Below are 139,060 nucleotides of genomic sequence, written 5' to 3' on the forward strand. Positions count from 1 at the left end.
ATATGGTATAGCTCACCAAAGGAACACCCTTCGAGTACACCGAATGACTGAATAGTAATCCGCAGTAGCCAGTTTAATACCATCAATGACGATCATCAATCACACTACCGAGTTGAGCTAGAATTGATGGTAAAACGGTCGATTTTAAGTTTCTAGCCTATATAAAATTTAATGACTACCTATTCTAAATGGACGAAAAAATACTTCTCTAGTAGCGGTTTTAAATTTATACATTTTATGCTATTTGGTAAATGTTTAATGACTGTTAATTTATCATAACATATTTATAATAATACGAATATAAATACATTCATCCACAGATACTACTCATGGTCTGACAAAATCTAAGTATCTAAAATTATGATCTTAAATATTCTTAAAAATTCTAAAAATCAGAATTTAAATAAATACAATATTAAATGATAAAAAAAGATAAGTATTCTTGATGCATTGTCGTTACAACGTGTATCCTTTATAGCTAGTATTATATTCATATAACTAATAATTGTATTAATGGTAAACATTAAATAAAACGCATATTTTATAAGAACGTAATTGTAATTTGTTTAAATACTCATCTTGACTTTTAAATAACATTTATTTATGTAAATGAAAAAAAATCTACTGTGATTGTAGTGCTCAGATTTATTAATTAAATATAATATGAAATATTAAAATAAATGCTAAACTATACATCTATGTATAAACGCTAAAATAAAACTTCTGATTGTCTTAAAATAAAGGCATTTTATAGAGGAAAATTACAAAATTTTAAAACGTATTTATGAAATGAAAATGTATTGATAACGTTTTTAAAAATATTTTCAACCGCCATATAAAAACGTGGATATTCTTCTTTTACTGCAACCTGTCATTCCTATATAATAACGATACGGACCGGATAATCTGAAATACGAGCTTTTGCAAAGAAATTGCCTAAAAAAAATAAATTTCATCAATGTTTGATAAATTGTTTTAAATCAAATACTCAAATAAAAATTAATACTAAGTAGCAATTTTAATGTATGTCATACTGTCATATTTTAACATAATAAATGTTAAACTTTTTATTTCTTCCTTTTTTCTCGGGCATGCGCTGCTTGGCTGCTTATTACCTAGCATGCCCTTACCGCACACTATACATATTTGATAAAGTATATAGGTACAGTATAAAATATTTGCAATTACGTAGTATTTTCAAACATCAATCATCATTATTATGTAAATGAAGAGTATTAATGAATTTTGAAATAAATTGAGTGAGGAAACCGAAGTAACATTTTATGCAAGTTAAATAACTTTTGTTAGTATTATAGGTACTCTCAGATAAATCTTTATCATTTTTAATAGATTCATTTTTTTACGTCAAAGACGTAATCACTATAAGCTTATAAAATTAAAAGTACCTATTAATATATAATTATATCGATTTGTATCGTATAAAAGGCGATTCGTCGACATTATTGACCAAATTTAAAAAAATATATTGTTACTAATGCTTATAAATCATAGTAACAACTTTTAAAGCGCTTCTTTTTCTATTAAACAAATAAGCTCAAATTACATTTTATTTTTTAAATCATATTTTGTGTGAGGTATCGCAACCAGATAGGAGATAAAACATTTGTAATATTGACAAAATAATAATACTTATTAAATGTATACATATATGGATAAATTGTAATAAGTTATAAACTATAAAATATTTGGTAGGTAAATTCATCACTAACAGTATCATCATTATAAATTTTACATTATACTATAATATAGATTTCAATATTTCATACAACCTTTTTTACTTATTTAAAAGGTCATTATTAAATTAATGAAATAGATTCGTATATTAATATAACATGAGATTATGAAAAAAGTAAAAGTTAATTTCTAGCACAGAAGCATTTATATATATAAAGAATAAAGGCTTTGACAGGTAGGTAATTTGTCTACATTTACATTAAAGCATATTTTAACATATAAAGTAGGTGGCATAAGTGTCACTTCGTGAAAAATTAGCGCCACCTTGTAATTAATGAACGTGCCTCGTACCCCATGGCCCAAGTCCCGGGGCACATAATTATTATTATTTATTATTATTTATCAACAAGTTCGTTTTGATTACTGTTTTCAACTACTTTTCTGCTCGATCATCGTCGGTCGAATTATTATAAAAATAAATATTATCAATACGGCTGACGAAAAATACCAAGACCAACTTATTTACTGTCGGCGGTTTTTTCGCCACTGTATCAATTAATTAATAATCTAATCTTTCCGCTTTCGTCTAAAAAACATTAAACACCGATTATGATTTATGATTACATGATTCTACAACACAAAAGGAGGTACCCGAGGTAGGTAGGTAGGTTTATAGTGATAGTGCCACCTAGTAAAAAATTCTTAAAATATGCTCTGTTTACATCAACATTGTATAATTAACTAAACTATAGAAATATAACAATTGGTAAATATTTTTATTTTACATTTTATTTACGTTATATCATAATATTATACATTTTATATTAACTATCAATGACGATGGTTTAGAAAAAACCCATGAATTGATTGAACGTTTTCGCTCGTTGAAAGGTTGTTTAACATGCTACTTGCAGTGGTGAAATTCAGGGAATGTAGAACTATTATGTGTTATAGTCTTATAAAGGGGTCTGTCATATTAACTTTAGTAGGATTGTTTATCGTAGTAGCACTAGTAGCGTATTTAGGTCTAAGGGGAGGGGATATAAATTTATCCTGTGGTTATTAACTCGAGGGGTTCCGCCTGTTACCTTAGATTATAATAACTTATTAACATTATAAATTCATAATGCTTTACCAGTTATAAAATATAAAATGTTACTTGAGATTAAATGTTTTCCTAAAACAAAATTGAATTACAAATATTACAAATATTTGTAATTAAGATTTTGTCAAAAATTGGATTTGCGTAAAACTTCCCGTTTTCCTTTACTTTTTGTTTGTTTTTTCCAATTATTTTGAAAGTAATAATAATTTTTAATTTTTACCTCTTTAAAGTGTAATCAAGATCGAATTTTCTTTCCAAAACCACACTCAAAAAGTTTGAAATCGAAAAAAAAATTTCGTTTACTTGTCGTAAATAAAAATATACATACGAAATTACCAAAATCATAGTAAAATAAATATATTCATCACATCGCTATGAATTTAAAATTTATTTATTTAATGATCTTTGGTGAAAAAAAATGGACATCACTATATCTTTTGTTTTATTAAAAAAATTCGTTGAAAACGGACACCGTGCATCTTATACCCCGCGGGGGACAAAATTATTAAATACGGCTCTATATAATATCATATAGTTATAAATATTAAAAATATTTAATTTATACAACATTTCCTATATAGTTTGATAATATAATCCATATATATTTATAGTATATACATTAATAATATTGGCTATAGAGGCATTTACATTAATACCTGATTTACATCATTATAGCGGTAATGTATTATACATTAGAGTGAAATTAGTGTACAACCAATCATTATTCGTGTGTACAATTATGTTTAAATAGAGAGCTGTATATATTTGAAGAAGGACCTATATCACTATTATTTGTGTTTTATTTAATTAATTTAGGTTGTATTGGTATTTCATTTTGAGATGTTTGCCACATCATCCGCGTGTATATTTATTAATTTTCTTTATAATAATTAGGTACGAAAATGTGGTTTTGGATGTTGGAGAGATGATGTCTTGTTTGCTAAGGAGCTGATTTTTTTCGTCGCCTTAGAATAATTGTCGAAAACAATTTTTAAATGTTCCACTAAAAATGACGTACATGCTTAGCAAAAATACCATCTAAGAAAACTTTTATAACTGCTATTACCAATAAACACGTAGTAATAAAATCCAATCCAATGATAATAAATCTCAAAAAACTCTTTAAAAAACCCCTTAATAATAAAAAAAGACCATAAACATAGAGTGTTATAAGAAAAAAAATTGTTACCTAATAAATTTAATCGAATTGAGATTTTGTTGCACTTTGTAACTATACTAACTATTGAAATATATCGTAATAATATGTTCTTACTATTTTCACTTGATCAAGATTAATAAAGATCTTAATTTAAATTGTATTATTCTAAGAATTTAAATAAATGAATATTAGTACGAAGCACTAAAAAGCTTAACAATTATTAATCATTTAGTAAAAAATACGAAATAAAAACCATAACATTAAACATTATAAATTTATAAAATATGTAACATTAAAAGTCGATTAAAAATAATAAATAATAATTGTATTTAATTTGTTGTTATTTTAGATTGTAAATGGTGTGATTTATATTAGTATAAGTTATACAATAATAGTGAATAATAATATGTGTTATGTATTTATTTTTATTTATTGGAAAAATACTTCGATCAATATTTAACACAGAGGTTTGAATATGGACTTGGTATCGAATGTGTCCTAGTTGATACTTTGGTATTTGAGTGATCAAATGTAGAAAATATTTAATAGTTCTTTAATAGTCGGAAAAAAATTAGGAAATATTTAATAAGTAACATCAGTTTTTTATTTATTTTTTTTTTCAGAAAAATAACTTATTTATTAAATACTTGCATTTTTACCAAACATTTATAATAACATTTTCTAGATATATAAACATTTTCAAAGTATTTTTACTCTTTTTGAGCTACTCAAAATTATCAAAATTAATAAAGCTTTTAATTTTGATACTTTTTTTTTCAATTCCTTGTTTTATTTTATATTTTATTTTCAGTAGTAGCTAGTATTACTTCAACAAATAAATAGGTAAACAATAGAGATCATTTGCAGAAGGTTCAAAAAATGGATTGACAAAGAATGGACATTATACACTTTGAGGTAAATAAAATTAATAGAGAATCATGTGTTTTTTTTTTTTAATTAAAAAATGTCAATACGTTTTATTTACAATTGGTGAACATAAATATTTTGATTTTGTTTAGTCTAAGGATACCTACTCTTTTGGTGTTGTATTTATGAGATATTTCACATAGATAAAACATAAATATATTTTATAGAAATGTATATACCTCTACCTATATGAAGTTTGTTTTCCTTACCGCACTGTTTGTACATGATTAAACCGTGCCATGATGCACTGAGTCGGCGGAAACAGGAGGTCGTCGTGTTTAAAATATAATATATTAATGATTATTGCAACATTGAAGAAATGTCTAGTTTATTCACGGAAAGGAAGTGATGGACCGGTTTTGTTGTGTCTTTGTATAGCTACTATTACGAAAAAATTATGTCGGCGGTTTTAATATAATACCTGACTTATAATATACCATGTTAACATAGATATATGAATTTGAAATTTGTATAACATAAAATGTTGAGATTTAGGGAAAAAGCTGTTTATAATATTATGTCCACAAGGACCATAGCATGTCTGACGTTTTAGTCGTTTTATAGTACTTAAAATAAATTGTTTTAATAAATTAAGTGTATAAGATTTATTTATAAAAAACAAACCAATAATATACGATTGGGTATTTAATGAGTTATCACATTTTATATATTTGTTCACTGTTAAAATAACCGAGTGTGTTGATTGTGTAGAACACGCGTTCTAATGGTCATAGATAATTTGAGGGGACTGCTCATAAAGTTAAAAGTATAAACTATTCAAAAATGATGACAAAATGAGAAAATTGATATGAACGTTAGATATTTTGTTGTTATGTTATATCACAGAATTTATTAAATATATTATAATTATATTGGACATTAAAGATGTTCTATTGTCATACCATCTACGGTAACTATGGTCAAAATAAATTCGAAATAATTATTAAAATATTGGATGTTATTACTTGGTAATTTTTTCTCACTGGTATTTTATAATTATAATAAAATATTGTCAGAAAACTAAACGCTTATTTATCTAACATTAGTTATGACTTGTTTATTGTAATATTATTGAAAAATAAACGTTTTGATAATATTTTTTAAAAAAAAGAAGAAGAAGAAGAGAATGTCATAGAAATAGTGACAGATAAGATAAGTTAGTGGAACAGAAAAATAATAAAGGTATCTACTGAAGTACTGAACTCCAATAAACGAACTATATATTTTTCGATTAAATAATTTATTTTTAATTTCAACGGAAAACTTTATAGATGGAAAAAAATGATTTGAATTTTAAAAAATTACCTATTCAATATTATTTAATTTTTGAATTTTAGTAAGACTATCATTATTTATCTAACTTATTCTATTAATCAAAATCAAAAAACATACAGATTTTTTACATATAGTACGTACGAATAATCTTAAGTAATACAATATTTAAAATTTGTTTATGTAAACAAATAAATTTGAAGGTTAGTTAAATATAATATAATACATATAATAATATACCTATAGGTATAATTTATATTTGGCGTCCTATTTCAGTAAACGGATATTTTATTTGTATATTTTTTCTTACTTTTATAATAATACAAGCACTTTGAAATAACTTCATATTTGAAGCTTAAATAAATGTTAACTTAAATTAAGTTTCCATAACACTACTATATGACTATATGAGTATATATTTGTATAGGTTATGGTTTTGATTAAATATATTTTTATTATAAGTATAAGACATCAAGGCCGTAATACATATTGTTTGGGTTTGCATATTTTTATTTCGAAGAACGTTTGCTTTGTCAAGGAGTATATTTTTGCTACGTTTAAACAACTATTTACAATATTTCTATTGAACATTATTGCCTTCAAAGTATGAGAACAATTTGCAAAATTAACTTAAGTTAAGTAAACAAAATATTGTCAATAGTTAACAAATAACAAATAAACAATTTACCTCACCAAGTTTAAAGTTAATATAGAATAAGCTATTAACTTATTCAAAAAAAAAAAAAAATTATCTTTTACTTTTTTTACGTACGTAGATCATATAGTATAGTTCATGTTTATTTATATATACGTATAATATATGTAATATATTATTTTATCAAGAAACAAAACATAAATTATACTATTTTATAAGATTATTTTTATCCAAAACTTTAAAACCGTTCATAATATTAAATATTAATGTAAACCATTAAAATCAAAAATTTCAAAAACGATTTTAATTTTAACTGATCATTTTTTAGTTATTTCAATAGTCTGACATTAAACTAGTTATGTTAAAAAACTAAATAAATAAACTTTTAACTAGTTTAAAGAAATCTAAATTGTAAGTTAAAGTCACTATACATTCATCTTCCAATACACGTGTTTATATTTGATTATTATTTTTTTTACTGATTTTTTTATTTTTGTTTTTTATTATGCGAGACGATATACGGAACGGTGAAACTGACATTTGAAAAATTCAATCAAACATTTTGCAAACTATTTGAGTTTATGTTATATTATTATGATACAATGGTCAATAAAGGTACTACATGAGCCATACAGCTTAAATATTTTTTTTCTCATTCCAAAAATAAATAAGTATTATTGAATACTGATACTCATAGGCCATGACGTATAATATGTTAAATAATGAATACACATTTGTTATCAAAAAATAGAAAAATAATATACAAAATACATTTTCCAATTCGAGCTGTTGATGTTATAAAACGATTTTGTATACCTAAATATCTATACCTATTGCTATATTTTCTACTTTCGCATAAAACTATGCAAACTAGTTATCCTCAATTTCACATATTATAAATAACTATTACTCAGTGAATTCAATACCTAATAAGACATCAGTTCAACATCAGATTAAAATCATGAACAGCGTCGTTGTATATAATTTTCTATGTAATAAAAATTATTTAAGCAATATTCTTTAATACTTTAAAACGTTGTTAGATTTGTTAATTTTGCTGTAATAATAAAGTCACAACCACCGTAAAAGTACATTTGCAATTATACCTAAGTAACTATAAATATTTAATTGAATATTTAAAAAACTAACCCTATCGACTGTTATAGGTATAAAATGTACCACACATCATTGATAAGGTAACTATGATAGTTATGTAAAATTAATTCAAATATTTTGAAAATTTCAATGTGTATAAAAAAATGATTATTAAAGTTAAATTAGAATATTTTGAGTTTCTACGATATATGTATTTTTAATTTTGACCAAACAACAAATTTCAATTTCAAGTATCAATTTTTATTTTACATAATATTGTGTTTATCCGATGTTGTCTAAAGTTAAACTTCAATCACTCATAAATAAAATATATTAAGTTTTATACTAAATTACTTTTATCAACTACGCAACATGAATATTTGTATTTATAAGATGTTAATGATGAATGAATATTATGTAAATTTAATTAATTGTTATATGTAATTAAAAACAATTTAATTCACTTATAGATTATAGTTGTGACAAGGTCATAAATCAGTTGATCACTTAAAGTCTCACATCTTACAACCAAAAGCTATCTGATAACACGATAAAAAGTAATAGGTAAGTAAATTTTGCATTATACATAAATACATCAATAAATTAGTATTAGACGCAGTATGGATATACGCATATGTTAATAGTGTGTTTAGTGTTTACATTATAATTATTGCACACAACTGTCTGGTGTTTGAATGACAATTCAGTCATTAATAAAATTATTCAGTGAATCTCATAAACCGAAAGTAGCTAGGTACCTAACCGGTTTTTTTCTTTAATACAAACATACATTTTTATTTTCGTATTCAAAAACAACACTTTTCGAAAATCTTGCAATATATACAAATTCGATTTTCGAACGATTAGTTATAACTGTTAAATATAAGTATTTAAGATTAGATATGCAGATTAGAGTGACACAGGAGAACACTAAGAAAGGTTAGTCCACAAATCCGATCGTCTAAACTTTAAATACTATTTTAACTAACTAATTATAGGTATACTGGTTATTTTAAAATATAGTACTTAAAGTTTTCAATTTATACTTTCCGAAAGATCCAATTAGATACAATTTACTACCAGGAACCTCCACCAAAGGTTGACGATCAGAAAATTCTTTCTACTAGAAAAAGCGTCTTCGAGCACAAAAATAATAACACGTATCATCATAAAACCAATATATTTGTGTTCCGGTCAAAAGCTAAAATAATTTTGTTCTGCTACGAATGTGTAAAAAAAATAAATAGTCAAAAAATAAGTGCAATATAGACGAACCCATATAGGGAATTATTACATTGATTGCAATAAGTAAAATAAACCCGGAAAAACTCAAGGCCAAACCTCGGAAGTATTTCATACTACATACGCGAACTGTATCAAAATTAATCGATTGCAGCAGTGCATCTACATTATTATGTATTGTGCATATATTATATTATATTTTTCGCGTCTGCTCGTTTCGAACGGGTCCGCGATATTTACACCTACGGCCGCCGTACACCCGAAAACCGGGCCTGCGTTCGACAGGGGAGTGTTACAATAAAATGTATAAATCATATTTTGGCGAAAACGCGCCGATAGCATATGTCGTTTTAAGACCTGAATGCACGCCAAGGTGATCTTCCGCGCGAGCATATTATAGAGGTTACCGCGGTACGTATAGATATCATATATTATACTCGGCGTTCTTGAACGGCCCCTCGTCGTGTCGTTTTCGCCGTAACCGTAGGTACGCGGTCGTCGTATCGCAGTCATCGAAACACCGTCGTCAACATTGTCACGCGGCCGCACGAAAAACCGACGAACAACAACAACAACAATAACAGCAATTTATACATCTCAACCGATTGGATAAAACGAGCCGTCGAAATGGAAGCAGGACAACAACAGCCCGGTAACAGATCACCGTCAAACGGTACGCGCACCATATCGTTTTTTTATTGATAATATTGTAATAGTACAATACCGTTTTCATGTTATTATATGTCGTAACGCCGTGATACATCAGGTATATAGGTTAATCGTTTGAATTTATAATATCAGTGTGACAATTTCAGTACTCGCGCCACTCGCGGACATATATATTATTATTTTAGTAACGCAGTCTCACCGCGATACCGACGATAGATAACAATAAATAATAATATACTGTTGGCCGTAATATTTAAATACAATTTTAGCTCGCCGTCTGCAAATTCGGTCCTTACAGAATCGTTTTATTATTTTCAAACCGACCATATAATTGCGTACTTATTACAGACGAAACATTATCGATGTCTCATAATATTTATAATACAGTAATTATAGGTAGGTACGTTTGTTATAGAATTTAAATCGTGTCATATATTAATAATGTGCGCTTACTTATTTATTTATTTATATTTTTTAATAACAATGTCGTTTGCCTTATAGTATAGTTAATCGTAATATTTTTAAAAAACAACATCAATCTCACATGGTATTGTTATTACCTTTACTTACAACAATTTTTTTTCATGGACGTATACGTCTGATTTTCATAAGGAAATCTAATATGATGTGATTTACTCTACCTCTCGTTATTTAACCTTCGTTTTGAGAAACCGGAAAAATCCAATATTTCATATTACTAGATATATTAAATAGATAATAGAATAACTAATAAATAGAGAGATATTGTAATACTTACTATATAATAGTGAAAAGTGATATACAATATTGTATAATAACATTAAAGTTAAATATCATATTTTTAAATATTTACAAGATGTAATCACTAATCAAAATCGAATTGATAAATTTCTTTGATATTGATGGATTTTAATATAGGACTTATAATTAATACGTGTGTATTAAATCAAATACAAATATTTTGTAAATATATGGAGTAGATAATAGTTAACATTTACTATAAACTTATGTTTAAAGTAACAAACTGCTTACGAATTTTAATTGAATTAATTATATACTGAACGTTTAAGCTTATAATTGTGTACCGTACTTCAAGAAAAGTCGGTAGGTAACTATTTACTTAATTAATTCAAACAGATATACCTCATCTATACCTATATGAAATGTGAAAAACGTGTAACTGTATCCCGGCCCCATACCTAAGTCATAATAATTTTGTTCAATGTACAATTACTTTATTAAATTAAAAGCATTTGCAGATTATAATACGAACCAACTTGAAAACTACGCAATAATAGGTTTGTACGCAATACGCACTTCACACAACATTAAAATAGGTATATTGAAAGTTGTTGTACGTTGGATTTTGAACCAGTTATTGGCACTGGTTGTCTTGTTTACCATGGAAATACAAACTAGAAATATTTTGCTATTAACACCAACATAATAACGATAGTATTTTACAATCCATCTCCAATCAAATAATTATAATACAAACTACAATATTATTATTTAATATTTATTATACATCATAATAACACCATACCATTTTCTTCTATAAATATAATATTGTAAATATAGTAATTTATATAATATATAAGGATGTAATATTAATATAATTATATTAATTGTGTCTATAAATATATACGTAATTATAATGCTATATTATACAATTAATTATATCGTAATATCCTATATATAAATATAGATATATTTACTTTTTTAATGGCAATAAATTATGAAAATATTAGAGTTTTGAGAATATTAATCATTTTCTAAATTATCAACAACAAAAAAAAAATTAAATTCAATTAAATTTATTAAAAATATTGTGCTATAAAGTTCATGTTTATTTTTATTTTTTGATTTGTTGTATGGTTTTGAAGCTTAAGAGTTAAGAAAACTTCTGAAAAAGTGAAAAATTATTTGTTTAAGTTTCCAACTAGTTGACATTTCCTATATCTAAAAAGTTTCTATAGGTAAGTACGTTGTGCGTACATATAGTACCAGAAAGTTTTGCATCACTCAGAATCTAAAACATAAGTAAAAAAAGTCATTACTTATCAACCAATAAACATTTTAATGAACACGGATGTAGGTATATTAAATTTTATCAATTGTAGTAAATAAAATTATATTTTTAAATATAAAAATTATAAATTTATCTTATCTGTATGTTTAATAAAAATTTAATAAGAAAATAATATATTTTATAAATGATATAGTATGTTATACTCAGCATAAATACTAAACATGTTAGAATAGGTTAGAGTAGTATAGTAAACTTAAGAATGAATACTTCAGTGTGTAATAGCTTTTATTTTAATTAAAAGAAACCCCAAATGAAAATAATGTGAACAATATGTATAACATGGTTATTGGTCTTACACTATAACTATAATAGATGATGATGTCTTCCGGCATGCTCATTTATTTTGTGCATTTAAACCTTTTTATACACACATTTCTAAAGAAAAATAGCTAAAAAATAATTTTAAAATATTTGAAACAGAAATATAAAACGGATGTTATGAACAATTTGATGTCGAAAATAGTAAATAGTAAATCAGTGCAATTTTAATTTTACTTTCTTGATTTTTAATCAAGCAAGTATGGTAATAATTGAAATAAAAATATCTACATTTTTAAAACTTCAAGAATTTGTATTAAATAGAAAAATGATAAAAATGTAACTCAGTCATAACGAGTAGGTGGATAATTAAGCTAGCTTTAACATAAAATATTAATGAGAGAGATCCGATATCACACCCAAGCGGTATAACGATTTGAATCCACAAAAACGTCGGCGTGAACAGTCCCAAAATTTCTATTTTTTAACTTTTCTCCAAAACTATTATAGCACCGAAACTGGAGAACATATTTTGTTATTTGGGGTCTTATTAGATTCACATTGGCTAGGAGAAGTGTAGTGAAGATTTTCAGAACTTTATCTTCAATCGTTAACTCACTACAAAGCTATAAAGCTGAAAAACATAAAAAAAAAACGCTCAATAAAATGTGTTTTAATTTTTTTTTTAAGCTCTGCAGTGAATTAACTATAAAAGATAAAGTTATCATTATCATTTTAATAATTATTAATTTTCAATAAATAAACTATACTGTAGTTCACAGATTTTTTAAGTCACAATTTTTAATATATTTTAGATGAATGTATCTAATGTGTTTTTATTGCCAATATAGTAATCGTTTTAAATTAGTATTTTTAATAACCATTTAAAGTTAGCACAGTGAAAGAATAGATAGGTAGGTAACCTGAATGTACAAAAGCACTGCGTAATGTCGATGTTACTACATTGAGTACCTATTGAAAACATGTATAGATAAGTTATAAATATATAAACATTATAAAAGTCATTAAGTTTAAGCAATTCAACTATTCGACAAAGAAAAAGTAAATTTAGTTTTCATTTATTTTTAAAACGTTAGGTACGTATTATGTGGTGTTTTTTCGCGAAAGGTTAGACCCCGGAGGATTGGGTCCAATGCCGTTAGATAGATCGCCAATCGTATAAGGAAGAAGTATATATACACATTTAAGACCATCAGTATGTCCCCCTCGAGGCACATCCCGAGAGACTAACTTTTAATTTTCAAACAGTAACCGGCCCTGGCTGGAACTATAATATATATTATTATAGCATGGCAACAGTAACCAGTAAATGTTCAAAATACACAATTCTAATTTTTCTTTTCACAATATCGTTGAAACGAATAAAAAAACCATTCCCTCGGGGTTATCGAGAAATATATATTCATGTATTGTTGTTTGGCACGGATGCCCACACACCCGATGTAGTTTTGCGAATTCTAACGAGAGACGGACATCTTTTTATCCCCAGTCGTATCGCAGCAAACCCTCTATTCAGATTTCCTCCATGTATATAAGGTCTAAAACTTTTCCCCCGACTCAACCCCATGTTAAATATGTCATTTCTGATACATGTAAAACGTAAATACACACACACACACAAATATTCATATATACATATATTTAATACGATGGCTTGATGCTGTGTATGCATCGCTTCCATACCACGTCCCTCGCTTTTCAACTGACAAAATATATTTTTATTCAATAACGTTTAAGTACCGATAACGGCGATAACCACGTCTTGTCTTCAGTGAAAACCTACTTACAACGTAAATTTTAAGTTTACGCTACATTTTAAAACACTATCGAGATATTATACCTAGTAACATGTTTAATGACATTAAACTTGTGTTATTATACCCATCAGTCATTACACTCATTACCTACTTATAGGGATTGAATTTTGTAGTACCTATGTTTTTATAAGACATTATTGTTTAATTGATAATTCTATACGATTTCTTCACTAATTTTATGTGTTTGTAATTGAATGTACCTGTTCAATAATATAATATTAAACAGTAATATAAATATTTTTAGATTCTGAACGGACCGATGAATAACGCGTATCTTTTTTTTCTATCATAACCTTTTGAGACAATAAAAATACTTCGATTTTCAACTGGTGTAGACAATTATTGGATGTTGTTAAAAGTGGTGTAATTCAAAAACATAATATTATCTTACCAAAAGTTTAAGTTAGGTTTTCCTGTATATAGTATTATTTTATAAATATTTTGACTCTTTTTAAACTATTTATAGACATTTTTTTCTATTAAACGTAAATAGAAAACATTTCGCTGAATAAAAATGCAATTACAAGTTACAACATTATTATATTAGCGTTTAAAATAAGAACTTTGACAAAATTCAAATATTAAAAATATGCAAATTATTTTGTAGTTAGAAATTCATAAAAAAAATATATTTGTATATCTAATTGCATTAATTTTTTTGTTACAATGAAATAGTAAATAATTTATTTTGGTTTAAAATTACTAATTTTATTTATCTATTTTATTTTTTGAAGGTTTGACCTACAATTATAGTATAATCTATTGCCTAAGTATATTATTTTGTTTTTTACATTTAACTAAAAAATGTTTATTTGCTACTCATAAATAAATATGTTTCATGCACTAAAGCATTTCAACAGAATATATTTAGATTGGTCTGTCAAAATGCACTTAGTTGAAAACATTTTTGAATATATTTTATAAAATATAATTAGTAGTACTTACAACCAAAAAAGTACCTAAAAGATAACTAGTTGTATGCCTGTATCTATTAATTATTTTTCTATAAAAACAACCAAATTGTTAAATTTTATTATATAACAAAACGAATTAAGATTTAAAAGATCAACAAAGCCAAATTCAACAAATACATTTCAGTCTTATATTACTTTATTTAAGCCATAAGATTATTAATATTGTTGTTTTTTTTTTCAGGAGTACAGACATCAAACATTGTATTAGATTATTTACCAATGATCACGAAAGTTGTAGTAGGTATTCTTCATTCGATATACGCATTCATCAACCTAGCTTATGTCACCATATTTCCAGTTGAAAAATCTTTAAAAGATAAAGTCGTAGTCGTAAGTGTATAAAATTCATTATTAGCTAGGTAGTCTATGACTTTAATATATAATAGAAGCAGATAAATATACACTCTAACGTTTTACGTCAAATACTTTAGATTGTTTAAATAATTTAAACAATTTAATGTTAACTAATAACTCGTGCCTAAATTCGTATTTTTTATAAACAATAATAAGAGTTTTATTTAAGTATACTTTTAAAAAAATGAATGACTAATTAGTGTAATAACTAATAATACAAATAAAAAGTTAAATTGTTTTTTACTTTTTAAAAAATCACAACAGAAACAAATATTATGTATAACTTAATTTACTGACAAACGTATTAAAATGCCCCCCCCCCAGGTGACTGGTGCCGGCAGAGGACTTGGCCGGGAGATGAGCTACCAGTTGGCCAAAGAGGGTGCAAAAGTGGTGTGTGTGGATATAAACGCGGAGGGCGTCAAAGAGACGGCGGACGTGATCAACGGCAGCCGGACTGGCGCGGACGCGGGAGCCGACTTTTACACGACCAACGTGGCTGAGCCGAGCCAGGTGAACGAACTGGCAAAGGCGGTGGAAGAGAAATGGGGCAAGGTGGACGTGCTGATCAACAACGCGGGTATTGTAGCCAGCGCGCCTTTGATGGACACCACCGACGATCAAATCAAGCGCATGATCGACGTCAACCTGGTTTCGCACTTTTGGGTGAGTGTCGCGACAATATCTCTAAAATAAAATATAATAGTGATAAAGTATATAACAGTGATACTCTCCATAAAAACAAATTTACCCTTCCTCTTTTAATAGGTAGTATTATAGAGGTACCTACTATATAATTATTATGTTATACTAGTTGTAGTTAATATAGTACCTAATATACTTAAATAGGTAATAATAATTATCGTTTTTAAGTTAACGTATAATATTATTGTAATAAAGCAAAGGTAAAAATATCAAATAATATTGGTGACAAATATCGGACTTTTACCAACACCAACACTAATCGTTCATCCTATGATTTACTAAATCTCGTGTGTAAAAGTCCGAACTACAAAAATGATTCAATGTTTGACCAAAATATTGTATATGTATCCTAGGTTTCACATGACGTGTTCGTATTTCTATCATACTTAACACATTTACCTATGTGTGTGTGCTTAAAGGTGACATATATAGATACTAACATCCTATCGTTTATGACTCGATAAAATATTGAAATAGTGAAAATAAAAAAATGTATAGAATGTGGCCCCGCTGCCATGTAGATTTGATTTTGATATTGATAATTATAGGATTTTAAGCTTACTCAATAATCTAATTACGAAACTTAAATTATTTAAGTTTGAAACACACAATAAAATCGTTTCTAGATGTTCGTTAACGAAATGGATTTCTATTTAAAAAGTAAATACCCACCTACCGGCTACCTACCTACTTAGTATTATTACGACCATAATTGATTTTTATATCGTTTTCGATACCTATACTGCAAATAATCAATTATATTAATGAAACTACCTATTTTATGTGTATGTAGGTATAATACTATAATATAATCAAATGTCCATTTGGCAGATAATAATATATTCTGTAACTTTTCGTTAAAAAAGACGTACTACGACACAACGAGTTTGCATAATATAATATATAAGTATATAATGTGAAAAATGAAATGAAAAATTATAATTCACAATTAATTGTGTTGAATACGCGGCAATTACATTAAATGCAATATTGTTGTGGAACTCGTTGTCGAAAACTAGGTAGACACGAGAAGGTGGGTATATAGGTATACCTATCTCGGTAATTATATTTGTCATTAGTGCAAAGACATTTTTATTATTATTTAACTATTATTATTGTCGAGTCGCACGAAACTGTTAAATTAAATCGTTTTAACTCGACCCGTTTCACAAATGGCAGAGTAAATATATATATATGTGTGTGTGTGTGTGTGTGTGTGTGTGTGTATGATACATGAGACCGTGCGCCGTGCGGTTATAGGTTCGCGTACAACTATAATAGTTTTATGAGCCATTACTTATATTAGAGTACCTATATGTGATATTATATGCGATAAGCCAAATTCAAAGGCTAATTATTCTATATCGCCGACAATCGTGATGACCCTGATCATTTTTTGCTATACACTCAAAAAGCAAACACAATGTTGAAGTACCCAACTAACTATATACATTTTATTTGAAACGCGAATATATGTAACAAAATACGAATAATATATTATACACTATTAGATAATAGATAGTTTTAAAAAATAGAATCTTAAAAGCTCAATAACAATGATGTGTTAAGTGCGTATAACAAATCGCTAATAGGTTCGGTGATTTTCGTCCGTTTAGGTTTTCAACACTACAATATGTTACAATACTAATATTATTGATAAATCGATAAATTAGATCAAACATAACGCGATAAAATCGATTGAGACATGCGTAGTGCTTGGAAGCAAGTTGGTACACATTAAATAATGTAAAAATAAATATTAACCTTTCAAATACGTTTATTTAGAACACATTTTGAAAAAAAATGTTACAAAATGTTATTTTAAAACAAACAAAGTACCTGGAAACCCATTTAAAAAGCATTGAAACACAAAAAAAGCAAAATATACAGTTTCGTGAATTTGCTTCTAAGTAGCGCCTATAAATCGAATTTATATAACTGACATTGCTTCGTTTTAGAGCCTATAAAATCCGTACTCTAATAATAATATATAATATTATTGAAATACGCATCACAAAGTGCGTTCGTAATCATTTAATCATTGTAGATGGTAATGTAATACTCGCACTTGGTTTTTATACGATGACGGACAATTTTTTTAAATTGAAAACTGCTAACGTATACCTACAGTATTATACTGTCTGCTGTGATAATATCGTAATTATTTGCAATGTTTATTGCCCACATTCGATGAGATTTAAGTTTCGAATTGATTACTTAAACACGTGTAATTTTATAGCAGATGATATAGGTAGATATCTAAAGTATCATCGTCCATAGCCATAGGTGTACCGCACACACGACAGCTATAATAACTATATATATATTAGAAACTTGTATTTTTGACCTCTAAACGCGGCAAGTCATTAAAAGAGTCACGGTCATTGGTTCACAAATTCAATTAAATATATATTACACAAAAGTCAAACGCGCCTATAGAACACTACTGTACACGAAACGTGTGTATCTGTTAATGTAAAATAATAATAATAATAATAATGATACGGTATATACGTAACCTCTGTATATATATATGTGTACTAACACATTACCTTAATAGCGGACACACTTTCAAGAGTAAATAGCCGTAGGAAAATATCCCTCCTCATAGCGGACATATTTAATAATTTCCCTATTGTGTCCATTATAGAGAGGTTTCACTGTAACAGTAATAATACTTGTATTATGTAGCCGGAGAGTATTTAATCCTAACGGGCTCGTTTTTGAAGTTTAACAGCACACTTGAGGAAGAGTGTCCATCATGTATAATCTATATTTATACGTATATGGTATATAATATATAATATATACCCTTGCAACCTTTACTTAAATATCTATTTATATATATACACGCGTACACACATATATATATTTATTTATATAATATACGCGGGATGTAACGTGAACGAATAGAAACACGTAGGTATAGAAAAGAAAATCGACGTATATATTAAAAAAAAAAAAAAAAAATGACATTATATTATCTCGGAACATTACGTGGAACGCGATAAATATACATGGGGCGTTCCATTAAATTTACATTTCGAATGTAACACGTGACGTCCAAAACATAATAATAATATGTAAAACTCCCGCAACTGTAGTAAAAACGTACCCATAGGAATATGATAAAAGCTCGCGAAACGGAAACGCTTACGAGCTCATTGCCGTAGAAACAAAACCACTATATATTATATATATAATATACAGGTATCATCCGGATGTATTTAAATCCCAATGGTCGCATTCGAAACACACTCGGAAAATAAGTCTCGACATTGCTCATAAAAGTATACGGTTTCCTGTAATTTTGAATATGGGGTCATAAAATGAAACCGCGCGTCTCCGGTGCGATAACTTTCGGACACGACTTTCGGAACGAAACGTATAATATACACCTATTATATCCTAATCCTATTTTATTAAAACGCGCGTTTACAACTGTCATTAAAATACCGATAATATTATATTATGAACGCGAAACGATTCGACTCCGTCCTGTGCGTGCAAAAAAATTATATCGGTACCCGCTGTAATAGACGCGCGAGTTGGTACCTACTTCCTCGCACAACTGCGCCACCGATGATGATTTTACCATACGTTTACGATAGGTACGAGTGAATTATAATATTATAATCTCGGCAACGCGTATTTAAACTTGCCCGGCGCCATCATATAATAGTCGCCGTACTGCGCACAAATGCGTCGTAAATTGAAAAATAATTATAGCAAAAGTGTATAGGTACTCGAACGTTCCCAAAAACGGGTACTTTCTAGACGTTTTTAACGGTGGTGTGTGAAGAATTTTATTCGTATTATGCCATAGTGCATGAAAATAATATTGGTAGGGTCTAGAAAGTTAGTATAATATTATTTGATGTACATCACTTACGTGCAACGACCCAAATAACATACGGCAGTGTAGGATTATACACCAATATATAGTCGAGCAGTGCAGGTTTAATTATTTATTAGATTTTTGGGCTTGAATTGAGATTTGTGATGACGGATGATATCGTGTTTGTAAAATAAATAACTAACAATAATTAACCCGAGAAAAAGAATAAATCGTTTTTCCGAGTCATAATCAAATTATAGAAACACCGGGTAACTCACTCAGCCATACAATAGGTTTCGAGTTGATTTAACTCGCCCCGTCATTGAGTGGGTCAATCTCTAAGTCAATAAGAGATATAAAAACTGTATATAACTCTCGGGTCAGGGTTCTATAAAATTAAATACTTAGATTATTTACGGAAAAATAAAATGTACCTATACATATACGGCTATACAAATAGTATACCCGCAGTATACTTATTTTCTTTATGTATATATATATAGTTAACATACGAAGTTTGTATGGCAATTTAGAATAATAAAGGCCGGCTTTTAACCCTGCAGCCGTCTATACGCTTGTAAATGCGTTTCCTATATATCGGACACGCAATGATTGGAATTCGATATACTATGTGTATATGCTACCTATACCTATACGTTTTCTTTCTCCGATTGTTCAACGTTCGAACTGTATATAGGCATAATATTATACAAATTACTTCCGTTGTTTATGCACCTCGTCCTGTTTAGATGTGCATTACTATATATGCGATCGTTTTACCTAAGCAATGTTATGTTTAATTTGAGTTTTTTCACGTTTTCAGATGTTACGCGCCTTTTTGCCAGCCATGAAGAAACGCAACGAAGGCCACATCGTGGCCACGTCCTCTGTGGCTGCGTTCACGTGTGCGGCTAACATCGTGCCATACGCTGCCACCAAATACGGTGTCACGGGTAAGACTTATTTCTTAACAGGGCGTATAGAACCCGTATGTGTTGTCTCCGTCTTACACACGTGCGATATTGACAAATTTTCGTTCACAAGTTGCAATATTGTGCTGTTAGTTTTGATATTAAAGTAAACTGACCTATGATAAAATTCAAAGGTAAGATTATTATCCAGGGCCCCGCGTATGTTTTTATTGATATTGTTATTTTTAAGTAAGCTATTATCATTTTAAAATGTACAATTTCTAAAAGATCATATAACGAAAATTAGCTATAGGTATATAGCACGTGTGTAAGACAGAGACAACACATGCGGGTACTACGTTCTCTTAAGCACCTACGTACACAAGCCTGTATATTACATGTACATATTTTATAAATTTTATGTGATACGATAATAACCAATGAGAATTTGGATTTTTGATCGAATCGATTAATGGGGGTTTTGTTGACACTATAATATACAAAACAAGAAGGCTAACTGCTACTTTGTTTAATTATATTTTGTTGTAGACGTTAATAATTATGCTTGACTTTTTCCCGTCTCTGCAGGTCTGATGGCCAGTCTCAGAGAAGAACTCAGGGCCAACCCGTCGAACAACATAAAAACCACTACTATTCATCCGTTCTTTTTGGACTCTGCCCCGATAAACGTCAAACACTGGGACGTAAAGTGAGTAAATATTATTATATTATTTATCATATGTACGCAATTACACAATAAAACGATTGCAAAAAGCTAACAAAGTGCTAGAATTGCAATGTTTTTAGTTGTTCGCGTGAACTGTAAATATCACTCAATCTGTACTATTTAAGACATCTCAATGACTATTTCTGTGCCTGTAAATCGAATGGCTATTTTTTAGGGCTCTAAACCCGAATATTAATAATGTGATTATAGTACCCTATACTTTTTTAATCAAAAAAAATTATTTGCACCAGACACCTGGTAAAAATACTGATTATCACCAAAGAAAATGTCTGAAATATTATGTATTAGGTATTTAAATATTTTTCAATACCCGAATTAAGGTTATTAACCTGCAATGTATTACAGTAAAACCTCGATAAGACGGAATCGCATGGGACCATGACATTTTTCCGTCTTGACGGGATTCAAAAAATTTAACTGAATTAAATTAAAGATTACATACATATTTATTTTAAACCAGTTGATACATAATGCATACAATTTATATTTTTAACTTAATTTTATATTTATACTTATTCATTTTTATTTATTTATTATATACATATTTATTTTTAGCCAGTATACATTAATAAATACATAATTATATTTTTTTCAAAAAATCGGTTATTGATTTTTGTAAGGCGTCGCGTTCTACACATTCCTTGGCTCTCGAAGTCAAATCCAAAAGCTCACTATTGGACACTGTGAGGGAAAATTTTTGTAGTTCCTCGAGGTAGCAGATAGCAGTTTTGTAATCTTTTACCATATTATCTGGTTTTTAATGTCATCGTACGGGCTCGTGTATCGATTATCTATGGGTATCGACAGTACGAAAATAAATTTATTACACGAAAATCGTGTTATATTTCCGTCTTAGCGAGGGTTTTCATCAACTTTCATTACAAAAACGTGTCCGTTTCCGGCTTGTCGAGGTTTCCGTCTTAGCGAGATAAAATTATATGTACCTAATTTGAAATGGGACCAAAAAACCGTTCCGTAATACCGTGGTTTCCGTCTTACCGAAGTTCCGTTTTAGCGAGGTTTTACTGTATAACATTGACTATTTCAGACTATCTATTGATTAATAAATAATATAGTTTCTAAATTTTAGTTTTTTAAATTCTTGTAATAAAACCTACATTTTATTTGAGGTTTCATTAGAAACGTAGTGTAATATTATTAATAATAATTCAATAATATTAATCGAAGCTAACTTTTATTGTCCAAAAAGGTCAGCATTACCAATTGTTTCAATTCCACAAGTTGCCCAAGCAGCAATTCAAGGAATTAAAAGAGAAGACGTCGTTGTAACCGTACCAGAAATATTGAGACTGATTATGCAAATACTATGGTAAGCATTTAGGCAATTAGAAATAAATTAATAATACGTTTAGTATTTTTACGAAATAGTTAAGTAAGGGAAAAAGCGACTACAGACTAAAGGGGGACTGGACAATAATATTATTAGGTATAAAATAAAATAATGCAAAAACTTTAAGTTCATCGGCACACTTTAATCAAAAAACTATATTAATGTTAATATAAAAATTATGGTTTAAAAACCAATTAATGAATTAATATTAATTTAATAAATCGTCATTAATAATATTTGTTAAAATTTAACCCATACGTTAAGTTGTATAATATGATTTATACAAAATTAAAAATGTATTATTTTTTTTTTACTATAATATAGTATGTTAATACTAATATTTTTTTTTCAGGATTGTGCCACAGAAATCAGCTGATTATTGGCGAGACGCATTTAGTTCAAAAATCAATAAAGCTTAATTTGCTTTATATTTTAAACATAAATTATTGAATTGAGTATCTTAAAAATTTAAATATATGTTATATTATGTATATAAAATTTAATTATAGGCCTCATACAATTTGTTCAACAAATGTTGGTACGTGTATGCATAATATAATTAAAGGAAACTATAAATATTTGTAAGTGCTAGTATTGTATAGTTTCAATTCAACATTTTATTCAATTCTCCATTTATTTATTTAATTGAGTAAATATTTAGTAATGTACTTATAATACCTATTTATTTACTCATTATATTTATATGTTAAGCAACAATGTATGATTATAAATACTAAAATTATTTTGAAAAAAATACCTGCTATAATTTAATAATATTATTATCAATTTTTTAAGATGTTGTTTGTATTTTTCTATTTTTTAATAGCAATCACCTTTGAACATAAAGATACCTACATGACTACATCCTACCTATAGTCAATAGTCATATACTCACAACTTTATGAACCTAAAAGTTGAATGTTTTACGGGCTAAAAATAGATAATTAATTGCTGGTTTCTTTTATTTAGGTTATTTATTAAAAAATAATTTTTTTTTCATAAGTTATGTGAGAAATGATAAGTGCTATCAAAAAAATAATAAAAGAAAGTAACCGTCTTCTCTACAGTATGAGTCGTAATCAGTATAAGTACCTCATTGAGTAGGTCACTAGCTGTACTGCAGTAGACCACTATAATTGATGTGTTAAATTTGAATTCAATGTTAAATGTTAAAATCATACAAGATACCTACTATTCTAAGCAAAATCGGCCTGTAATCCTATATTACTAAGTATACACATTAAATATCAATTGATCCATTAATATTGCTATTATAATAATGTATTTTACAATCATAGTAATATGCGGTAGGTTAATTTAATTTTACAAATAACATTGTATTTAAAAATGTCATTGACCATTGTGTGTATATTGTATAAAATATATCAATATATTTTAAAAGTGTCAAGAAGGGAATAATATTTTTGAATAGGTACCAAACAACTATGACTACAATAACTAAATTTAAATATTCAATTTTACCTAAATTTAAAATGAATATATTTATAATTGTATAAATAAGTTGCAGTGTTTATATATAAATCTTTGGGTTTCAACAAAAGAATTACCTAAGAGGAATACCTTGAATTTAATTTTCAAACATTTGTGATGTTGTCCAACTTGAATTTCAAACGACTTTTTTAAATATAGTGGATTTACATTCAATTTTTATTATTAAATAAGTAATAATAGTTTAAAACCTTGTATATAATAGATTTGTTAAAATTTGCAAAAAATAACTAACTAAATTGGTGTTCTCCAGAAGTAGATACTGGTAGGCATACTTAAAAATAGGCATTGTATTAAATTTTAAATCTCTGTAGAAGGATAAAAAATTGATGAAAAAAAGTGTATTGACAATGTAATAATTAATGTTGTAAACACACTAGTCTCAATGAATTATATAAAAAAAAACATAACACTCCATTTTTAAATTATTTTTTAAAATGTTTACTTTATTTATATATTTTGTACATACCAAAAGGAATATGTAAGAATGTATAAAATACTGCCAGTGACTTAATGTAATTTACAATAGGTATATATGAATTAATTATTTTAATTATGATAATGTATAAAATATTTAAACATTTTAAATTTATTCAGAAAAATAAATTGTTAATAAGGTGTATCTTCCTTAATACAGCGTAATAAACTTAGCAATCATCAGAGAGATTGTGTCATTATTCAGGCAGATTATAATAAGGGTCCTTGCAGGACTCTTTTACTATATGAACTTAAATATCAAATACATGTCACATAAAATATAGGCAAATATATGAAATTTAACTTGTTATAAATACTATTTAATATTTCTATGTAAGATTAATATTAATATTGTGATGTTTAGAACTATACATAACTATTAATATATTACAAATATTTCAATAATTGCAAAATAAAACAAACATAAAATTACATTTATCAAAAATACACATATTTCTATAAAAATGATCAATTACACTATTGCCAGCCAGGTCATATGAACAATCACTTATAATTTATCAAATCAACAGTGAGCTAATGATCCCTTAAACATGATTTAGTAGCCCATAATTAGTCCATTCAATTTTTTTAAATCATTAAATTAATTAATTTTTTATGCAACCGGCATATGTAGTATAATTTATACTAACTTATATTAAAATAGAAATAATTATTATTATCACAATATTATAGTATTATCCTTATTTAATATTATAGAAACCTGACAATGTTTCATATATTTCAGATAAATAAGACACCATCTGACATAAAAATACTTCCAATACCATAATTATATTCTAGTGTCACTTATTCCTCAACACTTATACATATCATACACAAAGTTTTACATTCTCGTAGTGGCAAATATAGATATTTCGAATATCATATTTGGGGGGTTACATTTAATAATATATATTTCAAAATATGGTGCTTATAATGTATACAGAGATTTTTTTCTATAGAACAATATTTTATTTTGTGGGTTCCTAACTCGTCAATGTCCTTAAGGGATATAGGCATACCAAGGTATACTGAGATCTGAGAACATAGATTCAATCTGTCCTATTATTACGTACATAGTTATTGCACCAGAAGGAAGTTGGACGCCTAAAATTCCCTTTCCCCCCTCACCGATGAGTATGCCACTACGCCTTTGTTTAAACAATTTACACAGAGTTGCACAAAATCTTGATTAATCTAATAGTTCACTACATTTAATGGACAAATTGTGGATCCTTTAATAATGATTTCATGTTTTAATTGTCATTAGCTTATTGATTCATTGAATGATTAAGTGATTATTTATGCAACTAAGCATATAAAATTAAACTTTCTTGATAGTAACATTATTAAATGATCATTATGTATATTAACACAATGTGAGTAATACTAATACTATAATAAATACTACGATTTTACATTCACTACATACTAATGTTATAATACATACACATAAGTCATAACTCAATTTTTGTTATTTTAATCTCATATAAACAAGTACAAAAAAAGTTATTTACAAACGGCAATTAAAATAAATGATTTCTATAAACCCTCTGTAGAACCATCATTTTGAGAGCACAAAGCAATGTGTAAAATTATCTACCTACTGAAAATATAACCACTGCTAAATATTTAATTTTAGCAGCGCTTTTTTAAGAGTGTACACCATAAAACAATGGCAGCTATCCATAAAAATATTGGTATAGCGAAATATAAGAAGTAACCACCCATCCTCAATAATAATCATCCACATAATATCCCATCTACTGAATAGTTTATTAAACATGTTAAAAAAAAATAGTTACTATTATAGCAGTATTATACTGTTAAAATATTCCAAAGTATTATTCTATATTATTCGCATACAAAAAATTATATAGACAACCCACCCCACCCACCTCTAATTAAAAGTGTAGCAGGTGCTACACCTCTACTATAGGATAGCCGCCACTGACATAAAATATTTTAAGTCAAATCAAATGCTAGGTAATAATAAATAATAATTTCAAGTTAATAGGATTCAATATATAAAATGTTATTTTATATATTATTGTATATTTATAAGTTTTTGATATTTGGCATAATTTGGTATTATCACGCATTTTAAATTTGTTTAATTTATAGTTAAAAAATTGTTGAAAATTTTAATATAAGTATCTATCAATTTTTTGATGTTTTCAAGATGTTTAAAAATAATGGTAGTTATAGATATAAAAATTTTCATAGCATGATTAAATATTTTTACTGCATATTTGAGCGTTTTTAGGAGCATAATTGTATACATATCTATGTGTTTTTTAGTTCGGTATTGGGACATTTCCCCATAAGGTATTTCTTCATTTATAATGTTTCTAATCCAATACACTACATTGAGATTTACTTGGTTTGTAAGAATAATATAATTAATTTAAAAAATATAAAATAAAAACGAAATCAATAGATCACATAAATATAAATATAATATGAAAATAAAAATATAAAAATATGTCTTGCATATATCAAACGCAAGTAGAACTGTTTCTTTGGAACTTTTCACGTAATATGTAGACATAGGTAATATATATAACATTTTTTTAAACTGTATTTAAAATAAAATAACACATTATAACAATATATGTGTTAAGAGGACGCAACACTCGCATGTGTTTTCTCTGTCTTATTAACGTACATCAAAGCAAATTTGCGTTCAGCAGAACACATTTTGTGATGTCAGCTTTAATATTAGAATAAATTTACCTATTATCAAATTTAAAAATAATAATATTATCTAGACAATGTCATATACTTTTATTGATATTATCATTTTAAAGTGAGTTATAGTTCCTCTTAACTATAAGTTTATCAGTGTATTATTTGGTTTTTGCATCGATAACAACTTTCAGTATTTTTAATAAAAAATGTATAGCAAATGTATTGTTGTAGAAATCTTAAAACCGATTTAAGGTAATGTATTAGATAGAGAAATCTCATACAGGAAATATATTTTACGGGGAAATGTCATGAATCTGAGTTTTTTTTTTTGAAAAGCATAGTAAACAATTTATACAACATATTTGAGCATTTTTAGAAGCATTGTTATAATTTTTTTTTATGTGTTTTTATTTTATAAAATTATGACCTAAATACAACGACGACAAAATTAAGATAGAGCTAATGAGGCAATGAAAAAAAAAACAGATAAAATCAATATACCTTAATAAAATGTTAACTATACTTCATTCAAAATTAGAATGTATTTGCGCTAAAGCTTAGTTATGTAAACAAAGTTAAAAAAAAACTAACAAAGTTGATTCTTGAATTCTCAAATTTCAACTAGGATAGTAGTTAGCTGATGAAAATAATAACTTAGGTTAGAATAGAAAATAGAAGGTTTAAATTTAATAATCTGTTTGTTCAAATGTACAGTATTTCATTAAATAAATAATTAGATATTAACTATATTTATATATTATATAGCTGTGGTTTAAACTGTGCAGGCCCGGATTAAGGAACGGATTGATGGCCCTCATGCTTTGAGAAATAGGGGCCTACAAAGAAAAATAATATAATCTTATACTTTGCCTATTAATAACACAACTTTTAAAAATTAAAAAATCAATTATTAATTTTTTTATCTGTTACATAATCTAACTACAAAAATTTGAATTTAATCATTTGTGAATTATTTTATTGAGAGGATGCTACACCCGCATGTGTTGTCTCCGTCTTACAAATGTAACACATAGAAAAAACTGTATTGCGCGGGAAAGAACTGAGAAGACTACAGTGATAACTAAGAAACGAAAATTTCACTACGTAAAAACGAGAACTTTGGCTGTGAAATATTGTTTTTATTTTTTAGATATCGTAACTAAAAAAAAAGTTATTTAAGTTCAAAAATAATAGATTTTTGGAAACATTTTGATTTTAAAAAAAACCTTTTTACGGGAACCTTTAAAAAAAATAAAAAGCCGGTATAATCTGGGCCTGAAATAGTACATTAGAAGAAACATAAAGGATTAATAGAAAATTATATTATCGAAAATGTACCGATCTATTATTAAACAATTTTAATAAATTATTAATTATTAATTATTATCCAGTAAGCATTCAGTAGTTTTACATTTTATGGAACATTGAGTTTTATGCAATAAAAAAGGAATCTTTAAAAAAACAAGTTATTTTTTGTTTTTAACAAGTTAGAATTAGATTAAGGTTGATTAAGTGACAAAGTTCTTATGAATTAAAATCATTTAGTTAAGTTAGAATAATTTTCTAATTAATTAATGCCTAGCTTTGATTTGCACAGGAACCAGTTTATATTGGCAATGCTTGTCCGTTACTCTACTGAATTCTACAATCCACATGCCTGCTGAGTAGTAAAACCAAAATATTTTTTTATTTTGATTTCAAACCCTAAATTTGATTTTGTGTCATATCTCAACAGAGTATCACTATTCGCGCATACCTATTAACTGCTTCAGCAGTGGCGAGCCCAAATTTCCCCCACCTTATTAGCCGATGTTTTCCGAAGATAACGCACATACATTTATGATTAATATTCCTAATTAGTAATATTATTATGTTTAATTTAGGGACCGTCCAATAGTACGTAGTAGTAGGTTGGAAGTGCGTGAAATGGATAAAATTAACTGACCGACTATTCAGTTTGAAATAGGGTATATTTTAAATTGAAGGATTCAGAATTTTGAATATAAAATCAATATATGAGTATTCCTAGCTTTGTTAAAATGAAGTAAGTATAACCCCCCCCCCATTATTTTATCTTAGTTGTGCTATTTGTTAACAAGCACAGCAAATGTTTTAATAATACAGAATATTAAAAAATGTATAAATTATTACTAAGATAGATAAAAATCAATTACATTAAGTAAGACTACTTACTTTAGTCCACCATGAGTAGCTTCACTGCCTCTTTGTAATATTTATTAATTCAGGCATTTAATTAAAATATGTAATATTATATTTAAAATTTAAATTGCATAATAAACAATTAAAATTAATAAAGAATTATTTATATTTATTAAAATGAAATTAGTTTGAATGAAAAGTATGTGAACAGTGAAATATTTTTTGAAGCTATCCAAGCTAGATAATAGTGGCTCATGGTGGATTAAAATAATAATTAAAAAAAAAAATTGTTGATCTTAATCATAATGCATGATGTATATCTTATCAAAATCATCATTATTTAAAAGATCATTGAGAAGTAGATGGTTTGTCTGTATCATATAAGTATTTCTTATCTTCTTCTTCTTTATGTTCATCACGTTGTCTTTTTAAACTGTCAAGGTACTCTTGTTGTGAAGTGGCCAAAACTTTTGTTAAGATACCAAAATCTTCCCATTTAGACATGCCTTAGTGATTAAAGTAAAGTATAAGCTTAAGTAATAATTTATGTAAGAAAAAAATATTTACCAAAAAGATGTGGAGGTAATGTGACAAATGTTGGATTTTCTATTTCTGAACAATCTCTGCAGGGAGATAAATCAGGTGGGGTTTTAGGTCCAACTGAATATCTTGGCGGCGAAGTTCGAGATTGATATGATTTGACAATAGATGCAGAAGTTGCTGTTGACGTGGCAGATGTCTCTTTATCTTTCTGTAATTATTTATAACCTTAATAATTTTAACCATAATCTATTAATAAATTTGAAAATTTACTTTATTTCTTTTTTCATTGTCTTTTAAAAATTGTAAATAACTTTCACGTGCTATTTGTTCTTCAATTGTATCATTTGTAGCTTCCCAATCTGTAGCTCTAAGTTTATCTTCTAACATTGTCTATAAATATTAGAATTATTTTATTATATTAGATGGGTTTATCATACAATAATGAAAAAACATAAGGCTTCTACATAACAAATAAGGTAGATATTAATAAACATTTTTGAAAAACTATAATTAATTAATATTATTTAAAAGTGTTGATACTATAACAGTAATTAATTGAATTTATTATTTAGCTAAAATTCAAATCTGAGATTAAGAGGACGCTACACCCGCATATGTTGTCTCACTGTTACTAACGTACATCATAACAAATTTGTGTTCAACAGAACACATTTTATGGTATTAGCTTTGATATTGGAGTACAATTATCCATTATCAAACTTAAGGGTAAGAATATTATGTAGGGCATCTCATATGCTTTTATTGATATTATAACTTTAAAGTAAGTATGAGCATTTTAAAGTTGTAATATTTTATATAGCTATTAATATTTTACACACAAATTTTCTGTGCTGTACGTCAGTAAGATAGAAACAACACATGCAGGTGTAGCATCCTCCTAAAAGAAATTATAGTAAAACAAACTGAAAAATATATATAATTATTATTACAAATTTTTGTATACAAGATACTAGATAATAATGCAGGATTACAGAGCAATCACTAAACATTTAATGAATTAATAATGGCTAATGATTTCTTAAACATGATTTATTGGTCCATGATTGGTCCACTAAATTAATCAATTTTTTATGCAGTCTAAAATAATAGTAACAATAACTAATAATAGGTAATCACAAAAATCAAAAAAAAAAGATAGTTATTACATAATAATTGGATATACCCGCTTGGGGTACCCTTTTATTTGAGTAACGGGTGTGACATCCCCGCGGACTTCTCAGTCTGCTAGGTAGACGTGTACCCTGAAAAATACCTGCATCGTCATATACTTACATATAAGTAAGTGCCTACATATACTGTAGCACTAAAACACCACCACCGCCACATTGAGCCCTCCATTAATAGGGATTGTCATTGGGGTTAAACTCAATAGTTAGAAACAACCACAAAAAAAAACCTCAGATGAATGGGGATCTTCAGGATTTTAAGACCGGTACATAGAATGTAAGATCAATAAACAGGACTGGAACACTGACAACAATGACCTCGACAGATATGGGCTAGCTTTATTAGTGGTTCAAGAGACTAGATGGCCTGGAAAAGGAAATCTAAAAACACAGACAGCAAGCTGTAAAACATTAGGTTATAAACCAAAAGATAATAGTAAAAATTGTTCAATGACAGATAAAAGCTAACAATAGCAAAGAAAAATGCAGCTAGGTGAAGTTGAAACTGAAAAAGGACAGTGGAAATTGAATTGTATAAAAGATATAGAAACAAATTAAAAAAAAAAAATACATAATGGATGAAACAAAGATGAGCAAACAGAGTTAAGAGTAACCTGTAAATGCTAAGAGTTATCAACGGCGAAGAACTAGCTATTGACAGAGAAGCATGAAGAGGATAGGTGGTCGCGGCAAAGGGTCTAAATGGCCTATTATGTTAAGCCAATAATAAAAAAAAAATTAGATATACCTACTCAAGTAACATATCAATATAATGTATTTAACAAACTTTAATCTGTAATGGATAACATACCTGTTCTAACAAGTAATCTTCGCTTTGACGAACAGCATCAGTTAATAATTTTTTATCGGCCGAACCGGGTGAAAAGCTTGGTAATCCTAATCCTATACCAATTGTTGCTTTATGTGGATCTACAATACTATTATAATGACTTCCTCTTTGATAAGATAATCTTATTGGTGGATTAGAGGACTCTGATGTATTAGCTCTATTGAATATGTTTATTGGTTCTTAAACAAAAAAATAATGATATGTAAGACCTACTTTTTCCAGAATTTCAAAATTAAATTAATTAACTTACCAATTTCATAACAATAAACCTCAATTGGACGATTATATAACTCAGACATTGCATGTATTTCTACGTGGTTTCCATGAGTTCGGTCTAGTCTTTTACGAGCAATATATGTATTGAAATCTTCAGTAACATACTGCATATAATAATCTTTATTGCTCGACTAAAAAGTATTAAACATTAACATGACAGTTTTTGTATAAAATGTAATATATATTGTATAATTAAGAGGTATAAATTTAATTTTTATTTCCAAAAACAAATCCTTAAACTTAAAGGAAGAAGTAAGATTTTGCTAATATAATGATGAAATTGACTAATTTAATTTTCTAATCAAGTAGAATATTAATGGTAAACAAAATCAAACAGCATTAGAATTTTTAAAGGGAAGAAGAAATTGTACCTTCTATAAATAAAAATATTGTCATTAAGATTTAAAATTATTTTTTGAAAAAATATTGACTTCAGTTTAAAAAATTTAGTTTGATGTATAGAATATTAGTTTTATTCCACTATATTAAATAATTACTCAACAACATAATCCATGCACTGTTTACGAACTATATCATGCATATCTTGGTCCCCAAATAATTGATCTGATACAGCTCTAAACAGACACGCACCGTCATCTTTCATTTGTTTCAAAACTAGATCACATTTTTTCAACTTTTTTTCAAAGATACGGTCTTGCTGAAATGTATAAAATGTATGTTTTTAAGTGTTTATAATTTTAAAACTTAAGATAACAACATGTATGTGTGGTCTTCATCTCATAAATGTACAACATAGTAAATTTACATTCAGTAGAACTAATTTTAATTTGTTAACTTTAATATTAGAGTGAATAATAATAATATCTATAATAAAACTTAAAGGTAAGAATATTATTTTTACTTATAATTCATTTAAAAATTGAAATACAGAAAAATCTTATAGGAATGTCATTTTATGCTCTCTTAATATAAAATATTTATTTAAAAAGAATTATGAATTATGTTTAACTACAAATTAAACTACCACTAAACAATTGATCAAATACTCTGTGAGCACATTTACACAGAAATCTTATTAAATAAGACTATACTAAATATAATTAATTTATGCCTTAGTATTATAAAAGATAATAAATCATTTCATTTTATTTTAAGTATTCATAATTTTTATATTATATAAATATATTATAACTAAATACATCATACAGTAATTAATAAGTATTTCGTGTTTGTAAATAAGTTTCATAATATAAAATACAAAAATAAATACATGATTACCTCAGCCCATTCCATGTCATTGAATTGTTTTGGAATTTCACCATATTCATCCTCACTATTATATCCACACTTATCTGAACTGCAGTGACCATTTAAGTCAGTGGCTCCACACTGACAAGTACAAGAACTTTGAGATAATCTATTGTCTCTATCACGTCCTTTACTATTTCTTGTATTTCTTAAAATTATTAAAAACTTATTAGACAAAATATATAAAAAAATTCAAGACACTTCAAAACTCTAATAATAAATAATTATGAGTATATATAATAATCAGATAAAATAACATAGACAAAAAATATGCTGAAAATAAACAACATATACAAATCTGACTGTGTCAATTTTTCTTGGATTATTTAATGCATATTACTGAAGTAAAAGTACCTATGCGGACTACGGTGAATCCTACGTTTTGCTTGTTTTGAACCTAAGACATTCTCAATATTTTCTACAGACCATTTTTGAGGAGACTTAATTCGTTCATCTAATGCATTTATCTGAAATATTAATAATAGTTTAAATTAATTTAAAATGTATCTATAATTTTATTTATCAAAGTTAAAGTTATACAAGGCTAATGAGTAATGACTATAGCCAATACAATATACCTATTAATATAATCTTAAATTATTATTATAAGTCAATATAACATTATACTTTCATATTTTTTTTGCTGCTTAAAATAAATTTACTAGTACCATTCTTTATATTTTAAATTTGTATATGAATAAAATAATGAAAACAAATTTTATTTTGCAATATATTAACTATTAAGTAATAGAACAATTAAATAATTAAACAGATATCAAATAATTAGATACTTATAAGGTAAAAGCAGAACTAAGTAATTAAATAAAAATATAGAAAAGTACCTACCTAAACAAGTTGAGAATTATAAGTGGCCAGTGGCGTAGCTAGATGTGAAAGTGCCTCGGTTAGTAAATACACTAGGTTCTTTTACTAGTATTATATCTTTATTAAAATTAAAAATAAATACACGATGTAAAATTGTTGAGAAATACCAGAAATGGGGTAGAGGTCTATAAGTAGAGATCAATGGTTCTTTTGCCATGACATCGATACTATAGTAATGACCATACTATAATCAATAATCATATGAGTTATTATTTTCTATTATGATAATTACAGTATTTGTATTTTCATTTAACTAAAATCTACTTTTGACAACTTTTGTTTCATTTCTACTCTATGCTGTTGTTACATTTGCTTCAACCTAAAACAGATATTTTTTTTGTCTTTGATTTTAATTTAAATTACTCAATATAAAAATGTTAAGACTATTATTAAATGAATATTTTTTTATGTGCGCTATGAATATTGTAACATTACACTGATGTTACTTAAACAGAAATATAATATGTGTTCGATAATATTCAACTCGACAATACAAAAATAATATTTTCAAGAAACTATTTTATAAATTACAATATATACAATAGTAACAATACTATATACACAGTAATAATTATTTCGGTAATCTTTAATCAAAGACCACAGTGGTCATAATGTGATAACTATTAGTGCAAAAACCATTCTTTGTATATTTATATATTTGGAAAATTCACTATTAGATACATCAACATTTTCAATTATTTTAAGGAAGTAGTTACAGAATAATAATTGACAAAGAACAATTAACAGGCACAGACACTGCCTGTTTTTCCCTATGATAGCTACGCCACTTAAGGTGCCTATAATAATATAAGAAAATAGCTTCATATATTTATTTATATATATTGCATATTAGTTTTAAAAAATTTAATTTAGTAATCCCAAATTAATTGATCTATTTATAATAAATTACCTTAGACATGTATATTAAAATGTATGCAGTTTTTTTAATTTTAATTTTATAATCTATATTAATTTTACATGTTATAAATTGTCAAAAATATTTTAAATATAATTGTTTAATAAGTATTTAGTATAAAAATGTTAACAAAACATAGTTTTGTTATTAAATTTTGAATTTCAAATTCAATTGTACCTATATATAATTTATTATAAAAATATAAACAAATATGCCAACCAAATACAATAAACTTCAGGTTATAAATATATTTTTTATAAAATATATAATGAAAAAACTTAAACTGCGTTTCCCAATATTTTTAATATTTAAGTACAATGCATATTTGTCAAATGATATGAATTTATTTTTTTTAATTTGTTTATATCATGGCCAGATTTAACAGAGGGTTTTATGGGCAGTTGCCCCGGGCAGCAGATATTTGAGGGGCATTCGGATGCCCGAATACTATGAAAATATTTAAAACATTTTTACTTTTGGTTTAGGAAATTTATATAAAAATATTATATTACCTTCAAAAATATACATTGATTTGTATTTATGTAATTTGGGGTTCATAATTAATTATTGTAGCCTAAAACTGTGTTGTGTATTGTGGTAATATTACATTTGATATAAAATGATTAAATGAATTATTGAAAAAAATACAAGTACATAATGCAAGATTTATGTAGATTTCCATAATTTAAATTTTAGTTACCAATTAGATACTAATTTATTTATTTATCTAAATAAGATGTAGGTACTTAATTTCTTAATTTGCATCTAGATAAAGTATCTAGATATCACTTAACACTGATGATATAGCACAGAATTATTCTTTAAATAGTTCTTAATAACTTGTTCTTAAATTTGATTTAAAATTAATTTAAATTGATTTTATACTAAAAAATAATTAAAACTAATGATTTAACTGATTTAAAAAAAAGCAATACACACATAGATACCCGTGGATATAAAATCTTAAATTTACATTGCATGTAGACAAAAAAGCTTAAGAAACAATATTTTTAAAGTGCACCTACTACCTTATTTGTTTACAATTTTAAAAGTAAATAATATATTTAATAATGTAATTTAATTTTTGGGTTTTAACACATTTGAGACAAATCATGTGTGAGGTGTGTAATACTATTATGTCAATGAAAACGGAACAATTTCACTCCATGTTTACTCCTAAGAGCAATTTTTACTACTTTTCGTACAATTATTAATTGTACTCGTATTATTATAATAACAATTATTTTATCAAATATTTATTAAAATTTTTTTTCCTAAACTACTTAGATATTGGGTATTTTAAATTGTTTTACTGCCAGGGAGCTCAAAAAAATATTTACCTCGGGCATCTGAAAGTCTAAACCTTGGCCCTGGTTTATATACAATGTACCTTCTTAAATCTGACTACCCATGATGACTAATTATATTTATGTAGTGGACATAAATTAAAATATAAATCCAATATGGCAACAATAAACAAACCAATATATTTTAATAGATAGCCACATAGGTAGGTGGCAAATAACTGAATAAAATAACACAGCAGATAATTGTTTACCTGAGAATGAGCTTGGGTCGTTGGATGAGGTAAAGCATGACCGTGGGTGCTCGATGAAGGTTCACATTCTTCTAATAGGGCCTGAGGTTTTTTTTTCGATAAAACCGTCATGTTAAAATCAATATGTGAAAACGGTAAATAAAATAATAAAACAATAACAGCAGATAAATTGAGAAGAAAAAGATTTTAACAATATTTAATATTAAAACCGCGACGGGCGCAGTAGGTATGTGTCGAGATTGGAGTACACACAAATACGCAATTCAGTACAATAACATGTTCGATAGTCTAATCGAAGACGATTGCAATATTATGCATTATTATTATAATACTATTAATTGCGATGGCTACCGACTGTTGAACGGCACTAGAATAATGTTAAACGTAGGTGGTACCCATACGGCCATACGATGTAGTGTAGGTACACACTAAAATAATATACATAATATTTTTTTACTACCCATTTTGTGTTCGATGGGAACTACTGATAGTCCCCCAGTTGATAAAAACGATTGCGTGTGAGGCTGATAAGGGCGGCGGCGAAACGATGATAACGGACGATTTCCCAGGACGGCCGACTGAGTGGTGTCGCGGTCGGCGGCGGGCAAGCGATCCTTGTGACCGTGTTCACCGTTCGGTCTTTTGTGTTCCGAGACCACCGGCCGTCGTCCATATTGTGTAACACGAACATCGAACGGATACGGCGGCGGCGCGGCGGTCATATTATTGTGGCACGTGCAGTGCTTCCGCTTTTACGTGACCTTCGCCCTCACTCGTTTCGCTGGCGGTGGTCCGCGCCGCAGTTTCTCACTGTTCCCCTTGATCTTAACATTCTTAACCGTTTCCGATTCAAATCCGCCCACCTATTTATTACTATTATATCATGTTATTGTAGACGTGTTAGCTGCAGTGCACCACTGCACCGTCTACCGCCAGTCCACAACTTGCTGTTGGCCGGTGGTCCCGGAAGGCCTCCGCCAAATTCGACATCGCCTATTGAAATAGTTAATTAATCCGTTTGTAGTTTGTTGCACGGTCGATTATAACAAAAAATAGCTAGATGAATGCATATCGATATTCGATGGATAATACATAGAGGCCTTGTATATAATATTATTGTATTATATATATATATCTGTGTGTAATATATGACCAATTTTTCTCAAAAATGTCATCCATATTAATCTGCAAGATCGTATTTTTTATTCGGCTAAATAAGTAATATACTCTAAAGGTCAATATCATAATTTATTAAAACATATTTTGTTGATATATTTTAATTTTTGTTTTTTTTTTCAGCACAAAATAAATATTTTTAGTATACACGCTTAAATTATAACAGGTCCTAAATGAACAAGACAATAAATCGCTAACTACAGAAGGGTCATATAGTATGTACTCTTTTTAAAAATTTTTAGGAGAGACAAGAAACGAAGTTTCTATAACTAAGTAGGTATGCATTGGACAGGTCCTTTTTCAGTTGTAAGCTGTAATATTTCCGACTGCTATTCTCAGATGTTCAGATTGCCGAGTTTCTCTATCTGCAGTATATAAACGATGTATTTACGACTTACGTATTGATGTATTATAATTTATAATATCTACAAGAAATATTTTATCGTTATTTAAATGTTAAGCGAACTAATATTTTTTTTTTTTGGATTATTATTTTTTTATTACAATCTATAAAACAGTATTTTTTTTATACATAAATAAGCGTAAGCAATTAACGTACAAATGGTATAGAGTATAAGAGTAATATTATATAGTCCGAACTTGTAGCTACACTTTTGTCGTGAACAATTCAGATAATTTTTGATGTGTAAAATATTTTTTCTTTTTCTTTTCTCTAATTTGTAACCGTTATTTGTTATTATTACACTTTTAGTGACGTATACAACAAATTAAATTATGAATTTGATTTACCTATTAAAACTGAAAAAGAAATTATAAAATCGAATGAAATTGACTAAATTGTGTAGATATAGTTGGTAGCGTACCTATATCTGGTATGATTTAAATAATAATATTGATTTTTTAAATTGGTTTTAAATTTTAATAAACATTTCATTTTTACTCTCGTATAGGTAATGAGCAAAATATAGGTCACTTACATCAAACAGCATTACCTACATTATTTATCACACCATTAATGTTCTTGGAAATGTAGTTGTAGCTCCAAAATTATCCGTAATAGGTACCTCATCATTGATATTATTTGATACATTACGGAGGCTGGAGTAAGCATATTATACCTATTATATAAAAAAAATTTCAACAGTGTGACACAGGTGTAAATTATAAAGCAACTTTATTTAATCGATAGATCACTCATTGGACCAGCCTCTTATCGGTAGATCACACATTGCACGGAAAAAAAATTACTAAAATATTATAGTTAATTTATTATAGTAAATTTAACTATTTAATAGGTAACATAACTAAAATGATTTACTTATTATAACTATACAAATATAGTTTTTTGTTATGGTAATGTTTACTATATTTTATAGTTAATAACACGGTTGTTAATGTTTGAATTAACTAACAAATATAGTTAAAATAGTTTACTAATGTTAATAGTTAAATTAACTATAAAATTAAGTATAAAGTCCTAATATTAATAGTTAAAAGGACTATACAATTAAGTGTAATCGATATAAGATACTGTAAATGTATAGTATATATTATACTGCTAAGCGCTCTATGTCTATGGCCGTCATTTAATTCACCGTTGTTCGTACAATGTGAATTTCGGCTCATCATTTCTGCCATCGCGATATACTGTACTGCTGTCTACGACTAATTTTTTTTTAATCATAAAATATTCTGAGTGGCTGAGTTTTATTATTGATGCCGCGGCCGTGTCAACTTTCAAGACGTACCTACATCACAAACTCGCATAATCGCATATCGTATTCCGTTATTACGTTTACATACAGTGCTACTTATTAGTTATTACTATAAATTATAATATAGTTATAATATTTTAGTATTTTTACAAATAATTTCGACATCGTCTTTGTCATTATAGTGATTATGATTTAAATAGCAGTGTCGCAGTGATATATATTTTGTTTCGTGGGTAATCATCAATGGAGTTTCATATAACACTAAAAAATATGTCTGTAATTATTAAAGTATGTGATGAAAATAATGATTTATTACCTTTATTGGCTTTATTTGGTTTGATTAAATGTATTTTTATTATAAAACAAGAACCATTTATTATATATAATTTATTTAATACTATTAACTATGATGAACACTTTGGTGCGTTTAGCGTAAAGTTTTCTTCAAAATTAAGTCATATAAAAATTAATAAATTAGAAAATTTTTTTCCAGTTCACCATAAAAGTATTTCTAATGGAAAAATATTTATAAAAATGTTATTATAAACATAATTATACTTGTAATTATATATATCTATATAAAAAATGTTGTATCATATTAATATATTACACATCCAGACATCTCGTATTATAAATGTATTATTTTAATTTTAAACGTTATGCCTACTTAAGAGGATGTCAGCGTAGTATTAGTTACCGATCTCTCTCTAACCCTCGCGCAACATAGCAAATTTTAAATTCACAAAAATGGCCATAACCATATAAATTTCTCAAATTAGAGTGAAATGACCTTTTATAGAATTTAAAGCTAAGAACATTATCGAGGGCATCTCACAAGAGTTTTATTATATTTTTATTTTAAAGCGAGTTATGAGTATTTTAAAATTGTAAATTGTTTATAAATCTTAAAAAACATCTTAGAATCTTGAGACTTGAAAATTATTTAAAATTCTTACTAATTATTGTAAAAAAACTACATTTATAAATATATTTTTAGTTACGAATATATTGGAATTAATGATACTAAACTTTCGGCCGGACAGTGGACACACTATATATTATTAAGTGTATAATAAATATAAATATAGTAAATAATTAAGTAATATTTACGGAGAAGAAAAAAATTAATTAATATACCTATTAGCTATTTGATTTTAATACGTTTATCCAATATAATATAATATAAGTATATTCTCAAGACATTTTAGGAAAAATAAGGATATTACGTGTACAACAGTTTAAGATCACGCGTATTTTCAGAAAATGTTTGGTTTGAAAAAATATGGACCGCGTAAGTAAAAAGGTTTCCGACCCCTGTAATGATTATGATACTAAACGCATTTTGAAGATTAGATAATATAATAACAATAATAAGTACTGGGTAGGTAATTACGTAGGTTTTTAGATACCTATTACCTATAGTCACTTGCAGTGAGCCATGGTCCCTCCCCCATTGGCTGTATCAACTTAATATAAAAATTAACTGTAATTGTTAATTGTTGATTAATATGTTTTTTTTATTATTATTTTGAGTTTGCCTCCCATTTAAAAATCCTGGTTATGCCCAGTAGTGGATTTAGCGTCAGGCAAAGTAGGTGGTTGCCTATAGGGCGGCAATTTAAGGCCAATATTTTATTGAGAATACTAGGTTTTTTTTTGATTTTCTAATGCAGGGTGATTAGTGATTACTCTGAAGGATGGCAAATAAAAATGTTTAATATTTAAATATAATATATGATTCTTGTTAATATAATTAACATTTCTTCTTTATTTTATAATTCATAACAATAAACGTCCAAGTAAATTATCGAACGACTGCCAGAAAGTATATCTATTATCTAAATACTAACCATAGATAACATATTTCGTTGTTTTGTTTTTTTTTACTAATTCGTAAAAATTATTAATAATCGGTCGTGGGTCGTTCGATCGCACAGCGTACACACTACACGCACAAATATACATATACATATATTATTATGATATATTTTATACGTATACGGCCATACGGGTGATGATCGGTTCGTATTAGAACGATAATATAATTATAAACCAGTCACTGTAAATATTTTTATATAATATATTCGTACGTACTAAAAGCAAGACACAAACAAATTAAATAGTTTATTTTTTTACATTATTTGTATGTTTTATAATAAAATGTATGTTTTTTTAAGTTTGATTATTTGCTATTGTTTTTTTATAATAATATAATTTAAATTTGATTGAACACGTTAGTTTGTTGAAGGAACTTAATTATATCTATATTATATCTATCTATGTAATAATTATATTTAATTGGCAGAGCAAATTTATTCAAAAACATACCTAGTGATATATTATATTTTAATAAAAATATTGTATTGGACTATTTACTTGATTAGAACAGTTTATTAACATAACCAATAGTTATTGTTTAGTATTAGTATTTATGATTTATTTTTTTAGTAGTTATGTTAAATAAGTACTTAAAAATATGTTTTCTCGTTAATAAATTTAATTGGGCGGCAAAATCCGTCTCTGGTTTGCCACTGGCCCTTTGGGTACTTTATTATTTCTGAAAAAATAATTTTAGAATATTAAGCAGTCATCATGATTCATGAATTGATACCCAATTGGTAAATATTTAATAACTATTCTCAAAAATATACGTTTGGTTGTAAAAATTATACAGCTTTAGATACCTACATGTTCCATCTACATTCTACATCCTTGGTGATCGGAAAACAGTAGACACAAAACACTAATTTATTAATAATAAGCAGTTTTCTACTGGTCGACTATGCGCTTAAACGCACATTTCTAATGTTTCTATAATCAACATTTATGTGATTTTATTAGTTAGGTGCCTATTATAGTTATTTCTGATTATTCTTATTAAATGTAGGTATTTAACTAAATTATTAAAATGTTTAATGAGCATTTTTCAATTGAGTATAATTGGCACGATATTATACGGTATAATAATTGTATCATAATTTCCTGATTTAATAGCTTGGCTTACAAATCAATTTATAGGTACATTGCCTTAAACAGTTAAACATTAACTAAAAATACTAGTATAGTGAAGTAGAACTGTAGAAGTATACATTCTACGCAGTCGATACCTGCTATACAGTACTACAGTAGAGTGGTTATACCTTCTTTCCCACATTTTTATTTATTAAATTTGTAAATGTAATATGTACCTATAGTGTTTTACCAAGCTATTTAATGGTAGGTACATAAATGTATACAGATTTTAGTACTTTACGAAACAATCTGTACCTACCTATTTATAATATCTATAGGTTGGAGATCTATAAAATAAATAATATTTCGATACTACAATAATATGTATTATTACCCCGTTACTTATCTAAACTATTATTAAGTACTGATTATTATATTAATATATTATAATACATATTAAAGGGTTTTTTTTATATAAATTAGCGCAAAATGTTGTCATTTCTTAGATTCTTATGGTTTAATTTTGACCTACTTATGTAAAAAAAAAAAAAATAGTTTTGTAATATATTATCTAAAATATTATTTATTTGTTATGCATCTATATAGTCTGTACACATTTTAAATGTTTGCTTGTCCTGTACAAGAAATCATTCAATTAAGAGGGAGTAGGAACCCATAAAATCCTCTTAATCCATCGATGATAATATATATATTATATTATGTATAAGTATAACTAAATTTTGTTTTTATTTGCAGAAATGCAGAATGCAGATGCGCCATTATTGGTAGTGGTATTGAAAAGGACGAGGAAGGTAAGATGTACCTATAGAAGGCTAGAACCTATAACCAGTCCCTATTTCTTGTAAATTGTGCAACTACATAATACTTTACCATTTTTTTTATTTTATCCAAACAAACATCTTTTAAGGATTATAACTAGTAAACATAAAATTTTTTTTCGTCTATTTGTCATTTGCTACTGCACACAAAAATAGGGACTGCCTTAAACTATAGTTAGCTTATAGATACCCTTATTTTATTCTGCGTCTTATTGGCATGCTAAAATAAGGTTTACAAACTCGCCGGTGACTGATGCGTAAAAGATTACCTATGATATTATGAACATCAGAACATGAACACCATTATGCGTATAGTATACCTATACCTAATATTTTGTATGTATGGAGGTAATGTGTATATATTTATTATTTATAGATGTATATTAATGGTTGGTATGTACTATATGTACCTATGACAAAATTTTTTTAATTTGTTAAGATAATTAAAAATATGACCCTTCATAATCCGTCATATATAGATAGGTACATAAAAATATATATTTTTTCTATGGAGGTGAGAAAGGAACTCATCGAGATAATCAAAATTAACTCGCTTAAATTGTGGCACTTCTATTAAAATGTAAATTAATGAAAGTAAGAAAAGCGAGTTCATATCTGAAAACCAAATAATATACAGCTGTATGGCTGTAAAGCAGGATGGCGAGTTGCGCTAGCTTGCCCGTAGTCGTTTACGGTGCCGTCGGGCAGTGGGAGCCGCGGTACAGTGACGGCGCAAAACTGACCGCGTCGGAGGTTCCAAGATGGAAGCCAAACGATACCCTCCGTGTCTAACAAAATCGAAATTTGTTTGATACAATTGATAATAACATAAATTCTTAACAATATTTCACTCGCACACAACATAATGGCTTGGAAAATGTATTGTTTTTGTGTTTGATTTGCCGTTCGACACACGGAACGCCGTCCGCCGTTGCCGCCCGCCAGTTGTATAACGTCCGCAGCCGCGTCAAAACCGCCTTGCCGCCTTGCCGCCGCCGACGGACGGACGACGATATTCGGTGAACACACGGCAGGCGCCGCATAGGGCAGTTGGGCCGTACGCGCCGTACTGCGTTCTTGTTGTGGCGGCCCCGCCGGCACACGACCGGAAAGCGACGCCGACCCGTTCGCCCGCCGCCGATTTTGCACGTTTGCGACGCGCCGAATAGCCCACTCGCCGTATCGTTCGCACACCTCGTCGCCGTCGCTGGACACGAGCGACATCGTTATGACCGCCACCACCACCACCCCGTGTTCCAGGTAAGTGCACAGATTACAAATAATATTATTGCTGTGTCGGTTTGCGTGTTGCGGCGATCGCGTCGCGTCACCCGGCCCCGCGGTACCGCCATGTGTGTTGTTATCGTTATTGTAAAACAACCACCGAGCGGCGCACACGTCCAGCAGGGTGCCGTCGACCGGTAGCTGTAACGGTAACAGTTGCTCGGTGGACGCGCAGTCTTTCCACGAGTAGGTCTTTGCACGTCTAATGTTCGTCGTCCGTTTCATAGCTCGGCGCGTTTCACCGCGTCATCTGTCCGCGAACTCACGTTCAAATCTCTGTCGTCGTCACACGAACGGTAGAGAAGTATTACTGTAGGCACTACCGATTAATTATCCGTAACCACAGTTATGATCTGCCTGTTGTCGCGTATTGTCGCTATAGAGTTTCTATCAAAACACCCAAGCAGCATTTATTGTTCAAGTATTCAGTAAATCGTACAGACAACTGCAATGGTTAGTGTTGTGTGCGATTTGATCAGCGCAGCATTCACAATCGGCGATTGTAAGGAATAAAAATAGGTTTTGCTATTATTGTAGTTATGACTTGAAAAATAAACCTTTTTTTTTTAAAACCAGTGACTCATTTATTAATTAATTTGGTAGGTACACATTTTGTTGTTACTTTAACATTCTTTGTATCGGTACTTCAATAAATATCTACTTTCTAAAATAAATAAAACATATATATATATATTCAATAGGTCTGTTACACAATACAAACCTATTCAATACTGTATTAATCTGCGGTTACAATAATATTTTTCTTTTCTCATTAAACAATTTTAATTTAATTTCATAATTATATTTTGCCATCTTATATGCTATTTTACGTTATTTTTATACTTATTATGTGTTTGTTCTTGTTAACAATATTTCTGAAATTATAAAATAAACTAAATATGATATTTGTTTATACCTATGTAATAAAATATTTAGTAGATATAGATATAATACGTATAATACAGGCACACTGAAATTGTTGTAAGTTTATTTATTTATCAAACTTATCAATTTATCTTGCTTATTTGAGGTTTTAGTCTATAAAATAAGTTGTATTTATTAAAAATACTCAAGTAAATAATGAATATATGATAATGTATAATGTGACTATAATTTTCCTATCCAAAAGTGGTACTTATTAACATTTTAAAAGACATTATTTTTTGGATATTGAATAAAATTATAAACACTTTAATTAATTTTACTTATATTTACCTAATATTAAAATATAATAGTATAATAACGTTTGAATAATACCCTTAATAATATTGTCTATAGGTATAACATATTATACCTACCTGTGGCTGTCAAATTATTTTGTCATGGAAAAAGATGAGGTTGAATTTTTAACATACAATATGATCATTAAAAACAAAAGTAAATTAAGAATTATAGATAAATTTATTATGTAATCAATTTATATTGTTTTTATCAGTTTATTTAATACTTCACTTAGGGTTATGTTTTCAAACCTTGCGATGAACAGCTGTTGTAAGCAAGTCATTGAGACAACTAAAATAACATGATAATTATACAATTTATAAATATTACAGTTTTAAATTAACATTTTAAACATATTTTTGATTTAACTCTAAAATAAATTAGAAAAGACTTATTAATATATAGTTATACTTAATGATATGAATGTGTTATGTTATATGGATTTAACTTGAGAACATTTTTCAAGATTATTTTTGTTGATACCTACTTAAAGGCCTACTTACATAATTTGGCTTCATATTTTCCTGACAAATTAAGTATATCTACATTAAATATCATTCCTATCTACTATTGATTAATGTAGTATAGATATTTCAAAATTTAAATGTAACTTAATTGTAGTAATACCATAATATTTTCTAAAAGCTATTTTAGCTTTTTATTAGGGCTTAAATTTTGTAAAAACTATAAAAAAAAAGCTGCTTTGTTAAATAGTTAAAAATATGGACGTATGTGTTATGTACCTACATTAATTTATCTATTTAAAATATTTAACTAGATATTACAATTAATGAAAACCTAAAAATCAGTTAGTTTTAGATAATATTAATGTAGGTGCTATAATAAAAACAAGAAAAATAGTTTTGTAATAAATATTGTAACCTAGGTATATAATGTGTTTGATGTTATTTAATAATATAATTATTATATTTATATTTATATAATATGTATTGTATTTGTAATTTAGAAAAAAAATGAATACTTACTTATAAACTATAAATACATACTTAACTTCTTAAATAACTTAAAGATTTTTCAAAGGAGTATAGAAAGATAATTAGTTGGATGGGTATAAATGACCGTTAACAATTTTAATTTTAGCCCATGACAAATTCATAGGGCATGCTTGAATACACCCTGCATGCCTTGTGCTTATTCTGTAGATATCGTGTTCACGAAAAGAAAGATTGACAATTATTATAGATAAAGAATACCCAAACTCTGTAAAAGCAAAAACAAAATTTATTGGGATAATATTGATTTTACATTAAAAACTTGTATAATGTAAAAAATAGCACTTAACTAATTATATTATGAATTTGTTATATTATACTCTACCCATAATAAATGGATATCAATATTATAAAAACAGCATATGCTTTACTGATTTAATAATAATACAAATAATACTGACTTATAAACATTAATTATATTTTTTTTTTTATTCTTTAATTAATTTAATTTAAAATGTAATAATACATTTTACTTAAATTTATTGTTTATAAGTAATATATATATAAATATTTAAAAATTAATTTTATTTTTTATAATATCTAATTAGGTACATTATGTTTTTTTTTAAATATTCAGGTACTTACACATACGTTTTTTTCTTTAGAATATATTTATAAATAACTTTTTTAATTAAATTTTTTGATTAAATTTCAATTATTCTGAAATTTGATAAAAATTATTTATGAAAGCTATGTATAAATGTCTGCAATATACTGCATATTAACAAAAGTTATATTAAGTTACTTAATAGATACCTATATTATAGACATTATTTATTTTCAGCCAATAATATATTATGGATCTTGATATTGATCCATTGATAGATGCTGTCACCTATCCAAATATATATTTCAATTCAATTTTAAAACTACTAAATGATGCTCTAAAAATTAAAACAACAAAAGAATACAAAATAAAATAGGTACATCCAAAAACATATTTGAATAAAAACGACCTTATCATTTCCTTGATATTTCAACCATTAGACATTAATGAAATTGTTTTAGAAAATTAAAAATAAACAATACTTACTTACATATCTCGTTACATATTATGACTAAACCCTTATTACAACTTGTTTTGGCCATGTTTCTTTTATAAAAGTTTTAAATGTTTTTTAATGAGTTGTTTTTATTTTTACTAAATTATATTTTTTAATTTATTTTAATGAAATTTCGGTTCTAAAAACATAGTGTGGATTTTTATCATTTTTATATGCAAGTTTCTATTCTAATTTATTAATTTGAAATTCATGTCTTATGCTATTATTTTACTTTACCTATACTATAATGTATAATGTAAGGATCTAATTAATTTTCTTAGTAAGTATTCATGCAATGATGGCATGAACTTTTTATTAGTTCAATTATGATGACTGAGTGATTACTTAGCATCCTGTATTTATTCTCTCTATCACTTGAATATTAATTAAATTTAATATTGAATAGTTTTACTCATTCCCCCATATTTATTCTTCAATTATATTCAAAAAATTAATTAAAGACTTTTGTATTTCTTATGCTTATGATGTATTGTTTTTATTGTGAGAAATAAATTATTAGGTAATTAAATTTGTATGTACCAACTTTTTCTTAAATGACCGTGTGTTTATCATTTTTTGGATCTATTATATTAGGCCATTTCTCAGGTAGTGTTTTTTGCTATTTGTATAACTTAAAATAAAGAATTGATAATGTTAAAATTTAGGAAAATATTAATTTAAATATAACAGTAATATATTATTCATGACAGCATTGTCAACATTTATGTATTAGTATTGTACATAATTTTAAAAATAAATTTTATATTTACATTGGTATTATACTATTATTTATTGAAAATACTTTTTGTTTTGTTTTAGAATGTATAGATACAAACAATATGGATCGTCTACTAATAGATAAATGAGTGCTTTCCATTTAGGATCATGTTTACAAACATAAAATTAATGTTGTTGATTTCATGAAAATGCCGATATCATTTAAATGGATTGGAAATTTATTACTGTGGGTAAGTCACAAATAAATTAGTTGAAAACAATTTTAATATTGTAATTACTTATATTAATTAAATAAATATGTATTCTAATTTTATTATCTTAGGAAAATTGGTGATGCCTAATTCCAAACTATGTTTTGTGTTGGTGTTATTGCTAATAACTACAACATTAAAATGCAGTTTAGCGATGTCAGTTATAGCTAAATACCCACAGAATACACAATCAGAATGTTTTTCAAACCATCTACTTCATATGGCTGTAGACAAGAGTTTAGGGGGCCGAGTTTACATTGGTGCAGTAAACAAATTAATACAACTAGAAGGGTCCAATTTAACTTTGGAAACATGTGCCAATACTGGTCCACTATCAGATAGTCCACAATGTCCAGCAAGTGGTTGTCCAACATCTCCACCCGTTGAAACATCACTTACTGATAACTATAATAAAATTCTAATCATCGATTTAGAATCTCGAATGTTAATAGTATGTGGTTCTATTTTCCAAGGGGCTTGTAATAAGTATAAAATGTCAAATGTGTCTTTACCAGCACAATTTATTCCTATGAGTATTGCTGCTAATACAGAACAAGCTTCTACATATGCTTTCATTGGACCAGAACACTATAATAATTGGGGATTCTCAAATGTATTGTATGTTGGAACCACTTTTACTAACAATGGAGATTATAGACATGCTGTACCAGCAATTTCAAGTCGTAGTCTTTACACATTAAATTTAGCAGAAACCTCGTTTTTAAAACAATCTTCACTTAACATAAACGTTAATTATCGTGACCGTTTCCTTGTCAAATACATTTATGGATTCAATTCGAGTGATTATGCATATTTTGTTGTTGTTCAAAAACATTCACCATTACCAGGACAAGAAGAATTGGGATATGTTACTAGATTAGCTAGAGTTTGTATAGATGATGCCAATTATGATAGTTATACTGAAGTGACATTACAATGCATGGTAAAAGAATCATCCAACTCTGATGATTTGGTGAATTATAAACTTGCTCAAGACTTAAAGCTAAGTAATGCCGGTGAAGACTTAGCAGCTAGTCTTGGTATTGATACCAATGACCAGGTTTTAGTTGGATCTTTTTCACCAAGTCAAGGTATTACTAATGAACCAATGTCTAAATCAGCAATATGTGCTTTTAGTATGCAATACATTGAATCTAAGTTTGATGAAAACATTCATATGTGTTTTAATGGTACAATCAAATATCGTAATATGCCATATGTTTCCGGATTAATATTGCAAGGAAATTGTCCCCCTGCAGGGGTGAGTACTCGTGAAATAAAAATTAATTTAACTTAATATTGAATTATATTTTTATAATTTTTGTTTCTGTTTTTTTGTTTGTTTTTTTTTAGTCGACTGGAAATATTTTAAACTTTTGTGAAATTGGCTTAAAAATATCAGGAACAGAGCCAATTGCTACACAAGCTGCAATCAATTTTCCCGATCATCTTATTTCCTCAATAACATTAGCAACAACAGAAAGAAATACTATTATTTTTTTGGGAACTTCGACAGGAATTCTTAAAAAAGTTAGTCAAATTATTTTTATTAAATTGTTAACTAGGTATGACTCAAGAACATTAAGTTATTTTTTATTATTTATAATTAAAAGGTATTATTATCATCTGCAATACATGCTGTAAATTATGAAGAATTGGTCTTGGACAATGGAAATGCTATATTACCAGATACATCACTTACTACTAATGGAGAACATTTATATGTGTTAACTCGAAGCAATGTAAGTTTTTATTTAAATGATTTTAATTAGTTGAATAGAAGTATAATTCTTATTGTTTATTTTAAGGTATTGAAAGTAAGAGTAGAGCATTGTTACAGTTTTACTAATTGTTCTTCATGTTTGGAAGCAAATGATCCTTACTGTGGTTGGTGTTCTCTCGAAAGAAGGTATAGTTGTATTGTGTTTACAAATGTATGATCTTTAAACATTTAAAAAAAATGAATGCACAAATAATGTTTGTTAGTTAACAAGAAATTAACAGTTAAAATTACAAAACTTAAATTTTCATTATTTATATACTATGGAAAATTCAACAAATTAAATGTACCTAATACAATTATCATGCATTTTTTAGGCATATTCTATTTTTAATCGATATGACCGATATGTAGTATTTACTTTTGAAAACAAGAAGTCAATTATAATATATTATATTATCTTGAACAAAAAATACCTGTATAAATATATATTTACAATTGTATTCTTAACTCTAAACAATATTTAATAATATAATTAATAATTAATTTTTATGAATTCAAATATTAGGTGTACTGTTAGAAGTACTTGTCAAAAAGCAAGCCATAGTTCACCACGATGGTTATCTCTTGGTACTGGTCAACAATGTATTGATTTTGAACAAATAAGTCCGGATCGGATTCCAATTCACCAAATGTCAAAGGTAATGGCTGTTAAAAATAAAACAAACTGTACTGTATTTTATAATTAAATATTTTGATAATAATGTGATTAATTAGTAGTATGTGAAACGGTGTGTATTATTTATTGATTTTATTTTATTTCATATTATTGTTTCAGTTGCAACTTGTAATTAAAACCTTACCAGAATTACCAGCTGGAGCAAAATATCGTTGTGTTTTTGGCAAAAGTGATCCATTAGATGCAGTTGTTACACAGTTTGGATTACAGTGCTCCACTCCTTCAATTCAATCACGTCCAAAAATTCCAAAAAACCAAGATCATATTTATGTATCTTTGTCAGTAAGATCTTCTGAAACAAATAAGGACTTTGTAAGCAGAAATTTTGCTTACTACGATTGTTCAGCTCATACAAGATGTATGGAGTGTGTTAAATCTCAATGGGCATGTAATTGGTGTGTTTACGAGAATAAATGTACAAATAACGTATCCAGTTGTCAGCGTATTATTATCAGTGGTGAAAATGTAAGTTAAAATCCTTAGCAATGTATATATTTATATATATATACTAATATGTAACTATATGTATTAATCACATTTTTTATTTTAGAATCCTACTCGTCTCAAAAGCCATGGTGCAATGTTTTGTCCACGGTTTGTACAACCAGCTCAAAAAATATTACTACCTAATGGTGTTCCTAAAGAAATAGTTTTACAAGTAGAAAATTTACCTAACCCTCAAGTTGGACATACAGGTTTTCAATGTATAATTAACATTGAAGGAGCTAAACTAATGGTTCCTGCGAGGGTAGATGAAAAATATATCGTCTGCGATAAGACTACTGTAAATTTATAATCTAAGATACTATTTTGATAGAAAACATTTTAATCATATATATTAATGTTATATATTTTAGTACTCATATGAAACTAATTCTGGAGAATATGATGCTATGGTCAGTATGGTTTGGAACAGAAACCATCATGTTGATACAATAAATGTGACATTATATAAATGTGATATTCTTGGATCTCATAGAGAACACCCTGACTGTTCATTATGTGTTACACGGAATCGCAAATATCAATGTACTTGGTGTTTAAGTACTTGTGTGTATTCAGAAACCTGCTTAGAAACATCTAGCAATGAATGTCCAAAACCAAGAATAGATATGGTATTAAAAATTGTACAAATTATTTTTTAATTTGATTAATAATGTCAAATTATTCTTTAGATTAAACCTCTTAGTGGACCAATTGAAGGTGGTACTATGGTCACTATTGAAGGAAGTAATTTAGGTCTAAACAGAGAAGATGTTTGGGGAAAAATCCATATAGGTGGTATTTTGTGTCATTTAGTTGATTATGAAGTTTCTGTGAAAATAGTATGTAGAACTGGGCCATCAAATAGTGAAAAAGTTGCTTCTATTGTTGTTGGAAATAATGCTGGCGTAACTGAATCATCTGTACATTTCAATTACAAGGTATAATATTTATTAAATCTAATATATTTAAATTTGTTCATTACTTATTGTATATATTTTACAGAGTGTTAAGCTTGATAAAGTAACTCCTAGCATGGGACCCCAAAGTGGTGGTACTCTTTTAGCCATTAGTGGACATAATTTAAACATTGGAAGTTCGGTGACTGCATTCCTTGATAATTTTCCATGTACAGTCAATACAACTCATGCTTCAAGCACCAGACTTACTTGTGTGACATCGGCAGCTAATAGACCACTGACTGTAAATTCAATGCATTTAATCATTGATGGTTCCAATAGAACCTTGGCTAAACCTTTTACATATCGAAGTGATCCAACTGTTGCTGAAATTAAACCACTAATTAGCTTTTTGTCTGGAGGGAGAATGATAACAGTTCATGGTACAAATTTTGATATTATCCAAAAGCCAGAAATGGTTATCTATGTTGATTCTGACTTCATCCATCCCATTAATAAGACTGTGAGTATATTTTTAATAATTATATAAACAAAAAAGTGAATATACTTAGTAAGGATAATATGTTTTTTTTTTATAGGAATGTATAGTTCTTAATTCAGCTCAAATGGAATGTCCATCCCCTTCTGCTAACAGTCAATTCTTAAAAAGTATTAAAAGTTACCGGAAGCGAAGAAGACACACTGCCAATGGAAAATACTTAGATTCTTATTTGACTTTGAAAATTGGTTTTATCATGGACAATGTTGCCGCTGTCAAAGATTTAGAAAAACATTTGAAAGTCTTACAGTCACAAATCGTGTATGTGCAAGATCCAAAATATTTCCAATTTTCAAATACTATTAAGTCATACAAAGGCGATACATTAGTTATAGAGGTTAGTAAACATATTACAGAAGCAATATTATTCATAATAAAGTATAATATATACATATATCTTCTTACTTTAATTTCTTTAAATTATTCTTTCCTAAATATTTCAACATCTATACCAAATTATTTTTATGTAATGAACTATTTTTTTTCTTTATCTTTATTACAATATTTTAATCCATCATATTTTATGTAAGTATATTTATAACTTGTTATAATTATTAATTAGGGTGAAAACTTAAATTTGGCTTGTGATGAATCTGATGTTAATGTAACTATCGGAATGGAAGTATGCAATGTTACTTCATTGGCCAATACTCAACTAGTTTGTATTCCACCTCAATATCAACCACAACCTATTGATGATTTTGGTTCACCTACTAAAACAGGATTACCTTTGGTTGTGGTCAGTATCATTTTGAATTTTTTTTTAGTAAAATATAATAGTTAGAGCTCAAAATGCTCATGCATTAGTAGAATATCATGTTAACGAGGTAACTTATTATTTATAATTGAAACAATAACAATCATATTGTCATGCATATTAAATCCAAAAAAATTAATTTAGTATATTATTTCAAATTTGGAATACATACAGCATACATATAAAATAATTATATTTTAATTCTGATTATAATCTTTTAAAACTTATTATAATTTACATAATGCAATAATTTCGTATACATAAAGGTAAAATTATTTATATGAAGTTGTGTAGTCTTAGTTACTCATATTTATTATACTAAAACTCATATTAATTTATTTCTATGATATTAATATATTTTTTCATATATTTAGGTCCGTGTGGGTAAAAAATTAAGATTCAATGTGGGATACTTGCAATATGACGTGTTATCGACATATTCATTTTCACCTGAGGCAATTGCTGGTGCTGTCACAAGCGCCTTATGTATAATTATAATTTTTTTCATTATATTATTTTTATACCGAAGAAAATCCACTCAAGCTGAAAGAGAGTATAAACGTATTCAAATTCAAATGGATACATTAGAAAGCAATGTCCGCTCTGAGTGTAAACAAGGTTCTATCACATTTCTTTATTTTGTTTTAAGTTTATATAATGATTGATTTCGATTAATTATAACTATTAATACCAATAATTTAAATAATTTTTCTGTTAAAAAACTATGATTAATATTGTTTTATAATTATTGTGTTTCCTGAATTTTAGCTTTTGCTGAATTACAAACTGATATGACTGACTTGACTGCAGATTTAGAATCTTCTGGTATACCTACATTAGATCATAATGAATACATTTTAAAAGTATTTTTCCCTGGTGTTCGAGACCATCCTATTTTGAACGAATCAAAAGTGAGAAATAAAAATGTTTAACAATCAAAAAATTTTTCTATTATTTATTAATCTATGTTTTATAATTATAGGTTGTTATTGCCGGATCAACCACAAATTATGATGCTGCTATGATGCAATTTGAGCAGCTTATAAATAATAAACATTTTGTATTATCGTTCATCGATACTCTTGAATCTCAAAAAACTTTTAGCATCCGTGATAAGTGAGTATTTATAATTTAGCTGATTTTAACTATGCATTTTTATCTTTTATATAACTTTGATTTTGAATTTTTAGAGTCAATGTTGCTTCATTACTTATGGTTGTTTTAATGAATAAAATGGAATATGCAACTGATGTATTAAGAAGTTTGTTACTTAGACTAATTGATAAATCAGTTATGTCTAAACATCCACATTTAATGCTTCGAAGAACTGAATCTGTTGTTGAAAAAATGTTAACCAATTGGATGGCACTCAACATGTATAAGTATCTTAAAGATTATGCAGGGTCATCGCTATTTTTACTTTATAAAGCCATTAAACATCAAGTAGAAAAAGGCCCAGTTGATGCATTGACATATGATGCTAGATATAGTTTATCCGAAGATCGTTTACTTCGGGAACAAATAGATCATCGAGTTGTTGTGAGTATAACAATATAATATTATTTGTTTAAAATATTCATTTAATTATTTTATTAACATTGAATAAACCTACTTTCATTTGTATTTCAGAATTTATATGTTATGCAAGACGAATTAGATGATAAAGTGCAATGTAAAGTCTTAGACTGTGATACAATTAGTCAAGTTAAATCTAAAATTCTTGATGCTGTATATAAAAATACAGCTTTCTCTCTTAGACCATCGGTTTATGATGTTGATTTAGGTGAGAATAATTAAATTTAAAAAGTTTATTTATGGATCTATTAATAATATATTATTTATAAAGAATGGCGCCATGGACGGGGAGGTCATCTTACACTACAAGATTATGATGTTACTACCAAAAATTTGTGTGGATGGAAGAAATTAAATACCCTGGCACATTATGGCGTAAAAGAATCTGCTGTAATGACCCTTATTCCACGCCAACATGACACATACAATAAATCTTGTATGCAATCATGCCATAATTGTAATTATTTAGAAATAGTGTTTAATTATTATTTTAAAACTCATGCAAATAATTATTTTAAACATTTAGGTACATCTGGATACTATTCTGGTGCTATTATATCAACAACTAATGGAGGCATTGAGACTGGTTCTAGTTCCACTGGTACTGTGTATCATTTAATTAGATCTACTGATACACAGCAACAATATCATACAAATAAAATGCCAGAAAGAACTCATAAGGCGATTCCAGAGATATTTTTGACTAGATTATTATCAACAAAAGGAACAATTCAGAAATTTGTTGATGACTTTTTCTCAACAATTTTAGCAGCTAATGAAACTCTTCCGCCAGCTGTAAAATGGTTATTTGATTTATTTGATGATGCTGCTAAAAAATACAATATAATTGATCCAGAAGTTGTTCATTCTTGGAAGTCCAATAGGTACTGATAATTTTATAAACTATTTAAGAGTTTTTCAAACAAAAAAAAAATTTTTATTTCAAAAAATATGAATATTTTAAATTTAATTTTCATGATTGTCTTACTAAATTAGTTATATGTTTAATTTATAGTCTTCCATTGAGGTTTTGGGTGAACTTTATTAAGAATCCAGATTTCATATTTGATATTGACAAAACTCCTACTGTAGACTCTTGTTTATCAGTTATTGCTCAAACATTTATGGATTCATGTTCAACTTCTGATCATAGATTAGGAAAAGATTCACCATCAAATAAACTTCTTTTTGCAAAAGATATACCCCAGTATAGAGAGACTGTATTAAGGTAATAATTATTTTTAATGTTAAAATATGATGTATATTTTTATGCTACTATTATTTTAAAAAATAAATGTTTATACTATAATAATTGTATGTATATTATATATTATGTTATTAGTTAGATGTTATTACTTATAATATTAATAAAATATTTAAAACTTGAAATTAATATTAAATATATTTTAATTTATTTTTTTATTCAGATTCTATAGTGACATTCAAAAATTACCTCAAATCACTGATCAAGAACTAAGCACAACTATGCAACAGTTATCTGTTTCTCATTTTGGCCAATTCCACATAGTTTCTGCTTTGAAAGAATTGTATATTTATGCTTCTAAATATAATGATGCAGTAAGTTTTCATTCAAAATAAATAAGAAATTACTTTTTTAAAACTGTTATAATCATGAAATATATGTGCTTTTTCAGGCTTAATAATAAATTTACTATCAGATTTTTATTTAGTAACTGGGGTTATAAGTAGAGTTAGGATGTTGATGACCTAAAAACACAAAAAAATGTCCTAAAAACTTCAAAAAATAATCTAAAAAATCTAATTAATTAAGTGAAAAAAAATTTATTTATAAATAATAATTTTTATCAACAATATGGGTTTGATGATTAAGTTAGGTTATTTAAAATATGAATTATAATATTAATAAACAATAATATACATTTATTCCATACAATTTATAAATATAGTACTTGATAAGCGTGTATGATCAGTGCTAGTGTCTGAAAGAGCACTTGTTTTATCAATGTTTAACACTAACAGTAAATCTTATTAATACATGATAAATTTATTCACAATAAAGACCTTACAATAATAATATTAAAATTATTTTTTTTAAATATTATACACATTTTCTTTATAATCTAAAATTTGAGAAATATGACCCCATGTTGTACAAAAACTACTAAAAATGACATTTAAAACAAAAAAAATGCAAAATAAAATTTGATTAATCTGAATCAAAGAAAAAAAATGCAAGTTATGAATATCCTAACTCTAGTCATAAATTATATTAATTACACTTCTAAATATCTAATACCAATTCAACTTAATATATTCAAATTTAAAATATATTCGTTTTTTATCACTAATCACTAAATCATATATAAAAAAAAAGAAAATATTGATTGTATACTCAATTATTTATATAAATTAATTACTAATTTTATTTTTATGATAAAGTATAATTAACTGTTTAAACTATAATTGTATGTTATTAATTAATTTTATTATTTTCTAGATTTTGGATTCATTAGAATTGGATCCTTATTGTCAAAAGATTAACCTCAGTCATAAGTTAAATAAGGTGGCTGGGACACTTGAAGGTGATGAAGCGGCCATATGCTGACAGTAGACTGATTATTTACTTGCGACTCTATCCTGTGATAAAGATGTTTTAATGTGTACAGATTACGTAGAAATTATATTGACTTTTTTAATAATATTTATATACATTATACATATATTATATATATAGACATAATGTTTTTAATATACTTGCTATTTTAGGCAAACTTAAGTTTACGATTGACCACCAAAATCTATACGACTTAATACTTGTTAGGTTGTTAAATTAATATTGTAGTTATTTTATCGTTGAGCTGATCAAAACAATTTTATTTCACTAAAACACTAAAGACAGGCCTTGGCTTATGTACATTTTTGAATTTTTATAATGAAGAATTAAATAACACAACTTCTTTTTAATAATATTCCCTTATTTTTTGAATACTATTTTTTAGAAACACTACAACTACAATAAATGCATTTATTTTATTATTATTATTTTTTTTTTAATATTTCTAATAAATGCTTTATAAAATATAACAGTTCAATCAATTTAATTTTTTTTATCCACTAAAATTTTACTGTTAATCTCAATGAATTTTATTTATTTAATTGAAAACAAATTGTAAATAAGGGAAGTACAAATTGGTAAACATAATATTGTTACTATAATACTACTATTTTTTTTTTTTTAATTATTCATTAATTAAACACTGAAATAATTTTTTGTCCTTACTTTTGTACTACTAATATAAACTAAATAATATTTCATAATTAAGTTAAAATATGCTTTGCGTGGTCAAATAGAATTTACATGACATTGTAATAAGTTTTTTTTTCTGATTCCGTCCTGATAAACATGTTAAAAGTATGTGAAAACAGTGCAAAAACATTAACTAAAAGATTATATTCTAAAAAAATTGTGTTATCAAACACATCAAATCATAATGAACATTTTGTCTTTGCTCCGTCTGTAAGTGAATTTTTAAATTTTATGTATAATTTTTAAGTTACTCATTTTTGATTAAAATTTGTTCGAGTTAAGTATACATATATATTATTATTATTATTTTTTTTTTTAATTATTTTTATGTTTAGACGATTGTGTTAAATAAGTTCAGTTCCCATTTAACTCATATTATTCTGCTTGTATAGCTTCAATCCATGTATGTTGACATGATCTGGCTTTTTTTTATAACTGTTTCCCAATAATTTTACATTGCATTTATACTTGTATAATATTTATTTTAGATAACTATTTAATCTATTTAATATATTTATGGTCTGATTATTGTACACTAATGGTATCATTTTATATATCCCACACATTGCTGTCGATTAGTAATCAATAATGTATGTACAGTATTTTAACAGTTGCACAATAATTATATTTTAGTGATAGAAAAATAATGTACATTTCTTGCATCAATTTATGACATAATGTTAAAATTATTTTTAGCATTAAATTTTTTTTTCTCACATTTTAATACTTTCATAAACTAACTGTTGCAGTAAACCCAAACTGTTAAAATATTGTACATCTACTTGTCTTAGTTATATTAAAATCTCTTAGATCTCACTAACTTATGTCTATTCAATTACGTGTCCATATGAACAAATTGTATTGTTGCATTTATCTGTACTTGTATACTTAATAATCTAGCATTTTGATGACTTCAAGCGTATAAAATCAAAAAATATTCTCTATTTCTTTAGTGTAAAGTGTATAAATATTATTTTAAGATTTAGTATAAATGTTAAAATGAATTACATATATATGTTTGTATATATTATTATATATATATATAGTAAAATATTATACTATTATAATGTGTTCAAAACGTTTTTAGGAAAGTATTTTACACAAAAAAAAAAAAAAATGCAAATTAAACATTGATCTAAATTTATTTATTATTAGTATTTTTATAATTATTGTTGTATTATTCTGATATAAAATAGACAACGATTACATTTTTTGTCATACAAATCCACAATTGTCTGTAAAATCATCTTTAACAATTTTCATTAATCTGTATATATATCCTACATATTTATAATATCAAATGTTGCTTAAAAGAATTTAAATACAGTAGTGCACTTATTTCTATAGAAATATTATCACTGCACACACTCATATATATTGTATGCGAATACAATTATATCTACATCATAAATTCAGCATCATAATTTGCAGGAAAAAAAATAGTTCTCTAAAGACCATTCTGAAAAAGGTTAAGTTGATTATTTATGTATTGTATTCATTAATGTTTTAGATTATATTATATTGTTGAGCGGTTGTGTTTTATGGAGCATTCAACTTTACTGGATTATTATAGTATGATATAGCCTTTCTGTCATCTTGGTAATTTATTTATAATTAAGATATTTAAATTAATAATCAAGGCATATTGTTCACAAATATTCAGTAATCTTTCTAATGGCAGCCAATTAAATTGAATGATTCATTCTACACAATTCGATTGTAACTTTCACACAATACTAAATATTAATGACTCTAAAACAAATATTGGTTTTTTTTTTTCAACACATTTATAAATTTATTGTATTAATGTATAATGTTAATTATGTACATAAAGCAATTATGTTGAGTCATTTTTCTAAAGTGTATTGTTCATCTATATACATATTAATATATTATAATAATATATTGATCTATATGCCCTCTTACTCTACACTGTTTTATACTGTAAACCAATTGGTAGTAGGTGGTCAACAATATTGGTTGCCAAAGCCAGTATTTATTTAAACCGATAATAAAATAACATGTTAAATTCTGCTATTAAGTTATATTCAATGTTACAAAATTAAACCAATCTACACTTTACCCAATTAATATAATTAATAATAATTGATTCATTGCATGGCAATAATTATATTGGCATTTAATTATTCATTTTTCAAATTACTATACAAGATGATTCTTTTATCATAATTAATTAAATAATTTATCATTACTCATTATTTCAAAAAGTATTCATGTATTTGAAAATATTTTTTTACATAGTTTCAAGTTTTTAAAGAAACAAAGTTTTTATTAAACAATTATATTTTTATCCTTATATTTTTTTAAGTTTTATACTTTTTTGGATAATAACATACAGTTTTAATTTTATATTCCAAAGCAGAATAATTTTCTGATTATTTTGATACTTAAAAATCAAGTTTAGAGCGAGTAGTTTATGAGTTATAAGTATTTAAAGTTTAGTTGTGCGGAGTGGAGTGGTACGGGGGTTACCCTGAAAAATGTTTGTCCACTACTCCACTTGTCTATACTTTGAATAAGTATAACTCATAAACTACTTGGCTTTGGAATATGAAATTAAAACTATATTGTCATTCAATAAAGTAAAAAACTTAAAAAAAAATATTATAAATATATTATAATAAATATAATTTTTTAATAAAAACGTTGATTTATTAAAAACTTGAAACTATGTAAAAAAATATTTTCAACAACATGAATACTTTTTGAAATAATGAGTGTTTTATGGTAAAAGAATCACCCTGTATGTATTATTAATATGTTTTATTTAAAACTTTAAAACCATTGACTTTCTCATAGATGTAATGTAAGATGTAACTAGAAGGTGAGCTTCAGCCCCACCAGCATTTTTGGGTAAATTTATGTGTAATACATATGCTTATAAATATATTATTAGTATCAATTTTATTTTTGCTTACAATATAACAAAATATAATGTTTCATATTAATGAATAATCATTCAAATCAGTTGTAAACACCAATAGAAACAATAAATAATCAAATTAAACAAAATTGCTATAAAACATTTTTAGGAATTTAGCCCTTCTAACTTAAATGATTAGTTACATCTATGGACTATCTGAAGATTGTGATAAATATAAATAAACTGATTTTTATTCTAAACAAAGCAACACGTATACTACATAACTATATAGGCATGTTTAAAATTCATTAAAAACCTTATGACGGGTTACATTAACACTCCCTGAACAATTTATGGATCAATAGTGATTTATGACCTTTGAATATGATTTAGTGGCTCATGGTTGGTTTATTACGATTTAGTAATTAATAATTATTAAAATTAATTAATTTTTATGTGTAAATCAGCATTAGTATAAAATTAAAATATTTATAATAATATTTTAAACTTGGATAAGAATATAAAATTTAAATGTAGCCTAAGAATCTATATTTAAGTATCCTTATGGCTTATAGCTTAGGTTCCTTCTGCTTATATTTTCTATTTCCAATTAATATTATGTATTACATTTTTTACATAGATATTATTCGTAATTAATCTATGATATTTATATTCTAATACAGACATTCAAACAGGCCGAACAGCAGCAAATACAGCAAGTGGTGGAGTGGCGACATGCATAAAAAATAATTGACAGTGAAGAAGTTTTCATTCAAACCCATCTGGCCATCTAGCAATAGAGACGATACTCAAACTTGAAAAACAAATATGCATAATATATGCAATATTTACATTCCAAGTACCCAGTATATCGTTCACAATTTCAAATTTAAAAATTTAAATAGACGACTGCTTAAATATTTTCAACATAATAATGGCAGATTTCAATAACCGAAATGTTTTTTCTGGGGAATAATCTTGTGGAATTATCTTTGGGGCTAGGTTAGACAAGACAGCAAAGATAGCAATTGGACAAAAATTAAGAAACAAACCCAGAGCAGTATCCTGGTGGAATGATACTTGCAGCAAAATCATAAAAAAAAAAAAACAAAAAAAATAACTTAACCATTTCAAAAAGACAAACAAATCGACATACCACAAACTACTTAAAAAAAGCAAGAGTAGGCGCTAGATACATAACTAAACAAATAAAACTATCATGGAAAAATGTCATCTTTTCTAATAACCACAAAATTGACCAATCATCACTATGGAATAAAATTCGTACCTTAAAAAGGTATTAATCCCACCTTACTTCAGATCGGTTAAAAGATAAACTAAACAATATTTATCCTTTTTCTTTTTCCATCTAGCATCTCGAAAGCGTTTGCTCAGTTTTTTCAGAATAACAACAGTAACCAAAATTACATAGACGAATTCTTAACATACAAAAATTGTATTTAGTAGAAGCCCATCCATCCTTCAATTAGCAAAGTTTCAACCAACCTGTGAATCTCAAAAAACTGCCACCAGTCCTACTAAACGACAAGTGTTTTACAGGACCGGAAATATACCTCCCTGAAAATGGATTTATAATTTTACTCTAGATTTTCCACACAATATGATCACAAGGAATTTTTCCAAACCAATGACGGAATGCCACGGTAATTCTCATCCCCAGATCAGATAAAAACAAATTTGAAATACACCACTATAGACTTATTTCTCTTTTAAACACCGTGAGAAAGGTCTTGGAAAAATATATAAATAAAATACTCATCTCACATCTGGTACTTCGAATCAAAATATCCTATCTTTAACCACCAATTTGGTTTCAGACGTAACCATTCTACTATAGAAAACCTATCCTCACCTCAGCTTTCAAAGAAATCAACATCTCATACTAATCTCACTCGATTTAAAAATAGCGTATGACATGGTTTGGAGAGATAGATTATTATCGATTCTCATAAAATGGGATATTAACGACCACAAGATAAAGTTTCTGGTAATTTTTTATAACGAATCACTCTTTTAGAGTGAAAATTCATAATACAACTTCCAACTAACATTACATAAAAAACGGTCTTCTTTAAGGTCCAACGTTTAGTGTCACTCTTTTCCTGGTAACAATAAAACAATAGTGACAAAAATCTCCTTTTTTTCTATCAAACATAAATTTTTCGCATATGATTGCAACACAGTGTAACAGAACAAATCTTGTAACATCTACACAACTCTTACAAGAGTCACTTAACATATTAATTCTAAAATTGTCTTCATGTTTTACAAATCATCATGGAAAACTCATATAATATAACCATAGACTTGATGCATCGTCTAATGAACGTTATCAAATAATTTTTACGTCTCACATGAGGATCAAGATGCCAAAAGAAATGTACTCAGCTCACTTCACTTGAACCTTTTCAAAGTCAAGGAATTAGGCTAACGACTGGTGCTTCTAGAACTAGACTATTTGAGAGCATTTTTTGTAACACCAGAGAACTTTCTCTGTAAGTCATTCGTAACATTAATACGATTAAATACATTATCAAAACCTTAAATCTACCGAACCATTTATCCGCCACCAACTCCTACCGTAACTTCCAAAGTACTAAAGCTATAACGCCTACCACGATCTTTAAAAACTACGACCGAATAAACAATAATATCGGTCCGAGTGTTAATCCAATCGAAAAAATCCCAATTCCCTCTCATAAGTCCGTGGAATTGGTCTCTTGATATAAATGCAGAACTTCTCAAGTACAATAAAAGCGTAATCGTAAACTCGATCATTGTACTATTACTATTAGTAAGAAACAAAAATATTCTACAAAATTATGATATTCAATTGGAGCTATTAAAATGCTTTCTGTTGCTTTATCATTGGGTTTTATTTCTGTTATTAGAGCCTGGGAACATATCCTAAAACTATTTCCTTGATATTACTTATGTCAAATAGTAGATTTTCCTGTACTAAATCTAACGTATGATTAAGGAATGTGTTTAAAATGTGTGATAATATTGCCATATATTTGTGTGTAATGTACGAGAAAGGGCGATTCTAATTCGGCCAATGCCTTCTACAATAAATTGGAATGAATTTTTTGAGTTTTTATAACTTAGAGTTACAAATTTAGAACGTGTAAACTGTACAGTATATCTAATGGTCGGTATTTAATAATTGGTTCTAAATGATTACATATAGTTTATGGATTGACTTCCGCATGAGATTGGAATAAATTTCGGATTTCTTAGGATTTCGACTTCGCATAATTTATAAGATGCCCTTTATTGGATAGGTCTCTATTGCTCTTACAAATAGTATACCTACGCGCTCAATTTAGTACAGTCTTCAATTTGTTGTCGAGCCATGGTGAAATATAATTCGCTATCATCACTAAAAGATACATATGGCTATTTGATGAGATTTTCATGTCTCCGTTTGAGTTTATTCAGACAATCTTCGTAATTATACTCCAATTCTGAAGGCTTCATCAACATAGTGGAAATGTGTTAAATTCTCCCATAAAGAAGTTTTTAAGGTTGTTTGCCGATAGATTGATGTTGTGACGAGTTGTAAGTGATCATTGCATTTGGTATGTAGGTAGTCCAATTCTGTTGGTCTGTATCTTAATAATGTTTCAAAAACATTCCTAAGGTACAATGATTCCTCTATAGTGCATCATTTTCTTGTAGGTGGTACGGTGATGTATTTATACATTTAATTTCGATTAATTTACATGATTTTGAAAAGGTTTATTAAGCAACTTTTTTCCTTGATTGCTTATTAGATTTTGTGGTATGCCATGAATGCATACAAATAGTATGTCGAAATGGTATGCTACAGTGTTAGCTTTTTTATTGTTCGATAAATGAAAGAATTGGAAGAACACCACATTTTACAGAGTTACTATGAAATGCATCACTTATTGTGGTTCTACAGTAACCAGACTTACAGTGAATCCCAAAAAAATGATGTACCTATGTGTTAATTTCAGGCATCTCAAAGAGTTAACGATTAGAAATGCATACCCTATATCAAAGATACTACGTTAAACTTGGTCAGTTAATACAATCTTGTAACGATTAAACCAGAAAAAGACCTGTCAAAAAACAGCCTTTCCCACGGAAATATAAATTAATACTTGTAATACGAATAGGTACTTGTATTTTGATGTATTACGTCAAAACGGGCCGTCGCAACTTTCAATAAGGTAGGTAACGGTATTACACTTGTGTGCGTCGACCGTTTATAATGTTTTTTTTATATTGAAGCAAAATTGGAAAAATGTCAAATGTCAAATTAAATTTTTGTAAATAGCCATAAAGGTAAAAAAAACTACTTTCTTACGATGGATATTATGTATAATATGGTTTACACAGATCTAGTGAAAATAAATGTGTTTGTTTCTGTGTTGAGTTTATGAATTATAAAATAAATGTAAAGGACGTTGTAATACAACTGATGACGAAGAATCAAGTACTAAAGTCAAAACAGATTAATACAACAAAACAATAATAATAATATAATATATAACTATCATATCATGTTATATTTTCAATAGAATAAATAAATAATACAAAAAATATAACTATGATATAAAGAATAATATTACTGGATATATTTTTAATGCAGGCTATTTTTGATGAATCTAGGTAAAATTCTCCAAAACCAAAAATATCCATGGTAAAATTGTCCAAAATAAACTAAGTAAAATACTTCGTTAAAAATATTTATAACATTGATTATAATATTTAAAATAATAATTAATAATAATTAATAATTCTTTCGTTATTGAATATAAAATATAAATAAAAAAATTGATTATAAAAATGTCCAAATAATAGTTAATAGTTAATAATTCTTTCGTTATTGAATATAAAAATAAATAAAAAAATTGATTATAAAAATGTCCAAAAAAAACCCAGATAATTATTGCCTAATTAAAATTTATGAATGTCAACGATATACATTTTAAAAAGTTGTCTATACTTCTTTCTTTATTATTATACTCTTCGCAAATTTTTTTAAATTTTTCTTCCATATTAATATACATTTTTTTTTGCCGGAGGTTGTCCTATATCTCTTTGCCCAATTTTAACTAAATTTTACCATGGACATTCTTGCTTTCGGACATTATTGGTTTCGGACATTTTTACCGTGGACATTTTTTCCTCGGTCATTTTTGTATAATACAATTTTTGATAGAGGATATTTTGAACGAAAGATAGTTTGAGGGGAACCCTTAATATAGCTGCCCCAATTAAATAAAAAAAAAATATCTAGATAACTTCCTATAACTAAAATGATAATAAATTAGATTTTTATTAGAGTTACGTGTCAACATTGTATTTTTTTAAGTTATATTACTATAATTATAAAAATGAGGATATGTCCAGCCATATAGATTAAATGCACAAGCAGCAAATATAATCTGGGGAGATTTTTTAATGAATTGTGTACAAGTTATTATCGAAAACTAATAGATAGGTATATCGTAGGTAGACGTTTCATTTCCAACAACGCATAAACCATATTCTGAGCTAATCAGGGCCTAAAATTGTGTGCAGTAGCACACACTATGTGCAGTAGCTAATATTGAATGTGCAGTAGCCAATTTAAAAGTGTGCAGTATGCTTTTTGGCTTTTATACATTTTTAATTGATTAATATTCAATAATTCGATATTGATTATTGAGAACTACTAATTAGCATGTATTCATTTAAAATTGGTCCATTTCCACAGCCCCACCACAATGGGAATTCTCAATTTTTTTTTTCATTTGATTGTGCTGCGTTAGTGCCGTTTGTTCTATACTTGTCTTCTACGTTAACGCCGCCTGTCGATAACGACATTTTAATGCATGACGTCGAAATGTGGTATCAATACCAATCTACGTTAGCAGAACTGTTGTATAACTGTCGCAGTCACAATGCTAATTATATTATCAAAGATAATATGACATGAATATAATCTGTGGTATAGATATAGGTCATGAACATTAGAGAATAATGTTCATGATATAGGTATATAAAAATGATTAAAACTACCAATACCGGATAGCTGATAAATAGGGTTGTAAATTTGTAGGTGCATTTTTTTTTTTGATAATTGTGAAACGTAGCTTTGTAAGTATATAATTTGAATTATGTAACAACAAATCCATTTACGAAACTTTTATTTTGCATTTTTTTTACGTTTTTAATTTTTTAGGTAATTTTTTTGCCTTTTTATCAGGTCATAATTTCGTTTTTTAATTCATTTTTTGGCATCTTTAATTCAATTCTATTAATTAACATCTTTGAAAACCTTTTGAAAAATTAAAAAAAAATGTTTCTAGCAAATAGCTTTATTAAAGAATCAATAAGTTTCAAAATCAAAATCCAAATTATTTAAATTTTATTAAATAAATACATTTTTATGCATATAATAATATTTATATTGATTATATAAATAATCAATATAAATATAAAAATTAAAAACAACTTTAAGTGCATTTTATACTATAATTGTTCACATTTCAATGCATTTTTTGCCTTTTTATGTGCATGTTATATTAATTTTTTTTAACATTTTAAATGCATTATTTAAAGTTTATTAGTACATTATATAATAAATATATCAACTCAAGCTTTTTTGTTTTTAATTTTAATTTTCTTAGTCATATATAGGTATCAAGGACTTTTATAGAAAATTGTCTTAGATTGTATTTATTATAACTAATTATTAATATATATCAAAAATAATTATACAACGAAGTTATATGTGGCGTGTGCATTGTGCACTAGGTCTATGTTTATTATTTTAAAATATTTTGATGTGTGGAATTAGGTGTGCAGTAGCAAAATACTCTAATTTTAGGCCCTGGAGCTAATATACAACTTCAGAAGTATAGTAATGAAACAAAATTTGTCTTTTAAATTTTGATTTATGAAAAAAATCAAAAAGTTCATAAATGTTTGATATCTAGTATAGTTAAGTTGACCTCCGTTCGTGTTATAAGATGGTAGGTATTAAAACTCCTGTTATACCACATCTCTCCCGTTGTAAGGCCTCAGAAACGTTTGCCACTGGACTAATATAGTAACTAATAAAAATAAATAGTTGTGTAGAAAAAATAAAAATGCGTAAAAACTCATGGATACCGTAAAAAACATGAAAAATCGATCAAGCGTGTTAAACAGATCACCTCTTGTACGTACACAGCAAACAACAATCACTATAATAATGTGTAAATAACACCCCCACTGGGTGACCTACATCCAACTCCTGTGGCCGGGGTCCTGTGCGAGAGCTGGTACATAATATTAATAGGTTCGCCGGGCTCGTGTAAAAATCGATTTCAGTTGCCGAAATGATTCGGCCGACATGTTGCGCGTAGTTAACGACGCACCATTACGCGGTTGCTAGGGTAACGGGCGTTGATGTAGAATGCCCGGGCCCGGAATGATATCGAGGGTCTTATTTTTATATTCGTTGAGGTTGTGGTGGAAACTATATATATTGTGTGTGCACCGTGTATATATGCTTATATTCAAAATATATTGCAGATTTACTATCTATCTAACTTACTATACCGGCGATTTGTAAATTCGCATGACATCGGTGTTTAATATCATTGAAAGGGGGAGAAGGGGGTTAAAATCTCCTCTGAATTTTATTTCACAACACATAAAAAAAAATTCATAAAATAAAATATATATTTATATTTTTTAAAAAATGCCCATCTTCCTTTCATTCCCACACATTAGACGTAGGTATGTAAATACGAGGTCGTATATATACGATCATTCATGTTATATAGTGTATTATTATTGTGTTATACCAATATGTTATAGCCAGTCGTCGAAGCAGTATTAAAATGTCTTGATCTTGCTTTTTTTTTTATTTAATTTTAAAAAAAGGTTCTTAGAAACACCCCTCCCCTCTACCATACCTTTATTATTTATAATCAACTATGTACGTATAAAAATATACTGCGCTGTATGCGCTATAACTCCCCCCCTCTCATCATATTTTATGATGATTTTTATAAATTATAAATACATATATACACATAATTAAGTTAGGTACTATATACCTATGCAAAGTATATTTAAAATCGACGCTTGGATTGTGAATTTGTATGCAAGACTGTACTTACACAGAATTTAAAGAAAATGTCATCTAATATTTCTAAATATAGGTTATATTAATTTTCAAATATACTGCAGCGGTAGGATTGAAATTTGATCCATTAAGACACTAACCGAATACTAATTATATAAATGGATATCACGGTTTAATAGGTTTACAAGTGAACCGGGGTTGATACATATACACGCGTAAACACATCAATATGAATGCCAGTGGTCGATGGTGGGCGGGAAATTCGGATCAGAGGGCGGCCGTACAATGAAACAAGAATCTTCGTTATAATACATATATAATATTGCTTTGGGAAATCAGAAACGCAGTACAAACAGTCGGAGTCTATGAACTACGCGCAACTCGAGATTTGGGAGGCTTCGATCGACCTTCGAGCTTTCGGTGGGTGGTTGACCCAGCACCAAAATTTAAGTGACAATAATTTATCCAGGAACTCCGTCCAATTCACAGGTCCCGCGCGCAGATTCTTCTCGTGTCAGTGTTGTGGTCCAACAGGTAAACAAATTTTATTTAAAACATATTTATAATTAGTTTATATTTAATATGTATTAAATGTTTATAAGATAATATATTAAACTTTAAATATATGTATGTATAATATACCTATATTTATATATATTAGCCATAAGTATTAGAATATATTAATATATAGATAATATTAAAGTAATAGATAAATTAGTAATTACCTACAACAATAAAAGTGTACTGTTTTTAATCATTAATTAATATTTACAATGTAAGTCTCAATTAAAATGAGATTGACCCGTAATACATACAAGTACAAATAAATTTATTTGATCTCCGTTGTTCGTCTTATATGAAAATAATTTATATGACACGAACAGTCAAAAGTTAATTTATTTTACAAAAACAACTGATAATAATATAGGTAATGTTTTAATATTAAATTTGTCAAATACTCAAATATAATATTATGTTTACCTAATAATTATTTTTGTACATAATATGTACTCTAAGGTTTCTATTTTTATCCCTATTTTAATAACTATTTTTTAATTTTTATGAAAGGTTTAAATAAAATAAGAATTAAAAATAAAAAATAAAAAATAAATTCAGACATTTTAACTTTATACTAATGTAGTAGCTGTAGTACTTTTACAAATGTTGACACGAAAAATAATTCATAACAGGGTAATCGATATTATTTTCTTAAATTCTTAATTCTAAATTTTATACAACATTTTTTCATTGAATTAATCTACAGATTATATATATTATATATTTACACACAAGGCCGGATTATGGATTTTGTTACTCATAGTAGTATATAGGTACTACGGTTATTTTCAACCAATTCTACATATTGATATTTTACTCCAAAAAGGCGTTATCGTATTTATTAATATGTTTAGTCAAAAATTGATAAAGTTAAGATATTAATTTTAATAAAATTAGCATTTTATTAACATATTACTTAGATAATAATATTTGCCCTGTCGTCACTTATCGTGGATTATTATTTCCACACATCGTGTAAATATAAATAATAGTTGTTGTTCTGAAGTTAAATTCAGATATGTGTAATATGGGCTACAATGTTCATTCGCGGGATGCGGATAACTATGAATATATATATATATATAAGTACTAGCTGTCCCCGTGTACTTCGTTTCCCGTACAAAATGCATCATCCGTGTAAACTTTGTTTGTCTAATGCTAATACTTAGCTTGAGGATAAAAACTATTTTTTGTTTTCTGATTTGGTGTATAGATGATATTTCCGACATATCAACTTTACATAACTGTCCGCCCAGCATTATTGCATTTTTTAAATCGGTTAACCGATTATATGTATCATTCGTTAAAAATAATCAATTAAATAATCGCACAGCCCTAGATAATAAAGAGGCAATAAATTGAGGTCATTAATCGGGATAAAAACTACCCTATCTTATGACGGAGGCAAAATTACATGCATTGATCATAATTTCCTCAAAATAAGTTGAGTAGTTTTGGAATGCATCGTCAACATCATATATACCCGCCGTACACCAAATTTTAAATAGAGATATATTAGTTTGATATTTTTAAATTGTACTTTTTAGTAATTCATTCTCTCTATACATTTAAATATTTATAGAAATATCATTATTTAATAAAATAAATTAAAAATAACAAATGAGTTATAATTTTTGAATAAGGGAAATATAAAATATTTCTACTTATTTACAAAAAAATTATTTTAAAAGTATTTATAATACTATTATACTAATACAATTATAAACTCGTAATTAATAGGTATCTATTCTTATTGAATACTAGAATGTTTTTATATAATACGACATACCTACATCTACATGGTCATTTCTACATGCCGATAAAATAAACGCAAAAGAAAAAAAACCAAAAAGCAAGTAGCTGGAAACCCGCGGGCCGCCACCCTTTACGCCTAGGGGTATGAAAAATAGTTTACATCACTCTCCCAGACCTACTGAATATACACAAAAAATTTCATGAAAATCGGTCAAATCGTTTCTGAGGAGTTTGATGATATACATTTTCCATTGTGAAACGATATTTTTATATATAAGATATAATATGTATGAGTATAAACATATGTGTTGTCACGTACGTGTGTTATCTGAAACTACTCAGCTGACTATCTTGATTTTTTTTTAAACAAAAGAGTATCTATATCGTAAAGTGGGTTTTAACCCTATTTGGTACTGTATTTCTATATAATATATATTCATGAAAAATTGAGTTATTAATTTTTTAAATAATCGTCAAGTAGATACGTAGGTACATAAAGATATTTTGTTTTTAATCCGTGTTAGGTACCAATATTATTAGTCATTATTGGAAATTTGTATTTTAGTGATTATTTGATGTAGTAATACAATATACAAAGCTTTTTTGTTATTTTTGGATCACACTTTGATTCAAAAAATGAATTATTTGTTTTTGGTCTAGAATGAGAAGGAAATCAAATTTGTGTTGTTAAGAGGACGTTATACATTTATGCCTGTATGTGTTGTCTCTGTCTCACATACCTACATACAATATGGAACATTTTTTGTTCAGCAGAATTCATTTTGTGATGTTAGAGTAAATATTTACCTATTACCAAATTTAAATGTAAGAATATTATCATTATTATCAAGGAAATATCATATGCTTTTATTGATGATAGGTAAATTTACTCTTATATTAAAGTTAACATCACAAAATGTGTTCTGCTGAACGGAAATTTTCTAGGATGTACGTTAGTAATATATAGACTATAGACAACACATGCGGGTAAAACGTCCTCTTAAAAAAAAAATAATTTTAAAAAATTCTGTTGTTAAATGGTCAAAAACAGCATGTTGAGCGGGACAGCTATACCTATAAAATTAATATGCTGGAAATATAATCTATACATCGAAATCATTAATCTATTTTAAAAATATTATTTATCCACCTAACCTGTTAACCTAATCTAATGCGTTACGCTAAATATTAGCATTAAGCCACCAAAATTAACACGGATGCATTTTGTACGAGCAACAAAGTGCACGGGGATAGCTAGTATAACGCATATTATACATATAACTACGACGCGATTTATTTTGAACACCTAATATTGATATTGTTTCATAATTATTCATAATACATTTAATTTATTTGTGCTTGTATATTAAAATAGGCACCACTTCATTAAACGTTAAAATTAATATTATTCATCATCTTAAAATTCCAATATCAGTGATATTTGGTGCAATTTTAAATTTGAATATTTTATTGCCATCTAAACTGATGAGGTGCTTAGGCTTAGATCAATATAATAAATTAATACTTCTATGTAGGATAGAAGTAAAACTAACTGAGCATAATCCTTTTACAAATTGAGTAAGGAACAGGATTGACTTTTTAGTTTTTTGTTAGATATTTTGCAATTTTATTTGTACTTTGGTCATGTCTAAATAATTTTTTTAGACTGAAGCTTGTGAATTACTGTTCCAATTTTAATAGAGGAGAATAGTTTTGATTCTGGGAAGAGATATGGGCAAAGGTGTAAGACATGAGTGATTTAACTAATTAAAGGCACTAGATATGCGTCTCAGTAATAAGGGCGATATCTATATTTTTTTATTATGGATTATGTAAAACAGTTTGTTAAGTACTATGCTCTTTTAATTCATTGACATTCCAAAAGAATATAGATAAAGATGAATAATTGATTGGATTGTAAGTCATTTTCTAAAAAGTGATAGAAGAGGAATAATTAATGATTTTTATTTGTTTATAATTAACATAAGTTGAATAGAAGAATCTAAGTAGAGATGGGTTTTTATTGTATTAACGTTTTTGTTTTCGAGAAGCTTGAGCGTAAGATAAGTTAGAAGTGGTGTTTTTTCGATTTTCCCAGGTAATTTGATGATGGTACACTACCATTATGCATTATTTTCGTGGTACCTGATGTTATTGTTGAGATGATTATTATTTGTTTACGAGGAATGGTGATTTCGGCGATTTTGAACGTTGTTAAGAAATGGGCAACCTCTGTGATTCGCTGAATGGTTGCCAAAACAAAGCGCACATTTTTCTGGAAAGTCCTTGGTTTTTGGACAGGCGCCTGAGCTATGTTGATCCTCACAAAGGATGCAACAAGGTATTTAATTGCAGTAGTACTATACCTATAGTTTGAGCAATTCGTATATTATAGTATTTTTTTCCCCTCAGGGTAATCACTTAGTGATACGGCCGACACGGGTTTGATAGAGTTGGCGTTAAGCTGACAACCTTTCCTGCAAAAAACCTTTGTTCAGGAATCATACATAAGATTGCCTCGAAATTGTGGACTGGAGTTTAAATAATCTGTTTTCATACTTTTCTCTAATGAAATTATATTGTACGTTTATGTATTTGGTCCTCTTGTGAAACTTTGGATTTTTCACTAAACGTATAGTATTTTGATTATCAGTGTATAATATTGGTTGTTTACACATTCATTTATCATGGTGCCATAAGTAGCAGTATTGTTCAATTCTTTCTATTCTAGTTTAGTTTACATAAAGGTGAGATCCAGTTATAATATTCTTGCTAATATTGATTCCAAAGTGGTGTTTGTGCTGTGCTATATGGTCTATTAAAGTTTGTATAGTCTTATAATATTGTCAGCTTAAATTATAGTGTCATCCGCATACCTAATGTTGTTGATTCTAGCAACTATCTCCATTTAGTTTTATACCCTCCTCTATCCCGTCTAGAGTCTCATTGAAAATTTTCTCAGAACAGAGGTTGAAAAGTAAAAGTGAAAGGAAACACCCTCGTTTAACACCTCGTAATATTTTTATATCTTCGATCACATCTTCTTCTAGTCTTAAAAATGCTGTCTAATTCCAATAAAAGTTGCATATTCATAAACCTTTGTTATTTGGACTAACTTCTTTAGGTATATTCATCATTTTGTCATTGTGTCTCTATAGAAAGTTTTCTTATAATTAATTAAAAATGCTTATACGTATAAAATTTACGTCTCTGCATATTTGTATCAAGACTTTCACTCCAAATAACGCTCACTGTCCTCTTATGTCTATTGCTTTAATAAAACCAAATTGAATTGGCGAAATTCGCTCTTCGCACTTTTTGTAAATTATTTTATGGATGACCTTTAAAAATACCTTTAGATTATGGCTCATCAGACTTTTGGTGTGGTACGTATTCCTCAGGTTAGGTTTTTCATATTTTTATTGCCATCTTTTATTCAACTTCAGTGGTCAATATATTTGGGCCTGTTATTATTTTATTCTCAACACAGCATTCGCTTGGTCTTTGATAATAGAAAAACTTTTTATAGCATTCCTTTCACTTATTTTTAATTTCTTGTGCTTCAATAATAACTATACCATTTTCATCGATGAATATTTTCTAAGGCTGTTTTTTGAATGTTCCTACCATCCTTTCTTATTTTTCTGTAAAATAAATCATACATGCTTAATATCTCCGTACATCTCGCCATAACTTCTTTTTCTTCGACTTCTTTAAATTTTTTTCTATGACTATATTAAGTCTATTATATTCCAAATTATTTCGTTTATGTTTTTTATTTTTTCCAATAGGTCTAAAATGTTGTCTGTCGTCCAGGGCTTCTTTTTTCTCTACTTGATTTTACTTTACATTCTGAAACATTCTACCAAACTGGACAATGTCTTTGTAAGTACTGTGTTACCCTGTTTTAACTAATTAATTTGTTCAATAATTTTTAATCCCAACTTCTGTTTTATTGAAGGATCTTTTAATGCTGTCACGTTGAAAGATGTGTTTGTCTTCCTTAGTCTTTTACCTACTAAGGGTGTGTGATCAGACACAATGTTCATGCCTGTGTAAATTTTAACTGAAATGACGCTATTTCTGAATCTTCTATTCAACATCATAATATCTAAATTTGGTTGTGGGTTATTTTTTCTGGTTTATCTGATGGTGATTTTCATGTGTAGATTTTTCTTAGTGGTAATTGTAAAAAACATGTTAAGCACTACTAATGCATTTTCTTCTTCAAATATTTCTAGTCAATCACTTTTTTCATTTCTTTCTCCAAGTCACGAAAACCAACGAAAGCAGTTTTCATTCCTTTCCCAAATTTGGCATTATAATCACCCATTATATTATTAAGATTGTTTTTAGGAAGACGACAGAAAACCTCTTTGATACTCTGATAAAGAAACTCCACTTCTTCCTCACTTTTTTTTTTTGCTGTTGTGGTATTTATTTGTATAATATTCATATTAATAGGGTTTGATTCTACCTGAAGAAGTAATAGTTCATCTGATATTGGTATAAAGTTTGTTACACTTCGTCTCATATTCAATTATGTAATAATGTATAACCACAATTCCGTGTTCAAATCGTTCTTCTACTGAGCCTGAGTAAAATATTGTATGTCCTTCTTTTTCGATATCCCCTGAACCAGGCCTTCTCATCTTACTTATACCCATAATTTCTATTTTCATCCCTTTCATTTCTGGATAGCATATATATATTTTTCCTGCTTATACCATTGTTTTTACATTTCATGTATATGTTTCAAGGGTTGTTTGAAACTGGTTGCTTTATCATTCTTGTCTGCACTCATAATTATCCTCCCCGGAGATCCGAAACTTTGAAATTTAATCTGCTGTGAGCATTACCATGAACGATGATTTTACAAAGACGATCTGTAGTGGTTATCCTTTACCTTCTACATCCATGATGTTGACCGCTATCTACAGTTCATCTGCCTTAAGAGCTGCTTTCCTAACTCTAGAACAAATTAATTCCCCTCTCCTCTTGTCAGCTCTTCAACCCAAAGCTGTTAGCTGACAAAAGTTTGCTTCTTAATCGACTTTTACGACAGGCACGGTATACCGTGGGTAAATTCTATTGCCTTACTCACAGGCGGAATTATTGTTCAAGCGGCTTCAACGTCCTATTTTCCCTTTCAACTTAACCATTTTGTACTGGTATATATAGAACTGTCGTTTTATGTCGTATGCTATATTTATGTAAAATACTTATAAACTTATTATTTACAAATTCGAATCCATTGTCTGTCCTTAATATTTTTACTTAAGAGTTAAGATCCTGTATCTATTTTAATACCTTTGTAAATATTTCCATTATATTCTTCACTTCATATCTATTTTTAATAAAATATACCGGTCTAAAGTGTGAGATATCATCTTTGAATAATAAAAAATATTTTGACTCACCTATTGAGTATTATCAATCTTTTGCATTGGTCCGCATAAATCTGCATGAATTAGTTCCCTTACAATAGTATACTTGTAGTAATTTTATTAAATGACTTTATTGTGGTTTTTCAATTATATAGTCATCGCAGAAAAATTGTTCATCCTTGGTTAAATGATCGATTATATATTTTACCGAAAAATTCTTCAGGTATTGAATTTTTTGATGACATATGTTATTGCCACAATTGTAATTTGTTTCCCTCTGCAATTTTCGTATAACATTCAGTTTTATTTGGCACTCCGAACTTATCTTGTAATTCGAATAATCTTTCGTTAGCTGTACAGAATACTTATCCATTCTTTGTAAACTCAGATTTTTTGTTGTCAGAGGTTAATTTTATACCTTTATCGAATGGTGTACCACATTAAAATTAATTAAACTCAAGATCTGCACATGCAATAAGTTCGCTAAGTAATTTCTTTTCCAATTGCCGTTTATATATGTTAATAGTTTTAATTTTTATATTACCTTTGCCTGTTGCATAGGTACAAATTAGATTAGTCACCAATTGTAATACGCTCTGTATTTACTAATAGCTCATAACGAGAAAACCATTCTAATTTCGCACGCATTTTATCTGATGTGCCCAAATATAATACCCCCATATCTGTTGTAGTATTACTTAAGGTTGACTCACTATAAAATGCGTTTTCATTTAAATCCGATGTACTTGTCCTTTATACTTTCATGTTCCGAAGGTAATTCTTAAAATCTCTTTTGAAATGTCCCTTCTCACCACAATAAAAACAACTTCATTTATTTTTAGTACTAATGAAAATCGAGGAAGTACATGTGTTATTCATCGCTTTTATAAGGCTTACGATTATATTCATACAGAATTTTTCTTGAATATATTAAATTACCCCAATAATAAATCAACTTTATAAGAGAAAATATCTTACATGCAGAAATCAAGATCATAGTAGGCAATATTTTATTACAAGGACTACCAATAACGAGTTGTTTGAGGCAAGGGGATGCGTTACCACCCATATTATTTAATAAAGCTTTTGAAAAAAATCAGAGTCATGGTGAAGTTAACAGAATACGATTGGGTAGTTGCATAATAAGAACTTTGGCATATGCAGACGCATAGTATTATTAGCAAAAAGTAAGGAAAATCTTATTGAGCAAGCGGAAAAGTTATTAGATACGGCCAAAAGAGTAGGTTAAGAAATAAATGCTGAAAAAACTGAATATGTAACCGTGCGGAGTAGAGTTAAATAGTTTGAATATCTGGGATCGATCATGATACCAAAAACAACGAACTTACCGAAATTAAAACGAGACTTACAGCACCGGATAGCAAGATAACGATCTACCTAGTTTTAGAATTTCTAACAAGTTTCTAACTATACTATTTAAATAATTCAAATTATTTATATTTTCTATCAACGTTTGTATTTATTTATCACAAAAAAAAAGAAAATACGACCAAAGATTTAAAACCAGCCTATATTTTGAGCGACCCAGCGAGTTTTACTCGATAGCTCGCCAGACCAATCTTACCCTAGAGACTCCAGTCTGGTAATAGATATTGCTACGGATTAAATAAGTTATTAAAAGCAAGAACAATATCGAAGAACCTCAAGATATAGTCGTTTTGCAGTCTCACCCGTCCAGTGTACATGTACATGTAACATGTATAAAACGTCGAATTAACGAAAAGCTGAGAAAAACAAAATTTTTATTTCGAAAGAAAGGTATTAAGAAGATTTTTCGTACTATGTTTAAATGAAATCATGGAGGAATGAGGGATCATTACATAATAATATACTAATAGGCTTTATAATTAACAAAATAATTACTTCACAACCTAAACCTTGTAAAATCCATATAGTAGGACTTCATATATAAATAAAGTATACAACCAAAATAAAATTATTTCAGTCACATTTTAAATAACATATATAATTTACATAATTTTTTTTTTCAAAAAAAAAAAACTTCTAAGTATTTCTAATACATAATCTTGTAATTTAGTAGGTTTTCTTCTGACTGGCAGATCTCCTAATAACTTCATCATCACCAATGATCGCCTAGTGGTTTTTTGTCCTTTTTCTTCACTAAGATCACTTGCCTTCTCCGGCTCATCTTCCAAATTCCGTGATTTCAGTTGCGAAACTTGTGCAGTAACTACATTTTTTGTGATCAGCATTTTCTGGTCTTCTTATAGTTGGGTCATATACTTCTATAATTGTTAATGGTCCCAGATACTTATTCTGCAATTTGGCTTATTGTTCTTTTGAAATGTCCCTTCTCACCACAATAAAAACAACTTCATTTATTTTTAGTACTAATGAAAATCGAGGAAGTACATGTGTTATTCATCGCTTTTATAAGGCTTACGATTATATTCATACAGAATTTTTCTTGAATATATTAAATTACCCCAATAATAAATCAACTTTATAAGAGAAAATATCTTACATGCAGAAATCAAGATCATAGTAGGCAATATTTTATTACAAGGACTACCAATAACGAGTTGTTTGAGGCAAGGGGATGCGTTACCACCCATATTATTTAATAAAGCTTTTGAAAAAAATCAGAGTCATGGTGAAGTTAACAGAATACGATTGGGTAGTTGCATAATAAGAACTTTGGCATATGCAGACGCATAGTATTATTAGCAAAAAGTAAGGAAAATCTTATTGAGCAAGCGGAAAAGTTATTAGATACGGCCAAAAGAGTAGGTTAAGAAATAAATGCTGAAAAAACTGAATATGTAACCGTGCGGAGTAGAGTTAAATAGTTTGAATATCTGGGATCGATCATGATACCAAAAACAACGAACTTACCGAAATTAAAACGAGACTTACAGCACCGGATAGCAAGATAACGATCTACCTAGTTTTAGAATTTCTAACAAGTTTCTAACTATACTATTTAAATAATTCAAATTATTTATATTTTCTATCAACGTTTGTATTTATTTATCACAAAAAAAAAGAAAATACGACCAAAGATTTAAAACCAGCCTATATTTTGAGCGACCCAGCGAGTTTTACTCGATAGCTCGCCAGACCAATCTTACCCTAGAGACTCCAGTCTGGTAATAGATATTGCTACGGATTAAATAAGTTATTAAAAGCAAGAACAATATCGAAGAACCTCAAGATATAGTCGTTTTGCAGTCTCACCCGTCCAGTGTACATGTACATGTAACATGTATAAAACGTCGAATTAACGAAAAGCTGAGAAAAACAAAATTTTTATTTCGAAAGAAAGGTATTAAGAAGATTTTTCGTACTATGTTTAAATGAAATCATGGAGGAATGAGGGATCATTACATAATAATATACTAATAGGCTTTATAATTAACAAAATAATTACTTCACAACCTAAACCTTGTAAAATCCATATAGTAGGACTTCATATATAAATAAAGTATACAACCAAAATAAAATTATTTCAGTCACATTTTAAATAACATATATAATTTACATAATTTTTTTTTTCAAAAAAAAAAAACTTCTAAGTATTTCTAATACATAATCTTGTAATTTAGTAGGTTTTCTTCTGACTGGCAGATCTCCTAATAACTTCATCATCACCAATGATCGCCTAGTGGTTTTTTGTCCTTTTTCTTCACTAAGATCACTTGCCTTCTCCGGCTCATCTTCCAAATTCCGTGATTTCAGTTGCGAAACTTGTGCAGTAACTACATTTTTTGTGATCAGCATTTTCTGGTCTTCTTATAGTTGGGTCATATACTTCTATAATTGTTAATGGTCCCAGATACTTATTCTGCAATTTGGCTTATTGTTCTGTATGACTGGGTAGTGGGCAATGTGATGGTCACAACTATTTCCCCAACGGTATATTTTGTATGTTCATGACGATGTTGATCATAGACTGCCTTCATTTTAATATTTGAATTCTCTTTTCCAACTCTAGCATCGTCCCACAACTCTTCTAGACAAGACCCAATGTCGCTGTTATTGATAGACTCTCACTATTATTGATTTGCTTTTGTACTAATTGCAACCTCTGGTCCCATTCATCCACTTTGGTCACCCGAGTAATCGACATTGATATCATTATATTGTTCACGCGCTTGACTTGGTAATTTGCTTGCGGTCTACTTGTGGAAGTCAATGTATGTTGTATCCCATTATCATTACAGAATTCTTTAAACTTCCTGAAAGTAAAACATGTCCATCAGTCTGCCACCAGTCAGTTGAGTAATCCAAATATTTGTACCATCCTGGACAAACTCTCCAGCACTCCATCTGTCCCAGTTTTTTATGCTGCTAATAGTCATGTAAACTGAGTAAAATTATCAACAGTCATCAAAATTGTTTTGTTTCCACCAAGTTTTGGTAAAAATGGCCCTGTGTAATCCATGTGGGCTGTATCGAATGTCCTCTTTCCCATTGGTATAGGGTGTAATAATCCCGGTTGTTTTCCTCTTGCCATTTTTGACATTAGACACTCATTAGACCTGTACATCTTTACATGTTTTCTTATATAACGCCGCATTTTTGGAAAACAAAAGTCTTGTAAAATTTGACTTATCGTCTTCTATGACAAAATGGCCGCACGATCATGAAATCACATCATTATGCTTTTCCGCATACTCCTAGGTACAACAAAAAACTTTTTGACATTCATACGAACGATATAGTAACTTCTGACTTTGTTCTTTCGTCTTCTGGTTTCTTTAGTATCTTAATTACTTTGATGATGTCCCCGTCTGAGCTCTATGCCATTACTACTAGTTTCTCTCAGTCTAAAGTCACACAGGTTATGAGTCTCTCTGCTAGCACGTCATTAAATGTCGTCCCGTCATTCTCTGTCATTGTTGCTCTTGACAACGCTTCGATCTGCGACTCCTCGATCATTCGTACTCCTATAACAAGTGATACATAGCAATCTGGGACCTCAAATCTCGGCGAGCCCTTAGGTAAATCAAAGTCTGAAAATCTGTGTAAATAGTTTACTTGATCGCTAATAAAGAGCATTGCCACTTGTTCACAACCCATATCATTGCCATTACTCCCATTTTCCTAAGTAATATTTTGACTCCACCTCTGTTAGCTTTTTGTTAATATTAAGGCGCATTATCATCCTTTTCCCGCTGTACAGCATTGCTCTATTCCGACCAAACTGGCTTCCGTGTGTACCTCAGTTAAAAACGCATTCTGATTAAACATGGTCATTACAGGCATAATTACCAAGCAATATTTTAATTTGTCAAAAGCCACTTGTCGAACTTCACTACATACTAACTTTGTTCTGGTCTTTGTCAGATTCGTCAATGGTAATACCATGATAGCAAAATTTGTTGCAAACCTTCGGAAAAATCCCTTAAATTCTAGAAACTTACGTATAGTATGAACGTCACCTGTAACTGAAAACTGTTGCACCCTATTGTCTTTGCACCACTTAGATATATTGTTCCTTTACCAACAAAAAACCCAACAATTCTTCATATTTAATATTTAACCCCCATTTAGCTGGTTTCACTTAACACGTGACAATCATAATGTACAACAGTATTTAGGGTTGACTAAATATTTAAGACATTATTTCCAGTAGTACGCATAAATAACAAAGCACCTTACACAAGACCAAGAAGATGCATTTGAAAAACTGAAACAAGTATTCACTAATAAATCACTATTACAATTATATGACCTATTTGCAGTACAGATGTAAACTATAATGCTTCACAGCTGGATCTTGGAGCAATTATTTTACAAAGGGATAAACAAGCGTTAATGCATCCCAGTCATCTATGCTAGCCATCAAACAACTGCTAAGGAAACTCGTTACCATTCTACCAAACTGGAGACATTGGCTGTAGTATGATCACTTCAAAAGTTTTGTGTTTATCTGATTGAAAAGAAGTTCAAAGTTATCACTGACTGTGCTGTTCTCATATGTTCTTTCAGTAAAAAAAATATTATACCCAGGATAGCAAGGTAGTTGATAAAAACTATGGATTATGATTTTGAATTCGAACACCGTGTGGGTAACAAAGTGAATCATGTGGAGGCCCTATCTAGAAATCCAAATAAAAATGAGGGGATGATAGATGAAATGAAGAAGCTATATGTTTTACTGAACACAGGAAACAATGAATACTGGCTGAAAATTGCTCAACGTCAAGATAAAAAAAAAAAAAATCAATGATATCATTAGAATATTGAGGTGTGAGGAGAAAAGAACTTTGACTAGAGCTGAAAAAAAATACATAATGAGTTTAGTGTATCTAATAGATGGTAAGCTATATCGTTAAAATGGTGATTAACTTCTATGGGTTTTGCCAGATAGAGCAAGAATTCAAATTACATACAAGATTATGTCATAATAATGTGATCCATCCAGCAACGGAGAATGCATTGGAGAAGTTACCGCGACTGGTTCTCATATATGAAGATGTATGTTAAATAGTTTATTGAGTCTTGTTTAGATCGTCTTTATTAAAAAGAGAGAGGAGACTGATAGTGGAAAGCATTGCGATATTGTTATTGATATGATTATTATGAGTTCAACCGTCAGCGGTAGAATCGTGTTTTGTAATTTGTTCTTTTTTGTATAATTTGTTGTTAATAAGGTTATGTTTAATTTGTTAAGTAATTAATAGTATAAACTATAAACATAACATTATTGACAAATCCAATTTTTTTTTTTTAGAAACATTAGTGACAAGATATTTTGACCCACTGACTTGTATTACCCCCTACCCATGTAGTACCTAGAAATAGTAAAAACTATAGATCATTAATAAGTTCATAAAAATAAATATTTATTTGTTTTAATTTTAGAACGAAATACTAAGATCACACAACGGTCAAGAATTTCCATCAAAGAATATACAAGTAGGTATAATAATAGGTATATTAAATATACTACAAAATGAATAAAAATCTCATAACATCTGACGCGGAGCATAAGATCATAAATACCTTTAAATACTACATACAAGGATCTAGCGTGCCAAGCGACGGTAACTGTGGCTTGCATGCAATATGTAGAGCGTTAGTCGAAGGAGTGCTCATGACGAACAGCAATATCGAGCCGGATTCATTAATGGTCAATATATTCTGCATGTTTGATCTCCAGAATTTACCAAACTACTGGTGGTCGGATGAGGAGTTGGCAGTCATCGCTAATTATTTTGGATACGACATGTACATCTACAACGAAACAGACAGAACAGGTATAGTGTTTGGCAAAGGAATCCGACCACCACTGGTTTTGTACAGCGTCGAAAACAACTCACACTGGATACCTGGTAAGAAGACGATAATACCATCATTATGTATACCAAAAAATTTTACTGTTATTGAGAATATATCGGAAGTGCTGAGCATAAAACAAATTAAGACAAAAATCAAAAGGCATTTATTAATGACGTCCTTGGAACTCAATGAAGAATTTGTAGAAAGTTACAGTGGAAGGCGCAACAGATGTCGCAGTGTTAGCAGTGAAAAACGTGTTAAAAGCAGTAGTAGAAGACATAATGGAAGTCGCAGTGGAGTACGTGATGATGGAAAAAGCCTAATTGGTAGAAATAAAGTGAGCCGCAATAAAAGACGCGATGAAAACCGCAGTAGAGGACGAAATGGAAGCCGCAGTAGTGATAAAGTACGAATTGCAAGACGAGATGGTAGCTGTACAAAATCGAAACGAGGCCGTGGTGGAAGAGAAGAAAGAAGCCATAGTGGAGGAGAAAAAAGAAACCACAGTGGAAAAGAAAAAAGTAGATGGGATGAAGAAAGCCTTAGTGGACAAAGTCATGAAAGTGTATTAGTGTCATGTACACCTCCGGTTAACATCAATTACAGCCGTGGCATGGCAAAGCAATACGTGAATGTGTACGATACATTGAAAAACACAATGCTCGGCAAAATAATAAAGCATATGTGTCACTGGAACCAGAACAAAGAAAATAAATACAAGAAATCGGTCTTCTTTGATGAATACAGGGGTGTCGATCCCGGAGATTTATTCCAAGCCATTCACAATGCTCGTAGAGAGCTTATTCAGGACATATTACATCAATATCTCTCAAAGAAAGAGCTTACATCATTGGTATTAGAAGTCACCGAGGCCATGTCGGAGCCGGAACCTTCTGAACTCTCCGTGGTTCAGTTTGAAGTAGACATGCCGTATCCGCAGCTCGAACCCACCGAGGCCGAATGTCTTCCTGTGGTGGGTGTCAACTATTATTCGCCTGAGGCCATTCTCTCCGGTTTGAGCACTTCCGTTGACTTCTGTTCAAATGAGTGCATTGACTGTTGTTCAAACATGGCTGTTGTATGCTGTCCGGACATGGCCGTCGACTCTTCATATGTAAAATCCGACAGCTCATACGATTCTATTGAGTGTCCATTTACTGGACCTGAGTTTACGTGTTCAGACCCATGGTTTAGCGACAATGATGAGTGTCCATTTAATGGACCTGAGGTTTTTATGGATAAAAACATGGGCGTTGGGTTGTTCGATCGCGTCTACAACAAAACGGTTAAATTTGGAGTCATAGTACGCTGCTTAGTAAAACAAAAACTTGCAGTGAAGGCACCTCCGGTAGTGGTGGAGACTCCGGCGATGCCAGCTTCAGTGGTAGCAGCTGCAGCAGTCGCGTCTCCGATTATGGCGGCGTGGGTGATGGGACTTCCAGAGTTTGCACTTCTAGTGATACAGGAGTCTTCGACTCCAGCGATGGTGGTTACTCCGGATATGACTCCTCCGACGATGGTGGCTGCAGAGGTAGCTGCTCCGACTAAGGTTGCTTTACCGGACAGCGATCTTGTTGCAGTCTTGGAGGACAACAATCACGCAACTGTTTCGATGGAGGGAAACCTAGCGGTGGCATCAGCAGACAACAATTCATCGGTGAAGCCAAAAGCAAGAGTCAGACGATATTTCTCGCTCAAAAAAATCTGGCGGAAAAAAATGTAACTGAAAACTTAACAATTTAAAGACCGTGGAATGAACAGTATGAAATAATATTAACCTATTTAATACCTCAATATAAACGTGTACGATGACATATTATGCACACTACCTATATTATATTACACAATGTACCTCTGACCTCATGTAGAAGTATAATTATTGAATATGTAAACTATATACAAGCTATAATTATTATATACAGTACACATACCAATTACCAATATTACGCCTAAAATAATTGGTAAGAATCAAAAATGATTTTTACAGGGTTCTATAATATGTAAACAATAATTCTAAAAACAAAAATACGAATATGAATTAAAACCGTTTCAATTAATATTTTTAAAGCAAATTTTCGAGAGGTACAGTATCTGTATCATATTATGATTTTTAATTGGCCATCACTAAATTTATTCAAATAAATTTAAATATTTTATATATCATTTTTATTTAAATCTGTTAACGTTACTATACTCTATTCACAATGAAATCAGACCTCAGTAACCAACTTGTGCGCATGTGCGTGTTTTTACGACACAACAGGTGTACAAATAGAATAGCGTAAAGTTATCTCGGTGGGTTTGACAAACGGGTGTTATCTGATCGCCGTCCGACGAACATTTGTCACCGCTCACCGCCAAGGTCTGATCTCATTCTGAATAGAATGTAGAAAAGATATACATTAACAAATTTCTATAAGAACATATTCTCAGGTTAATTTTATTAATATATTTCACAGTCAGCCTATAATTCACTGTCACAACAGTATCCAATAGGATTTTGGAGTTCAAAGCATATAGTTATCAAAACAAGACAAAAAGGTCTATAAACTTAAAGTTATCGCCTTGATATATTTTATAAAATTCACAATTGGTAGAGCCAATTACCTTATTCACTCTTATGACAATGATTGTGGCACTGCCACTGACTGCAATAATGTTAAACATATATTTGATCACTTTTTTTCGGTTTTTAAACCTTATTAAATAAACGTTAATAATTTTAATTTTTAAATAATTTAAGATACTATTTGAGTTAGATTTATAGGGTTAATAAATTACATTACTAACCTAGGGAAATTTCGGATAAAGGGTCCACTGATAGATCAAGAACTGCATAATTTAGTAAAAAATGTTTATAAAAATGTTTAATATTATATAATATTTAAAAAATTGTTAAAATTTATTGAAAACTAGGTATTAGTTATTTATTTATCAAATATATATTATGTATTTATCTACCAATATTCAATTATATTTATGAATTTTGTGTAGGTATTGTTAAATATTAAATACTTATAACTTATAAGATTACTTATTTTATAATATGTTTGAAACATATTTCATTATATTTATTATTATATAATCAATTTTATGACATTGTAAAAATACCAATCTAGAACTTATATCAGACCTATAAAGAAAAGAAAAAATATATACATTTAAGGACCGAAAGTCATACTACACCTCTAACAATAGACAATAATTTTGATTTCATAGTAATTTATTATAATATATTACCATCGAACATTGTAATTTCTAGAATATGATAGATGGTTCACATAATGTTACAAAAAAAAAAAAACATTAACAATGTAACGAAATTAAAATTTAGCCAAATCAAGCATGTCACAATAATAAACAATGAAACGATATACTGCAGAGAAGATGTATAAAAATCTAGTAAAAAAAGATAAAATTGAGACTTTGGAATTTCGTACCTTAAATGTATATAACAAATGTATGTATTATATGTTATGTGTGTGTTGTTAAATTTATCTAAATTTTATAAAAATTGTGACTTTGCAAGCAAGAGACGGTAAGATTGTATTCAACTATTCAAGAACGTAAGAAAATACGAAGTACCTATATTATATTATACAGGTGCCAACACCGAAAACAATTTACCGATCTCCATATTATATATTTATATACTACAGTTGTATATTATATGTAATTATTTACTCCAATGTTGCAGATGAACATTTTATATATATTTAAATAAACTTAGGTATAAGGTATATGTAATTCTCGATGATAAATTCATGCGGATACAATGGAAAGGATTGAACAAGCCAATTGTTCAAAAAAAAATGTTTAACATTTATTAAAATGATGTCTATTAATTTATAATATTATATGCATTAGTCATTAAGTTATTATAATCATCCGTATATTTCTTTCTGCAATTATTTCAATACCTAATCGAAATAAATAGTTATTACAATAATAATAAAATGTAGTTTAGTGTGAAGTGTTATAAGATATACGTATTTACGATTTAATTCGATAAGTATTGTAACAAAAAAATAAAACTAACGTTTAGCTTTAGGTACGATATAAATTGTTAATTTATTTTTACTGAGCATAGCTTAAATTATTTATAGGAGCTCAAATATAATTATATTAATATGTTTTCACGAAAATATAACATACTTACCTAATTAAAGTCGAGTTCACAGCTGCGGTATCTATATTTTATTCTGTTTTGGTAATCATGGAATCATTCACTAACCAGTAGGTAACCATGATCTACCAATTAAGTCGAGTTTAATTTTTAGACACGACAAGACACGACAGATGACAAATATGTGAACTCGGCTATAATGGTAGAGGGCTCCACCTTAATACTTAATGGCATATATTACACATAATTATATTCATAATTTATAATTTAATTTTAATTATCATTACTATTCAATTATGCCTGACCTTTAATTGTATACATTATAAAACGCAACTGACCGATTTTTTAATTGAAAATAAAATAGGTACATTTGTTTTCTGTATAAACAAAGTTCAACACTAAACAGTTCGAAAAGAAAATACATTTACATACCTATCCTTAATTAACAAGATGCTATTTATCACTAACAAAAATCTTATCTAAAAAGTAGGGACTGGATTTGTATGTAAGTATAGCCGTAAGCTACGAACTAAGATATCTTAGTTCATGTTATAAGCTAATTACCTACCAATTATAACACATATTCTTAAAAAATAATTGGTAAAATAAAATTATCAATATTTTCATTTTTGTACTGTAACTACTACAACCAGTATAACCACTTTGATTATACCGATATATGTTCAGTTTGAAAATTTTCAAAATGAATTACTTATCATATAGCTGGTAGGTATTTTATATTAATTATAAATGTATTATTCAAAACTGGAAAGCTCAAAATAGTAGGTGGGCAGCTATACCATAATTATCATTTTTTAAAACATGATTTAAAATTATAATTTTAATGAACTAAATACAAACAGAACGTGTTAATTTTAATATTTAAATAATGAAATGGGATAACATAAAAATATTTTTACTGATCATTATAATATTTAATTAGCTGTAAATATTTGATACATAACTTTTAAAATTTATATTTTTTCGGAGACCAAGGTAATTTCCAAGCCTCTGGCTACTAACTCAAGATTCCGATTCACTTTAAGCAGTAAAAAGTCCATGAGAATATGTAAAAACATAAAATCCTGTCTCTACTAATTATAATAATATTATAATATATATTATTATAATCATATAATAATACAAATTAATTATCATGATCTTTACACAGATATGTACTTTCTTCAGAGTTACTCTCTCTCAATAATATATAATATAATATAGCATTGTACCACAATAGTATCATAAATGTCCAATTTCCTAACAAGATAAGGAGGTAATAACATTTTTTAAATTCTCATCAGTATATATAAAGGTATCTAACACAATACCTACACATACAAAAATAATTAATAAGTAAATAAACTAAAATAATAGCATAAATAACATTATAACAGTACGGAAAGATATTGGATAATATAATATATATAAAATGAAAGATATGCTTAAATTAAAATCAACATAATGCGACCATTAATTATTTAACAAAATGTGTTTTCAGTGTGAATTTACTTTGATCAACTATATTATTAGAACCTTAGCAGGCATTTTCTGGGCAAGTGATTTTTGTTTTAATTTTTAGTGTGTAGAGAGCTAAGGCATCTCAAAGTAAATCACATGGATTGTTTTAATACTATTACTAAATTTAACTAAATAAAATATTATTATTATGCATTTTACTATTTATTATTATTATTATTATTATTTATAAGTGTGTTTAAATGTGTTAGTATGTAAAAAATAAATTACATTTATAAATTATGAGCACACAATTTACTTAATATTATAATGAAATATAATCTAACATTAATGTTTGAACATTTTATAGGTACTGTTTGTTTGTATCTAATTTATATATTTAACTTATAATTTTTATCATTGAATTAAAAAAATAGTAATAGTCATAGGTAATGTTTACTTTTATTATATATTATTATATTATTAATTATGCATACCTATTATTATAATCTATTATATTTATTAATCATTATAATATTTGTAAGAAACAAAATGATTTATAATAAGGGGTACTGCTTAATTGTCTAATGTCATTAATCATCATATATGATCACTTTTTTAAGACCTTACAATTATGTCTATTTATTGTAAAATAGAATTAATAACATATTTGTGTGATAATATGACCCACATTGAGCGGTACCCACTGTAGTAATGTGTTATTAAATTAAATAGTCACTATAAAAATTTTGAATGTTAAATTGCTATCAAACTGTACGCTGTTCAGTTACAAAATATAAATAAACATTAATTGCGCAAATGATTGGGAATTTGAACAGAAATAAAAAGACGAATTTAGCAATCTAAAAAATGTACGAAAATCTCAACTATAGTTAAATATATCATAAGATGCCTCTCAAACAGTCAGAGTATATATGGCAATGCTCACAATTTTGATGAAATATTAAGGAAATTAAATAATATTAATAAAATTGTCGTCTTTTGGTGGTAGTCCAGATTCCATATCATTAACGCATTTCTATTGTTACCATTTGTGTTAAATTATTTAATTAGCTATATGTGTTCCTTGTACAGTTATTACTCACAAAACTTTCATATTTTCGTCAAAGTCAAATTGTTTGTCTATTTAATAGATTCAATTTTAAAGTGTATACTAAATTTCTACAAGAAATAAATATTAAACATTTAATAATTTCAGAATAATACTGATCAAATAAAAATACATTTTATTTACCAATAAAATCTCTATAAATTATGAATCAGAATATAAACTACATTTTACTAGGTATTAATTTAATTTAAAGTGTCTTCAAACTGGATAAAAAAAAAATTAAGAATTACTTAAGAACTTGTTAAAAATCCTCTTAGTTTTATTATTAATTATAAATATTTATTGAACTATTTTTGATAAATAGCTAGAATATTATAATAGAAGTAGACAATCAATTCTCAAAATTATTTGGAAGAGTATCATTATTTTGATTAAATATTTAAACAACTTATTTATTAGAAAAAAAAAATGAAAACTATTTATTTATATAAAAATTTACAAGTTAAAGATTAATAATTTAACTAGTAATATAGCAGTGTATAATTTTAAGTATTAACAAAGTATAATGAAGATATTATACTAATTACTTTTTATATATTTTTTTTTTTATATTGTCATGATTAAATTTTTTTAAATATTATAAATTTTTGAACCTAATCAAAATCAGAATCACAATTCTCATTTTTACTACTTTTATTTTAAGTACATTTTTTAATTATTTTTTTAATTCATTGTTCAAACAATCACAATTATTAAAGTATAGTTAAAACTATTAAATATACAATTGTATCATCAATTAAATAATAATAACTGTATGCATAAACAATACCATAGGAATTCTTCTTCACAATAATTAAAAAACTACGACTATGTTATTTCCAATTGGAATTAAAATTCAAACTATCATTAATATAGCATGGCACTAAAATTTTTTAAACAAAAATTAAGAATAAAATCATGAAATAGAACAGTCAACATCAGTTAGTCCTAAGGAATCTTCTAAGACATAGGCAATTGCTCTTATAATGTATGACATTGTTCCATAACTTCCACTTGGGGCACTGTCATAGAAATGTTGACAAATATACGCAGCACCACCACATAACAGAGAGCCAGCCTGGGTGAGTTCTTTGTGTACTTTTGCACAGCACAAAGTAGCATCTCCATTAATAGCAATCTATTATTAGATAAATAAATAAAAATGTGTGGTTATGAAATATAAAAAACTTTTGACATACTTGATCTTGTAAAAATAATTCATTAGCTTTATGTACAAAATCTTCAATTGTTATTATTCGATGTGGAGTAGGTGAAATTTCTTGTTCAGCATACAGTGTAAATATCATTAATGTTTCAACAATCAGCTGTCTATACTCAGGATGCGGAATCCAATTCAGTACGGTTTCTACAGCTAAAGCAAATTTCAACTCACCGGATGTCATCTAAGTCAAGTAAAAATATATCAATTTAATGTTCAAAATATACGTATCTATCTTGAAAAATTTAACTTACTTCTTGAGTTAGGCTCTGTGATAAGAGTTTTCCATCAATAGCTATTCCACAACACTAAAATTAAAAAATGAATAGTTTTGTTACTTTTCATCAAACTTTATTTAGATCAAATTTATTTAATATGACAACGGATTTTAGGATTGACAAATATATTTGTACCTTTTCTAAAATAATCCAAACACGTTTATAGAATTCTCGAGGTACTCGATTTAATGCTCCGTCTAAACGTCTACGCCGTAACCATTGACCTTGACGATCACTCTCTAATGCATCATTGTTGACTTCCGATTTATCAGTCAACAATAATCCTTCAATTTGGCTTTTCTATTAATTACAATTATCATATTAATTTGTGTATTAGTTTGTTGCTTGTAGTCTATTTTTTTATACGTTTTGGTCAAAAAGTTTCAGTAAACAATTTATGATTTTAATTACAAAAATACATTTAATATGCAATTTGTGTTAGTTTTAATCACTTTGAACATTCATACAATTAAAAAATTGTTATTTGATTAATTGGCATAAAATAAAACATGCTGCGACCACTACATACAAAAAAGGTAGTAATAACTTAAATAATACCAAGGATATCTTATAAATACCAAGGATACCAATAAATATCTCACTACGTGATTTAAGTATATTTATACTATTAATTACCTTACTGACATGACTTGATTTGTAGCTAACTACCGAAAAATTACCACGTCCCACTAGAAAACAAAATCAAATTTGTTAAAATATGTATTTAATTATATTTTTAACTATGTAATTTAATAATTACCGCTACTCAATATAAATTCTTTTCCACTCATGATATGATGTAATAGATTTTTCATCTCAAACGGTGATAAATTAAATAAATGTTCGGAACCTTCTTCCCCTGAACAATTTAATGTTCTAGACAATTCACCAGCCATGACTTGTATAATCAAACCAACTCGAAGCCTTAACATTTCCAAAAACAATTGTGGTTCGGTCCTCACAAACATGGCCAAATAAACTAAAAGTTCCTAAATTTTATAATAAAAATTGAATATATCAGATAGATTTTAAAATCATAAATTGATAAACTTTACCTGTGTTAACATGGCTGTACTTTCATCATCTCCATAAGCATCATGAATTACTTGTCGTAATTCACCTTCAGGTAAAGGTGTTGATATTGTATGCTCATTAAATGGAGGCATACCAATAGTTACCTTAAATAAAAATGTTTGTTAGTTTTTCAAAACATACTTCTTCAAAATATATTTATTTTTTTTAAATTAAATTTACCTGTTTTTGACGAACCAAAAGATCTGTTAAAGCTTTGGCTAAATCTTCCACGCGTTTTCCTAACATTCCAGCCGTATGTCTGACTAAACCCCAATGATTTTGTTGACATGCCTTTTCATAAAGTAATTTTAATAAATCTTTAACTAAAACTGGTTTACAGTCTTCCTTCATTCCTATTAAGAGATTGAAAATTGAATAAATGTTATAAATAAAAATAAATTTAACTATAATTTATATTTGTGTCAACCTGTATCATATTCTAAGCCATAAGTGTCCACTAAGTATTGTAAAATATCTCCTTTTTCTTCCAAGTCTGATTCACTTAACATAGATAAAATACCGTCCAATTCAGCTTCAGCATACAGTAACTCTGTACTTGCCCTAAAATTATGCTTAAGTTTAGGACAATTTCTCAAGAAATATATACATATTAAAACGTAAAGTTGTGATCATTAATTCACTGATTATATAAATAATAACACAAGTATAAGAAAAAGCAAGTAATAGTTTTAAAAAAATTTAAAAAAATTGCGTTGACATTCTTTTAAAATTTTGAAATTGCTTTCTTTAATTTTAGATGACACCAGGTCACTAGCTTTTGCCTTAACTACCCACACAACTGCTCATTCATAAGATACTACATAAATAGAAAATCATTTAAGTGAAAAAATATCTTTTTTTAAAAATTGTTAGTGCTTAAAATGTGGTATCTTCAAGCATAAACCATCTTGCATGTGCCAATGATAAATCTTTGAAAGAAAATACTAATTTACAACAAACATTGTTGTATTGTTAAAATGTTTTAATATTGATATTTTTAACAAGTAATAATAATAATAAATTAAAATTATAAAAAATACAATGTGTTTTTAACAAAATAAAATAAAATAATTAAAATATTATGCAATAAGTGCTATAAATTTTTTTAACACCTAGATAACCACAAAAAATAAGTAAGTATTTTAAGTAAGACAATTATTTATGAATAATTATAAAAAATTTCAGCATTAACTTAATATTCAAAATTATTAAAACAAATATTTATATTACTTAAAACGGCTATGGAGTCGAGGACGATGGTGCTCTCTTTTAGTCGGCATTACTACATTATTATCAGGAGATGGACTTCTTTGTGACAATAAATTAGAAGCAGCTAGTGTTTCAGCTACTTGAATACGTCGTTCTTCAGCTGTTAACAATAGTTTAAAAAAATTAAAATTGAATGAATTGTTCAAATAATATAATTACCGTCAAGCATAAATGATCTGGTTTTCTTTATAGCTCCTTTAACTGACATTTTTCTTTTAATTTTCAAATTTTTGCTAGGCATACGGGTCAATAAAGTAGACTGATTAGTAAAACTTTTGATAATATGCTCATCTAAGTACTGTTCTACCTCCGTATTAAGCTCTAAAAGGTATAATTTATGGTTAATAAAAATTAATAAGAAAATTAAAGAGAAACTTACTGTATGGCATTCCAATTTCTTGACTACCTAAGAAACTAAGATTTGTAACACAAGAAGTGCTAAGAAAGCCATTAAGGTTTCCCAATGTTACCCTAGAAAAAATAAAAATAAAATATACATTTTGAGTACTTAAAACACTTAATATGGTAAGTTACCTTGTTCCGTTAATATAACCACTTTTCAATTTTTTGATTGTTGTTATAACAGCTAATGGAATTTTACCTTGATCTATAAACAGTATGTATAGTATATAGTATTTATACTTGACAATTAATTAGATAAATTAATAAATTAATATTTTAAGGTTTAAAATAAATCAATTCTGTATAGGAGTTATTAAAAACTTAAGACATAGCCATGCGAAAAAAACAACACAAAGCTTAAATAACATGATATGCAGAGCTTGATGCTAAATAAATAGAAATACTTAAAATAACTTTTTACACCATTAATATTGATAGTTTTGAATATATTATATAATTATATAATCACCTTACCTACAAAATTTGATGAAGCAATTATAGTGTATGTTGGACGACCTAACATATGCTTCCAACTCATTGTCAAAAATGCTAGATCCATCATAATATTGTTTAATAACAATTCGATATCATTTCCCATATAATATTGGTCCAAATCAAGTGTCTACTAGAAAATAATACCTAATAGCACTAATTCATTCACTAGGTACTACATAGTAAATACATAAAAACAAAATAAAAACATATCTTCCCTAAATATTTCTATTATTTTGTGATGTATTTAGAAAAATAAAATTTTAATAAAAATAAAAAATAAAAATTAATTTATATCAATCAATTAATAGTAACTCATTAAAATAAAAACACACTCACAAACTTCAAATTCAATCGTATACATAAAACACTTTTTTGTCAATTCTTTATTAATACACCAAAAGGCAAAAACACTATTACTTTAATTATTAATGATTGTTAACTACTATATTTATTTATTATTTACAAAAAAAGAAGAATTTAAATACAAATAAATAATATGATTTGTCAATTTCATAGAAAAATGTTAAATTTAAATTCATATTTTGTTAAAGAATAATATATTTTATAGTTATTAATAATTTATTATTCCACAATATATTAATACAAAATTATATTTTTGAATATTTATAAAACAATAAATACCATAATGCAGTTTTTTTATAACAATAACAACTGTGGGTCGTCCTAATAGGTTTTGCCAACTAGATTTTAAGAAATTAATTTCATTCTTAAATAAATCTATCATCAAATTATTGTCAGACGCAATGTAATACCTTTGACGATCTGTAATCTAGATTTAAATAATTTTAAAAAATAATTATATTTTAACACTGATTTAACCTGTCCTATTGTATTATTTTAAAATATTTTTTAAACTAAAAATTTAAAATTTTTCAGTTTTCCTATACTACTTCTATAGTATTATATGAGTGTTGATATAAATAAAATATAAGGTGTTAACAATCTAAATTAATGTCAACAAAGGCTAATATATATTTTTTTTTAAATAATATAGTTTACATGTGTAATCAATCTATTATCTACATTCTACATAGTGTATACTCCTTACATTAAAAATTGATTGTAAAAATAATCATTTTATTTATTATATAACCATACCTGTGGAGTGAAGGCAAATATTCGATCTTGTAATGTATATAATTTGCTGGTACTAAGAATTCCAACATCACGAGATTTTCTTCCAGATAATCCAAGTTTTTCATTTCGACCTGATATTTAAAGATAACATAAACAATGATCATTATTATTTCGGAAAATAAAAATAATTGTTATGATTTAAATTTAACAACAGTATTCTCGTAAATACAAAATATTTTTACTTTTAAATTAAAATATTATTGTATTATCAACTATACAATTAGTAATAGCTTACCTAGTTCCTCCCCCCTCCCCAAACTATTACAGAGCGCATACATACAAAAAAAAAATAATAGCTTACCTAAATATGTATAAAGATGACTAAGAACAGTTGAAGGTTGCACCTCAATTGGTGAAACTTCGCTAATGGTTTGAACAACGATATCATGTTGGAGAAGGAGATCACGAATTGCATTATCTTCAGCCAACACAACTACTTGTACAACAACATCGGGTTTTTTTTCCAAACATAAACGCCTATTTAATGGATCTAGTTCTCCAACAGCTAGAAAATTCTATGAAAGTATATAGTATTTACTGTAAATGATCTTGGTTACAAATATACATATTCTAAAAAAATAGCTTACTTCTTGTAAAAGTTTTCCAAGCATATAGAGTGACTGTGCCCATAAAAATGGACATCTTCCTAACGCTATTCGTTTTTGACTCCCTGGGTTTTCAATTTCTGCATTTATATTCTCACTCTCTAATGCATACAATTCAGGTACAAGTTTTATATCATCTTCAGAATCTATCATTACCTGCTCAGTATTAAAAAAAATTATTATTTTAGTAAACTATCTTAACACGTACAAGATTTTAACTATTTTCTTAGTATTTTTTTTTCTTACCTTTTCTAAAGCATCAACATAAAAATTTGCAGTTACTGTATCATTTTGGAAACAATAATCTAATATCAGGTAACAAAAAAATAATGGCCATTCACATTCAATCTTTTCAAACACCCTTAGTTCGTGAAGGTCATAATGAAGTCTATTAGGATCCTATAATATGTATAAGTCATTTAAAGGTAAAACAATTACTAAGAAAATTAATTTACTTCACGTGGAGTTTTGTGGCCATCTCTTAAAAACCGTTTACAACCATATTTGCCCATCAAATTTGATACAATAGCATTTCTTGTTAACTGAATCAGTTGTGGATCATCAACCGAAAACGCCGGAAAGCTAATAACCGACAAAAGACTGCTGTCTAATTCTTTTGAATTTGATTCTCTTGGTAGCATAGACTAAAACATATAAAATTATTTTAACGTTTATACTCAAACGAAAAACTTTTACTTCACAACATTTACTTTTACTAGTTATTACTAACTTGTAAAACGGCATGACATTTTTGCGCTTCATCTGACAATATATGTATCACAGAAAATGGCCCACCTCGTGCTCCAAATAAGTCCAAATCATTCATTGCTTCCAAAGCAGCCTTAGCCATTCCAATACTGCTTGCATTTAATTCAGGTAGACCATGATTTGATTTATCACCTCGTTCCCATACACCATAATCCTAAGTAAAATCCATAAAATAATATTCATAGTCTTATTTAAAAATAAAAAGCAAAAATGTACTAACCGGTATACAATACGCAGATTCAATATAAAATACTAAATTTTGAATAAAAGACACTTCGTCCAAGTTGAACACAATTTGAAGACCTTAAAATATAATAATGGACAAATATTATAAAACAAGTTTATAGAACAGGATAAATAACCCACACATTACTTTTTAGTATTATAAAATACCAGAATACTTTATTTGAAAATAATTTTTCCGAGTACATACTGATATTATTAAAAAAATAATTATATCCAGAAGATGAGAGAATGTCAGTACTATCTACTTTTGACCTATTACCAATAGTCAATAAGCCAAATTTGTATTCAGCAGAACCAATCATGTATTGTTAATTTTAATCTACCGTGGGTCGCATGCTGAGAATTTGTCTTAATCATTTTTAATGCAATATTATATATTTATGTTTTAAATTACCAAAAAATATTTATAACTATAATTACTTTTCAAATTCATAAATTTTAATATTTATTGTATCAAATTTCTATAACATATTATATAATTAAATAATTGAACTTTAATATTATAATTATTAATGTCTCTTAGAAGTATTTCTCACGGTATTTAGTTATAGGTCACATTAGACAAATACACACATTTTTTTTATAAGTTACTAATAATAAGGTAGGTGTAAGCTTAAGGTAATAAAGAGATACAATGATAGTGGTAATTAAAATAATAACAAAATAAGCAAATATCTTATTGTGCAATTAATAATAAATTAATATTAAAGTGAAACTGTCTAATTATCTAACTTAAAGTTGATAACATTAATGTTTATACATTGGTTTCTTTATGATATTGAAATTGGAATGCAAGTAAGTAATATATAAAATATTAAAATTTAAAAATTCTCATATACCACATAAAATCTTAAACACAAAAAAAAAAGCCAATACACAAATACAGATAATCTTAACTTAAAATTTTAGCATAATTTAATTCATTCAAGTATTTAAGCTAAAAACATAAAGAAGTTAATAATTGTGTTTGAAAATGTTATATTTTATTTGGATTTAAAAGTAAAAAACAAATAGTGCACTGATAATTGACATACTCTCAAACAATGTAACCATTAAAATACATTAATGATAAAAAAATTATACTTGAAGTGCATTTTTTCACTACAATTTTTCATTAAATAATTATAATATACAAGACTAAACTAGCTTAATATTAATATTGGTTTGGTTACAAACTAAATTACCCAATGTAAATATTGCAAACATTTTCTTAAAATTACCTGATGCTGTCATTTGTGCTAGTATTAGTAAATATAACGAAATAGCATCAATTTGTAAGTGTCCCCATTCGTTATCACCAACAACTGTTTGCCCTGTTGCAGAACTATATTTGGCATGTAAAGAATGTAATGGATTTTGGGAAACTTTAAATTGTTCTACTTTATCTTTTTGTTGCATCATTGCCATTAATAACCCACGCATCAATTTCACACAACTCTGCAAAACAATAAAACAATAAAAACAATAAATTATAATTAAAGCATAACTAAATTATGTATAATATAAATATCATTTTTTTTTTTAATTATATGTACCTACTTTAAACATAATTGTTCATTGTCAGACATAATAACTACCAATATAGGTACTTTTAAAATTTTAAATAATAAACATTCATAAATAACTATTAATTATTAAATTATACAAATTATATATATTAAAATGTATTATGGTTACTGATTATGATAGTATCATTAGAGGCTATAGCCATTAATTTAACTCTAGATTCTAGAGTAGAGATTATACTTTATAGTGTTGAAAAAAATCAAAATTGAATAAATAATATATTATAGGTACAATAAATTATAAAGCTATGAAAATACACTTAAATATATAAAAGAAAAATTTGATCTAGTTATAAATGTTCACGTATTAAGGCTTATGTTTTAAAACTAAAAATAAATAAATATTTTAATATATTATGATTAAGCAGTCAAACAAATAAATAAATTTAAATGGTATTGAAAAGAAGTTAAAATATTAAACAATTTGCAAAAAAATATCATTAGAAGCTTATGTAAAATTTGTTATATACTATATTGATTTATTCAAAATACCTGTTCAAGTTCATAAGTTTTTGCTCGGTCTTCATCCATATCTGCCATTTTTTTACAGGCCATAGATAAGCCCCATACAGCCAATACTGTATAAATATTGTCTCTGATCCAAGCATCTGAATTACTTGGACTGGCTGGAAATAAGCCTGTGACTGGATTCTACAATATTATAAATATGATTATTATTAGCACTTTCATTTGTAAATAATTGACATTTACAAACAAGACTACAAGTGCATTATCTCTTGAGTCACAGTCTTCAGTGTTATTTAACATTAACAGGATTGAACAATGATTGAGAGTAGGATATTGGGATAGAAATATTACAATAATAATATGTTGATCGTACCTGATGACATAGTATGATATTGTGGACCATTTTGTGATAGTAGTCTAGTCGCTGACCGGCAACGCTTCTGTTGTTCATTTTTGACATTCTTCTCGCAGACCGCCTGATTGATCACAAAGCGTACAAGGACCGAATTGAAGGTAACAGACAAAAACTTAGGTACCAAATGCGTTGATTGAAGATGAACGGCAAAGGTTGGGGGCTCCGGGAACTGGGTTTAACGCAGCAATCGGTAATCAGGTAGTTAACAAAACGAATTTTAAACAACTCGACAGCAGAGATCCGGGCACGTACAGTTGAAAAATCGGACTTATCTCCCTCCGGGTGATCGGGATTCGAGGGTCCCGGACGATCGTATGTGACGTACTTCTATTTATAATAGTAATAGTAATAATAAATAATCATCCGACAAGATACATTATGTATTGTACTATTGTAGTACTTATAGCAATTATTGGTTTTTCTCTTTCACTCGTTCCTACATCGGCCACTTGCGGTCTCTCTCTATCCCACTGGCTAGTCCAAACTTTTTGAATATTGAACTGTCCGTATCTCATTATATTATTTTTTATATTATCATTTCTCTCTCTTTATCAGCTCGCTCGTTATCAACGTTTCACATGGCCCAGTAATATTATTTTTTTTTTACGGTCGTCACTAGAACGCCGGCGTCATCCGTAACTGCAATAATATTATATAACGATGTCAGTAGTATACAAGGTCGTACTCACAAGTCAGAACGAAACTGTAAATCCTAGAGAAGGAGAGGGGGGAGGCTATCATTGTATACGAAAAACGATTGTACGAGTGGAGACGGCCTGTCAGCTTGTAACAAAGCAAAGGTATTTCACGATATTGCTGTTAAAGTAATTCGTTTTATAATTATTATTATAACTATAGTAGGTTGATTGATTTAATTTTAATAATCATAAAATAATATATTATTATTTTTATTACTATTATTAGTTTTTAAGACAATACATAAATATATCCGTAAATAGAGTAATCTATTATTGTTGACAAAAAATGTTCCTAACACAATCGATAAATGATAATATATACCTGCCTTTTTATTTTGTGATAAATGTTAATAATGTATACGTATAATACATACCTATAAATATATGATATATTTCAAGTAGTCTAGAAAAATGTATGTATGTGTCATGAGCACAACTTGTATTTTTGTATTGCGTGTATAGGGTGGAGCACTAAAACGGCTATAAATTTCAAAGATAAATTATTATTTATTTTTATTATAATAAAATACATAACTTGCCATTTATTTTTTAAAAATGATGTCCTCAAGATGATTGCCATCTCTTCTCAAGCACTCTTCTAGCGTCTAGCCTACTTCGTGTATATTTTCCAAATTGCAAATCGCATTAGAGTATAATTGCCCCGTGCGCGCGCTTATGTGGTGTTAGTCGGAAATATAACAAATAGGCTAGAAGAGATGACTATCATCTTGAGAACATAATTTAAAAATAATAATTGGCAAGTTATGCATTATATTATAATAAATAATAATTAATTTTTGTTCGTTTTTTTATTCTATAATTTATCTTTAAAAATCGGCAGTTTCAGACGTTTCAGTGCTCCACCCTGATAGCTCACTTCAGGATCATTATTTTAATTTTTTCCGATTAGTGAGATTTCAGGCAGGTCATGTAAAAAAAATAGATATTAATATGTACATTTTTCTACTTTTAAATTAAATTTAAAGATTATTAACCGCGTCAACATAAACAGTAAAAAAATGTAAAAACTATAAGATAATATTATATATTATACATTATAATTTATAGGTATGCATATTATAATATTATATAGTATAATGGATTACTATTAAGTATAAACCATAAGGGGTTACTTTATTTGTGTAAACACTGAAAACTAACAAGTAATTCATAAATAGTTTCAAGTTTTATAAGACAAACGGGAAATAAAATAAATTTATATTTTTAATTTTAATTTTCTATTTATAAATTGTAATTTTTGCACAAGCAATTTAATGTTTTATTAATAAGCGGTCTGAAAAAAATTATTATATTTTAAATTTACATAAGCAGATATCAGCGAATTATTTTGATTGTATTTAAAGATCAAATTATGTAAAACTATTAATCAGATTAATGATTATAATGATTATATGATAGCCAAATGTATATTGTATGTTAATGTATGGTAATTACATATTTACATTGATAAACAAAAATATATTATGTACCATCACTATGATAATAATCAATACTTTATTATATTACATAATTATTAAATTAATAACCTGTAAAATATTGAGCCACAAAATACTTATCTATGTAAAAACAGTAATAATAGTAATATATGGACGATTATGTATTATAATAAAATATTATAACTGCGCGTGTCTACGTACAAAATAAATTAGGTCACTATAGTACGCTTGAAATGTGCGTCCGCGTAATAATATTGTCCGTTTACACACACGACACACACACACACACACACACACACACACACTACACATGCTGCTGGGCAATAGCGATTTATCCGGCACGCGCTAAGACATTATACAAATACTAAATAGTAAATACAATTATTATTATTATTTATTATATTATAATATTTATAATAGTGTGGGATGTCTCCAAAAGCAGCGCATCACTCATACAAAAATACATATTATATAAATCGAATAGTGGGTTAGTGGGGACGGCGATTTTGTAGGAGAGAGCCCGTTGAAAAGGATTATTCGTTATTATTATTTATTTTTGACGTCTATATCTATATATTATAAATTTATATTATTATAATTAGATTAGGGTTCTAAATTTGAAATATTTCACTTGAAATGTTTCAATTTAAATATTTCAATAAAATATTGAAAAATATTTTTTCTTTTTTTAAATGTGTTCGGTTATAGTTGATTTTCTGTAAATAATAATATATTGATTATATACAGAAAATATTGATAGTAAATATGCAAAAATATGCACTATACATTTTTGATATTTATCACTTTTATTATTAATTGGATCCTTATTGGTTATTATTATTATTATATACATATTTTCTTTGTTTCACACAATAAACCAACTTTTGAAAATTTTCACTTGCAAGTTGACGTGTATATAAACTTTAAGATATAATAATTTATATTTTATTTTTCATTGCAATGAAATATTTCAAGAAAATAAATTTCATGAAATTTTAATACCCTAATTATAATGCTTGCTACTACAGTACTACACCAAACTCGTTACCGTGATTTTTTCTGTCATTTGGATTAAAAATATTTTTAGTAGTCTTACTCTTGGATGCACGCTTCGATATTTTGTTAATAAACACAAAACACTTTTATTATTTTTGAAATTATTTAACATCCTAACTTTCCAAAAACACTTAATAACAAAGACCAGAAATGTTGTTAGGTATTTTATTGTAAACTTATTGAATTATTCTTAGTGTTTTATTTTAAAAGTATTTGAAATACCTAATTTGAAGTTTCATAGGTATTTGATATTTTATACTTTTATTTCCGATAAGTTTCGGTGATTGATCTCAATATTAAATTAAGATTAAGGACATAAAAAGAAAGAAAGAAACATTAATTCATGTATAAATAATTAAAATAAAGCCAACAATAGGTTTAAAGTTTGCAATTTATTAGATAAATATAATGTATGTATAATATATGTATTAACTATAATCATTATAATATGTGTATTCAGTAATATTGTAAGTTAAGTATAATGTGTATATTATGTAGTATATTAATATGTATAATACATTAATAAATACAATTTGATAAAAATCGAATAGACAAATTAGTGTAATAAAATCGAGACACAGATATTGACACGCACATAGTGATTAATGTAAAATTTTCGTTTCAATAATAATATTATAGTTGAAATGAGAGAAATCGACCTAGTCATCACCTAGGTATCCCTCGTCGGGATTTGAGAAAGAAATTGGGCCATAATTTGAAATATAAACATGTTTCTTTGACAGTTTTGAATTGAAAAAAAAAAGAAATTTGTTTTCAGTTTTATATACCTATTATATTATTTACGCGTTTGTCTTGGTAACGATAATAGTGATCATAAAGTAGTTTTTCAAATGTTACAAGAAAAGGGCAAGAAAAGACAAGTTAATGTCAATACATCGACTAATGACAACAATATTATGCTATTTAGACTTATGATAAAATCGGTGTACAGGAATTTTGATCGTGCGTGTTGTGTTCACTGTGATTTGCCAATGCCTCAGTTCCTCCTGTTACCAGTAGTTTGAGTAGTTCCCGTTGCGGGTCTGTTCGCTGTAGCGTTTTGCAACGGAGCTACAGTACGGTTGTTGAAACGAATGCGCACGTCTTGCGTGACCATGTTGGGCGTCAAAAACTGTTGGAGAGTGACAACACCGTCCCGTGGCAAGCGGTCGAACGGATAGCCCATGGATCTGGCGTCCGGATAACGGGAATTAAGAACGCCACAGTAGCTAGACGCGTCGTCGCACACTTGTGCGTCTCCTTGCGCGTTCGGCACCTGTTGCGAAGGACAATATCGAGTATTCAAGCGCATAAATATGTATAGTATATAATATTGCAGCGTTTGTATAAGTGTAAATAAATATTAAGTTTTTAAAACTTCTATAGTTAACGTTAATAAAACAAAAAAAAACAAATATGATGGACGGCGAGCACTTCAAACAAACTATAATTTTTTAATACAACTAAATTTATTATACCTATAAGACTTGTCTTCCTATAAATACATCAAATACTTTGAAAATTATCTCAGTTGTTGCTAGTAGCTACAGTACTTGATATACTTACTCGAGTGGTCGAGTATCGAGAAAGTCATCTGAGTAGTCTTTTAAGCACATTTGAGAATTGAGAGTAAATATTTTTAAGAAAGTATTTTTTACAACACCGTGTAAAGGTAGTAGGTACCTAAGTAATATTATGATTTATGATTATGGCTTATTATGGAAGGTACGCCAAATTTTTATTATCCGTAAATACTGATAAAGATTTTATATTAATTATTAATGTAGTCATAAAAATAACATGGGTCAACATTGTTTTTGGTGTTACTAACAGAATTAATTATTTATTCCCATAGCTTTTATAAGAGTACAAGTCTAATGTCAGACATTATATAATATATAATGTTAGACATCATATTTTTTATGATAAAGTAATACGATATAAGGAAAATTTTCCGCATTTATAGGATTGCACACACGAATTTTGTCTCTTCTGAAATTCTGATAGATCAATAAAATGTACCTAATATATTATTTATACGTATATTATAATGTATATAACTTTGAAAACTCCGCAGAATGGCACGATGTCTGCAATTAAAATATCAACATGACATCACCCGTGTTATTTTATTGTGGTTTTTTTTTAACTTGCTGATATAATATCTATAGATACAACACATAGTATAATGTAATATACATCGATAGTATTTATCTGTCTTGCTATATTCGACTTATGGAAAAATATCCAAAAATCCAGTAGTCCAAATCATTTATAGTGTAAACATTTATATAGTAAGAATTAGAGTGCAATATCGAATGTTTTGATCTTTTAATCTTAAATTATAAATAATTATACTTGTAATAATCGAAATGTATACCTGATCATTTTCACCATTAGATACCATAACAAACAATTGACACTGGAATCCATCTACTGATCCCTTAGCTATCAACATGTTTTGTGGCCACCCACAACCACAAAAGTTGAATGTTGCCGCTGCGTCTGTATTGGCAGCTGGTCTGCTACTTCCTTGGTTTCTATAAGTTACTTCATGTGGTATAGTAACTGATGATTCAACTGATCGACGAACGATTTCGTTTCTTCCCCTTTTTACTGTACACATATACATAAAATAATCGAGTAATCACTATAGGTTCAATAGTACACCATTTGGTCGAAAGCATTGAATTATAATAATTTGTAATACAATTATATTATATAATATACGTTAATTCCATTTATAAAACTAAGAAAATAATAATATTTTCGGTTGAATCAAAAAATACAACTATGTTTACTATGTAAAATGTAATGTATAAATATTATCCTTATATATATTTTATCTGAGGAGAGGGAGAGGGGAGTTTGTACTCAAAGGTTACGGTTTCCTAGAGTGTTATTTAAATATCTTAACGATTTTTTTTTCACAAGGGTGTACCAAATGAACATACAAGTAAATCACTCTTATTATTTTTAATTTAATTTTATTTGTCATTTCAGTTATAAATATCATAAATTAAGCTAAATTATAAAAAAATATTATGTATTACGTGGCTAGGCTTTAAAATGTTTAATTATAATAAAAAACCAATTTATATACGATTATACGAATCGGTTATTTAATACACGAGCAAAGTCGGGTTATTCAGTTAGTTATATATCAGTATATCACTATTATTTCATTTGTTTAATACTATTTGGTATATCATTTTATTTTTCTTAGCTTTTAATTATTATCATATTTACGTGATTAAATATAGGTAATAAATATACCTATGCGTGTAAAAATTAATTCAAATTTGGTGGTTAGGAAATTAATTGTCAAATATTAAAATATTAAAGCTTAGTAATTCTTTAATTTAATTACGATATAATCGATGGCTAGGGTTTTTGAATTGCTATAATATAACAGCTACCGATATTGGCTACATCTTATTAACACACCAGAATTTAGCATATTTAAGCATTATTTAAGAAAATAAAAAATATATTCAAAACACTTACACGATACACTAAATTTGTCAAGTTCAACAAAAAGTTTTCTTTGTTCTCTGAATAAGAATGGTAAACCACGTTCATCAAATTTAGGCGCCAAGAAGATACGAACTGTTCCAACTCGCTGATTTCCATTGTTCTCAACCTATTAATATAAATAAAATAATCACTAAACTATGTTAGTTAAATTAAGTTATAAAAATGATAAAATTCCAAATTAATTTTTTATAACTCGACGCGTTATATGAGCTACTACTAACTAGTGCTATTGTGATATTTTAAATTTAAACGCATAATTATTTTAAAAATAAATAGGTACCATACGATATTATGACAAAATATATAAGTTGATATACTTACGACAATCTTATAATTGAATGGAGCGTGTTGTAAGTGAGTAAATCGTGCAAATACAGATCCACGTGGCAAAAAGTCCAAGCCTCTAGATAACTCAGTGTCACTTTGCTGCCAAAACGTCGCAAATTCATTACGCGGTAACCCAGTAGCTGTTACTTCGATGCTTTGCACATTTACGCTGTCGAAGCCCAACTAAAAAAAAATTAAACATTTATGTTTAAGTTTAATATTTAATATATATATATAATATATATATGGATTCTACATTTTGAATAGTATAACTTGGTATGGTAGATTTGAATTCTTGGAATATATCATCAATATATGCGTGCCAGCGATAAAATATTGGATCTCGCATAGCTGTTGCCGAATCACCCATAACGCCATAATTTTCCTGAAAATAATTAAGTATTTTGTAAGATTAAATTGAATTATATTTTTTATTAAATAAAAAAATCCGTTCTTACCAAAAATCTATTATCAGGATCGTGAATATAAGCGATTGCATTGTGACCGTTATTATGAAGAGAACCATATAAATTTGGATTTTGACTTAATATACTAGCTTCGATAAGATTTCCTAATATGTTTATTCCGTCATTTTCAGTTAATCTAACTTGTTGACCAGCAGTCTGTAATAAAATAACATATTATACTTCATTAAGAGGATGTCAGCGCAATATTTATTTTTTCTCTTACACCCATATGCAAAATAGGTAAAATGCATGTGCATAAAATCATTTTTTTATGATTTCTGAGTAATTGTTAATTTTATATACGACTTAAAAAAAAATTGTGAATACAATGGATATTAAATTGTTTTGAGACAGTATATATCTAAGAAAATAATATATCACACCCATAAAAATATTATTTTCTATCTTTTTTATTATTAAAAACGTCATGAAATAAATGATTTTGTGTGAATGCATTTTGTAAATGTTGTACGTGGGCCAGAGAGAGAACACAAACAATGCGCTGGTATCCTCTTAACATCATTATGGCTTAATGATTTTATTATAATATGTAAGTTTAATATAAGAGGAAGAGCATATTATTTCACAAAGTTCTGATTTTTAATATTTTATCAAACGGCTAAATTTTTCTATACAGTTTTTCATACTTTTTCAATATGTTGTCTATTATTAAACTTATTGGTATTGAAATTTTTTGTGTAGAAAATATTTGACCACTTAAGTTTTACCGTAATATACATTTTAGACTTTTACAGAAAATAAAAGTTAAACTCATGTCTTTCGCCGTTCTATTTTTAATTTATTTTTTGTAATTACGTTGATAATAAATCCAGAATGAATAGCATTGAACAGACGGTCTCTCCAACGCACAAGATCTTCTATGTCAAATGTGATTTGTTCTACTTCTCTGCTAATATTCTGTTGTATATATAAAAATTAAAAATACACGCATGTTAAATTGTTGTATATACAGTATATATTATGCATTAAAAAAATGTATAGTATAATAATAATATTGTGTTTAAAGTCATATAGCATATTATTAAATTCAAATATTACTGTAAGTACTGCATTGGCGGGTCTTGGAGACCACACACGATTAGCTAAAATATTATCTAATTTTGGGAAGTAGCCCTCTGCAATCGGTTCATTCCAGTTGGTCAAACGAACTACTCTATTCAAATTATTGCTTAACCGTTCCATGTTGTATCTAAATTGAAATGTATAAATATGCATATTGTTATAAATTATAATATGTAATATAATATACATATATATATATACTAATACTATGTATAACTATATTAGTTGTACCGCAATAATATATCAACGCACAATATATGCCTATACTAAAACAATAATAATATAACTATATTATCTATCTAATCATTATTCACCTAGCTATAATTTGTTGGTGCATGTAAAAAAACAATTCACCACGCCTGTCCTTATTTACAATATTGAGCGGTCCGTCGAACGGGTAGACCAAATGCCAATGCCAGTGATGGAGGTTGATGCCAATGTCTTCGCGGAAATAACTAACCCTGTGCTCCGAGTCCAGGTTGTTGGCAGAATAATCGTGCGGTATTTCGATTGGAGTCTATTGCAAAAACATATAGATATATATAATATATTTATTGTAAATTAACTGTATAGACTAGGTAGTAGGTATTAGGTATAGATACGAAAACTATTATAATATTATGGTTTGCCCTCTTGGATATTTATATAGGTAGGTATAGTTTAAACCAAAATGCGTATTTTATGACCTCATGATTTTATTGAAACAATTTTATTTCACATATTTTAGACTTTTTTAGAAATTCATAAAACTGACGAACCAAAATATATATACTCACCTAATATTTTAATCTATTTTCATAACTCACAAAATATATAGTGTTATAAAAATGTATAATATATATCATATATGTATGTTTATTAAGAAGAATAAGCAATTCAAACGGAGGTATACAAACTATATAGCTTTATTCATATTATAATATTATTATAATTAGATGGTTTGATGTATTGATGATTAGATGTATTATTATTGTCCTATTTTTTAGAAAAAAGTGTAGAGCTACGTAGTTTGCATTATAAAAATATTTTATTTTCATAGCCTAATTTTATTTTATTTATAAATTATCTATAAAATATAAAAGCCATTACAATAATCAATAAGGAAATTATACATTTTTAGTTTTATTACTTTTAACTAATCTAATACCTTCTCCTATACCCACGCGCTGTTCATATACCTATATACACGAATAAAAGCCCCAGGACCTTTTCCGTTAATTCACTACCACTATTTTTTTTTTGTTTTTCCGTTATTTTAGATCATTATATATTATTATTCACTACCACTTTTTTGGGGGGGTTTTTCCTGTATCTTATATTATTGACTTATCTTATCGCTTTGAGAGAACGCACGTAGGATCAGCGCATTCGGTGGTCAGTAAATAGTTGGATTTGAGTAGGTAACTATGAATTTCCTTACTCTAGCTAGCGAATGCGATACAAAGAATAATGCAGTGAGTTTTTTACAAAGTCGTGGAATTTTGCATAATCCGAGGTTATGTAAAAATAAACATGAAATGGTTTTGCAACTCACTGACAAACAAGATCGTTCGTGTTGTTCAAAACGTGATTGTCGACAATACGCGCCATTACGTTCGGGTAATTTTCTGGCTTCTCGTCTCGACTACAAAACAATAGTGATGTTTATTTATTGCTGGAGTAAGGAATACACTTCAATAGAGTTTTGTGAGGAAGAACTTAACATGAACCACAACACAACAGTGGACTGGAACATGTACATGCGTGAAGTCTGTGAATACGCTTTAACAAACAATAGTGCTAAAATAGGTGGTGCTAATACGACTGTTGAGGTCGATGAAAGCTGTTTCAGTAAACGTAAATATAACAGAGGAAGATTGTTACCAAATCAATGGGTTTTCGGTGGTATTTGTAGGGAAACCAAAGAAACTTTTCTAGTTCCTGTTCCCGACAGATCAGCACGAACATTGTTGCCAATTATTATTGAACATGTTGCTACAGGCACGACAATAATTGCTGACGAATGGCGCTCCTACCAAAGGCTTGATCTAACTTTTCAACACATGACCGTGAATCATTCTATTCATTTTGTAGATCCTAATACTCTGGCTCACACTAACACTATTGAGAGTTCTTGGGGCAAAATAAAAGCTCGAAATAAAAAACAGTGGGGTACTTACCGACCAATGCTGAATAGCTACTTGGTCGAGTACATGTGGCGTAAGCGTTACTGTCCTAATAATTTATTTGAAATAATGCTACAACGTATTGCACACTTCATGCCCCCAGAATCAAAATAATATAATATATAATAATTAAAAAAAAAAAAATAGTGGTAGTGAATTAACGGAAAAGGTCCAAACCCCACGCTGTGAAATTAACTTACCCTAGAGCCGGCTTGAACCACAGCCGATTCTTCTCTGGCGCGGCTGAACACCGAAGAGTTCATGTACAGACTAGGAAACATTTCCGAGTGCGATGGTAGTCTTAAATTGCGAGTGTCGGGTCTGTGTATTAATACTACGGACAGTGCGTAAGTAAACATGTACGGGTTGATCCGGTCGCGACAGTACACAGAAAGTGATAAGAGTTCGTCGTACGATTTCGTGTCTGAAGAAACGTATAAATAAATTTTAACTATAATTATTCATAATATGTTATTATTTAAAATCATTTAAAGTAGGTACTATCATATTAATATAGTATATGTTTCACTAAACAATAATTGTTTAATTTTTTTTAATATTATTAGCTATTACTTTATTAGTCATTATTCATTACTCATTACTTATACTACACGTGCATTTATTTATTTATTATTTATATTAACTCATTAGAATCTCGATGAGCTTCGAGGCCATTTTACTGTGGGATGGGTTGAAAAGCGAAAATGGCGCATTTCTACTAAGTCCTAGTGGAATTGATAAGTCAGGAATATTGTTCAACTTGATGATTGGAATGGTTTTACCACCGGGAAAACGAGTTTGAATGTCCGATGCCAATGGTTTGTAACGGTCGATCTGAATAAATAAGAATAAAAAAGACAAATATATTATATTATTGTATTCAAATAGGTCTCGTAATATTATCGTGGTATCGAATAATATTTACTATAATAGTATTTTTATTATAAATCGGAAACCATCATGTACTTAAGTACATAATAATATTTAAAAACTTTAGTTGGAGTATTTTTTAATTTTTTAATTTCAAATTGATGCTTTAAACGTTGGATTAAATGGTAAATAATAATAATAAATTATAAAAATAATACGTATTTTACTCACCAAGTATTCAGTAGGCACATCGAAAGACACATTATCATCGCCTTTCCCGATGAATATAGGTTCAGTAGGACGATCGAACAAGTATAAAATATTATTTTTGTCTGCCATGGTATTCCTTTCTATTTCCTTTATTTTATACATGTAACATAAGAATAAGAAATTTAAGTTTATATAAATGTTAATGATCAATATTAGTATAGGTATATTATAATTTAACATTTATAATGCATGTTATTTTTTATGTGCACTGCAGTAGATATTTATGAATAAATTAAACGTTTTAATTTAAAAATATTAAATATACTAATCCCAGAAGTTAAATTATAAGATATAATTCAATATAAAATATATTTTTCAATAATTATACTATAATTTATATTTTTACTCATAATGATAGACTAGACTTATACTAGTTATACTATATAATTACTATAATGTTGACGCGGTTTGTCACGTTCATATAACATATTATATAGGCATAAGTTGCATGGCACATACTAAAGAGTCTCATAGGCGTATCTACGGGGGAGACAGGGTCCCAGCGACTTATTAAAGTATCTAACTCAATGTCTCAATGGTCAAAAATTAATATTTTTGAAACGTCACATTAGGCTCGTAGCCAGACCAAATTTTCAGGTGGGGCAAATCAAATATTTGAGGGGACATTATATATAGTTTTTCTAATATTTTTAATATTTTAATGGGGGAAACGACTGGGTTTAGCTGGACAACGCCCTCATTGCCCCCCCACCCACGTGGCGACGGGCCTGGGCCACATTAGGAATCTGAAAATTTTTCGCGGGCCATTAAAATTCTAAGTACATATTTATATTATTTAAAAACCAATAATAACTAACAAAAATAATAATTTACAATCATAACACATATATTTTGTTGTAATACCTATGTGTTATTTATTCTTTGTCTGTGGGCCGAATAAAATGTGCTCGCGGGTCGTATGCGGCCCGTGGGCCGCCATTTGGTGACCCAAGACCTAACCTATGTAGTATGTCAAAAAACTAAAATTTTACAATTTGCCTCTCCAGGCCATGGAGGTCTGGACACGCTTATGTATAGCCTATAGGCTTTACCTCCCGCCTTTTCTGAGACCACATATTATTGTACATACAATTATACAAAATAATGTCAAATTAATATAGCCAAACTACACCTATGATAAAGCTGTAATATTATATATTAGATTATCATATATTAAAATTTCAAAAATATTCTAACTATAGAAACCTATAGTAGGGACATTAGTTAAATTATTATACAATTGGTTAATTTTTTTTTTAATAGAAAATCAAAAAAGTTTTTTTTTTAAATTATAAATTTATAAATAGGTTTTAATAGACTTTGTCACAATACATGTAAACATGTTATAGTATATTGTAGCTGTGCCAGTCTTTAAAGTTAACAATTTATTGTAGTACAGTAAAAACTCTTTATAACGAAACTCGTTACAAAGAAAAACTCTATAGAACGTAAATATTACATTATAAGATTGGTTTGATTTATAACCTATACCTATTATATAACTCTTATAACCTCTATATTACGAAAACTATCTATACGAATGAAATCTTTTGGTCCCTTCAAATTCGTTATAGAGAGTTTTCACTGTATAAAAAAATGACACTCTCTTTAATGACAACTATCAGATAAAAAAATTAATACAATCTATTAAGATTTTTTTTAATTTTAGAACATTTAAAACCTACAATGTTATATGAAAGACTAAAATCTCTTCTATTATAATTTTTTTTATAAATAGAAATATTTATACTCGATACAATAAGTATAACAATTTAATGCACGGTCCCGCAAAAGTTGTATCTAATTACATTTCACAATATTGAATATACGCAAGTGTTCTTTTTTTTTTATATATTCCAAGTTATTTTTTTATACAATTAAATAAAAAGCGAAAATTTTGGTTATTTTGTTTCAATTAAAAAAAACTTGAAACTTTTCGTCACTGCATATATTATTATTTACGATAGGTATTAGATGGATACAAAATAAGTTTTAAAATATTAAGAATAATTTGAAGCTATCAATACCATGAACATGAACCTATTCACATAGTTTACGGTATTGGCTATAATAATAAGTTATGACTTATGAGTTAATAACAGCCATAGTGATATTGTATGAAATAATGTTATAAATAATACGTTTTTACTTTTTAGAAAAAAAATATTTCATTCATATTAGCGTATTACTATGAGTAATTTAAATTATTAATAACAATATAAATAAATAATCAAATATTCTTAGAAATATAGGCTGACACATTTTGATTTTCCATTCAAAATTAAAACTTTAAAATGTTTAAATGTACATATTATATTTATATAATATATGATTTATAATAATAATAATATAAATAAAAAAAAAAAATTATATATTATTATTAAATTTTAAAATATGTTTATAATGATAAATAATATATATAATTACCAGTGGTATCTGTATAATGATATACTGTTTAAACTTCACTATTGACTGTAGAATATATAATAATATACACTTCCGTGTATATTGAACGAATAAATTTATTCAACTGATGATGTCCTATGAATTAATAGCGCTTTTATATTGAATATAAAAAAAAATCAAGTATACTCGTATCATAATGACGATTAGTTATAATTGTGGTGAACAATTCATATTTCCGAGTTGAAAAAGACCTAGACCACATGATATAATTCCGTTTCCGTGTTGATTGGAATATTAGATATAAATATAGACAACTCTGTAGCGAGCTCTTGTATTATAATATACAGTAATTAGATTATTTAGTATGCTTTATTTGTATATTAAATCCCTGGGAATTTTCGAAAACTAAAACAGGAAGGTGTTGTGGTTATTCGTACTTCGATAACTGGCTAAACTAATTTTAACTACTGTTTTGCAATTCGGAGCTTATAATTTAACATAACCATCTATAATTTTTTTCATTGCACGATTAGCATATCGAGTGTAAAAATACGATATCCTATATTAACCATCGTGGTTATCCAAACTGCAAAGTATAGCGTAGTATATTGTATAGATAACAGTACCTAAATTTAAATGACATTTATAATATAATTCAATAAATGTATTTAGTAGCTAAATAATAAATATATTATATTAGAGCGCGGATTTGTATACACTAAAAAGTATCGAAATATGTCATTATATAATATGCAGTAAAAATCATGAAAATATGTAAAAAAATATGCAAGAATTTTTTTTTTATTTAAAATTTACAAATGAAACAACTTATAATAATTAATTACTTAAATACTTAGTAAAAAAAATTTTTTGAGTTTTCTGAACAACTTAATGTATTTTTAAAATTTTATTTATTATTAAAACGAATAATGATATTATGCATTTCGAGTTTTTCTTCTGTGAAGTTGTGACGTCTATCAGTTAACATATTTTTAAAGACTGAGAACGAACGTTTGACGTCAACCGAAGTTATTGGGGCATAATTGAAGAAACTTAGTATTATCGGGTCTTAATAAAGATCTTTGAGCTAAACGTTTTCGCCTAATAGTACTGCATTAACTTAGATAGACACACGTTTATTTTCGGCATATTCACGATTTACGGAAAACGACAAACGATGATGTAATCAAGTGCCGAGTAGTATGTCGATAACTGACTGTCACAGCAAGAGCGATTAAGTTTACGTCGTAATAATCGATAATATATCTTATAAATAAATATATATAAATTATTATTTAGTGACTATAAAATTTAGTTTTCATTTTTCTACTTGATAAAATATTATTTTATACATTTTTTTAAATTTTCGCTTCAATATATGCAATCAATTTTGAATTTTGCCAAAATATAAAATAACATTTAAATATGCAGAATTATACAAAAAAAAAAATCACCATTAGTTTCAAATTATGATGATTCGTGGAGATAACTAACAAAAATCCAAAAATATTAAAAGGAAAAAAAATATGCAATTGCATAGAAATCCGCGCTCTAATTTATAATATAAATAATATAATAAGACCGACATTTGGCAATTTAAGTTTTAAAAATGAATTTTGAAGACATTTTAGTTTGCTACATTAGTACATACTATACTTTAACCAAGGGTAAGCTGGACTATATACTGGACTAGCAGTATAGCCAGTAAACCAATAAAGCTTTTATCTGTGTGACCATACATGGTTCTTCTCATTTTAAAGGAAAAAATCATACTTTAAAATAAAAAATATGAACATTTGATTTATAGTAAATTATACTGCAGTACCTAGTGTATAATACACCAGTGCTTATTTGATAGAGCCACAAGGAAAGTAGGTAGTCGCTCTGTTATACAATAGTTGCAGTTAAGTGTATTTTGTCATGAGTAAGTCATTGTAATGTAGTAATGTACTAATGTATATTTAAAATTTGAATTCAATGATAAAACATTGCATATGAAAAAAATTCTGAATGGACGGTCTATCAGCCAACATTACTATATGAACACTAAATATATATTTTATGAAATATTCATATCGCTAAATTGCTAATATTATTATAGTATAGATACTAGTAATCTATTTGACTAATTAGTTAGTATAATACGATGAGTTGAATTAATTCTTGCCAACTAAATTTCGATAGTTATTAAATTATTTTAATAGTACTTAAGGGCATATTCATTGGAATTATTGGAATTATGGTGGTGGGGATGGGGGAACAAAACAAAAGTATTCAATACCAACACCCCTATAAAAAAAATGTATTACGTACCTACCTAATACTGTAAATAATATATTATAAATGTATTTATGTACACTTATTATTTTTTTTTTGAAAATTTACCGTTGAGTATTGATAAATTGCCTGCAAAGAACAAAGGTTTGGTTTTAATTTTGTAAATGTCTAGCTAATTTGTAATAAAGTTTTGAAAGTGATTTTTCAAAAGACGGGACGATGTTGAGTGCAGTCTGAGAATGAACGATAATAGTCTTAACTATTCTAGAACAATCGAAACGTACGTCTTCATATTATTAAAGATAACATCTCGATTGTTCTAGAATTGAACTATTGTCCTACTCGCCCTATAGCCCGGTGACGACAAGCTATATAATATTATAATATATTATATTCACGCCGCCATGATCAGGTAATTAGTTAGTTAATTGGTCCGTTATCAATTATTAATAAATTGCAACAGTAGGTTGTTGTAATAGTATTTATAATTATAGTTTAGTGATTAATATTATTAGTAGATAATAATCATAATTTTAGTACTGATTTTTTTTTTAATTTTGACTCTCTTAAGTATCAAATAGATCTAATTTATTGCTACTAGAAACTGACGCTATAAAGTTTAAAATCAAATCATTTTGAGTGCCCTAAAAGGTGATGAAAAACAAAAAATAAATACAATACATAATTGTATAATCAATTATACATTTATACACTATAATCCCTCCATTCAGAATCTAAAAAATAAGAAAAACCCATAATTGACAAAATTGATTATCTTATTTTAATGTTAATAAAAAACGAAATATTACGTAACCGTGACGTTAGTATTAACTTTTTCACTGTTTTATATTAGCATTTTCTATAGATAGTTTGGACTGTTTATAAATAGTATTTGGGTATTAAAAAAAAGGTAGGTATAAGTGGGTACCACTCTGCTATACATTGAAACAGGTCACTATTATGGGTTTAAATTTTAATGCAATAATATATTATTGTACCAATATACGAAAAACTATTCTGAGCGGAAACAGTTTATCAGCCTATGTCGCCAAGTGATATTTTTGTTTATAGCTAGTCATTTATTTTAGTTTTAGTATTAGATATAAGTATTAGGTTTTAGTATACCTACGTTGATATAATTTTCTTCGAAAAAAATGCATTAATTTTTTTATATTATTAGTATTTAATCATAATAATAATAATAATATATATTTATACCATATTATATCAAATTAAATAACTTAAATTCAATAATATCTCTTTGTAAATACCGTATATCAGTATGAATAAATGTACAATAAAAATAAATAAATAAATAATATTTTAAAATAAATGAAACATGTTATTACGTTTGATAAAATTCATAACAAAATAAAATACAAAATATTAAACTTTTTCCCACAATCTCACGAATAACGTTTTTAAATTATCACTAAAAATATGCCAAAATTGCAATGAAAATAATACAATAATTACATAATAAAATCATATATTTGCTTCAAAAAATGTACAAATTGCATTATAAAATGTATTCTTAAAATATTACAAAATGTTTAATTATTATTTATTTTCTTACAAACATGATAGACATTTACAAATTATAAAATAAAAAAGTTTTTGAAAGTATTCAATAATTAAAATATTTTATTTATTTATAATTTTCTATATTTGTTGATTCTAGATGAAGCTTTTAAGAAGGCATTTTTTCCTAAAATAAATAAATAAAATGTTAAAAATTGTAAACATTTATAAATTAATACCATTGTTAATTAATTTATAATTGTCTAGATATAATTCACAATTTTTTTCTAATACTCTGTTAACTACATGCGTCAAACACGGAATATGAATTAATTTTGGATAAAATATTTTTAATATTTTCGCTGCTTTCACCATATAAGTACCAGCATCACTAATAAAAAGTAATACTCTTGTTCGATACCGGAAAATATTTTTAAAGTAGAATTTACAAATTGACAGATAGTTTCATTGGTACCCACTAGTTCTTTATATGAAATTAAATATGATTTTTCTGGGTTACCATCTAATTTACTAATTAAGAGGACGTTATACCCGCATGTGTTGTCTCTGTCTTACTAATGTAGATCATAGCAAATTTTTGTTCAACAGAACACATTTTGTGATGTTAGCTTTAATATTAAAGTAAATTTACCTATTATCAAATTTAAAGGTAAGAATATTATCTAGGGCATCTCATAGGCTTTTATTGATATCTTAATTTTTAAGTGAGTTATGGTTATGTAAAATATTAAAACTTTAAAATGCTCGTAACTCGCTTATAAATTAAAATACAAATAAAAGCCTATGAGATGCTCTATATAACATTATTACCTTTAAGTTTGATAATAGGTAAATTGACTCTAATATTAAAGATAACATCACAAAATTTGTTCTGCTGAACGAAAATTTGCTATGATCTACATTAGTAAGACAGAGACAATACATATGCGGGTATAACGTCGTCTTAATAAATTAGCAATACTCAAACTAAATAATAATAATAATAATAATAATAATAATTTTACATACATTTTTCTGTAATTGTTTACGTAAATTAATTATAAAAAAATATAAAAATATTTTATAAATAAATAATAATAAATTATTGTTGTAGATACCATTAATGACCCATAGAAATCCATATCACCACGTATATTATATACTTATATTACACCTTTATACTTCTTAGGACATAGATCATATAATCTATCCAATAATGAAAATCCATAATAATGTTATTATTTTTATATTATAAAATTAGTTAAGAAATATTGATTTGTACATTTAATTACGTGAAATATACAAAATTGCAATAAATTGCAACATAAAATTAAATAAAAAAACTGTAATTAATACAAATCGTGTATATATTTGATCAGATTCGAATTATTTGATGATACAAATAAGTTGCAATATCAATTAAATCCGGTGTTTAATTATCACTAATATTTAATTATAACTTTATACTGCCGTTAACATAAATAATTTCGTCAAAATAGGAATTTAAAATGTCTTAAAAAAATAATTGCTATTATACATATTTTAGATATTATAGTTACTTCAGTATGAACTACTTATGGTTATGAAGAATTTTGTAATGATTTTCAAAAATTAATAGATAAAAAAAGACAATATTTACGATACTAACGCATTTTGTCAAATAATTATAAAAAAAATTGTGCATAGGTAATAGGTATATATTTTTAATATTTTTATACAGATACAAGAATAACTTTTGAATGAAATTTTTTAATTTTCAAGAATTTTGACCAAGTGGAATTTTTTATCGACATTTATAGAAAAAAAATTTAATTTTCTCATGACTATAAAAACTCAAAAACAGCTAAATAAATTGTATCGCATAATGAAAATAATAATATAATTATTTAGTTATTTCTTTTTTGAAATACAATAAATATCGAAAATTGTTTGAGGAGAAATAATTATTTAACGGATAAATATCGAATGTCGTAAATATTTGAATTTTGCTCATACAAAATATGTATTGAGCTATCAATATATATATATCAGACACTTCGCCGCTGCACAAATGTAAGTATTTTTTTTTTTTCAATAAATTATTTTTTAGAAATACTCATAAACCGATTTTTAGATGTCTATTAACGTACATCAATAATTTTTGACAGGGAAGAATTCAACAGAATTCTGGAAGGCATTCCGTCGGAAGTCAGCTTGCCAGCTGAAACGGATTATGACTCGTCAGGGAATGAAATCAACATTGAATTCGAATATGGCCCCATAGTAAGTTTATAATTTTAAGAGAATAAAATACACAATAAATGTATTATTTAGACACCGTCAGAAGATAGTGGGAATTCTTCACGCCATGAATCGCAAGTACAATGGCATCAACTAATTCATTCCCAAGATTTATTTCTCAACCAAGTCCAAGTATCATTATAATTATAAATTTATACAGCCCAAATTTTTACCGTGCTTCTTAATAATAATTTGAGTAATTATGAAGCGCACTTCATCGTGACAGAGCTAGGGTACGATTCAAAAACAAAATCTGTAATTCCAAACAGTAACTAAAAATTTGTATCTTCATCAAAGTATATAAATAGTTACCGTTTGATTTATGCTCTCGAGCTTGGAAAGTTTGGCCTCCAGTCTCGTACACCTGAGTTAGAAAAATTCCACGAGACAGCCAAAAATGTTTTTACCGGGGATATGGGGGCTCGTTATTCACAAGGGAGGTGTACCTTTACGAGTATACGAATAGTTGGAGTAAATTAAATGAAAATAGATTGCTGAGAAAAAAAGAATTTTATAGTGCACTTAAAGAAACAGATATTGACAGAGACTTTAAATTTTTTAATTCACTAGATTTTTTTCACGACAGATTTCAACTAGAATTTGACTAAGATTTTAATACACTAGATTTTGTTTATTAAATATAGATGTTTATAAAATATTAATTGTTTATTGAATATAAATTTTTTAATAGATTTTTATTATTTTTCACAACAGATAAATAAATAATTTTATATCACAAATTCTAAACTCTTAAATTATAGGTACAACAAAATACCTGTATATAAAAAAAAAATGGTTAGCTATCTATGTACTCACCTGTTATATAAAATATAATATAATATATTTCTATTATTATTTAAACTTAATTTATTATTCTTTAATGTTAGTATTTTATTTTTTTAAGTCTATTGCTGTTTAATTATTAGGTTGAACATTTTATATTTGTTAGATAATTCATCAGAAATATTCATGCTATTCATGCACTGATTTTCGGCATAAAAATTTTTTAGACTTACTCGGTGCTGGCGAGACGCGTGAAATAGTTGAACCGGTTTTAATCGCGAACCAGACATGTGTGAATTTCGGAGTCAGTCGTGCAATTCATGCTAATCGCATGCTAAATTTTGGTATGTCAAATTATTTATTGTTATTAATTTTTCATGATGGGCGGTGCTGATGAGACGTCTCTCCAGCACCGCCCGATATTTTTTGTCATGCGGGTGTAAATTTAGTCATGCAAATTTTGGGAGTAGTCGTGCAAATTCATGCTAATTGTCGGTCGTAGTTTATAAATAATTTTTGTAATTACCAAAACAAAAATGTTGGTGACCAAATAATATTTTTCCATAAAACCAATATCGAATTTTATAATTCGTGTCTTATTATTCTGGACGCCGTATTAAATATCTCAAGTCATCATAAAATTATTATAATTTGTTTAATAAAAATACTATTTGAATAATTATTTTTTTTAACTTGAAGAGAATTTAATGATTTAGTTAATTTTATTAACGCTGAACCACATAGGTAAAAAAATTTATGAAATTTAAATCGATATAAAAAAAAAACACCTATATTCTACATGGTTACATATGAATAAATAATAGCCTGTTGAATAAAGTGATAAACGTAATCAATGTACTAACGATATAACTCAACTTATAATAGTTTAATAATAATTAATTTAAATGCCTAATTATGCTAATTATTCACATAAATCAGTCAAATACTGTATTTATTTTTAATTAGTAAGTACATCTATAACATATTATTTATTTATTAAATTTATTGATAATAAATAAAGAAATTGAAGCCGATTCAAAATATGATAAGACTAATTATATAGTTTACACCAATATACATTCATTTTTTTTAAATTATTAATTGAAAAATTATATAATAAGTACATTTGATACGAGAATGAGAATCATATAATAAATCGTTAAATCGTATAAAATAATAAACCTAGGTATAATATCTAAAGAATATTAGGTATACATAAATAAAATATCATAAAATGATAATTGTAGTAATTACTAACTAGTAATTATTGTTTTAAAATAATTTAAAATAAATATATAAATTATAAGCTGTCTATCATTACACGTCAATATATTTAGAAACAGTTTTATTTATTTTTCATTTACTACTATAATTTTTTTGTTTTTATATTTTCCAAAATATGTTGATGATCTAAATTCTAAAATTGCATCTACCAACAGTCTCTTTTCGTACTAGGGATCAGGGCCGTATTACCCAATAGGCACTATAGGCACTGTGCCTAGGGCCTACGAACATTTTAGGGCCTACGAAAATGAAATTTTTGGTTACGATTTTTCTGTAATATTTTTTTTTAAAGTTAATTAACTATTTGTAGATGTTAGCACAACAAATAAAATATTTTTTATAATATTTCTCGTATATTTATATTTAATGTTCGTTATCGTAATTCGTAATAATCACTTAATGAAATCAGATTGGATAAACCATAAACCGATAAAATGCATACGGTATACGGGAAAACGACTGTGTATGATGAATGAAACGACGATTTCTGTTTAGAATATTTTTGGAAATAATACAAAAATAATATCATTTACGTAATATAAATAATATTTATCGACCGCGGACTCACCCACACACACACACACACACGCGTGGACATTATATGCGGGACTTGTTCGGTCGGTATCGCCATTCGCCGTATCGAAACGATAAGACAACATTTAATTATTCTTAAGTAATCCTTGTCAATATTGTTATTTGTTCGTAGCAGTCCGCAGTTCCGTACTATAAATTATAATATCATTATTCATTAATATCGTTTATTGTCAATTGTAAATCCAGTATAGTGAACTTTAAACGGAACAATCTCTGAACAGGTACTTTAAAATTTTAATCTATATCTTACGTTAGATAATATATTAAAATAACATCGTATTTAAAATTATATCATATACTGATATACTCTTATAAATGTTTATGTATACATTATTAGAGTAGAACTAGTAGAAGTAATATTGAAATGTCTGGTGATGGGTACAAAAGGATGCACGAAAGTGGTTCTACTAAAAGAAAAAAGAAAGAAAAACGAGATTTATACATCAGTCAACAAATGGGGTCCATGAGCAAATTCATAATAACACAAAATCGTTCTAATGCAGGTACAAGTACAAACCAAATTGAGATTTCAAATAAAAATCAACTAATAAATATTATGACAGATGAATCTAAAATTGAAGGTAATTTATTAGGTTCATCTCCTAAGAAAACTGAACCAAATTTGACAACTCCCTTAAACGAAACTACAAGTGTTATAACTGAATCTATACCAGATAAAGTTAAATCCAATCTGACCGACCTTAGTAATTTAAAATTTAGTAACGATCCTGCACATTGGGAAATTAACGCTGATCTGATTTCTTATTTTTCTGAAAATATTCCTATTCAAAATGTGGATGCAGATTTAACTGTATCTGCTAGACAATTTGGTAAAAAAATGAGATATTTCAGAAAGGAATATTTTTCACGAGCATTAGGAAATGGTGAGTGTGTAAATCGAGACTGGCTGATATATTCGCCATCCACTGGATCAGTGTATTGCTATGTGTGTAAAATTTTTCGTCATTTGCAAAGTAGTGATAAATTAACACTTGTGCATCAATTCGAAAGTGGTTTTGATGATTGGAAAAATATTAATGTTAGAATGGAAACTCACGAACAATCTAATGACCATTTTAACTCGATAAAAAAAATGGTAGACCTTCAAAAATGTAAAAAAATAGATGTGGAATTAATAAATCAGTATAATAAAGAAAAAATGTATTGGATTCAAGTTTTAAGACGAGTTATAGCAGTAATTAAGTTCTTATCGTCTAGAGGATTAGCTTTTAGAGGAGATTCGGAAGTATTTGGCTGTCCAAAAAATGGTAACTATTTAGGTTGCCTTGAACTTCTTTCTAATTTTGATCCTTTTCTTGAAGAGCATATAAAAAAGTTCGGAAATCCTGGCAAAGGAAATATATCATATATGTCATCTACGATTTGCAACGAATTTATAGACATTCTTGCTACTACTCTAAATTTAAAAATTGTTTCTGAAATAAAAGAATCAATATATTTCGGTATTAGTATTGATTCGACGCCCGACATAGCGCACATCGATCAGTTAACGATCATTATTCGTTACACCACCATTGGTCAAGGAAAAGTCGTAGAGAGATTTCTTGGCTTTGTTCCTATTGAACAGCATGATGGTAAATATCTTTTTAATGTATTGACTAAATTGCTTAACGATAACAATATTGACATATCAAATTGCCGTTCTCAGTCTTACGACAATGCGAGTAATATGAGTGGAATATACTCAGGAGTTCAAGCTCTTTTTCGTGAAGTAAATAAATTGGCCGAGTGGGTTCCCTGTGCTGCACATAGTTTAAACTTGGTAGGATCTGTTACTGTTGAATGTTGTACTGAAGCCATTAAATTTTTTAGTGTGGTTCAGTCAATTTATACGTTTTTGGCAGCATCACCTCAAAGATGGTCTATAATGTTAAAAAATATGAAGGAGTCTGTTTTTGTAGTTAAAAGTCTGTCTGAAACAAGATGGTCCGCGCGTAGTGATGCAACGAAGGCATTATCACTTAATTATGAAGAAATCCGTCAGGCTTTGATTGATATTTCATTATCAGAAAGACAACCTCCTAATGCTGTTAATGAAGCTAAGTCACTTGTTAAAAAACTCAATCGTCTTGAAACTGTTCTAATGTCTAATATTTGGAATGACATTTTACAACAAATTAATATTGTAAACAAATCGTTACAAACACCCGGTATTGAGATATGTACTGTCGTTAACCTCTATAACAGTCTTATATTATGTTTTAAAAAAATGAGAAGCGCCGAAGAATTTGATTTATTTGAAGAAAAAGCAAAAAAAAGAGTTTCTGGTTTGTCTGATTATTCTGAAATGGAATCTAGAAAACGTAAACATAAAGTCTCGATAAATGATGGCAATGCAATTGATGCTGTTGATCAAATGAGTGCTAGAGATAAATTCAAAACTCAAACATTTTATGTAATAATTGATAAATTGATTGTTGAAATGGAAAAACGAAAAAAAGCTTATTTAAAATTAGACGAAAGATTTAATTTTTTAACTAACGAGAGTTTAAAAGATGAAGAAATAAAAATAAAGGCAAATAATTTAGTTGAAGCCTATAAAACCGATTTAGAATCTTCATTTGTTAATGAGTTTTTGATTTTTAAGAGCTTTCGAGAAACTGGGATGTCTGTTAATGAAATGCTAATTAAACAAATAAATACCAAAATGGTAACAAGTTTTCCAAATGTAAACATTGCTTTTAGGATATATTTATCAATTTTTGGGACTTCGTGCGAAGGTGAAAGATCATTTTCAATTTTAAAGAGGGTTAAGAACTGGCAGCGGTCAACTATTGGACAAGATAAATTATCATCATTATCGGTACTTGCAATTGAACACGAATTACTCCAAGACATCGATACCGAAAAAGTTATAGAATCATTTGCAAACAAAAAATATCGTAAAAAACATTTGTAACAATAAATTTATATTAAGACATATTCTACATAATACTGTTATTTTTAAATTGTTACAATAAATTATCTTGTTTTATATTTAAATACAAAGAACAAAATGAAAAATGGTATAAAATAAGTTGTTTTGTATGGTTCCTGCAGTTTAATTTTAAATAATATATTTTGAGTAATGTAAAATGTATTTTTAGATGTGTTAAAATTGTCATTAGATAAAGTTATGATTATAAAGTTAATAATTGATTTTCAGGTTGTAAATATTTTTGATTTTAAAGACTTAAAACACTGCGAAAAACACTACCTCTCCCAAAAATTAGGTTTCTTAATCATTTAAATACTGAACACTACAGAACCGTATATTAGCACATGATGGGTAATAAAGAACTGTGCCTAGGGCCTACGATAGTGTTAATCCGGGTCTGCTAGGGATTGAATATTTCTGGAAGTAAGCCTTCTGTGTAAAAACTTAAAATAAAACTTGTTATATTTTTATAATTACATCAAAATTCAATTATCTAAAAATCAAAGTTAATTTACACTTTTAACTTTTTAATTATTTTTTTGTGTCAGAAAGAATCATCGAAACTAATTGTTTGCATTTCTATCCAATTCGCCGAATAAACAACGAAATAGCAGAAATTTCGTTTTGACATTTGAATTTGTCCTTGAACTTAATAATAGTAACTATGATCGACTTTCAATTCCATTTTTCCATTTTCACTGAGACAACAGTACGATAACTACATTGTATAATAACGTTTTACATTTTTTAAATTTTGATTCCATATATTTTAATAATAAATTAACTTCTTATCACATACCTTTTTACTGTTAATACTTTAATAGCTTCTAAAAATGTGTCTTTTATTTTTGTATTCCAAATGGACATTTAATTTCAACTATGAAATCATCATTAATAAGGCCGTCTATAGATATTTAAAAAAATTAAATTAGTATTATTCATTTAATTAATATTTAAAATTGAGTACAATAATATATTTTACCCGGAGTAGCTGCTAAATAAGGAAAATGTTCATCAATAATATGTCCACATTGATTAACCTTACATTTTAATTGTTTTTCCAATGCGACGATAGCTTGTGGTTTATTGTCTACCATAATCTGTAGCTTTCGAAGAAAACTTCTTGTATATAATATCATAGACTGTATTCTTGCACGACGTAGTTAGTCGAAGTTTACAAATGCGACCAAAATTTGACGCTGTGATTTGGTATAATGAAACACAAGTGTATATCAATGCTATTTCATTTCTATTGCTTCATGCTATCGATTTGTTTATTCCTACTAAAACTTTTAAATTGCCAAAATTCCCTGCGTGGACATCTCCCTCTCTCAAAAATCTTATTATGGAGAAAAAGCGAGCTCACACACACTATAAGTGGTCGATGTCCCTCTAGGACTACTCAACTTTTTCCGAACTTAGTACTAAATGCAAGCGCCAATCTAAAATAGACTACCAGTCTTATATAAGAAATACCGAAAATTCATTCAATCGCAATTCCTCACTCTTCTGGAAATCTATTAAAAATTTAAACCAGAAAAACACAGTGCCCACCACTTTACGCTGGAAAAGTGATACGGTTGATAATCCTCTTGATTCGGCGAGTTGTATAGCAACTCTATTTCTCCACCTGTCAATATTTCTAAAATTAATACTATTCCGTATGAACTTCCTTCTAATTGACACTTCACCCTTGACGATGTTCAACTTGCACTCAACTCTTTAAAAAACACCAATTCTAATGGCCCAGACGGGATTTAAGCACGTTTATTTTTTAATTGTCAAAATTCTATTGTTTATCCTTTATTCCTACTCTTTAGGCTATCTCTTGATGAGGGTATCTTTCCAGCTACTTGGAAAACATGTTCTATCACCCCTGTTTTTAAATGTGGAGATCCCTCGCTTGTTTCTAATTACAGACCTATTTCCATCCTACCTCACTCTAAACTGTTTGAGTCCATCGTCTACTCCTGAATCAAAAGAAGTCTTAACCATATTCTAATGGATGAGCATCATAGTGGGAAATCTACTGTCACTTGCAGCCTATCTTTCACATCATTCATATTAAAAAGCTTTGAATCTGATTGTCAAGTTGATGCTGTATTCACGGACTTTAATAAAGCCTTCGACACGGTCATTCATAGCCATCTTATCTCTGAATTGGAATCACTTGGTATCGGTAATCCTTTACTCTCATGGTTCCAATCTTATTTAACTCAAAGAAAGCAATTCATAAGAGTCCACGGCGTTGTCTCTGACTTATTTATAACTCCATCTGGGGTCACTCAAGGAGGGCATCTCAGTCCTTTTCTATTCATCATTTTCGTTAACTCAATTAACAGGTACATTTCATCCTCTACAGTTCTTCTATTTGCCGATGATATTAAAATTTTTTCAAAAATTACAACTCCGACTGACTGTCTTCAACTGCAATCAGATCCCATACTTTCTTTCTCTGGGCCCAGCGTATTGGCCTAACACTCAACCTCAGCAAGTGTCATGTTATGTAATTCCATAGAAAACGAAGTTGTATAATCCATCCTTATTCTCTTAATAGCTCCACTCTCGAACGTGTTTCCACTGTCAAAGATCTCGGATTCTATCTAACTTCATATCTTTCTTTTGAACACCATACTGATGTTACTGTTGGCAGAGCGTTAAAAATTCTGGGGTTCTTTAAGCGCAACACGTCTTTCACGTCCGCTTCATGTCTTTGTTCCCTCTAAATTTCCCTTGTCCGCTCTGTCTTAGAATATGGCTCAGTTGTATGGTACCCATATCTAGCCAAGGACCAATTACGTTTAGAGCGAGTCCAAAACCGCTTCCTTTCCTATGCCGCTTTTATACTCAATTTGATCACCTACCCAATGATTACTCATCAGTTAGAACTTCCTTAAATATCCCTACTCTTGCTTCTCGTCGTGTAGATGCTGACTTCTCCTTCATCACCTCTCTCCTTAATGGCTCAATAGATGACCCGGACCTTCTGTCCTCTATCTCATTCCGCGTTCCTGTGCATTTCACTAGAAATCACTCTCTATGCCTTGTCTCCTCTCACCGTACTAATTACTCCCATTATAATCCATTATATAGAATGCTCCGCCTACTTAATAGCTCCTGATCTGTAGCTGACTATATTGTTATTTATTACTGTATGTTTTCGTCTATAATTTTATTTTACTTTAGCTTTTACTCTTTATAATTAAACACTGTTTAGTATAAGTTTAAACTTAAGTCTATAATTATAACTACTGTTGTCCATGTATATTATTTCATTACTATCATTTCTTGTTAACCTACTAATTATTACAATGTATCTATAAATGGGCGTCACCGTTTTCCACCAAAATCGACCTTTCCGTTTACCGCCAGTACAATAATATATATTTCCTTTTTCCGCCACCATAAATTTCAGTTTCTATATTTTGCTAACCCCTACCCTGTAAAAAAATGGAGTTATTAATAATTGGTAATGATTTTTAAAATAAAAAAAATAATTAGGTATTCAATATTTAATTAAATATATGATTTTACAAAAACACATTCAAGTGATACTTAATACTAAAATTATTATAAATTAAAGTTATATAGAATATTGTATAATGTTATTACAAAAAAGTCTATTTTACGTATTACGACAAAAAAACATCACAGTCAAACATTTATTTATTTAATTTATTTCTCATAGTTATAAGCTATTGATTTTACAAAAGTATATCGGCATATTTCTCCCCTTTTATACTGATCAATTAAGTACTGGTTTTTTTTGTCGTTTTAAAATTTGATTTCGTGGTGTTTTTGGTTCACTGACGCTTCTTAATTTGCAATAAACGTCAGTTTGGACTTCTTCGATTAAAACATTTACCCATTGCAAAATAGATGGCGAATGTCGATAAAAATTATTTTTAAAATGTGCATGAAATGACTCACAGGCATTTGTTGTGCGTGTAAGTTCTGAAGATGCAAGTGCCCAAAGCTTTGAAGGATAAATACAATCTTCAGAAATATATGTTTCTACAAAATAGTCAGCAAACTTGTGTAGCCTTTCATCAATCGGACACTCACTCATAAAGTCGTCGATGAAACAATCACTTACATCTTCCGGATTTAGAAATAATAAGCCAAATGTATTATGTAACCATTTACTAATTTCAGATGACTCGTATTTATACACACTTGATAAGCCAATTTCTTGTATTTTACGGTACCAAGACTGGGTTAAGTGAAATCGACATCCTGAAATAATGGTTTGCGTCCACATTTCAGAAACTGCATTAATTATAGCCCTTTCAAAGTCCACAGTTATGTTGGTGGGAAAAAAATTTAACCCCAAGTCCTTACACTTTTTGCTTATTGCACGAAAAACATAAGTATACATTTGTTTACATTTATTTGGTAATAAGCAAAAAACTAATGGAACATAGTAACCATTAAAATATCCATGAATCGAAAAAAATTGTAAAAAAAACCGAGCACTATAATTGAAAGTTCCGTCCATATAAATAATATCAACTGTTGATAAAAATCTAAGATTTGTTTCACATGAAAATATTATTATATTTTCTTTTTCGTCATTGACCAATAAAAAATTTTCATTTTGTTTGGTTTTCACGTCAATCGAATTGAGTACGTTGTGAGCATCAGCTATATTAATAGGGTTTTGAGGCATAATTTTGCGTCGATTTTCATAAATATTTTTTCTAATTCTATTTATATTGTTAATGGTTATATCTGATGAATTACTATTTTTTCCGATTTCAGTTAGAATAATTTTTTTAGATCTGGTACTTACATTTTCAATAGCTTTTTTTTTACATGCTGTATTTAGAACCTGCTTTTTTAATGCTTGGCTGGAATATTCACCATGGTTGTGATGTGGTGTATTTGTATTGTTAATAATTGTATAATTTTCATCTGTATAAACTTTTGCTGTAAAGTTTTTAGTTGTACACCGCCAACGAATAAGTCCTTTATTATATGAACCAATTCGAAATTTAAAATTATCTAAAATCAACTGCTTTTAACCACGATTACTCTCAATTATATTTTCCATTGTGCGGAGCGTACTCTTTTTATCACGAACTTCAACATAAACTAAAATGTAGTAAGTATCGTAAAATCTATACAAGTATAAAAGATCAAACCAGAAACGCTTTATCTTTATTGCCAATTGTCGTATGCGTTTCGAACGTAATCTTTCTTCTCTTTTCTATTAATGGAGAAAAACACACGATTGTGAACATATTATCTGTGATAAACTTTACGTATTACCTATATAATATTTTAATTCTTTCAATCAGGGGTTACCAAAATATAGAAACTGAAATTTGTGGTGGCGGAAAAAGGAAATATATATTATTGTACTGGCGGTAAACGGACTTGGCGGTAAACGGAAAGGTCGTTTTTGGCGGAAAAGTAGATCACCCCTAGAAATTGCCGTTTGGCGTTAAGTAAATAAATAAATATTATATTTACAGTGGATATTAGAGGTAAAATCGCCTTATGTAAACCACATATCGCCTTGTGCTGCAATGCCCTCTCCCCGTTCAATTTATATTTACAGTTTTGATTGTCGAATGTTGTATAACAACTCTTGCAGAATAAAATGCTTTCTTTATGACCACTTATTTGAGACATAATTATTTTAAAAAGATTAAATATAAACATAATGGAATTTATCACTATTTATAATGAAAATCAAGTCGAAGTAGTCCCGTTTTTCTTTTTCAATAAATTTGATGGAAAAATATGATGCACCAAATTATTGTTATTGTCATCATTATAACCCTCATTAAAATTAATTTTGGCTATTGGTAATGATCCTCCCTCTATGGGTGTAAATCTATATACAGTTAATAAAATTTCATGAATACTTTCTAACCTATAACCACTTCATCTATTAATTTGTCAAACGACTGATCTGTTATAGAATCTAGATCTGAGTCTGCTAAAACCGCCCAAATACGAATTATGAAATACTAATAATATAAATTATAAAATAATAACAATATAAATAAAAATACAGTTTTAGTATCCCTAATCTTTATCCTCATGGTCCTTTTCGGTAGGTAACAATGATAATTTGATTGCTGGACGTCGAAATTCAGAGCCAACAGAATTTCGCACGGTCACTGCCCTTACGAAACCATCATTCCCAGAATGTACTGCTGTTACACGGACTAATGGCCACTTCAGAGGTGGCATGTTGTCGTCACGCAAGATTGCAAGATCACCAATGGAAAAGTTTCGATTGGGTTTTGTCCATTTACCTCTTCGCTGGAGTTGTGGTAAATATTCTAATGACCAACGTTTCCAGAATATTTGCATTTGCTGTCGCATAAGTTGATATCGCTTTAACCAGTTCAGTGGTACGGATGACATATTAGGCTCAGGTGGTAGCATGAGCGAACTCCCAATTAAAAAATGACCTGGTGTCAGTGCATTGAAGTCGTTTGGGTCTAATGAAAGTGGAGAAAGTGGTCGAGAGTTCAATGCAGCTTCAATTTGACATAGTAGAGTTCTGGTTTCATCAAATGTTAGCAACACTCCTTTTGACACTCGAAGGAGATGCCTTTTAGCTGACTTGACTGCACTTTCCCACAAACCACCAAAGTGTGGGGCAGCTGGTGGTATGAAGTGCCATGTTATGTCTCGCATTGTAAGAAAGTCATGTACTTTATTGCTGTTTACAGTTGCCTTGAAATATGTTTTGAGTATACGGTCTGCACCTACGAAATTTGTGTCGTTGTCACTGTGAAGATCCCTACATTGACCTCTCCGCGACATAAAACGAGATAGTGCAGCCAGGAAATCATCAGTAGACAGTGATGACAATAATTCTAAATGTATGGCTCGAGTAACCATGCAGACAAACACACAAATATAGCTTTTGGTCGGTGAAATCTTTCTCAGCCCACTACGAACAAATATTGGGCTACACAGATCTATTCCACTATTGGCAAATGGTCGAGCAATTGTAACGCATACACTAGTTAGAGGCGCCATTAATGGTGTAGTAAATTGAGGGCGAGCTCGGAATTGTCCCGGATTGGCCAATAATTTAATGCTACGTGGGCAAGTAATGCCTGGGGTCCTGCATGCATGAGCCGAATATGCTCATAGTGAAAAATCAGCTTAGTAATCAATGATCTTGATGGTAGAACAATAGGATGCTTTGTATTGTATTAACCAGGAGCATAAGCAAGTCGTCCTCCTACTCTGACCAACCCCTGATTATCAATGAATGGATTTAGAGCCTTAAAGCAACTACCACGATGAACCATCTTTCCAAAACGCAAATCTGTTATTTCGTTTGACATTGACTCAGTCTGAGCTTGCATTAACCAAAAGTATCGGGCTTTATTCATTTCATCCACAGAAACGAAACCATTGCATTGTTCATGGTTTAACCGTATAGCCTTGCAATTGAAAACAAAACGTTGAACTAAAGCAGTTGTTCTTAATAATTTAGACCAAGTTGAACATTTCTGCAATAGCCCAGAAAGGTTCTTTATTTGTAGTTGATAAAATTAATTTGATTTTGCGTAGTTCTGGTAACTCTAATGGCAACATTGGTGTGTCAGGCCAACAGGACTTTTCTTCCTTGAGCCACTTTGGCCCATGCCACCATAGCTCAGATGAGATCATAGTTTGAACATCAACTCCTCTGGATATGAGGTCTGCAGGATTATCAGCTGTAGGTGTATGACGCCATTGAACTTCACACGAGAGCTCACTTATCTGTGCAACTCTGTTGACAACATAAACTTGAAGTGGTTTTAGACTACGTAACCATGCAAGAACAATAGTTGAATCGGTCCAAAGAATGTGTATTTTCTGTAGACAATTTAATGTTTAAATTTGAGAATTCGTCTTTGATCTCTGCAACCAATTCCGATAGTAGTAATGCGCCGCACAGCTCAAGACGAGGAATAGTGGTGGTTTTGATTGGCGCAACCCGAGATCTAGCCGTGTATAACTTAACTTCTGCATTGCCATTTTGATTACTAGACCGAATGTAAATGCAAGCACCGTAGGCATGCTGAGATGCGTCACAGAAACCATGAAGTTCATAACTGTCAGACTCAGTTAGTAATGCTAGTCTTGGTATAATCAATTCATTGAGTGCAAACAAACTTGAATAAAATTTTAACCATTTTGATCTTATCTCTTCCGATAAAGTGTCATCCCAACCTACTTTAAGACTCCATACTTGCTGGATAAAGATCTTGCCTTTGATTAAAATTGATGACAATAGTCCAAGCGGATCATAGACACTGTTTATATCTGATAGGAGAGTGCGCTTAGTTATGTGTTGAGGAGGAGCCCAATCTTTCATTGCAAACCGAATACTATCTATAGATGGTTGCCATCGAAGTCCTAACATGCTCAACACCTCAGTTTCAATAATATTTACCATAAAGTTGGGATCCTTTTGATTATGTGGAAGGCTGTTAAGGAGGGTTGACGAACTTGAACACCATTTTCGCAATGGAAATCCAGCAGTACCAAGGATTGAGTGAACTTGCTAAACATTCTTCATCAGTATCACCCCCACTTATAAGATCATCTACGTAGAAATCCTGACGTATGACTCGGCCTATTGGTGTATTTTCAACGAGCGCACCAAGCTCATGGAGACAACGTGTGGCCAGGAAAGAGGCTAATTTTGTACCATATGTGACTGTTTTAAGTTTATAATGCCTTAGTGGTTCTTCAGGCTGCGAACGATAAACAATGCGCTGCAAATCACAGTCATCTTCGGATACCAGCACCTGCCGGTACATTTTTTCTACATCAGCAGTTAAAGCAACACGATGTAGTCGAAAACGCTACAAAATGTTAAATATGTCTCGTAGCATTTTTGGGCCCCTGAGCATTATGTCATTCAGTGACAGTCCTGACTTGGATGTCGCAGAGCCGTCAAATACAACGCGCATTTTAGTAGTGGTGCTATCTGTTTTAAACACTGGATGATGTGGCAGGTAATAAGTAGGCTTATCAATGGTCGGTGATGCTAATTCCATGTGACCCAAGGAAATGTATTCTGCAATGAAATTATCGTATTGATCAGTGAGCGTTTTATCTTTTAGGAGTCGTCTCTCTAGATTTAAAAATCTTTTTTGAGCCATGTCTAATGAATCACCAAGCATCTTGGGATCTCATGCCATTGGTAACTTCACTATGAACCTCCCGCTGCAATTACGACTGAATGTTTATTGGAAATGCTCTTCGGCTTTGAACTCTTCAAGAAAGCGTTGATTAATCTTTGACGTGAAGAATGATAATGCAGATTGATTATGGATCATAAGGTTTGGTAATGTATTGGATGTTGACATAGTTGAGATTTTGCCTGTTACTATCCATCCTAATTTGGTACGATTCAAGCTAGCTAGATTTGATAATGGATACTTTTCACCATAAAGTACATCAAAAAATATATCAACACCCAACAATACATCTATAGGACCAGGAATGTGGAAATTTGGATCCGCCAACTGGTTTTGTTTGTTATGGGGAATTTTCAAGTTGTCCCGAATGAGAATCTAAGAAGGCAAGGCACTGACTATAGTCTGCATAGAGTAAAACTTGATATTTGTCTTATAATCACCAAACCGTGAGAACATAACTGTTTCTTGAAGTTGTTTGGCTGTTGATGACATAGTAGAGACTCCAACAATGTTAAGTAAATAATAATAATAGATACATTTTAATAAACTTTCAGAGTTAATACGTCAATTGGTCGCGGTAAAAATAGTCGTTTGGTAGATTGGTCGAAGTTTATTTTCATCGAGAAACATGAATATTGATTTAAGAATGTTATATAGGTACAAATGGACAATAATCATAATATTATACGTTTTGTGATAATAAGTTGAATAATAGCGTGTACAAATTTACAGCCAGCATTATTGGGCAGTATTAATAAAAGACAGCAGTGGCGTAATTATTGAGAATGTTTCATGGGGAGGGAGGGATCAAAATAAATTTTTATAGCGAACTTGTACGATTTTAAAACATTTAATTCAGGGCCTAATAATGTTTAGTATTTTGAATAATGTAATATTGTAATACTTACGACGTCTAGGCTTCATTTTAAAAAATTCAAGAGATACTAGTTGCCGGTAATTTTCTTCTTTTTTTTTTATCCATTCTGCTTATGGCTCATAAAAATGTAATTAATTACCAACTATGTTGTGTGACACTGTGACTATGTGAGAATCAAGGATGTCACGGTATGTAGTGTGTATCGCGATAATCAATGTAAATATTTAGTGTCGGCGCGCGTTCGTAGCACGATTAAAGATATACTGATACACAACTGATATGTAAAATAATACAAATTTGTGGCTCCTTCCGTTATGTCACGATAAGGCTTCCAATTAATATATTTAATTAATTATGCATGTAGAATCAATGCCTGGCGCTTCTTGCGGAAATGTACGATAACTAACAGTTATCATATATCCAATATTATCACGATTATAGATAAAACTATAAAAGTTATGAAATTATATAAAAGAAATTATTTAAAGACATTAGCAAATACTCTATATGACAATAAGTCTTACTGTTTAACGTATAAGGGAAAAAAGTTATAGCATTGTATCTGTATGGAATCTATCTTACAATGATTTTTTGAAAAGCACAAACAACTTGGTTAAAAATTAAAATTAAGTTTTTTATTTAAATCAATGCTTTAAGATGTTTTAACTACCAACATTTTAATTTTTAAATGTTTTCCTCAAGTCTTTGCTTATGATTATTTTAAGGAATACTCCCTTGAGGCTTGTACTTTTACCATCTATTAACCTAATATGTATTTATTTAAATTGTAACCTTGTACCTAGCCAGAAAATTATTATTAATAAGTATATTTTTAAATGTTTTATTAAATTAGTTAATTATATTTTAGATTTGTTTAAAAAGACCCAAACTTAAAACTGGAGCAATACCTGTACAAATAAAATCTTTAATCGTGGTTCGTAGTATTATACCTATTATTCGTTCTACGAAATG

At 28.1% G+C, this 139,060-nt stretch overlaps 8 protein-coding genes and 1 pseudogene across 12 annotated transcripts; 3 read left to right on the forward strand and 6 right to left on the reverse strand.

The window, feature by feature from the left end:
• Positions 1 to 9,608: 9,608 nt before the first annotated feature.
• LOC132927030 (estradiol 17-beta-dehydrogenase 11-like) lies at positions 9,609 to 23,661 on the forward strand. Its single transcript, XM_060991483.1, has 7 exons — positions 9,609 to 9,823; positions 15,142 to 15,290; positions 15,639 to 15,980; positions 20,681 to 20,810; positions 21,357 to 21,477; positions 22,727 to 22,846; positions 23,220 to 23,661. The coding sequence occupies exons 1-7, from the start codon at positions 9,778 to 9,780 to the stop codon at positions 23,284 to 23,286; spliced, it is 975 nt and encodes a 324-aa protein (XP_060847466.1). The 5' UTR covers positions 9,609 to 9,777; the 3' UTR covers positions 23,287 to 23,661.
• Positions 23,662 to 24,801: 1,140 nt separating this feature from the next.
• LOC132924158 (OTU domain-containing protein 5-A-like) lies at positions 24,802 to 37,798 on the reverse strand. Its single transcript, XM_060988296.1, has 9 exons — positions 37,189 to 37,798; positions 34,184 to 34,296; positions 33,800 to 33,977; positions 33,063 to 33,218; positions 32,535 to 32,691; positions 32,246 to 32,463; positions 30,518 to 30,637; positions 30,272 to 30,455; positions 24,802 to 30,210 (listed from the first exon to the last, which is right to left on the reverse strand). The coding sequence occupies exons 1-9, from the start codon at positions 37,297 to 37,299 to the stop codon at positions 30,053 to 30,055; spliced, it is 1,395 nt and encodes a 464-aa protein (XP_060844279.1). The 5' UTR covers positions 37,300 to 37,798; the 3' UTR covers positions 24,802 to 30,052.
• Positions 37,799 to 44,661: 6,863 nt separating this feature from the next.
• On the forward strand, positions 44,662 to 61,439 carry LOC132923963 (plexin-B). Of its 2 annotated transcripts, none has more exons than XM_060987976.1 (24): positions 44,662 to 45,091; positions 49,212 to 49,360; positions 49,453 to 50,642; positions 50,735 to 50,911; positions 50,995 to 51,123; positions 51,190 to 51,290; positions 51,670 to 51,802; positions 51,940 to 52,305; positions 52,391 to 52,624; positions 52,698 to 52,955; positions 53,016 to 53,264; positions 53,329 to 53,745; positions 53,822 to 54,118; positions 54,344 to 54,520; positions 54,913 to 55,156; positions 55,307 to 55,449; positions 55,521 to 55,654; positions 55,729 to 56,077; positions 56,168 to 56,321; positions 56,385 to 56,570; positions 56,640 to 56,997; positions 57,129 to 57,341; positions 57,541 to 57,691; positions 58,593 to 61,439. In XM_060987976.1, exons 2-24 carry the CDS (start codon positions 49,336 to 49,338, stop codon positions 58,698 to 58,700), a joined length of 5,793 nt encoding a protein of 1,930 aa, XP_060843959.1. In that variant the 5' UTR covers positions 44,662 to 45,091; positions 49,212 to 49,335; the 3' UTR covers positions 58,701 to 61,439. The 2 variants fall into 2 exon arrangements, with proteins under 2 accessions (XP_060843959.1, XP_060843960.1); XM_060987977.1 differs by having other exon boundaries at positions 56,385 to 56,549.
• A 31,263-nt stretch (positions 61,440 to 92,702) lies between these two features.
• On the reverse strand, positions 92,703 to 102,594 carry LOC132924633 (probable phosphorylase b kinase regulatory subunit alpha). 3 transcript variants are annotated; one of them, XM_060989053.1, is made up of 25 exons: positions 102,429 to 102,592; positions 101,987 to 102,355; positions 101,638 to 101,796; positions 100,801 to 101,017; positions 99,555 to 99,637; positions 99,297 to 99,488; positions 99,022 to 99,210; positions 98,813 to 98,965; positions 98,549 to 98,722; positions 98,263 to 98,476; positions 97,923 to 98,032; positions 96,783 to 96,930; positions 96,441 to 96,513; positions 96,286 to 96,377; positions 96,066 to 96,227; positions 95,868 to 96,006; positions 95,065 to 95,198; positions 94,818 to 94,990; positions 94,619 to 94,741; positions 94,324 to 94,552; positions 94,200 to 94,252; positions 93,699 to 93,863; positions 93,540 to 93,593; positions 93,266 to 93,469; positions 92,703 to 93,204 (listed from the first exon to the last, which is right to left on the reverse strand). In XM_060989053.1, exons 2-25 carry the CDS (start codon positions 102,071 to 102,073, stop codon positions 92,983 to 92,985), a joined length of 3,549 nt encoding a protein of 1,182 aa, XP_060845036.1. In that variant the 5' UTR covers positions 102,074 to 102,355; positions 102,429 to 102,592; the 3' UTR covers positions 92,703 to 92,982. The 3 variants fall into 3 exon arrangements, with proteins under 3 accessions (XP_060845036.1, XP_060845035.1, XP_060845033.1); XM_060989052.1 differs by lacking the exon at positions 96,783 to 96,930 and adding an exon at positions 97,446 to 97,593 and having other exon boundaries at positions 101,987 to 102,594; XM_060989050.1 differs by having other exon boundaries at positions 101,987 to 102,592.
• Positions 102,595 to 105,612: 3,018 nt separating this feature from the next.
• Positions 105,613 to 116,530, reverse strand: LOC132924538 (phenoloxidase 1-like). Of its 2 annotated transcripts, XM_060988908.1 has the most exons (14): positions 116,386 to 116,530; positions 113,920 to 114,045; positions 113,463 to 113,652; positions 113,019 to 113,242; positions 112,188 to 112,277; positions 110,968 to 111,170; positions 110,630 to 110,780; positions 110,387 to 110,488; positions 109,562 to 109,726; positions 109,360 to 109,488; positions 109,098 to 109,286; positions 108,747 to 108,882; positions 107,620 to 107,855; positions 105,613 to 106,515 (listed from the first exon to the last, which is right to left on the reverse strand). In XM_060988908.1, the coding sequence occupies exons 2-14, from the start codon at positions 114,025 to 114,027 to the stop codon at positions 106,237 to 106,239; spliced, it is 2,202 nt and encodes a 733-aa protein (XP_060844891.1). In that variant the 5' UTR covers positions 114,028 to 114,045; positions 116,386 to 116,530; the 3' UTR covers positions 105,613 to 106,236. The 2 variants fall into 2 exon arrangements, with proteins under 2 accessions (XP_060844891.1, XP_060844893.1); XM_060988910.1 differs by lacking the exon at positions 112,188 to 112,277.
• An 8,184-nt stretch (positions 116,531 to 124,714) lies between these two features.
• Positions 124,715 to 128,435, forward strand: LOC132927869 (zinc finger MYM-type protein 1-like). Its single transcript, XM_060992448.1, has 2 exons — positions 124,715 to 125,324; positions 125,441 to 128,435. Exon 2 carries the CDS (start codon positions 125,468 to 125,470, stop codon positions 128,021 to 128,023), a length of 2,556 nt encoding a protein of 851 aa, XP_060848431.1. The 5' UTR covers positions 124,715 to 125,324; positions 125,441 to 125,467; the 3' UTR covers positions 128,024 to 128,435.
• A 6-nt stretch (positions 128,436 to 128,441) lies between these two features.
• On the reverse strand, positions 128,442 to 130,036 carry LOC132925015 (uncharacterized; annotated as a pseudogene).
• A 4,041-nt stretch (positions 130,037 to 134,077) lies between these two features.
• LOC132925016 (uncharacterized) lies at positions 134,078 to 135,408 on the reverse strand. Its single transcript, XM_060989448.1, has 2 exons — positions 135,269 to 135,408; positions 134,078 to 135,134 (listed from the first exon to the last, which is right to left on the reverse strand). The coding sequence occupies exons 1-2, from the start codon at positions 135,406 to 135,408 to the stop codon at positions 134,078 to 134,080; spliced, it is 1,197 nt and encodes a 398-aa protein (XP_060845431.1).
• A 100-nt stretch (positions 135,409 to 135,508) lies between these two features.
• LOC132925017 (uncharacterized) lies at positions 135,509 to 136,460 on the reverse strand. Its single transcript, XM_060989449.1, has 2 exons — positions 135,930 to 136,460; positions 135,509 to 135,877 (listed from the first exon to the last, which is right to left on the reverse strand). The coding sequence occupies exons 1-2, from the start codon at positions 136,458 to 136,460 to the stop codon at positions 135,509 to 135,511; spliced, it is 900 nt and encodes a 299-aa protein (XP_060845432.1).
• Positions 136,461 to 139,060: the final 2,600 nt, after the last annotated feature.

The sequence above is a fragment of the Rhopalosiphum padi genome, chromosome 3 (assembly GCF_020882245.1).
Source record: "Rhopalosiphum padi isolate XX-2018 chromosome 3, ASM2088224v1, whole genome shotgun sequence".
Taxonomy (NCBI): Eukaryota; Metazoa; Arthropoda; class Insecta; order Hemiptera; family Aphididae; genus Rhopalosiphum; species Rhopalosiphum padi.

What these genes read in the sequence shown, in the direction of transcription:
- LOC132924158 (XM_060988296.1), bottom strand. Translation starts at nt 37,299, where the DNA reads ATGACGGTTTTATCGAAAAAAAAACCTCAGGCCCTATTAGAAGAATGT. An exon ending in ATGACATGGAATGGGCTGAG is followed by an intron (nt 33,219 to 33,799) that starts GTAATCATGTAT and finishes TATACATTTCAG; the next exon opens with CAAGACCGTATCTTTGAAAA. An exon ending in AAGATTACTTGTTAGAACAG is followed by an intron (nt 30,638 to 32,245) that starts GTATGTTATCCA and finishes TAATATTTATAG; the next exon opens with ACAATGTTAGAAGATAAACT.
- LOC132924633 (XM_060989052.1), bottom strand. Translation starts at nt 102,073, where the DNA reads ATGTCAAAAATGAACAACAGAAGCGTTGCCGGTCAGCGACTAGACTAC. An exon ending in CGACTCCATAGCCGTTTTAA is followed by an intron (nt 95,199 to 95,867) that starts GTAATATAAATA and finishes GCATAATTTTAG; the next exon opens with GGCAAGTACAGAGTTACTGT. An exon ending in TTTGGATTATTTTAGAAAAG is followed by an intron (nt 93,594 to 93,698) that starts GTACAAATATAT and finishes TTTTAATTTTAG; the next exon opens with TGTTGTGGAATAGCTATTGA.
- LOC132925016 (XM_060989448.1), bottom strand. Translation starts at nt 135,408, where the DNA reads ATGAATAAAGCCCGATACTTTTGGTTAATGCAAGCTCAGACTGAGTCA. An exon ending in CCATTCATTGATAATCAGGG is followed by an intron (nt 135,135 to 135,268) that starts GTTGGTCAGAGT and finishes TCATGCATGCAG; the next exon opens with GACCCCAGGCATTACTTGCC.
- LOC132923963 (XM_060987976.1), top strand. Translation starts at nt 49,336, where the DNA reads ATGGATTGGAAATTTATTACTGTGG. An exon ending in GAAATTGTCCCCCTGCAGGG is followed by an intron (nt 50,643 to 50,734) that starts GTGAGTACTCGT and finishes GTTTTTTTTTAG; the next exon opens with TCGACTGGAAATATTTTAAA. An exon ending in GGTTTATGATGTTGATTTAG is followed by an intron (nt 56,322 to 56,384) that starts GTGAGAATAATT and finishes TTATTTATAAAG; the next exon opens with AATGGCGCCATGGACGGGGA.
- LOC132925017 (XM_060989449.1), bottom strand. Translation starts at nt 136,460, where the DNA reads ATGGTAAATATTATTGAAACTGAGGTGTTGAGCATGTTAGGACTTCGA. An exon ending in CATTACTACTATCGGAATTG is followed by an intron (nt 135,878 to 135,929) that starts GTTGCAGAGATC and finishes AATTGTCTACAG; the next exon opens with AAAATACACATTCTTTGGAC.
- LOC132927869 (XM_060992448.1), top strand. Translation starts at nt 125,468, where the DNA reads ATGTCTGGTGATGGGTACAAAAGGATGCACGAAAGTGGTTCTACTAAA.
- LOC132924538 (XM_060988908.1), bottom strand. Translation starts at nt 114,027, where the DNA reads ATGGCAGACAAAAATAATATTTTATACTTGTTCGATCGTCCTACTGAA. An exon ending in ATGTGCCTACTGAATACTTG is followed by an intron (nt 113,653 to 113,919) that starts GTGAGTAAAATA and finishes TTATTTATTCAG; the next exon opens with ATCGACCGTTACAAACCATT. An exon ending in CTAATGGTGAAAATGATCAG is followed by an intron (nt 106,516 to 107,619) that starts GTATACATTTCG and finishes CCTTCGCAACAG; the next exon opens with GTGCCGAACGCGCAAGGAGA.
- LOC132927030 (XM_060991483.1), top strand. Translation starts at nt 9,778, where the DNA reads ATGGAAGCAGGACAACAACAGCCCGGTAACAGATCACCGTCAAACG. An exon ending in TAACAGATCACCGTCAAACG is followed by an intron (nt 9,824 to 15,141) that starts GTACGCGCACCA and finishes TTTTTTTTTCAG; the next exon opens with GAGTACAGACATCAAACATT. An exon ending in ACCTGGTTTCGCACTTTTGG is followed by an intron (nt 15,981 to 20,680) that starts GTGAGTGTCGCG and finishes TCACGTTTTCAG; the next exon opens with ATGTTACGCGCCTTTTTGCC.